Source organism: Colias eurytheme, chromosome 5, assembly GCF_061535395.1.
Source record: "Colias eurytheme isolate Ceu_HAF_F1 chromosome 5, ilColEury1 Martin Lab GWU primary, whole genome shotgun sequence".
Classification (NCBI taxonomy): domain Eukaryota; kingdom Metazoa; phylum Arthropoda; class Insecta; order Lepidoptera; family Pieridae; genus Colias; species Colias eurytheme.
Window position 1 is genome coordinate 5,137,458 of NC_142984.1, and position 122,525 is coordinate 5,259,982.

Sequence of the window (122,525 nt, forward strand, 5' to 3'; positions counted from 1 at the left end):
CATTATACTTTTATCAATCGAGATGGCTACATCAATTCCATGATAAAATCCTTCTCAAACTCATAAAGTCCTATTAGCTCCTACTATGAAACGCATAAATTATAATATCGTGTACTAATGGATACGTATTACATAATCTATTAATCATATTTGGGTCAATAATGTTGAATTATAAATGAAATATAACCCAATACCGTTATATTTAATTAATTTATAATTAATTACTTATATAAAGATGGAGAGAGATACTGGGGAGCACTGTACTCCATTGAAATGTTACATTTTTTAGGCCTAACCTTGTATTTTTTAGAGGACGCAATTTTATGTTTTTGATGTGTAGGGGGGGGTCAGTGAGTAGCTAAAACCAAGTTTGTGGGGTTGCCACCCTTGTCCCACGGCCGCCATCTTGAAAATAGCGGTTGAAATGGTTTTTACGATATATCTCTTAAACTATTTATCTGATAAAAAAAATTGTTAGCATTATTTATTGCAAATTAAATTTTCTACAACTTTTGTCCGTAACTTTTTGTCGTAGAACCATAAATAAAAAAGTTATAAGCGAAAACGTTCAGAAATTAGAGCTTTTTATATTTTTCAATAAAACTTTTTTTTATCATTTTACGAAGAAATGATATCAGACCATTTTTGTAGATTGTTTTTCGAGGAACAACTTTTATATACAAAATTTTTTCATTACGTCAATAGCTAAGGTTTTACAGCGCTCTGAAGTGAGTACTATTTTTCAATACTCCTAACTATACATATAATGGCTATTGGCTCTTTTCCCAGACTCCAGAACAATGGAAGCACACTGCAGAACATTTCACCCCTGCTTTTCGACGTAAAAAAAACGCGCTTCCAGACTTCAAGTCAGTTCAGTCAATAATTAATTATTAATAATATTGCAAAATGAATTATTAATTATTAAAAATATTAAAAACAATTACTGATGACAAATTATTATTAGTACACACATAATATATGTATACTGTATAGTTAAGAGTACTGAAAAATAGTACTCACTTCGGAGCGCTGTAAAATCTTAGCTATTTACTTAATGAAAAAATGTTGTATATAAAAGTTGTTCCTCAAAAAACAATCTACAATAATGGTCTGATATCATTTCTTCGTAAAATGATAAAAAAAAGTTTTATTGAAAAATATAAATATCTCTAATTTCTGAACATTATCGCTTATAACTTTTTTATTTATAGTTCTACGACAAAAAGTTACTGGACCAAAGTTGTAGAGAATTTAATTTGCAACAAACAATGTTAACAATTTTTTTTATCAAATAAATAGTTAAAGAGATATATCGTAAAAACCATATCAACTGCAATTTTCAAGATGGCGGCCGTGGGACAAGGGTGACGACCCCACAAACTTGGTGATAGCTTCACACTGAACCCCCCTACACATCAAAAAAATAAAATTGCGTCCTCTAAAAAATGCAACCCCAAATGTAACTTTTCAATGGAATACTGGGGAGCCATTTTTAAACATGAATTGATTTTTATTAACACTTTTTTATATGTCAAACAGTTATGTACGCTTTATATAATGTCATAAAAAGCTAATTTAATTTTAATCAAATGATCGAAGAGTCATATATATTCAAATAAAAATATTGTTTTCGTAGGTACCCGAAAAATAAATAATTGAACTATAAAAATAAAGAAACTATTTCAATAAAACATGTTTAAAATAACACCTACCAATCATAGTAATACTTTCAAAATTATAATTTAGTTTAAAATTGATAATTATAAAAAAAAATCTTAATTAAAAAATAAAAGGTTTTTCATTGAAGGATTTGTTACATAAGTATTTTTTAATAAAAATATAAAATATACTAGGCAAAATGTGACTAGCTCTCCGGATGTCACAATTTTAAAAGACAGTTTATCTTTTTCTGGTTTTAATGAAATTATTATTATATGGAAAGGATTCTATAATATCCATCCCATATAATTAAAAAGTTCCCATACAAAACTGCCAATTCCTCACTGAAAATTTATTTTAAATTTGTTTTTATTGGAAACAGACTTAGTTATTAAATGAAAGCATTTCTAATGCATATGTAATTCTCTGAATACAATGTTGATGGATTTGTCTAGTCTTATTTTGTAAATCGCTTTGATATACTCTGAAGCGAGTTGCCGACGGGCGGTCACCAGGGCGACCGCGCAGAGGCGGCGCCAATTTATAAGACTGTAGGCTGTAAATCTTAACAAACAATCTTTGATCAGTTTTCGATTACGAATCACATTTCTTCATTTCATATCAAATGAGATACTCAAAAATACAATTATTCCTAAAATTTTGTAGTTAAATGTTAATAAATATTCACCTGAAATGATTTTAAACATTATACAATAAAATTATTTGTGATTGTGTGTAAAAACAGTTAGTGCATTTATGATTATTATTTACACAAGTTTGCCACCTGTTAATAGCTTAAAGTTGCATGAGCAGTAGGGCGGGAAAGTGAGGCACGGGGCAGATGGGCGGGCGTAGAAGTCTCGCTTGCTCAAAGTGCACCACCCCTTGCAAAGTGCGGTGCAATTGCAGTTCGCGCCGTCGAACCATCGCAGCAACTCGCTTGCAGCGCCGATCGCGTTTCCTCGTCACATTACGCGCCCTGTAATAAGTTACCAGGCTACTAGACTTTTCGAGGAGGTAAGTTACTTTTACATTTCTATCTATCGCGCGCTCGCACTCAAGTGATTTCCTTATATCTTTCCCGTTCATTCCATCACGCCGTTAACGTCGGTTTTCCCTTTTATCATAGGAATGTGGGAAAGCGGGTTTTCGTGTTCCAACTCTCTCTTTCAACGTGTAAACACTTATGATTATCGGCAGCGATACAATAGGGGAAAATTTGATTTATGTTCATCAGATTGCATGCGACAAATTGATTTGGTTTCAATCTACCTGGTACAAATTAAAATCACGCCAAGTTAAACACTACCGATGCGTCGCGTACACCCTCTCTATGTAAATACAGATGTAAAAAATGTAAGCTGTAAACGAAGCATTTCCAGCTTTAATAATATTAGAGTGCATATGACTTTTTGTTTTAGTTTTGTTTCACGTGCACGTAGTTCGATGTTTTTATAAATCTTTTTAAAAATATTAATCTTTGTTTTGTATTTTAATTCCTTGAAATTATAATAATCTATAAATATGAGGAAAGTCATGTTAGATACCTATGAGGAATATATTTACTACCTCTACGGATTTTTATGAGTTTGAGGTCTTTTGTTGATCTGCTGATGTGCTGTCGGATTTTTGTGAGATCTGCTTCGATTTGGGGAATATATAATTACAAAAAATCTTCATATAACTACATATATTTAGAAATGTTTAAAGATATAATAAAAACTATTTTCTGTTTATTTTTTAATTATTTAAACTTCTTATATCGTTACATCAAAATGTAAGCAGTATAGAAGTTCTAAAATTGCATGCCGGGATAAGTCGTCGGATGTATCCAAGTCAATGCCAAATAGTACCAGGAGAGCTGAAATCACGAAGAGCTTCCATTTCGCCTGTTGGCAAGGGTCCCCCCAGCCGACACCCCACGCGACCGCGGCCTACGCACTCACCCTACTGAATCTCGTCCTTGTTCCTCAAACTAAAAATCAGGCTTTCCCTTACCCATTGATAGTTTTAAATTAAACGTCATTCTGGTCGCGGTTAGCGCTTAATTTGAGCAACGCATAATGTTATTACTTCCCAATTTAATTCATTAAACTCCGATGCGATTGTTCTGATCGTTTCGGGTGATAATGAAGGCGCTTTAATGAAATTGATATCTATTGACATCCGATGAAAACGCCCATTCCATTTATTGAATCATTTTCTTATTTTTATCCGATACTTGTGTTGTCTTTATTTTCATTTATATATTCATTCTCTTGTTTTTTTTTTGTAAACAAAACATTTTCTAATTGGACTAATAGGCTTAATTTGGGAAAGAATTGTAGACAAAATAAACGTATTTTTCTTATTTTTGTTAATTGATGAAGGAGATAATAATAAAATACTAAGAAGTCGAATATTTGTTGATTGAATTATAAATTGTGTATAAATATGTTATAATTTAATTGATCAAATACTTTAAGGCAATATTTATTACGCATGTAACACACATTATGGACACTACAATTAGTAGAATTAATATTTCAATATTTTGAACCCATTACGAATAAAAATAGCTACACGTGTAAATTAACATCCCTTGTGAATCATCTGGTTTATTTTAAAACAATAGAAGCTGGGTTTGTGGTTAAACAAAAACTTTTATAAATTTTCATTACTTGTTTGGTAAAAAAGTTGATATTATTGTTCAGATTTTAAGGTAGATCTATAATTGGGTATCTTATATAAAGCTACTTAAAAAATGTGTAATTGTTTAAATTACCTTTGATATGTTTTGAAATCGATTTCTTTAGATTCCTGTATTAATTTGATATAAATATAAATCACTAAGCTTTATACCATTTAAACGAGTCTGTGAAGTAGTATCAAACTTTGTATCGTGGCTCCTTTCACAGCGGTAACAGTTCAAACTTTACGTAAAAACAGAGTTTAAGCAAAGACCGTGTTCACTTTACCACTTATCCTATGCTATTTTTATTTTTTTAAAGTTGAATAATTTTCTCAGGCGGCAACTACATTGGTTTATAAAATTTTGAGTATAGTCTGAAAGTTCTACCATGACTCCGTTTTCAAAAGGGGTGCCACTTCAACTCTGCAATCGGATTTACAGCACCAGTTTTAAAGTGCACCGAGGTGGTCTTAATTCGTAGGCTCTTGTGCATCGCGAGTTTGACAATTCGCAATTGAGTTTTGCATACCATAGGGGAGAATAGGGGAACTGAAAGTGGTGTCATTTGTTTGTGCGGAAATAAAAATAGGGACTGCGCGAATAGGAATAGGATTGGAATTTAACTTTAGCTTATACATCGAGAATCATTTAAGCTACATAGAGCGGTAATTCTTACTTTAAAAGAAACCGGTCAAATGGTCAATTGATTTAAAGTAAATAAAATTGTAAATATTATGGAATGGCCTTGATAAATTAGTTAACAATAAAACAACAGTTGTCGAATTTTTCAATTGCCTTCACAAATTGTTCAAAGTGTGACTAGACTAAATAATTTGGTAGTCTATCGATATAGCCAATACTGGAGAAAAGACTATCTGCGGGTTGGAATCGGACAACTTTTGTCACAGAGCCAATTCCTACGATACATTGTTGTTACATAACCTATTTACATCAATTTCAACTTCTAACGGCTTCAGAAACTAGTCTAGAGCGAATTAAGGGAAATTATACCAGTATATTTTTTTACGTTGTTTAAAATTTCGTGTCGTAAGAGATTTCTATATCTATAATTTCGTCCGCACAAAATAAAACGATGACAACTACGTAAAACTTCAATAATCCAAATTTGTATTACATTAAAATACATAAAATCCATTTTAATTAACAAACTTACCTTTTTGGGGTTGCTATGCTAATTAAATAAAATAAACTCTACTTTCAGACGATGCGTTGGCTGATTTGCTTTTTTTATTACATAACGAAAAATCCTTTAAAAATGGTAAATTGAATATCAGACATTTTCTTATTTTTATATATATTGTCAACTGCTATAAAAATACTATCTATTGATAAAATCCTTTACAATGCTTCTTGGTTTGATGATATGTCTGTTTATAAACGTTCGATTGGTTTTTTATTTACTTGATAATGTATATAAATACTTAATAAATCATAAGTAGAAAGCCCTCCCACTCGAACAAATTTTGAATTATCTACTTTCTATCCAAAGCTTATTTCATACGCATTTCTTCATTCGTATGACATTTTTTTTTACAAGACGAAGCAGAGCTAAAACAGTTCGATAATAATTAGTGAAAAGTTCAAAGTCAAAACTTTTTCATGTTAACATTTATATGCTTATACTTTAAATGGTAATAAGTCAATCAATATATATTTCAAGAATAGTTAGTAAATTCTAAGCAAAACAACAAATCAAAACGAGCTTTTAATAAATTACATTGGAATCGTAAAATGCAAACATGTGTAAAATATAACTATTTAACAAGTTTTAATCCCATTACTTTTGATAAAATCAAACTGAATTTCCACGGTACAATGTCAGATGTTTAGAGCTTTTTGCTATTTGTAAACTGAAATAAATTGAAACGGTTACTACTTTCAATACTGAAACAAATAATGGATGATCCACTAAATACTATTTTAATAGATTGAATACTTTTAGATTTACAATATAGAAATAGATAATAAGAAACTTGAGATAATTAATAGAAACGGAAATTCTTTTATCAAGCACAATGTAACTTTGTAACTTGTGAATACTGAATTGGCAATTGAATGCGGTTTTTAAAGTTCTTTTTTAGATGATATACTTCACTTTGGCTTTCTTCAGATTTATTATTTATTGCCAACGGTTCATGAATACTAAAATAGAAATAAGAGATATTTAGGTAAAGATTTAAATAGTAAAGTGGCTAATAATCTAGCTAACAAAGGAAATTGTGTAAATGAAACTGATAATCAAACATGATAATGAAGAGAAAAATTGTAGTGAGGTCCAGGTATGAGAATAATATAATATTCTCTGTCTATGCTTGTCTTTATCTTGTTTATATAAAGCATAATTTGTAAGTTGTAGTAATTAAGAACAAAAATAGCAAATTTGATCTTTGATATACGTTTAGGTATATCAGTAAAAGTTATCCGCCCGCCCTAGCATGCTCGATTGACATGATAAAAACAAAAATATTAAAATGAGTATATAGCTTGTACTGCTTTGTAACAAAAAAAATATTGGTGAAAGAATTTCCCAATCAAACAAAACTTCAAGAAGTATTAGTGCGGTTGTAGTTAATTTACTTCAAATCAGAGTACTATTATCACGAATGTAAATTTAAAACGTTTACTAAATGCACATTTATTTATTATTTAATGTCTCATGAAGTAATTAAGTAACATATAAAGCTAATAGAGCTCAAATAAACACCGTTATAAAATTATGTATGTTAAATGCTTTAACAGTAATGTAACATTTTCGGTCTTAAGCACATAATAGAATAATAGAAGTTTAGTGGTAAGCGTGGTTGTAAAATTTAAAAGCATCCGCGCCCATACGCTTAGTTGTACCGACAATAGAGGAAAATACTCTCCGGAAGGAATGTAGTCCGTATGTAATCGGCTTTATTTCGCTCCCACTCGAGGTGCCGTGACAGATCCTACTATTTAAGAATCTCAGAACCGCTGTTTTTCATCTGCTTATGATTTTATTTCATAAGGTTTAACTGTAAACACATTTAGGTAATTAATGTGTAAGGCACCTCTACAAAATGTTTCGAAAAAGATACATTCGCTCTAGCAAGTTTTCAAATGTGTAAATGTTTTACACATACTTAAATTAAACAAAAATACGTTTACTCAGAACCTAGTAAAAATCGAATGCTTTTAAGCACAATTGATATCCTACCTATTGAGTTTGTTTGATTTTACCCTACCTACGGAGAGCACCTACGTCTATCTACCTTTCTGGGTCTATTATTAGACTTTTTTGAATTTCATTTATCAAAAAGACCTATTTTTCTAATCGTTATTGATTTTTAACGAAACAGAGAAAACCTACCATAGATTTTGCGGAACATGAAATATCAAGGGTGCAAAAATCTGGCTTCAGCTGTTCAACTTCATAATACTTAAGAAATACACTTCAAGTTTGAGATACAATTCAAAGAAACGTATTTCATTACACGACGACCAATTGATTGGCACTAAATGTTACATTACGATATTGTATAAAGGAAACGGTCGTTTACACACGCTCCGAGAATGTGGTTATGAAACGCGCTCGTCGTGGTTAAGAGTCAGAAGCTTTGAGGCTTTACGTAATTTGTTGGTGAATTGGATTGAGGTTCTCGTGTTTTAATCTCAGCTCGCAGTTTACAAAATGAATTCCGCTGTTGGTGAGATACAAGCACTCTTTGTTAGCAAAAATTCATCAGTTTGAAAGTAAATCGATGTGTTTATAGCGATCGTTTGAATGCCAAATAAAGCGCCGTCATATGGGCTAAATATATTTCGAGAAATTCAATTCTACATGTTTTTTGGGTTAAGCGGTATTTTATCCCAATATTGCACCAGCGCCCTCTTAATTGAAGCTTTCGATATATATAACGTACATAATAGCGAACGTGTAGTTTTAAAACTGAATTAAGTTAGTACACTTAAATTGGGGCTTTATTTATATATCTCAATTACAAATGATGATTCATTAATCATAAGAAAACAACTCATGACCAAAATAATATTTTTTTTAGTTAATAGATATATTTTAGGTAACACATATCGTTGATCTTTAAAGTACTAACTATTACTAGTATAAAAAAAATAAAACATTTACACGAATAAAAATCGTAAAGTTGAGAAGAGTAAAATAATTAAAATTTTAAATATTAGGAACCTATAATTGCATTCAAATACATGCTGCATCTTGTACATGATGTAAGTGCCGAAGCGGCATGTAGTTCAACTAAGTTGTATCACTTATGAACTTGAGGTTGCAGCCACTTTAAGAATTTAATTAAATACAATTCTGAAAGTTATAATGATACATTCGATGTGCTATGAAATATCAATAAAAACGTGTTTTAATTAAATCTTGACTCTATCCCTACGTCACTCTAACGTCCTATCTGTATTATATAAAATAAATTAAATTCCTGAACCTACTACCGAAAATTCGTAGCATGGAGAACTGCCAACTACCTCTTTGTTTAAAATTATTACAAAGTGCCTAGTACTTGGCCTAGGAATGGACAGCATAAGACCATTTAATAACTTCGAACTTTCAGAGCATTAACCCAAGGATTTTTAAATTTACGTGATATTTGATGAAAAAGGTCATTTTCAATTAGAATATGAGTACTTTCGACATGAAGGTATTTTAATAAAGCTATAAGAATAAAAATCCAATTACTGTTTCTGAAAAGAACATACCTAACAACTTTAGTCAAAACTTCAATGAAATTGTTAATATTATTGATGCGAGGGTCTATAATTTAAAAACTGAATTTTAACTATAATTGTTATCTATCTGGCTATTTGTTTGTTTAAGCTAATCTCTGTTGGAACGATTTGAACACGACATAGAGCTGATGCTATAATTTGTACCAATCTAACAACGCTACAAAAGGGTTTCCCTTAAAAATAATAATGTTTTCTAATGCATATGAAATCCCTGAGACTACTATTGAAAATTCGTAGCGCATGTAAATTGTTCTTAAAGTAATAATATTTAAAATTACAAAAGATTTTGTAGCTTTTCAGGAAGTGTAACAAATTTTTTCAGTCGTAAACCTATAAAGTAGGTCAAATTGCTCTTCCTGTTTAAAATTTACATGGATAGATACAAGTTTTACAAAAAAGCCACTTAAATTGGAAGTTTCGTATTTCGTTTATTAGTGAAAAGATTCGAGAGTAGCTATTCTCAACCATAATAAGGTACCTAACTAGATTTCAGTGCCGTTTAGGGTGACAACATGACCCTCAAACGAAGTGATTTATTTAAAGATAAAACTTCCAGAATTGCATTACATGCTTTTTTTGCATAGTATTACTACAATATGATTTAAATGTACAGATTACGTATAGCATTAGATGAGAGAAAAAAAAAGAGTATAGGGTACTACAATCGAAACTTTATAAATTGAGATATGTAGGTATATACCTAGTGTATTTAATAAATTAAAAAAAACATAGGTATTACGTATACAGAAAATAATCGTCAATTAAAAATAAAAGCATGCGATTAACAAAACAATTTGAATGCATTTATATGTAAATTCAGAACAAACTTTACAAATCTAGTCTGGAACCCAACCGATATTACGTCAGTATGTTTGTGGCAGAGCGACAGAATACGTGCTGAGTGCTGATAGTAGGGGCAATTATATTTTACATTATTATTATCTTCCATTTAATTCAAACTAAGGTATACTACATAATATACACAAGCACACTATCGTTCATAATATTGTCAATGTGGTCACAATTATTAATATTATCATATCGAAATAATACCCAATAGACTGCAGAATAATAATACTGCAATAAGCAGATTACAAAAATTATAATATACCTACCTACAAACATATCTACCTAATTGAAATATCTAGCAATTATGGAAACCGCATTTAAATATTTTACAATACTAATATGAGCTTTATAAATTTTCTCTATTTAAAGACAAATTTATAAAACATCTTCCCATTCATTATATAATTTGAATGGGAATGAATTACTGCAAAAAGTTATGGGTGAGCCGTTCAAGCCTTGCACAATGAGTCGACCCCGATGTAATTCTGAACCGCTGCTTACAGCTCTAATAAAAATAAGCTGTTCCATGAATACCCTGGTCATTTAATTGTGTTGATTTTAAACCTCCGCTACGGCTTTGTCCATAATGAATAAAAATCTCGTATAAATAAATATTAGAAAATGCTGTCTATATGAAAAACTGCATTCAAGAAATACTAATTACATATTTTAAAAAATTATGACTTGAATTTTAAAATATTATTCTTTAATAAATAATTTTATATAAAATAAAAAGCTTCTTTTAGAATTATAATTATATAAAACTCGAAGGACTACTAATTAACACATCAGTGTTGCATTTTGTCCTACTTACTATTTCGAGCCTTTACGTTAATTTAATGTTTTATTTAATTTTGTTGAAGTTATTATTTGTTAATTCCTAGAATACAGAGTATCTTAACCATCATTGTATTATATTGTATTAAGCAAAGGTTTTTCAACATTCTGTACTGTTAACAGTCTGTATTTTTCTAAATATGCCCACTTTTTTCATTAATCCTAATCCAGGATGTCTCAGTTATATCGTCCGTCGGCGCATGTCACAGTAATTTGCTCACAAGGTTTTATTGGCTATTGTTTTCGTGAGACTTCTACGAAGTTTAAATTTTTCATGTCTTTAATAATATTTAAATTTCGTGTTTCAATTTATAATATACCGGAAACTCTCATATAGTCCAAATCTGTCTAAACTATAGGTAGGTAATGTCATGGTAATATTGTTATGACGTTATTGCAAGCCAAAAAAAATTTATGCTAACCGCTCTATCCAATTTTCGATGAATGACAACTTTTTCTCCAAATATTGAAAGAGTCCCTGTCCCTACGTACGCCAAAAAAGATTTATCTCTGTCCCTTTAACATTGCTAACTAACTAAATATTCAAATGCATACCTGCGCATTATATTATATTAACTTTGAATGCATCGACATCGTACTCAAAGATCAATAAAATCTAGAGATGATCTTTATTTCCATTTAAAGTCATTTGAATTTTGGGGGTAATATAAATTAGTGTCCGACCGAACTTTCGGTTTCGGTTTCGGTTTCGGCCGAGTTTCGGCCAAAAATCAAGTTTCGGCCACAGTTTCGGTTTCGGCCAAAATCGGCCGAAACTTTTGCCGAAACCGAAACTTATTTCGCAAGTTCAGTGAATTTAGTTCACACACGTTCACGCTCGCCTAACTTCGTTTTCCTCGGCAGCGCTTTGACGGACGCTGTCAAAGCGTTGGTTGACCCACGCTGGTGGAAACAATTTTTGAGATTGGAACTGGGTGTAATAGTAATTTTAATAATTATTATTTTTATATAAGAGGTACCTAAAACCATGGGCGTAGCTAGCTAGCCATGGGCACAGGGTGGGGTATTTTAGTGATGTGTACATTTTTTAGGCCTAACCTTGCGTTTTTTAGAGGACGCAATTTTGTTTTTTTTATATGTAGGGGGGGGGGGGGGTCAGTGCGAAGCTAAGCGAAGCGAAGAAAAAGTTTTATTAAAGATATAAATAGCTCTAATTTCTGAACAATTCGCTTATAACTTTTATATTTATAGTTCTACGACAAAAAGTTTCTGCACCAAAGTTGTAGAGAATTTAATTTGCAACAAATAATGTTTAATAAAGAGAAAGATCTCAAAATACTAAAACTTAGTATTTAAAGTAACAGTAACAATTATTACTGATTTGATTAAAAATTAAAATTGTTTTTTATATTGTATTTTATATTAAATAAATGATTACAACAAATTTAATATACCTACTGTGTTTTCATTTCATGCCCTAATTAAGGCAAAATAATAGGTAAAATGCACCAAATCTCAGTATTTTTAGAACTTTCATACTTGACCACGTGAGTTTCGGTTTCGGTTTCGGTTTCGGCCGAAACTGAAGCCACGGCCGAACATTCGGTTTCGGTTTCGGTTTCGGCCTGGAAACCAGTTTCGGTCGGACACTAATATAAATTGAACATGCGAAATCATTATTAATCATTACAATTATCATTATTTTCAATTAATATAAATTACAACAAGCGTTGTTTTACAACTGCAGTTTAAAGTTTCATGCTCAGTCACACAGCATGGTCCAATTACAATCAGTCCTTTACGTAAGTTCACAACCACAAATTTACGAAACCAGAGAAAATTGACCGGTTCAGGACATTCCATTCAATCAATTACCATAAGCCTCTACCTTTGGTCTCGATATTGCGAAAATAGGGGATGATTGGAAGACGTAGGTAATGTTAAATAAATTATTATTTACATGTGGGTTTGAATTCAGTCCTGTGGAATTTGTTAAAATGCCTTTTTTCCACGTGAGTTCCGGTCCCGTGGGTAATTATGATCATTCAAATTTATTGTCATCTACAGAAAGGTCTATTATGCTTGTATTTGCATCTGTTCAAATAGCGAGGTAAAGTCTCAAAATAAATTCGACAATATTAAGGAGATAATTCCATTCCTAACAAATTAGGAGCTCTAATCGAAGACACAAAAACATCGGAGGTGGATTTTTACAAAACTACTAAGCTTTTTTTAAGTTTGTTACTTGTAATATTTGTATTTTGCAATTTATAAGCGTTTGATTTCCAACAACATAACGATTCTACCCTAATCTTCTCTAACTTTCAATGACATTCTCATGAAATCAATTCGACTATTCTTTACTTAACTATTTCGTATCATAAGTTCCATGTTAGCAGATATTTCAATTTTGTTCATATATGTATATGAAAATGTATATGTATATAGATAAATAAACGTATAGACATAGATATATAGATATACGTATATTTGGTGTCTGCCGCTGGCGACACACGCATTGCTTGCGTTCTGTACATTCTAGGCTTATGTTACTTAGTCCTAATACTGAATACTGATATCTATAATAATTATTGAACAATAAAACTGATGACTTAAAACAGTTCGCTCACTCGTATAATGTTTGCATAAAAATCATGCAACCATTGTTTAAAAAGGATCAAGCCAATGTAACTGTATTCAGCAGGTATCTACCTGAATATCAGTAGACATTTTAAATCTCACATATCATTTTGTTATTATCGTTATATTGTTGTTCATCCTGAAGAGTACTAATGTGGGAAATTACACTCATTGACTGACTTCTTTGATAGACTCTTTTATGTTAGCTTAAAATTTTTAATAGTTATCTGTTATCCTTATCAAATCGGAATTAAATCCAACCAAATAAAAATAGTGTGGTATAATTAGCAGGACTTGCTTTTTTACATTTGATTGCAAATAAATGTTTTGATTTGATTTGATATTTTTTTCACAATGAGAATGTATTGTTTGATGATCGACATCGTGCAATGCCGCGAAGAGTTAGCAAGCGAAGCGAAGAGCAGTACCTATGCTATAACTTTATACGCAACATATTTGATTTTTAGGCAGCCTTTGACATCAATCACCGTTCCTACTTTGTGTGCTGATTCTTTCGGAAGCTATAGCCTATATCAGAATGTTGCCTTCTTTGAGTCGCATGCATGATGCATCTTCCTTTGAAAATGAATTACAAAATTCAGCCATCAACGTGATCAGAATCCCTACTAATATTATAAATGCGAAAGTAACTCTGTCTGTCTGTCTGTTACGCTTTCCCGCTTAAATCTCTCTTCCGATATTGATGAAATTTGGCACAGACAATCTTTAGACTCTGAGAAAGAACATAGGCTACCTTTTATTGCGAAATATGTAGGTACCACGGGCGAAGCCGGGGCGGACCGCTAGTATTGGCATAATTCAAGCGTATCGTACGTCTTGTTTCGAATAAACATTGATTTTAACATTTAATGTGTGATAAACACATTTAAATCCAAAAAAATCAAAATAATTTCCCTCTCCCTCACTAAGCATCCCATCCCCAGCAGGATTTTTACCCTAAATTTAAAGACCCTCAATATGAAGAATAGGGATATAACAATTATAAAGGTTACTGGGTTTGATACCCATAAATCTTTAACTATTAAACGTAAAAAAAATATTGTTAGGTATTTAGGTTACCTTCCTTTTATGTCACACATTTGATTTTTTTATATAACTAACCGCACGCGTAGGTAGTCATAGAAAGATCAGAAGAAGATAGATGAGTCGTGACAGTTGAAGAAATAAAATGGTTAATGGATATCTCAGGAATGGTTTCTCTTGTGAAAGAAATCATGGAGGCCATTTTTGTTGAAAATTATAAGATCTAAAACTTTACTTCGAGGTCTTTTTTTGTTAAATTTGCCGTTTTTGAGAAAAATCAAAAAAAAATTTCTCGAAAACGGCTTATTTGTTATGATATACCCCAGCTCCCAACCAAAATTTGGCTCTGGCGCAATTATTGTTATTTCAAATTTTACCGGATTATGTTTATGAGGATAATCTAAGAAAATAAGATGGTGGAGTTATAGATATATTACACAGCTCAACAAAAAAACAATTTTTTTTTGTTGCCCTGGATATTTCTACAGATTTATATAATTCAAGTACCCAGTTTGCGGATGTAATCATTAAAATTATATAATTGGCTCTAGTTTTTTTTTAATTTGGATTTTCATATATTAAATTTTCTTACGGCCCCTGCAGAATACGGGTTAATAACAAGTGTTTATTTTTTTGGTGAATTACGTTGTCTGCACATTTATTCGCTCAGACATAACCCTATTCTATAAAACTGGCTGTAGAATATCAGAATAATAAATGATTTCTGTAAAAAAATCATTTTTATGAACAACAATGTTCGGTTTGTATTGAGTTAAAGAAACCCAGTAGCACTTGGTCAGCAAATGGATAGGTATACGAAATTCCCTTGATGTTTTTATTAATAGAATTAGACAAAGCAAATTAATTAGGAATAATTAATAAATATGAGAATTTAGGCCTTTGAGGAAATCTAGAAGTATAAGAAGAATACCCCCACGGCCCTACAGGACGGGCGTGTCGAAAATTGATAAAAGATGAAAATTTAACAAAATTTTATAACTGATGCTGAATGTAAATTATGGAGAGATATAGTATTGGTAAATTTAAGGTAAATTTAAAACACCAAATTATAAAGAAATTGCACACAAGTTGTTAAAAAACTTCATTATTTTATGAGCAATTACGAACATAAAGCTACACTTTCCCCACAGTCTCCTGGATAGATATCCAGTAAATCTGCGAAATTTCTGTGAGAAACAGGAAGAACACATCGAAAAAGAAGTAAAGATTATGGAATAAAGGTATTAGGGTATATGGGATCGTCACATGATGGCAGATTACTGATAGTCCATAACAAAACTATTGTCCCAAAATTAACTAAGAAGAGAAGCTTATAAAATCTATTTACTTGTACTATTTCATAAGTTTTAATGATTTTTCTCTATTTTTATATCCATTTGAATTAATTAAATACTAAAACAAAACAATAAGTAAAACTTTGTAATAAATAAATGATATTAAACCAATATACCTTCTATTTGATGCTGCGTTTTAGAGTCTAATAAGAAAATTAGGATTAAAAAAAAACTAGAGCCAATCTACCAAAACCATTAATAGTTTTATATATAATATGCATTAAATTATTCGAAACCACTTTCACATCCAGGGCAACAAAATCATTGTTGACCAGTGATATAACTTTCATTGTTAATACTACCTAAACAATAAAAAACTGAGACACAATATTGGACAAACATTAGAAGGGTGGCATAGAAACGCTGTTAGGCCTACCGACTAACGTTCATTTAATGAAAAACAAATAAATTGAATGCCTATTTCTAACAGTTGATGTATTTTTCTTTCAACGATTTATCAAACTTTAAATTAACTTAATCAAAACCTTGCATGAATCAAAAAATTATTGACTTTCTGACGTTTAATTGACTTTTCAAACCAGAAAAATGTTCAATTTATAAAACATTTGATATCGATACGTTGCAACATAGTATGATATCACAAAGTTTTGAGTTTTTATTGGATACTGGACCAATATTTACTCATCGTGCAAAATGATTTTTCGTTTCAAAATATTAACAATTTAAGCATTGATAACGGCTTTAATGAAAAATGATGTTTTAAGAACATGTTATAAACGACAAAGTCAATTAATATTTATCAATTTATAAGTAACCTGTCTTTAATGTTTTCTGATGCAAAAATTAGGTACTATAACCACCTTTGTATTATCATAGCTATAACTTGGCTATTACAAAACAAGATAATTGAAAATAAATTAAATGAAAAAAGAAAGTAAATGTACCTGCCCAATAATAATCAGGAGGAACTATTAATTCGTTTAAAAATAAAGTAATGTCATGTCTGGCTCCTCATCATCATAAAATTAAATTTTCACTTATAATACCACAAGAGCTTCAAAATTATCGGGTATTTTCCGATAGGTTCGTTGCAAACAAATGAAGGAGTCAAGTTTTTAGTCAAGGTTAAAAAATCACGAGCGCGAAGCGCGAGTGATTTTTTCTGAAAAACTTGACGACTTTATTTGTTTGCAGGGAACCTTGAGGGAAATGCCAGATAATTTTGAAACTCGTGTGGTATTCGGGAGATTATTTTTCCGTCCCAAATGCATTGAGATAATATTACTACGTATGGAGGAGACACCACGAACAAAATCTGTGCGCCATTTTTTTGCTCTAACTAAGTTTTAAAAATTATTATCTATATAGTTAGGTACTTACCGATGAAAGTTATTCCTTTGCACTTTTCCGTATTATTTGTATTATTTGTATTATTTGTGCAATATCGTAACACACACGAAGGCATATTTGATGCGTTTCACTTTAAAACCATTAGAAAAAACCGCACGGAACATAAGTGATGTAGGCGGTGTCGTCTCCATATGTATATCTCAATGCCCAAATGTCGGCCAATAATTTCACAATTGAATTGAACCTGTCAGTTTGACGTCAACGACCAAAGAAAATTTTCAAAAAATTATCAGTATAATACCATGTAGGTTGTACCACGTGACGTCGAATGGTGCAATTCTATTGGTCGATATTTGGGTCGGAAAAATAATCATAATTATATTAAATTCAAAACGATGACCAAATATTATATCCCATGAAATCTTGAACATAAATAGACATGGATAATCCATACTATCCATACTAATATTACCTATAAATGCGAAAGTAACTCTGTCTGTCTGTCTGTTACTCAAGCACGCCTAAACTACTGAACCAATTTGCATGAAATTTGGTATGGAGATATTTTGATACCCGAGAAAGGACATAGGCTACCTTTTGTTGCGAAATACGTACCACGGGCGAAGCCGGGGCGGACCACTAGTATCTTATAAAAGAGAGCAAATCATAACAATCTAACCTACAACCTATCAAATTATATTTAAAAATTTAAAAGTCGCAGCTATACTGAGAAGTTTCTACAAAATTTGATATCGTGACGCATGTACGAATATCAGGCATTATCTACACTAATATTATAAAGAGGAAAACTTTGTTTGTTTGTTTGTTTGATTGTAATGAATAGGCTCATAAACTACTGGACCGATTTTAAAAATTCTTTCACCATTCGAAAGCTACATTATCCACGAGTAAAATAGGCTAGGTTTTATCCCGGAAATCCCACGGGAACGGGAACTATGCGGGTTTTTCTTTGAAAACGCGGGCGAAGCCGCAGGCGGAAAGCTAGTATTATATAAAATGAATTTGTGTCCTTATACCTAAGATTAGGTACATTGGCAATATTTAACAAGAACTGAAATTCTTAGCATGAAAATTAAATAAGGGTAGTAGGTATTTAAACGAGTGACTGTAAATTAAAGTATTAGTTATCAAAAATAATTAATTGGGGTAACAGAATTACTAAGTTAGCGACTGACTGCGAGCGATGAAAAATTGATAGATCAGCAACTAACAAACATTAATTTGCGTTACATAAAATACAAAATGAGCAGCTTCATAATATTTGAGCGACCTAATATTATTGTTTGAGTGACAAAATTACGTCTTGTATTATATTCATTATTTGGCATATATGATTTATTTATACTGAGTGGCATTTTATCTTAATCGAGGTATTTCGAATAGAAAAATCACTTTGAAAAATACTATAATGGACAGAGTAGGTACTATCAATATGGGGGTCTTCAAGCGTAGAGTGAACAGGTACCTTCTAGGGAAGCGCGTTCCATCTTAGACCACATCTCAGCTTAACATCAGGCGATATTGTGGTCAAGTGCTTCCCTAATACCAATAAAAAAAAATCTAGTTATTTGATAAAACTTTCAAAAACAAATTGAACTGATTTTTTAACATACAATTTTGTAACATATTATTTATTTATTATTCATAACATTTCTCCTTTTTCCGTCGACGGATGTTTCCAGTAGGGCAAATGCAACAATTTATAAAAAATCAATCGGTGGTTATAGTATTTTTCAATTAGGTAGGTACGGTTTACTGTTACGTTTAGTATGTATGTACATAGTTAGGTACAAAAATCGTTAAAGCAGAAACTTTTGTGTATCGTGCCCAGTTAAAGTAACAAGTAAAAATGTACGTGCAAAACAATTTTTCGCATTGAAATACGTGTTCGTTAGGAGATAATTGTCGGCGCCCGCGCGGATAACATTATCACGTACAAATAGCTTGGCTCTGTAAACAACTAGCAAGCTGTCTAATGCCGATAACAACGTCGGAATTTTTTATTTTCCTTACGTAGTTCTTTCTCGATCAAGTCGACGATCTTAATATTAAGACGATAATACAAGAGATTTTTCCAATATTGTGATAATCTTTCAGAACTCAATCGAAGATGAAATTAATTTCAATAAGCTACCTACACTGTGTTTTATCTCAATACTTAACTTGATTGCATAACAATTTTTGTCAGACAAAATGAAGATTAAAATGTTTCAAAATCACTTCGCCCACAAAAATTTAAAGTTCAATAATTTATTGCCCCAGTATTGATATTTTGAGGGCGAAATTTGCGTTGAAGGGATCATCCAGGCTTTTGATTTGTGAGGGGTCGTACAGAGAGTAATTAATTTGATTACCTACGTATAGACAAATTAAAACAGATTTGTAGTATCGTCAAAGTATACCTGATAATTTAAAAATGTAAACCGCTTTGACACGTAAGTATTATTCTTAATATCTATAAAATATGTATTGGTATTAAAAGAATGTTACTATTGATTTAAAAAACGTCCCTACGTGTTATGTTTAAGAAAAAAAACTAAAATAATATTTGAAGTCAACACCATTTTTGCTGAGAACAATTTTTGAAGTAATAATATATAGGACAATCACTATTAGTGCAATAATAAAGAAGCAGAAAGCTAAATTGTTGTATTCGTTCTGATTACACGAGTTCAATAAGTTGAACAAATACACCTGATTAGTGAGCGTGGATTAAAAGCATCTGAGCGATTTTGTTACCCGATATCGAACTAGCTTAGAGTCGCTATTCCATAAATATTCAGGATTTTCGCACTGTATTTGTATTTGCTTTCTGTTCATTTCGGTAGAAAGTAAGCGACACGTGTATACGGTTAAGGACAATTTAATAAACATCCGCCGTTTAGTTGCAAAAGCATGCGTAGGTATTTATTCATCCATTACCAAGTTTATTTTTTTGAGTCCGTACCTTTTATTTTTAGATTTTTTTCTGTTTAACAATATTGTTGATTCTCAACCCAAGGACATTACTACAATACTGAATCATCTAAATTAGAATATTCGACATATTCTAATTAATAGTGACAACTAATATCACTTTGAATTCATATGTTATCTGATGTTGTAATAATTGCTCTACTTCAAACAATCACCATTGATCCATTTTGCTAAACATGAGTTTGTCCTATGTTATAAGTAATGAGCAGCGTTTTACCTCCACGTGTATGTTGAAAGTAAAATAAACATAAAAAAGTACGAGCAAATATCATTCGTAGCATAATAGTTTCATTTCAATAATGCAAAAGTGCACGTATGCAAGACACGTCGGAGTCCAAGCGCGTCCATCTAGCTAGACAATACTAAAAAGCAGCTAGTTAGTGGAAGTTTACACAAACACGGCGGCTTGTTAACTGTAACTTGTTAATTTCGTTCCCCCTGTTTATAACTGCGACACTGCCGCCGTGTCAGCATTCAGACAGTTGTATCACGGCAGTAGGCAACGACACTACTAAAACAATTACGTTCACAAAATTACGTACAAAATATTTTTCACTTTAACTTTACATGTTTCATGCCTGCTGAAAATAAAAACTAATTCACAAGCATGCGAAACTCCCATAACGCATTTTAAGAACTCTAGAGAAATGCAATACCTTACGTAAGATTTTGGGGGCTTATTTTCAATTTTGACCGGACCAGTAAGAGAATTGGATGCATTGTACGGAATCAACAACGTTGAGGCGGACGTGATAAGTGTTTCGAAGGGTTTCATTCAACTCCGTACATTCATAACCTATTCCTATTTCGTCCGCACGTGCCAATATCATGGTATGAACTTTGTGAATAGATAACAACGTAATATAATCATGTGACATATTAAACAAGGTCAGTGTGTCACCTAGTATATAAACCTCGATGATCGTTGACGGCATAGCAGCACCTATTGATTTTATGTAAAAGTACATATAACTCGTGCGACAACCTAATCGAATAGTCTTCGACAGAGAAAGCTTCGCGTCAGGCAATTAGTAAAGTCTCACTGACTAAATGCAATTTTCCAATACAAATTGGCGAAAAAATAGGCAGCAATATCAAGCAATTCATCGCGTAATCGAACGACGATTCACACTGAACTAAACTTTCAAGGTTCTCAAAGTGACAAGTCTAAATTAAATCGCCTCGACACTGACTCTACGACTTCCACTATAAAGCCCTTTAATATAAATCCTTTAAAGCTTTAGGTAAAAATTTCAAAGAAACTTAATTTCGACTTAAAATTGGAAATTGCTTGAAATAAGAAATTTATTAAACTCATTTCTTTAACGCGTACAAATCCGCTATTTTCAGTGACGTCATCGATGCTATTTAAACGGGAAATGTTTTTAAATTGGAACCAGGGCAGGAATTTTGAAATCAAATTACTAATTAAGCTGTCCGTTTCGTTCCGTCAGCTTACATTGCTTAATAAAACGCAGCTAGAAATTCGTTAATAGCGCTCTAGAAAAGAAAGTAGAGACCTTCAACGAAAGGCTTTCGTTTATTTGAAATCTCTCGAGAAATTGCTTGTATATTCGAATTTACTGTGCGTTGTAAAGGTAACTGTTGCAAGGTTTCTGGAAAAGCACTTTTAAATATCAACGTTAAACGTGACCTAATTTGTTATTTTTACGATCTAAATAATTTAATTAAGATAATGAGGTATAGTTACAAGCAATGAGAATTATTACGAAGTTATTGATCTGTTCATCTTTTCCGGCTAAATGCGTTTTCCAGTCTACCACGTTTGTAATTGTACACAATATGCACGCTGTTCCTACACAAACGTCCGCTCTATGTGTGAGTGCGCCACGTGTAAGCTGGCCCACTACGAACTCCTCCCGGCTACTGCTCGCCTAGTACTTTGCTCTCGGCGCTGTAAGCGATCTTGTTTGCGAGAACTTTGAAGCGGATAATTTGTCTCCATACTAACCGGCTTGCGACAGATCAACACGTGTAAATAGATTATCTTGATCGCGGCTCGTCTTTCAGATTATGTTCGTCTCATTAATGGAACTCTACATCTTAGGTAATGTATTGATTGCAAAAGTACCTAATAACGTTTCAATACTGTGAATGTAATTTAATTAAAAGTAAACTTTGTAGTGCCTAGAGCGTTCTTTTTTTTTTTCATGTTTACGCAATATATTTCGAGACTTGAAAACAGGAGTCTAGAGTGCTTCGATAAGTATGTAATGCGCGCCACTGCTTCCACGTCATATTATAGGCTCCTATTACGTCGACTCATAATATAAATTAATGTAAAAATCTAAATAGAATGATAAAGAAAAAAGTTATGGGCGTTGGATATTAATTTTTTATTGTAATTTGAAAGTTTAATACATACAAAATAGATCCACGAATGAACTTTACATTTTTGTATAAAAAACGAGTAGAAAATAATGATATTATAATTGTAAAACAATTTTTATACAAAACTCTATTACAGTTACGTAATGACAACAGTTAAAATGTACTATTATATAACTTGTAAGTAGGTATGTAAGCGGCCTAGAATCGTAGTGACGTAACGTTATAAATCTGAACTTTATGCGAATTCCAATACCACGCTCCACTTTCAGTCCTTTTTAGTTGCACTGTTATTCAGAAACAATTATTTACAGTTTAGTTTCGTAAAGATCATAAATACTCTGATTTAAAATGTAATGCGATTTAATTGTCTGTAATTATATTCTTATTCTTGCACTTTTCAGTACATATTGGGTTCAAAAACATTTTATTTTTACTTGTACATAATCAATATAAAAATATATTGTTATATAACGACGGTTACATTGTGAACTATATTCGTTTTTTTACATAATTTACACAAATACCAATTGAAAGGTCATTCTAAACGAGTTACAGAAGATATAAAATAAAATTTCATAAATCATTCAATAGTTCATATCCACCATAGCTAGAAAAAAATAGTTGACTAAATGAGGTACTCGAAGTCATTATGGCTACGTTATCATTAAAATAAAAATTACAAATTATGAGTCTGTTAATCTAGCATCACTTCCAATATTCATTAAAAGAGTATCAGCCGAGATCAATTCTCACCAGTGACGCGTATTTGAAATGATTCTGTATTAATGATGATCTGGATTTTTTTCAATTTTCATCAAAAGAGTTTTAGTCGAATGAATTCCAGCTAGTAACGTGACGCATTTTGTACTCAAGTGGTTACAATTGAGGTCAAACCGCTGATTTAATGCAAGCACTTTAAAAAAATAAAATAACATTCGTTAAAACGTTATGTATTTAAAATTTATTGTAGCGACTAATATGCTACTAAATGGCTTAACACTGAACTTGTTTTTAAATAAACGTATTCATCTCGCTAAGTGTTGCTTTATATTAAACAAGCGATCACTCTTGGAATAAAAAATTATGTCTTTCTACATGTTAAAGTAATTTACACTAACACTCGTGTAACATGCTTATAATGATTATATTTTTTTTATGACAAAAGATGTAAAGCTCAGAAATAACATTGAAAAAAGCAATAAGAGTAAATAAAAATAAAAATTGTAATACACAAAAATTACTTTACAAATTGGTTTTGATAATTTGAGATTGATTTATGCCCAAGGTTTAAAAAAAGGGTTTTAAATGCCGATTTTTTAAATTGAATTACGTTTCATAGATTATTTTGCGTATTATAGGTACTATATTTATATGCAATTTAAACCCGCTCTGTCTGTTGTCTATAAGTTGTTTATTCCCCTCATAGTTTGCTAGTTTATACTTAGTTACTTAACCAACAATAGTGTTACAAAAGGACATCTAACAAGGTAAATTTCTTGAACCGCTACATTCCGCTACGATGCGCGCTTATCCAGAGTCTACGAAACGCTACGACAGTTTTGGCCCATACACATCTATATGTAGATTGTAGATGTATACGTATTACGTTAACTCATTTTCATGTGGACGTTTTAATCTTTCGATCATTTGCGTAATGGTTATTAATTTACTATAATTATAAAGCATATTGTATTTACGTAAATATTCTGATTATGTATAATATATAAATAAAATTGTACTTCAGAATTATAAGTGCTGTAAATTAATTGGATCTGACTGGTTATTAAAAAGTTAAAAGGGGACTTGCTGCAACTCCTCATTTTACATTTTTCCCCTTACAACGTAAATGTATTCAAATGCATTAAATTTTACGTATCTACTTATTCAAAATCATACCTAAATCGTTAGCAGTCACGGTTAATAATTATAAATAGATTTATAGTATTATTATTTTTTTTTAGTATTATGCTACATCCTGGATGATTTATAAAAGTAGCAAGACTCCGCCCGTGCTTTCGCCAACATAGTCAAAGGAAATTCCCGTTGGAGTGAGATGTATCACTGTGGTAAAAAGTATTATGTTAATGTCAATCTCATAAGTACCCCCCCACCCCAGTCGTCCACCCCCCATAAAAAATCATTTCAAAAAATTACTCCGTTCAAAAATGAACGAAAGTCAAACAAACCTTAGATCATTAAGTAATGATCTAAGCAAACAAACACTTTCGCATCTATATCTATGTACATAATATAATAAATCTGTAGAAGGGTCAATTATTCTGTATATTGAAAATATTGAAAAAATAAATAGCAGGGGGTGTTACTGGATCGATACCAAACCCAAATATGTGTTTAAAAATATTTTTGTCTGTCGGCTGTCTGTCTGTATATTCAGGCATTACGTGAAAACTAACGGTTGGGTTTCGATGAAACTTGGTATAATTATACCTTATTATCCTGGGCATAAAATGGGATACTTTTTATCCTGTAAAAATAACTAGAAAAATAAATTTAAATTTTTCCTAATTTTTCCGCGCGGACGGAGTCGCGGGCGGAAGCTAGTTCTTTAAAATAATATGGGTTTTAAAGGACATATTCACATTAATACAATAATTGACTGCACAAAGAAAAAAATAAATATACCCATAGTATTTTTACCCTGTTAAGAACTGTTATAATAAATAAATAAATAATATAAATAAATATTATAGGACATTATTACACAAATCGACCTAGTCCCACAGTAAGCTCAATTAAGGCTTGTGTTGTGGGTACTAGGCGACGATAAATATAACATTTAATAAATACATATATAGATAATAACACCCAGACCCAAGAACAAATAATTGAGTTCATCACACAAATATTTGCCCTGACCGGGGATCGAACCCGGGACCGTCGGCTCAGTAGGTAGTTACTTTACCACTGCGCCAACCGCGTCGTCGAATATACCTATAATATAAATAATGAAGGCGACACTGCACAGTGTTGTCATATATTGCGACACGATAGCTGCATTACAAAAATGTATTTTACCAACGATGTCTGCATTTACATACGTCATTAATGTTAAGGGGTAGCGGGAAGGTTAAATGCGGAAGACTAACTTGATAAGGAAAGTCAACAAACACACGTTGTTTCTTCTAGCTAACTTTTAGCACAGAATATTCATTATGTAAAATAGATAAAAACTCAAGTGAGTTAAATTCATGAGTATATCTTATAGTTCGTTGCATAACAATTATTACAGAAACCGCTCTGCCTAGTTAACTGTAAATATAGGGTTGCTGCATGGTTGGTTGAATAATGAATTATATTAATTTTATAATTCATCTTTGCAACAATATTACACATTTCACATGCTCTGATCGTTCCAATTTTTATATGATAGCGCATTTTAACTAAAAATTAATGCAAAATTTAACAGTAGATATGTAACACGTTGAATTTTAAATATCTAGTGAATTTAATTTTCGAACCAATATTTATATTAAATATGAAAATAAACTATTTTTAAAGTGATTAATGAGATAAATCTTTTTCAATTAAATAAAACAAGATACACACAACTTTAAACTAATATTCATTATATTTTAGCCTTTTGTTTTAATTTACCGCTCGTCAAAAAATCATAATATCTGAAATTCCACTTGAAATTCATATTTAAATCGATTGTAATAAAATAACATTTTCCAAAATAAAATCGTAATAATGGATTCTTATCATTTCATATATTAATGGTAAATATAGGATTCTTGAATTTTTATTAAAGACAAACACACGTGTGAACCCTCTCGTTGATTTCTTGAATCGACGCCAAAGTTTTCACGTCCTACAACGCATACATTGAATAATACATTACACATCTTTCATGTTATTTTACATTTACTTCCTCCATAAGTAAAGTAGGAAACTTTAATAAAATATAAATCAGTTCGATTTTAAGAATTTTGTTGTAGTATTTAATTAATAAAGTAATTGGTATTTTCCAAAAATGTATCTAGGTAGGTAGAGAGCTTTTATACGTCAAATATAATATAATTCGTCTTCGAGCGTTGTTATTTATTCTAATACAAATAAATATTAACTATTAGACAAAATAATGTACGGATTATGATTATAAAACTTTAATTTATCCCCACAAGGGTCAAGGAATTTAAATGACTGTTGCTATGCGATGGTGTATAGGACAGGAGACGCAAGGTATTCTTCGTTTAAATTTTATTAAATAAATACCCTAAAATTAAACTGCATGCATCTATATACCAACATGCATAAATAATTCATATTAAACTAATTATATTATACAAAGCACGCTACTTAAGAATTTTAGGCAACATTTCAGCTGACTTGACTTTCCGAAAAGCTTAACTAAAATGAAGGCTTAACCTAAAAATGTTACTTCTTTCAGTTGTTAATCATATGCTATATAAAATCGCCACTGTAAGCTCGTTATGGAGGTTTAACCTGATTATAACCCGAAGCGTCTCATTACATCGTGCTTTTGCAATTCAATGAGACACTTATAGACTCTTAAATTACAAGTTAACGCTGCAAAGGCTATATGCTTGTTTTTAATATTTATCGCGCTGGTTTTAATTTAGATTTAATAGATATAACGAGTACAGATATTAATTATTACAAGTGTAGCCAGTGAATCGTAAGGGTTCAATTTATTTTCTGTTATATCAATATTGCCATTAATTTAATATGTTTTATATTCATATCTATACCAACTATTCTGATAGATGGATCAATGTCTTTTTTAAAGTCGAATTATATATAATATAGGTTTTCAATTAAACTAATCTTTGCTCTATTTAGTCTACCTACATAAATCATTAAATAAATATGTCACTACTCACAACTCAACACTATATATTAAGATTATGTAAAAAAATGTACATTAATTAACGTTAAAATATACAGGAATAAAAAGTTACACAATACAACAAGTACTGCAACTTCAGTCCAAAAGTTTTTGTTGTAATGGAGCATTGCCAATAAAAATAGTCGGAAACAAAGCCGTTGTTGTATGTATATTCTGTCATCTGTGTCAAAATAATTTACAGCATAAACGTTTACAATACAGATTTAATAGTTTGCCGTTGCAAGGATAAGGGCTTCCTCGCTTACACGTGTGGCGTGGCTTTAGTGGGAAATCTACAAAGCGATTTTGATAGGGTTTCACCCAAGTCAATTTTAAACTGATCGATTGACACTGATTGTGAAGGACTTTACAATAGGACTTTCTTTGGAGGTACAGAATTTAAAGTGCAGTTCTATTTTTAGATTAGAAAAGATTAATTAAAATGGTTCAGAATTTTATTTTAGTTTAAGACAAATTAAACTATCAACGAGAAGATTTAGTTTAAAAAAAATCTTTATCTTTTTTCACAAAATATTTTAACGTTGTTGAATCAAAAAAGTTCATATTTTATAATTAGGTAAGTAATATAAAACGTACAATTTGCACAAAAATGATGCACTAAATGTGTTGCTAAACGTAAAACTCGAGGACGGCTCGACTAATTCGGCTAATTTTTTAACGTTTTGGCACAAAGAAGGTTCTTATGGGCAGAAATCACGAAAAGGGACTATAGGGCAGAATAGCGTCTGCTGGGGCAACTAAAATGTAATAATATAATCTACACGTAAACAAAAAAAATATGTTGTTAGTGACTGTATTATCATAGCATAATTATATTATATTATGGTATTACTAATGTTGTATTGGATAAAATTCCTAAAATAAGACTAATGCATATAACAATTAATGCAGGGAAACATTTTGCTTCAAAAATAGAAAATTAGACAGGTACAAACTAGATTAATGATAGGTATTCAAAATGATGATTCTAAATAATAGCCCCTGGTTATAGACAAATAAGCGTATATTTAATGTCCAAATTAACACTGACTGTATTGACTGAACATTGAACAAGTTTGTGATTACAACCTAGATAACCAATCAGTAAATTCCAATAATATAGATTAATTACGCTTTTGATTACAGAACGAATGCAAATTGAATGACACCATTAAATCCTTTTTTATCGAATTCGGATATATATATATATATATATATATGTGTGCGATATATTTTAACGTAAGATAGGATTTAGGAATATATTAAACTTACGTTCATTATATAATTATAATTATTTTATTTTTATTTTTTATCTTAGTAAATATATATATATATATATATATATATATATATATATATATATATATATATATATATATATATATATATAATGAACGTAAGTTTAATATATTCCTAAATCCTATCTTACGTTAAAATATATCGCACACATATCACATAAATTATAGTTTTCTTCCAAAGTACCGATACTTTGGAAGAAAACTATAATTTATGTGCTTCGTTTAGCTCCTTTATTAAATTCATATAATATTAGCTATAGCTCCAAAAAAGAAACGTTTAAGTAAGACACGGGGTTTTTCTTCATGAACGTACCTTACCTATGTCCTATAAAAACAAGTAGATAATAAACCAAATAATCAAATAGTCATGAAACGTTCAGCTCAAATGAACAAAATTAAACAACAGTATCAAAAATATAAAAATAGTCTCCTTTAATTGGGGATAATAATTGTTTTGTGTCTTTGTAGAGTGACAAACTGTATTCATGATTGTGCCCATTGTTTCACCGCTTCGGGCACGCGGTCAATTTGTTCTATTGTAACATCAATATACGTTCTGTTATTGTAAATTGAAAACGACCGCGCCTTGTATCCGTGATGATTAATTAGTTGCTTTTTTATTATAAGAATATCCAGAGTGATTTAGTAATCAGCAGCTATTGGTCTATACAAATCATTGTATTCAAACTAGAATACAATACCTTGGAATTAATCCGTACCGGATAATTGTTATCGTTATTTTTATATTAATAGCTTGATAAAATTAAAACGTTTTGTTTAAATTTCATAGCATACTCGATGCGTAATACGTTATCAAAATTAATTTATCTAAATAGACACAATTACTTAAGACAAATTATTTTATAGATATTATCCAAAGGAGTGAAAGTTGAAATTGAAAACAGCGATAGGTATATCTGATCACAATTAAGGTACCATTGTTATTTACATATCTAATAGCAATAAAACATTCGTTAAATATTTTAAAGACTAAAAGACTGAAATGTAAAAAAGATTTACATAAGCCACCGCCTTACAAAATTTCACACTTTTTAGCCAAGTTGACTTGAAAAACATATCCTTTAATATATTATACAAAGTCCATCCGTAATCGTTTTGCTCTATTTTAGTTCACCAAAGCAGTTGGAGTGAAATTATCTGTGCGTAAAGTTGTAGGACCTGTAGTCTGACTCTCAGTGCATTGTTTTTCTTTTGCTTTAAAACTTTTGCTAACCAAACATATTACATACAAAACCAATTATCAGCATTTGCTGAAATTACAGCATTGCACGTAATAAGATAATGCTGTGTACAGCATAAAACTATAGGTATTCGATATAATATGCGGATACTCATTCCGCCAGAGGCGCACGTGACAGAAATAACAATTTTACATTATAGAGTTGTTTCGTGGTTTTTAATTAACATATAACTACATATCTGCCGTTAATCACTGCGTATGCAAATAAAACTATTTTATTCATTACTTTTCAACGAAATTTTTCAAGTGACGACTTTATTACGCTTGCATATATCGTTTTAATAAATAAACACAGACCGCAAAAATGGTTATTAAAGTAATATTGAGCGAGTAAATGTTGCTTGTTCGAGCGATTAATTACGGGAATAAGGAGATTTAAAATGCGAATAGAACAAAGATAATCCTTAAGTATTAGTTTGGCTTGAAACAGCTACATTACATTGGATTTCTGCTGACATGTGGGTTGGCACTATACCACAAACGTTCCACTAAATCTTTTTAGCTAAACCAATAGAGCCGAAATCGCTAGTTCCAAGAGTCTATTGTTAGTTTGCAATGAAATATGTAAAAAATAGCCACTAGCTGCAAGGATTTGTATAGCAAATCCTATAATATAAGAGAATATGGATGTGCGATATCACAGGTGGTTCTTTGTCATGCAAATGGGTAGAGTATCCGGGTAGAGACAACCTCTCGCATTGCTGAGGGCTATTTCTGATGCCTGTAACTTGCTCCTGGCTAAAGACCGTAAACATCATGGAATTGATTGAAATACATGAATACTCGAATCTATACCTAAAGACGAGCAATTTCCACACTAAAAATTAACTATAATTATGTATTTCTATATTTTCTCTCAAATTAACTCCATATGATTGCAGTTGTCTACACAAAAAGTAGTTTTTGAAATCAAACATTAAACTAATAAGAATTACACATTTTCATTTGCAGTTTTGCGTGCTCTAATCATTGTTCGGAATCGAAATAATAGAAAAAATTCAACTGCAAAATGTTACAAAGCAAAAAAATTCTAAAACTTTATCATTTAAAACCTTTATGACCTGCATCTTCATACAAATAACAACGGATGCCAGGTTCAGTTTATGTGGTTTTCTCGATGTAAGATTAAAATGAAAGCTTCTATTCTTTTATTGTTCTTGCTTTTATCCGGAACACTATTGTCGTAATCCGTAGGTCGTTGAATAGTCTTTACACACTAGCTACATACTTAGTTTTATGAAAACTTCATAAAAGGTTTATATGTAATTAGCTATAAGGTTAATCAGTTGTGTGGTCTATACGCTATTAAATTATGAGCAATTTAAATCTTGACATATTTACATTTCATCATTAAATTCAAACCAAAGTGTTGGTCTGTAAATATTTCGTTACTGACAGGTTTAACTGCGTAAACAAGTTCAACTAAATTGATTATACGCCGAGTTACAATTTGCCTATCAACGGAATTAAATAAAAAATTTTAAATGTATTATCCGCGGATATTAGGATCCAGTGAATTGGACTGAAAGTTGTATCATAGGGCAAAGCTCTCCTTTTTTAAGCAAAGATAGTTTTGGTAGTTTTGGGTTAGTTTATAATTTTTTTGTTTTTCATTTTTAGTGTTGTTGTCACTTGGGTGCTTGAATATAAAAATATCGACTATTCGTATTTGATTGTGGTTTTTGATAGAAGTACCTAACGGTTCAGCTTTTACAAACTCGTACCCTAAAATACATGAAAAAAATATAAATCTGCATCAATACTCCCTCCGCACTGAGCCTGTGTCATGCAAATTTAAATGATAAGTACTATTTAATCGGTCCGAGTACAAGGGATGAAATTGATGTAAAATTGATCTATCAAAGGTTTATCACACGCATGTTGTGATTGATCCGTTAATTAATTCAGAAACACGATCATCGCTTACATAAACGATATTTAAACCACATTTTAACTTTTTACAATTTAACTTCAAAAGTTAGTACATTAGAATCGATCAATTCATTTTCATTTCATTATATGAAGTAGTCGCGTTATCTTATTTGTATTTATTTCTGTTTTAATAAAGAAACAACATCAGAAATACAAAACAAGGGTTTGTTAAAATAAGAGAAAATAAAAACCAACTGCCTGGCTTGTCTTTACAAATGCATCGTAAGAGATAATACTTTTACAAAAGAGATTAAATTTTTTATTCCTGTATTATATTTCCGATGAAAGATGCAACATCGCATTCTGAATACAATCTAAGTATTTTACCAATACAGTAATCCGAGTTACCTAGGTAGGTACCTACGTCAAATATCAAAGGCAAATAGTATATATTATTATACAATTTCCTTTTTTGCTTCAACATATTCTAGATACAAGTTAAATACCAGATAGGTACGTTCCGTTCAAATGTTGGCTGCGAGAATAGGTTTCATTTTCAAGCCAACAGGAAACCGCATACATTCTCTACATGATACGACAGGACATGGGACGATACGTCATCTTAACTGTTAGAAATCTTTGTTAACAGATGAAGCTGCGTCAATCAATATGTTTCTACAGTCTACACGTAATAATTTACACCCACTCTCATACCTTCCAATTATATTTCTATCTGTTCTCATTGCTAGATATTTAAATAAGACTTCTTGTTTCAGATATTTCCGGACGACGACATCAAAGCAAACGTATGAATTAATAATACTTACAACTAACAAAACACGTGAAACACTATCAAGTATATTTAGTTAGCTTCACAAAACCCTGCAGCTCACCTAACTACTTTTCATACAAACTGTGCGGAAACAAGTAAACTCCAACATCAACTCTAATCGTGGACGTTACGTCACTGAAGGGCCAGAGCTTGTCACACTCGCACAATATTAGTCTATAGAACCTAGAAACAAAGCACACACGAGCTCTTTCATACAATTTTCAAGCACAAATTCACGTGCTTACTGTATATCCAACTAAGTTCTGCTCGCCTGGTATTCGATGTAACGAAGAGTCGTTCATGAATCGAGTGGCACTTGTCGCTTGTTACGTTTAACACAAACATACATTCACGTATATTGTAGTAATTATTACGTTATTCAAGATACTTGACCGAGTCCTTCACACATTTGCAGGTTAATTAACCGGCATACCAAAATTAATAAACACAAATCGGCCTAGATTGGCTGCAATTGTGTAAGAGGAGCGGATGAATTTAACTACTAAAGGTAAAGTAATATTACTTCTTAGTACCTACTTAAGCGAATGTATTGATAATTGTGGGTAAAAATTACGGCTGATTAGTTTAATATGAAATATGTAGTAGGTAACAAACAAATTTTATTTTGATAAAAATAGGTAGGCATTTAAAATGTTAAATAAAATCAAATAAACAGTAAAAGTAGATTGCGTTAGTAACTACTCAATTATAATATATCATAATATTTTCAAGCAACCGTAATCCAATTAAAAATACCGTAGGTATCTGCGTAGGTTTCATAGTGAAAAATAACGATGGAGGAATTTCTAACAAAGCTTAAAAGCTCTTAAGCTGTTTAATAATATTATATTAATATAATAAGATTAATAAAATACCACTAGATCAATAATAGGTATATTCATATAGATCAATTCATAACTTCAATGTTATCATGGGACACACAATCAAAAACTCATAAGGAAATAATTGCAAGAATCATAACTGTAACGTGCGTCGCAAGGAAGACATAGAGTAATAAGAATAAAAACAAAGAGAATCACTTCATACCAGAGTTAAATGTTTTGCAGTATTGCAAGAAGTATGAAGTTCATTGTTTACATTTACCGCCTCGTAAAATTAAAATCTTTAGTCTACGCGGGCTTAACTATCATTAGAAGTAAGAGATTGTGTGTCTTTTGTTAACAATATGTAGGATAATAAACACTCTTTTATTAATGTTGTTTAATCTCTTAGCATTCACGCAATGAGAAAATGGAACGGGTAAATTAGAAACATAAAAGTCGTCACCCGTATGCACTAAATAGCTTTCGATGCATAAATAAGTTTTGCTTGTGTAATATAAATACATATTTAAATTTACATCATGAATTTTTAAATAATACAAGACGTACGAGACATAGAACAAGCCTACAATGAATAAACTTATCTAATACTATCTTATCTTAGGTATATATAAAAATGAATCGCAAAATGTGTTGGTAAGCGCATAACTCGAGAACGGCTGAACCGATTTCGATAATTCTTTTTTTATTATATTCCTTGAAGTACGAGGATGGTTCTTATGTAGAGAAAACGTAAACATGTACCACGGGCGAAGCCGGGGCGGACCGCTAGTTAATAATAAATATTTTATATCGTTGTAATACATCATTTTAATAGTAATGTTGGATCGATCAAGTGATTATTAGGATCATCGATCAATATCTCGATAACGATGCATGATACGGAAAAAATGGTCAAGACTTAATTGTAGAGCATAAAAAAAGGAACAAAAAGTGTCTTATAATTGATTTCCGATATATCGATTTCATCGGATAGCTGAGTTATTGCCAAAAAACAAATTTTACCGCTTTTTGTAAGATGGCGGCGAAAGCTCATAGGAAATCTTGGTCGAAAAACACAAGTTAAGCTTTTCTAGGTATGGGGATACCTAGAAAACAATATATCATCATACAATATATTAAAAAATTAGATGCGCAAATTCACTTTCTTTTTAAATGTATATAATGAGTGGACTACATGTATATAAACAAATTAAAACAAATCGTGGCTTTATTATAATAATGAATATTAAATGTCAAACCTAGATTTATAGAGGCATTTTACTCGCTTGGTAACTCGACTGTGCTTTACAAGGTTTGCGACGAATGAACGCACTTCTCGCTACTATAACCAACGGATTACGGAGGCTTATATCATTGTTACAACGACGAGATCCGCATAATGGGATAATCAGTTTAATAGAGCTTACGGCAATCTTTGCTGATAGAAGAAAATAATAGTAAACATATTAGCTTTAAAAATCTCAACTTATGAAACAGGTTTAGATATCAATATAGAAAGTAACGAAATATGTTAGTATTATGTAACTGATTTTATTATTACTTAACTACCAATATTTTGTCCATAATAAAAAAGTAAAATTGAGTTTAAGGTAATTTGCGCCACTCTACATATTTATAATCAACAAAATTACTCGGTATTCAACTTAAAGACAAATAATTGTTTGAAATGAATGCAGCAACTCGTAGGTACAGCAATTCTTTTTTTATTTGTAGCGCTTTCAGACTTACAGAGCGAAATTGCTTTTTTGTGTCTCCCTAGTTGGCTAATAAGCCAATGATTTAATATTGCTTTCAAGGTGTAAATTACAATAAAATTTAGTTAATCTATACAGGTTTCATTTAATTTTAACAGATATTTGAAAGCAACTTACAATTCGAAACAGCATTGCCAGCAACATCCAATTGAATTGATGTTTAATATGCATCGATTGAGTTTGAGGATAATCTGAAAGCCTTTATTCGTGAATATTTCACTTACATTTGTAAAAATACAATTATTTTTATTGTTTTGTAAGTAAAATTAAAGTTAAGAAATGACGTTAGATTCGTCTTCGTTGTGAAAGAGTCAAAATTAATGTTAGTTATAAACTTATAGGAATGGATATAAAAATTAGGAAATTTAAATGGTGACGAAAAGTAAAAATTTAGTTGCATTATAAGTGGATAAATCAGTAGTCAGTACATTCCGTAAATAAGCTCGTAAACAATGTACAGCTTAATTAAATCAGATCTGAAAATTTAGACTTCGTCTTATGTTATTAAATTTTTATTGTACTTATTGAAATTTTTAAAAATATCCTATCTACTCAATATTTTTTCATACATCTTAAACAAGGCCAATAAATTGTATGTAGCTCTTGTACAGATTGAAAATAATTCATTCGGTGTTTGTTCACGCATTGTGCACTGTAATCCTGTATAGAAAACTTTCGCCAACAATACTAAGTTGTCCTCACATTCATTTTACAAAGAAAAATAACGTTTTAAATTTAAATTTCAATGTGTTTACCATTTCTTTAAAAATTAGATAATATAAAACATGTAATGCAAAGTTCCAATTTAATTCATAGCAATGAACAGTAAACTAAAACTCTTATTTAAAAGGTACCCGTTATTGCAACGTTAAACACTTGAGTACATCAAGTAAATGAACTCCAAAACGAAGATCTTTTTAACGTATAAAATACCAGAATCGTATTCAAATTAGTTCTCTTTTCAAAAGTTCGGTAGGAATTTTAAACTTTCATATTTACTTTATTAAGTTACATTTAGAGAATCATTGATAAAATTATGTTGTCTTGCGAGGGTAGTAACCTTTTATGAAATGTACCTACCAATCTAGGATTACGCTTTTATTTATATTAAAAAAATAAACATTTTCGAATGCTTTTGCTTGCTTTCTTGTGGGCTCAATTCCAGCCGAGTAGTAAGCGGAGTTTTATATTCATAATAACTTTAACTGTTACAAAATGAGTCTTATCTTTGTGAGAGAGTAACGAGTGATTTAATACGATTTGGATTTTGGAAGATATAAAACTTAGAAGTATAATAGCAGCAATGGAGCACAACAAAAATCTAAACTTTATGAAAATACGTATGTACCTAAAAGAAGGTACCTATATACTTAATACAGACAATATCATATATTTCTTTATTTTTTGTTTGCTTTTATGTAGTCTCAATATTTTAAGATATACTTAGCATGTTTTACACTAATAACACTTGTATGTAGGCACCATTAAATAGAGATTATAATTACAAATAGAAGGAAATCGAAATTAAAGACTAACTTAAATTCAGTTGTCGGATTAAAATGACTTTGTTAAAATGATAGCGTCACCTGACTCTTTTCTTTTCCTGATTAAATCTTAAAAGTAAGCAATTTATACTGCCACAAACGAGGCTGTCCACTAATTCCGATTTAAAATGGACTCCAAAAAATGTAAAATTTGTTTACCGCCGTGAAAATCTTTTGAATTTACACTGAGATATTTTTACTAATATACCCGAGCCTTTATTAAAAATGAGCAAAATACATTTTTAAATTATGTCAGTGAATTTCTTTAAAAGCAGGCCGTCAAGCCGCCTTAACCACAAGCCGAGCTCTTTCAGTGAACTTCTTAAAAACGTTGGTTACATAAAGCCTTAATTGCTTTCAATCCTATATAGTGTAAATTTAATTTGTAAATTAAGAGAGAGTACCGACGTTTGCGACGGAAATAAAAATAAGTAAAGCTTAATAAATTTCAGACGCGGTAATTTGCACAACGGTCGTTTTTTAACAAAAAGCTGTGTACGTAGTTATATACTTACCTGTTAGTATCATTGCATTGGTGAAGGGAGTTACTTTTACGTAGAACGCAGTAACGCGCTCATTGCCTTCCTTGTCGCTATGAAAAATTCATACCAGCAAACTCTACGTCCTGTGTCTTAGCTGTAAATATTTTTTGAGATCTTATGAACTAGGTACATTCTTTTATTATACTATTTTAATCCGGAAAAATATTCCTTGGTATTTTATTGAATATTAGGTTTACAATTCTTTATGATGATTATTTATAGATATACTCTTTTTTAAGATGTATAAGAAAATCTAAGTAAGTATATGAATAATTAGAAAATGTTGATTTAGTTAGTAGAAAGTATTAGTTAATACTTGCGTATGAAACTTTTTTTAAAGCATTTGCTTACAAGAAAACTACAGTAAAAATGGAAGTATTCTATTCTACCTTATTTAATCAAAATCTTACATACATACCTACCGGGTTGGTACCTTTGTTCCGAAACCAATTTCAATGCATTTATTATTTGGAAATATATCTAGAATCTATTAAAAATTAAAATCCATAAATCCCTGGATACAATGTAATTTTATTTATAAAAATATTCAAATAAGTATAAAATATATTATGGGGAAAATATTTACTATCTATTTTATTAAAAAAAACTTAACTTTGTGATGGTTAAATAATTTTTCATTAATAGTTCAATATATTCAGAGATTACCCCCAATTATCTCTGAAATTCACAAACGTGACCAGTTTATAATATTAGTAATCTAGTACCTACCTATCCACCGATTTAAATGCTTCTAACTGACGTTCCAAAAAACAATAGATACTGGTATTTGTGTCGTGTTTTAACGGACACTGCTTGTTTTGATACAAACACAGATTTGAAATACATAATTGAATTCAATCGTTTTAATAGTTCTAATTAAGTGTATGTGTTTAAATATATACTATATTATGGCCATTTATATTGACGTAGGGGAGAGCGGGGATGAAAGTCACATTTTTAACTTTTTTTATGTAACTTCCAAAATACGTTGTTTAGGAATGATATTTGTATACCAAAAGATAGTGTAATTATTCTGTTACAAAATAAATAAACGTATTTTTGTGTAATATTATCAGTTGTAGAAATATTTTGTATTTTCACTCTAAAGAAAAATGTGACTTATAACCCCGGGTCAGGCATGGTTGTCACAATGCCTAGGGTAGGTAGTCACGTACTAAATAACAGGCAATTTATAAATAGAAAGTCACACTTTGGTCTTATAATTTTACGGAATAATTTTTAATTAAGAACTCTTAACCAAATGAAACCGTGTCTACGGTCTTTATTTCAGTCTGAATATTAATCAATCACAATTTTAGCAAACAATAATAATCGTGAGTCAATATAGAGTCATCAAGGACAGATGGACTTCCAGCAGGTTTGTGAGGGTGATTTTCCGGTGTTGATTGAAAATTTACGGCTAAAACAAACAACCTCAAAACGCAATTAAAGTCATCTCGCATACAGGGGGCTGGTTGATAGGTGACAACCAGCCCCCGAAAATTTGTGACAACGAGCCCCATAACACGTTTTATGAAAATAAAATTGAAAATAAATTCCGATCAATGGATATCTAAAAAACTATACTACAATATTATAAAACACATTTCATCATCATCAAATGAACTGAAAGATTATTACTGTAAAACAAGAACGTATAATTACGAGGTTCGACACAGCAGCACAAAAATTTACTTTTGCTGTGCGAAAACAATAAACACGTGTGAGGCCCTCACGGCAGATCGGAGCGGTCTGACGCGAAGTTGGGACAGCGTTTTCACTGTATCGCTCTTGCCACGCTGTTCAACAGACTTATTCGATAGTTCAGTTTTGTGTTAAGACCGCTGTGACAAACAACCCGTGAGACAACCAAACCCGGTCTCCCCTAACAATGCTATTGTTTGCTTGCGATTTATTTTACGTCAAAAAACAATTTATCAATCACAAAATTATTTAAAGTAACTGTTAGTGTATCGAGAATTGAGATTTATAATTCGCGTGGTAAAGCTTGGTCTATGTAAGTCAATTAAAAGGACAATAGACAAAAAGAAGAGATCGGATCTGTCAAGAAGATCAGATCCCATCTAGGTACTTTAATACCTATCTTAAACTCCGTAAACAATGACCGAAAACAAAAAATATAAATTTAATAAATGGACGGATAAAGTTAGCTCTTGCCATAACCATTGATCCAATACGATTAAATATGCACGCCAGCTTATGAATTTTCAGTAAAAGGCTCCTGTATATTCCAGATTCCAAGACATTGGGTCTTAGCACTGAAGGTTGTTGTTATGTCTGAGAATTCCGAACAACAAAATATGATTTAAATTGTTTTAAATATTTTAATTTATTAAATTTTTTTTAAATACATGTTATGATTTATAAATTTTCTTCTTGTGTCAACTTTAAGTAAAATTTTCTTTGTAACTAATTACTATTTTAATGTATTTTATTGAACTATTCTAATGTATTGTATCGGGAAGGCACAGACTCCTGAAACACAGCGAAAGCTATATTGGGAGTCTGGGGTCTATATTTTGATGTAAGGAACTTTGTTCAATAAATGATTTTTATTTTATTTATTTTTTATGATCTTAAAATACATACTTATTCTACCATATTTTATCATTCAACAAAAAATAATGAATTCTAACCTCGCCACACTTACCATAAATAACAACTTTAATTAGTCATTAGGACTTTTATCCATTCTCTGATAGAATTTTTGGTATAAAACCTATCAGAGAATGGATCAGACAAGGATGAAGTATTCAAATATAAAATGTAACTCAAATACAATGACCCTTAACAATTTAAAAATAAATAACTAATGTGGAACACGATTAGATCTACATTAATTAATAAGTACCTATTATAAACAGGTAGAGTTTCTAAATATGCGTGTTTGTAGGGGGATAATGAAATGAAAATGGGAGTACTGATACGATCACAAAAATATTTTCACCCTATCAGAAGCCACTATTATTTTACCATGGGTCAACCCGAGCGAACCTAGGAGGGCTAGTCGTTAAAACAAAATTAACAAACAAATTAGGTAACTAGTTAAAAAAACTGTTACAAGTACAAATTGATATACCTATATTTAATGTAAAAGAATAATCGTTATTACCCTTAGATCATTAAGTAAGATCTAAGTTATTACCTAAGACCTAAGTAATTAAGTCTTCTAATTGCATAGGTACTTATTGTCATCAATTAATAAAAACGTACTTCTACTAGATACCTACTCTTAAATTAAAAACAATTTTGAATTCTCCTTTTGATGACAGAAACCGAAATATGCGGTAACTAAGATAAGGAGCTTAAAACACAAATTATTTCTATTTCATGTAACCGAGACAAATTTCGACAAAAATTTACCCTAAGATTTTAACTAAAATGTTTTTATTATTCAATTATTCACATTAAGATACTTTTTTCTTTGTGAAGTCGGGACCTTTTTATTATACATACCTATAACCTATTGATTCTTAAATCAGTGTTTAGATAAAAAAGCTTAGATAAACTATAAAATATTTTCATCGTATGCTACCTACTGTACCTACATTAATTTAGGTTTTAACATAATACACGTACCTTCTCATTAATATAATATATCATGAATATTAATACTTTAATTGTTTATTTTTCAGGTTACTTTCGAAGACTGCATTGCGAATTGTCTATTCAACAAGTATATAAATACATAAGAACACTACCTACAATGAAACACTGACATTTTTTTTTAATTATACTTATGAATTACAATCATCATTAGAAATTTGGGAAAAAAATTAAATTCAAAATCATAACTTATTTTAAATATTTTTCATCTTTTCTCAGTATAGGTATACCGGGTGTAATCGTTAAGTGTGCGCAGGCGTTTATTCCGTAATATTACAGATATCAATAAACTTTAAACTGATATTCAAGGTACTAAGTACCAAATGAGTAAAATGACAATCATAACTTTTTTTTAAATAAAACGAGAAATATCCAAAAATGTAACATGAAACGCTCTCATACATTTTATTTCCCATACATTTGTATTCAAAGCAAATGTTCGAAATGACAATCTCGTTTTGGAATAACATTGTATTAGCCACATATAGAGCTCTATTTACAGTTTCTAAATGAACTCTCTTTAAAATTTGCGTAATTAAAGTACAAAATCAAATAAAAAAGCAAAACCTTTCATATTAAATGTTTGGAATATGTAGTCATATTTCATACTAAATGTATGGGAGCGTTTCATGTAACATTTCAAGATATTTCTCGTTTTATTTTTAAAAAGTTATTATTGTCATTTACTCAGGTATAGTACTTTCAATATCAGTTTAAGGTTTTTTGATATCTGCAATAGTTACGGAATAATCGCCTGTGCACACTTAACGATTACACCCTGTACCTATATATAATATATGTTTTTTTTTTTTATATTACTTACCATTAAACTTTTTTTTTACTCTTATTGTACTATTCATATTAATTTTACATCCAAATTCAAGACGTTTGAAGAATGAAGAAATTGAAACAGATACACATATTTTACATCATGTATTTATTATGTTACGCCTGCGTCGCTTTTGCGAAAGTTTCAATTGTTGTACGACATAAAAACGGTAAGTAATATTTATTTTTATTAAACTATTGACTAGATATTAAGATGTATAAATGTTTAACAAAAATCCATCAGATTCATGCTAATTAAAATATGATCTTATAAAGTTCTAAATGCTATTTTGGTACGACAGATTCTTTCCTTCTCCTAGGTTCAGAGCGCTCTTTATATCCATTGAGGTATAGTATTTTTAGATCTCGACATACATTTTTTCGCGGGTTAGAAATAGTTTAGCATACCTATGGTGGCCTATTTCGATTAGATATAAAATATTTTTTAAATGAGTAGATCTTATACCAATCTCAGTGTATTTTTCCTGTCGAACAAGGTTGATGACTTTTTATCATTAGAATTTATGATTGGATTTCGTTTCTGCATAATGTCGTCAATCCGTCGCCGGAACATCACGTGCCCTGGAGTCGTGATAAACACAAGTCGCTATTATTTCCAGCATAATTTACATAGAGATAGATCAGTGTCCCGCGGGCCGAGCACCCGTTGAATTTCTATTGTTTAGATTGGAAAACTAAGTGCGTCAGTGGACGACTTTCCTCTCACGTCATTATTAGATTGAAGGTGTCGTGATGCAATGGCTACAAATGCATGCAAATAACCTCAAATTTAGCGAAATTGTATGCATATGAGGCGTCTAATATAACGTTTGAATCTATTCATATATCCGAATTAGGTGTTTCAACCACAAAGGGAATTTAATAATTGATTAAATGAACATTCCCCATTACGGGGACAATCGAAATCGCTGAGGCTAGATGTCGATGGGGTTGAGAACGAATCGATTTCCTAATAGCAGTGTGTGGCGACCCGACCCCGTGGAGATTGACTCATTTGCACTGCATTACATTACCGAGTGACACGACAGACCACTCTCATCATCCACATAATAAACTTATTGCACTCACACACATCGCTAATTCATTCAAATTGAGGCTTATCAACATAACGGATATACTTAGGTACATTATAGCTATTTGTATCGTTATTCGAAAATCGTAGGTAGGTATTTGTGATTTGAATTTCTTAGTATCACATGTATCACACGATATTAGTTTGTAATTGATAGTACCTACGCACTCCGAGCTGATTGAATGACAGATACTTAGGACAGATATTTCAATGTGATTCGCTGTGTACATTGACAGGCTCTTACCATGCTCTTACGTCTTGACTCTTGATCCTTACTTGATCTCAAGTCTCGGGCATGTAGGCAGGAACTCTTTAGTAAATTGAATTGGAAATTAATATAGGTACCTAACCTTTTAACAATTTAGGTAGATAGGTACCTACCTACATCTTACGTATTACTGGTATTAAGTGATATGAATATTTTGGTCGTCTACCTTTTTTATATTTTGATTTTAAATATGTATATAAAGAACACTAAATGTATGTACGAAAGTAGATAATTGAAATTAATAATAAATTGAATATTATGTCGGCAGGATCTATAGCTTCATTATGGACGAGAAGACGGCATGAGTTGATTTATTACCTAGTTCATTGCTCCTAGTGATTATGAGATCACTAATCTTCAATTCAATACCAAATTCGTTTTTAAAATACCTAGCTTCCCGATTTCCAATGACAATAAAACATAAAATATTTTTATTACTTAACTAGGTACATACCTACTTGCCTAAGTTATAACTTATAAGCCTTTTGTATGCAGTAATTCTAAAAGAAGATTGGTAATTAGTATTTCTCCGTATTACATATACATAGTTAAAAATACGTTTTGAAAAATAATAAGTAGGTACCTACCTAGCTGTTAAGCAGTGCCCGTGTACATATTACCTATGTACCTTGTAAGTACTTATCTATCAAATTGTTGCTCGTCTTAAATTTAAGAACCTGTGATACCTTGGCACTGGGGTCAAGAGCCTTTGTCACTTGTTACAAATGTATATAGGTTGTATACGTAGTATATTATTATTAGTCTGTGATATAGGTAATACCACAGACTAATAATAATATACTACGTATACAAGTAATACCTACCTACCTACACATAATAATTATTATAAAACTAAAATGCAGGATCGTAACAAAGAGGATATAATCACTACGTTTATCGTAAGCAAATAATAAAATGTAGGTAGGTACCTACTAAATATTATTAGCTACGAATAATCTGAATATCTAACACTACAAAAAATCTTCTATTAACTACCCATCTCAAAAATACTACTTACAAGATAAAAAATATTTTTAATTTACATATTATGAAATAATTAGTATTCTACGTAGGTAACTAGGTACCTAAATGCAGAAATGTTATAAATTAAATTATTCGTATTTTTTGATTAAAAAGTACCTACTAATGCTTTTTGTTGAAATATAACAAATATATCATGTTTTTTATATAACATAACCTATAAAAACTCTAACTTTAGGGGTCATTGCTTTTAATCTATGGAAAAAAAACATTTAATCTGGTATGTACCTAGCCTACCAAGTTAATTGCTCCGAGTAGCCTACCCAATAGCCTAAGTAGCCTACCCACCTATTTAAAAATTTAAATGTAACACCAAGTACCAAGCTAAATCATACAAAGGGCGCCATCTATATGAAATATTTGGCAACAGATAGCCATCTCGTACATCTCATCAATGCATCAAAAGATGGCGCTGAAACCGGGAAAGAAGATGTGCAAATTCTGTGATAACAAAAAATGTCAAGGCCAATGTTGTTAATATTAATCTTTGTGATTTTTTCGTTTTTAAAATAATACAATAATTCAGTAAGTGTTAAATATTTAGAGTAAATGGTTTTAAAATTAAATATATATTTACTTTTTTATTTGTTTCCTGATATCAGATAGTATTTTTGCGCGTCACACATAACCTCAATTCCGTATCTATGCCCGAAATAATTTCATAAAACATGTCAAATATTATGATTCTATTGACATTAAATTAGGGCACAATTTATGTATTGTTTACATATCTCATTATTTATGAAATAAAAAAGATTGTGTTCACATATGTTCACAGCTAAAAAAATATATTTATGTTTGCAAATTTTAAATTTACCGCGTCGCTTAGAAACGTATGAAGTTCGCGTTGCGAATAGTGGCCGATTATGATGTGAAAGATATTCCGAAGGCCGTGAGGTGCCGTGAGTGAACACGGAAATCGAGATGTGTGTGTGGTCAAAAAGACAGTGCAAGGTAGGGGTCGGGTGGCGTTTGTGATGGCAAAATTTTTGCAAATGGTGAGTTAGGAAATATTGACTTTGTGTGTTTTGCAGTTGTTTTCGTTTCGTGTTAGTGCAATAGCTGTGTGTAATAGAAAATATCGTTGTTGATTGATAATTTTAAGATTCTGAGATACGGGATCGGCAAATGGCGCTACGAATAGTCAAAAGTTGACACAACTACGCGTTTAGAATCCCGTTCATCCTTCGGTTATCAATTTTCAGGCACGCGGAGTGATCAGTGATATTATAAATAATGGTGCGTCGTGAAATTCCTGAAACCACATACAGATTTAACAACTGGCACATCCAGCTTGGCTATTATAACGGTGTCAGCATGTTGCGATTTTTTTGGCCAGCGGTACTACTTTCCTAAACTTGTTTTATAGACAGCTAGAGGTTTTCGCGTCCTGTAGGGTCGGTGGCCCCGCTGCTAGCATTCTGAAGCTAAATTACATAATGTATGGGTCTCGGTTGGTGCATGCAACAAGTAGATATGTGTCGGCGCTCGGCGGTCTAACTGTCAATGTGGAGTACAGTAAGTTCGCTGCCCGCGGCCCCTATTAATTCGAGCCGCTGATGTCACTTATCTCTCGCTCTACTATCTAGGCCCTATGGCCGCCAATTTTTGTACATAATGACTATAGTGCAAATTTGATAACCTACGCACGTGTCTAATTACTTAGACGTGGTTGCGTACGTTGCTGATGCGAGTTCTATCGAGGTATTTAGCGCCACTTCCTTCTCGCAATTTTGCGAATTCGGTTTTAACAGTAGAGTGATAGTGTGTCAAAGGGAGTAATATGTGTAAAATTTTGCAGCACGGTCACTGACACTAGCACCAACAATGGACCAGCAATTTTGTTTGCGCTGGAACAATCACCCAACCAATCTGACTGATGTGCTTGCAAGCCTTTTACAGCGAGAAGCACTATGTGATGTTACACTTGCCTGCGATGGGGAGACAGTCAAGGTAAAGTGGGAAATTTTTGTCATTGAAACTACTAACAGTATTTCTGTTTTTCTAAAAACAAAAATAACATGAAACTATTCTGTTTAGGCCTTACATTAAGGATATTAATATCTTGATATATGAATTATTATATAAATTATAAATTAATTCTATTATCATTTAAGTTGATCTGTTTACAATTATGTCATAACAAATTGCATACAATAGTAAACAAACATTGATTAATGTAAATAACATCACAATGTTATTTAAAAGTTCTCATACTGCTCTTTGATCATATAATCAATAGTAATAATAATTTTATTTAGATTTTACACTTATTAATTTTTTATGTTTTATTATATTTTTTTAGATCCCTAAAGTTAATAACAATATTGCAATCGAAAACATTAATATGATATGTAAAATCTTAGCCATCGAGTCAAGGCAGACTACATTATAAATATTTGCTAATTTCCCAAGGTTATTCTTACAAAATTTTGGATACAATGACTATAGTAGAATTAATTCATGTTTCTATATATACAATGTTTTAAATGTTTCGAATGTGAACATTAATGATGATTTATAGATTAATATATTGTGCAAATGCAAATATCTTAAATATGAAGGTAAATTTGGCAAACTGTATGAAAGTTTATGCTAATAAAATGCAATATAGTTTGTAGGTCGTCAGTGAATAGTTTTGGTTGTAGTCTGCAAAAGACTTGCATGTTTTTTTTTTACTTTCTAATTTTTTATGGCACACGTTTGGCAGCTTTTAGGGTCTAAAGATATAAATTGGTGTGAAATATTCTAAAATTAATGGCAATTCACTGTATTCTACGGATTGGATATCATAATACAGTTAAATAACATATGAAATGAATATATTACTTTTAATATACTGATCTTCATCCTTTCAACATAGAAAATGTAATTATTTTCAATATTTAAAAGAAAATCATTTTAAACTTCCAAATATTGGTTTGTATTTTTTTTTTAATTTAAGAGACCTTCAAATATGAAGACAAAGTAAAAACTAGACATTACCTAATTATAATATGAATACATCTATGAAATCAGTATTTAGAGACAATGTCTATGTAATAGTCTTAACTAAAAAGACCTTCAAATTGTAATGCATTTTTTGCCTGAAGGTTACTTGTCATGAATATTTTTTTACATTATAAATATGGTTTTATTTAATGGTATATTAATGTTTGTATTAAGTTAAAGAACATTTTTATTTTTGGTGAGTTGACAATTGTCTCTTACCATGTGTAAAAAGAATTTGTTGTGTCAGATATTCCTTAGAAGGAATGATAATTATTATACTTATGCTTTAATATTAATTTGTAGTTAAATGGGTATAATCATGAAATTTCATATTTTAGGCACACCAGACAATACTCTCAGCGTGTTCCCCATATTTTGAAAGTATATTCCTACAAAATTCACATCCACATCCTATAATATTCCTAAAAGATGTGCGATTCTCAGAGATGAAATCATTATTGGACTTTATGTACAAGGTAATTGATTGATGGTATTCTACTTTTATTGTTAAAGATTTCTTTATTTCAATTATAATAATGATATATGAGTAAAAAACTTAAAATTCGCTTATTTTTACTGTTGATGTACAAAAAATGTCTAAATACATACCTTCCTCTTGTTACTAGCATATTTTAAAGTAAAATTTTGTAGAACTATGTGTTCTCTTTAGCTGTTTTGAATGAAGATATTTTATATTTTTGATTTAATTATTTTATGACTGTTTTAGGGGGAGGTTAATGTTGGCCAAAATATGCTACCAATGTTCCTAAAGACTGCAGAAAGCTTACAAGTTAGAGGTTTAACAGAAAATAATACATTGAATCCTAAGGTAAGTTTCTTTACTTTTTTTAAATGTGCTTTTCTAAAATATTTAATAACTCAGTTTGTCAGAATTTTGTTTAATACTTTTTACTATGACCAGTAATACAAAAAAAAATCTAAAATCATATGTAAAATTTTAAATTATTACTATCAATGTTAACTTTTCTATGTATTGGTGAATAGATCGAGGTAAAAAATATTTGTGTATGATACTCATCAAGTATAGTAATGTCGTCTACAGAAGTTGTTTAGCAATTTTTTAATAAAATTTATTCAGATCAGAAATCCATTTAAATTCATTACAATTATAACGTTTGTATTTTTAACAATACTACATTAATATATTACTATGTGATACAATACGCAATTAGCGACTGTATCAAAAATTAATTAATAATCAGTATTTTAATTCCTATTTCAATTTGTTTTTCTATTCCATATGAAAAAAAAAATTGAAATGATAAATATATTTCGTTTATACGAGATTTTATGTCAGATACCTTATATATGTCGCTTTTGACAAATTGTAGTGATATATTTCTGCAATATGTGTTGTAAGAAATATTGTCGATAAGTGTACAAACAATCGGCAGAATAGTGCGTGCCAGACAGACGAGTCTGGCACACTTGCGTAGATTGTAGGTATGAATACCGGCCTTGAAGTTTTGGTGAGAGCACAATGACCCTTTATATTCGAATTTATTGCTCGATGATACAGTTTGTAGTTAAACATTTAAATTGTCAACGTGTCCATTTTATTCAGATTCTTATGTGCAAATTATTATTTTGTTAAAATAAATTGATGAATGCCAATATCGTATAGGATTTATTTATTGTTTTTATAAATGCACGATATACAGTTAGTTATTGTAAATAACTGGTATTCTAATATGTATAACAGTTTTGGTCATTTGCTAAATAGTATCAATAAAATTTTATCTGGAAGTTATTTGAAGTATTTCACATTTAGGAAGCAAAAGTTTATTTCAATGTTATCAAAATTTTATTATAAGTAAAAACAATTATTAGAGATAAAATCTACGGTGGATGCTTATTTTTCATATTCTAAATAAGTACCTACTATGTATATCTAACTTGAAACGTAATAAACGTAGTAGGTAGTAGTGTTAGAGAAAAAACGTGCATTTTTACTACAAATGGACGCGTTTTCAAACCGGTTCATATAAGCAACTGTCACGTGAATACTGAATAGATTCAGTGACACTAAATTTGATACTTTCATAAACTATTAATCATTTTTTTTCTCATTATTCGTTAGCTCTCACTGCATCATTCACTTTAATAATATGAATCTTACCTTCTAGGTAGGCGGTTCGCCGGTTCCATAAAAACTTATTTTTTATACATATTGCACTTCATTATAAATACATATTATTGAGATTCTCGATGCAAAAATTCGTTAAAAATTAGATGTTTTATATTATAATAAATTAACTATTCGTACCTAATACTGGTTATTTAAAGATTGCCATTTGCACCAACCGGACCTTCAGAACCAATTTATTTGTCTGCCCTTGATAAACTTAATTATGCAACGAAGCGAGACATCACATCTTAGATCACGATATTAAATGTAGAAAAAAAAAACTTGAATTTGTATATTATAAACATTAAAGAATAATCAGAATTATTTAAATCTGAATTAAATTAGGCATCTTTTAAGAAGTGTCGATACTTGATCTGTATTTTAGGAACTCTTGATCTTGAAGGCGGAAGCTCTATTTGTTACATTCGAAATTCATCACGTAAAAATCGATTCGCTGAGTAATAATTTTGTACAGATATTACAGATAATAATAATAATATATTAATGAAGTTATTTATTGCCGTTTTAAATCAAGTGTAGTATTTAAAATCCGTTATGTATATTAAACGAGCGGTCGACGATGCAGTAACAGCTTTACAGTGTAAAGAACATCGTATATAGATTTCGTGACGCCGCCGGCGCAAGCTGCATTAGTGCCGTTAGCATGGCTCGAAGCATCATACATATTACCGTATTCTGGCGAATATTTCTATATTATTTCTTGTAGCTAATCTTGTTTCCGACAAACTTAACTAGGATTTGTATAAAGTATTTCACTGTAAGTAGGCCCTTGACACTATCTGATGATAATCTCGATAAATGACTATAAATTTCTATTTTGTTTTAATCGACATATGACCTACTTTCCCTTTTTATTACATACATAGCTAAAGGTTAATTCGCTAAACTTACATATTGACATCGATAATACTTTCGTAACGTGCTCAAGTTATTTCTATAAGTAATCTATCATTCTTGAACAAAATATAATTAGGCTTATTTCCTCAATAGATAATAGATGATAAAAATAGCGTAATTTAGTAGATAGGTATCAAATATAACGAACAACCAGTATGTATTAGAAGTTTTCATCGAATTTATTGAAAATAATATAACTATGTAATTAGATTCAATCAACAGTCTTCTTATAGTGGTATAAAATAGATCATTTCATTATTATTGCCAAAAAAGGCAATCCCGCCGTCCAATAGACATGTCAAACACGACACGTGCCCCCTGGATAGACGTTAACTTCTTTCTGATGGCAGGCGGAGGAGCGCTCAACGCCATCAGTGAGCGCGGAGAATCTCTCGTCGCGCGGGGACTTCGCCACGCCGCCGGTGGCGCACGCGGCGGGGCCGCCGCTCACACCGCTGGCCGCGCCGCAGCCGCCCGCGCCCCACGTGCCGCCGGAGAAGAGGCGCAGGAAGAACTCGACGGTGCCACGGGAGGACATCGATCTGTCCTATCGTCCGTATGAAGTATGTGAATTTTATGTGATTGTTTATCCTTTTATAAATCATATAGTGTAGTAGAAACAGAAATCACGAAATCTTCTAAAGTCTGTATTAAATTCTCCGTACTTCGCAGACAGTATCAGCTATCTTCATTTCAAACCATAATGCATTAAAGTATAGCTAGAAAAAGTACCTAACTGTTAGATCTATTTCAATCTAACAACAGAAATATAAATTTGTAAATGTAGAATAGAAATTGTAGCCCTCTTGGAATTTCTTATACACTTACCATTATAATTTTTTTTTTTGTATTAATCTGAATGCGCTGTAATTTTCCTTTTTTCTGCAATTTTTTTTTCTCATTATTTCGTAAACATGCTATCAGTTTCAAAGATAACTAATGATATTTCCTTTACATTCTTTCAAATCTTGCTATTTTTTTAATTTAGGTTCATTTCAAGCACTTAAAATCTTCAGCGTGTTAGACATGTAAAGTGAAGTTACATTGTAAAAGAACTGGAGCGGAAAGAAAGCAAAGCGCTGGGTTATTAGATTTATGTTTATTTATGATCTCCTATACGATATAAAACATATTTGAAGGTTTAAACTAAGTTTGCATAAATTATCGCATTTATATTGGATGTAAAAATATATTACAATTTGCAAAATAATTAATTTGACGTCATTGTTTTTTTTTATTTTTAGTTATTAATACTTAGAATATTTCTTAACAATTAATTCCTAAAATGTTCTAAAGCAAAATTTTATTTATCTTTAGGTTGTAGGTCAATACGCAATATAAATCATTTGTATGCACTGGGTAGGTTGAATACATAAAATTTTAATCATGTTTGAATTCGAGTCCTTCATACATATTACTATAATCTATTGTTATGTTTCACGCGCAAGGGCTCCACGGGCTTAAGCTCGGAACCATCCACGCCGCCCACAATCCTTTACAAACTACTTAACACGTACAATATTTTATAGGACAAAGTGAAGAGCGAGAAAGGCCTCATTCAAATCTGGTTTGTTTAACTTTGTTGTTCTGGTTTGTTCACTACCAGAAAAAATCCACGCGTCCGCGTTAATATGTAGTACTCCGATAACTAACTCCGGTAACTCCGATTTTAGAAAGATGGGCATCTTTCTCAAATCGGAGTCACGACACAAAAAAAATGTAATCTTTCATATGAAATAGACCAATATATCATCATCAGCCCATATACGTTCCCACTGCTGGAACACGAGCTTTCTATGAGGGTACAGGCCGTAATCTACCATCCTGACCAAGTGCGGGTTGGAAGATGTCACATGTCGATATATCGGTCTCACGATGTTTTCCTTCGCCGTTTCGAGCAGTGATGTTATTCATATGTGTATACTCGCCTGGTAACCAACCCCTGACTTAACGATTTGAAGTCCTCACCACCAACTTTGCACGTACCCGTGTATAACACATACAACTCGGCTCGACGGGCTCGGGCTCGGAGCCATCCACATCGCCCACAATGCTACACAAACTGCTTAACCTATCATACCGGGTCACATGAAAAGCGGCAATGGTTTCTCCGTTCTCGCAGGTGCCGACAATCTAACACAAAACGGCATATAACCATTGAGATAATATTACTACGTATGGAGGAGACACCACGAACAAAGTATGTGCGCCATTTTTTTGCTCTAACTAAGTTTTAAAAATTATTATCTAGTTAGGTACTTACCGATGAAAGTTATTCATTTGCACTTTTCCGTATTATTTGTGCAATATCGTAAGTCGTAACACACACGAAGGCATATTTGATGCGTTTCACTTTAAAACAAATAAAAAATGAGCGTGCAGTTACGCCATATGGCGTATGTTGAGCGGAACATAAGTGATGTAGGCGGTGTCGTCTCCATATGTATATCTCAATGCATACAACACATGTAACAAATGGTACAGGGCACGGTGAAGAGCGGCAAGAACTCGACGGGCTCTGGGTCGGAGGGGTCGACGCCGCCGCCGGCGCACGCGCGGCGCTCCCGCTCGCCCGCGCACGCGCCGCTCGTGAAGCAGGAGCCGGACTACCACCACGCGCCCGTGCATGCGCCGCCCTACGACCAGACGCACCTGCCGGTAACTATACACCACTAACTACATGTATACGTCATGCGTCATTATTATATGCAAGAAGCTTATATCTAATACCTGTATGTTTTTTTATCCCTTTCACACCAACTTGCCAAGTTAGGTGTGAAAGGGATAAAAAAACATACAGGCGTCATTCAACGTCCTATTTTCTTGTTACAAGTTAATGTTCATACTGAAATCTCCAGTGTATTAGATATAAGCTTCTTGATTATATGTATACGTCGGCATTATTATTGTCATAAAATAATAATATGTTACATTTTATCATCACTTTATATACACATCATGAAACAATAGTATGTGTCCCTACTCCCTATCATCACATCATCACTTACGTACCTGAACCAATCGTCGTTATCATAAAGTTTTATTCTAGTGCGGCTATTTCACATACTCGATTTGCACTAATATGACCACTATCTGTTAAATCCCTAGGGTCGTGAATGTAAGGTAAGTATAACCAGCTTTAACTACATTAAAATTTTCATTTTTATCATCATTTTATTGACATAAGACAAATGCAATTATCCCTTGGATTCTAAACCTAACATAATCTTTATCAGCTATTCTAAGTAAAAGCTCTTAAAATGCCGTCCATCCTATTCAATCTACTCGTTGTTTCTCTGTATCGATTTAGAGACTTGATGATGAAAACAATGTGTTAGCAAATTAAAGAAAATTCAATTAAAATTAATTACACACTCCTTTCGCCCGGAAACCCTGTCGTTTTTTTAATTAAATTTATGTAAAGTAAAACCACAAACTCTTTCATAACTCTCTTTAATACAATACTTACTAAAAAATGTGAAATAATGAGCATATATATTCGATTTTTCAATCGATGAATTCGTATCTATCGATTGGCAATTGTAAACTACATATCATTAAAAAGTAAGACACATAAATATTGTGAAGATTGAGAACAGTCTCAAAATAGTACAGCTAAGAAATAGGCGATATCTATTGACATGATTAAATTTCTTCGATACGGACTCTTCTATGTTACAATTGATGATCGTTTTTTGGTTGTAATTGAGACTATTTGAGGCTAGACTTCATACGATCATTGTTCCCATTTTGTATCACTCGCACACAATATATCAACCTTTTAAATTCGACAGGAAACAGTGTTTTATTTCACAGCTAAATATTACTTCAGTGTATCTGACATACCAATAACAACACACAATAATAATTATTTATTTATTTATTTATTTATTTTAAGATTTATCTGTATACTAGGTTTCCGCCCGCGGCTTCACCCGCGCAGTCAAAGAAAAACTCGCATAGTTACCGTTCCCGTGGGATTTCCGGGATTGCGTCATTTTCCCGGGATAAAAAGTAGCCTATGTCCTTTCTCGGTTATCAAAATATCTCCATACTAAATTTCATGCAAATTGGTTCAGTAGTTTAGGCGTGATTGAGTAACAGACAGACAGACAGTTACTTTCGCATTTATAATATTAGTATGGATGTTCCTCAAAATCTGAATGGAACCGATATAAACACGCGGGCTTGGAAACTTCCAGACGATGGGAGTGAACGAGATGGCCTCCATGCTCCAGCATCCCATGAGCAACGACTGCAACGAGACCGAACAGATCATACAGCCGCACCCCGACCAGACTGACACCATCGATGGTGAGTCATTTGCCTTTTACGCGACCACTAGATGCATTCGTTTCTAAAATAACAATTTTTTTAGATTAATGAATCTCCAAAATTGTAATTATTTAATTAAATTTCATAATTACGTGTATTCCGCGAAAATAAAGCACTCGAAACGTCAAATAAACGAGCTCGTTTGGTGGTCGGCAATAAAACGTAGAATGTTACCGCCATGTTTTGGATTGAGATCGCTCCGTTATAACGTATATTCCAGTACAAGTTTATTGCTTTATCGCTTCATTACAGCAAAACTGTCTCATTTGTAATCAATAATGTACAGTAATAACGACATTCCGAGTTTTGAACTTAAAACGGAATATTTTTATCGCATTACGAAACGATCTCAAAGCTTTTTTGTTACAATTATTTGCGTTGTTTTGTAATATTACAAATGATTAGGATATTCATTCACCCATATACGAAGTTCCTAAACATTTGTAACCGCATGTTGTTGCCTTACCTTTGCATGATCTACCGTTGCTTTTGGTTCTGTTCTAATTTGCACTAACCATGTTACATTAGATGCTTTTTTATTTCATTTCTTTATACGCTTCTTTTATTTTATTATTTATGAAGAAATTGGTGTAAGGTGATTTTTAACGTATATGATTTGGCGCCCCCGGAGGGACATAGGTCGTTTATCAATTACGCATACAAATTAAATATTACTTATTCATGAGGTACAACATATTTTGAAGCGTTTAACAAAAAATTAAACTGCATGTAAAATAGGATATACGAAACTAGTGAGATTTTGTCGTGTTTGGAGTGCCTTGTAGATTTCGTATTGAACAAAGTAGGGTTTGCAGTGATCGCTAGCATGCTATACAGTTACTATGCAGCAGTCAAATCTAACGTATATTGCAGGTGAATACTATGGCGATGAAAACAATATACTCCCGGAACAGTTAGCCCAGAACATGCCAAATATAGAAAATATTGTTAAATCATTTAAAATGTCATTGAACCATAAATCGTATACTATGCCAATGTCGTGTAAAATATGCGGTAAACTTGTCACTAACATAAAGAAACATTTGAAATCTCACAACCCTGAACAACACAAGTGCCCTCTATGTCCCATTATATTAACGCGAGCTGATAATTTGAAAAGACATCTACGGATGAAACATTGTTCTGTTTTAGGTTTAAATAATGTCTCCAACATACAGACCAAGTGCTAGAAGTTAGTTATGGAAATGAATCAATTTTCCCATCACCGTTTTTAGGATACTGCGTTTGTTTTTATCAAATTTTCAAAAGTTGACCCTACTTTTAATGTAAATGGATTATGTAACATCTAAAAGTGATGCATTTATTGTAAATATAAAAGTTATAAATAACTTTTGGTCCTCAAACAGGTGTTTTTCTTACTAATATTTTTTTGTTTGGATTATCATGACGTGAGCTTATAATCGGCCTTAAACTTATGTAATAATTAGATGTAAGGTGTGGTTTGTTTCAGCTAAAGTTCGTTTTTCTAAATTTCTAAATAATGCTTCTAATTCTACGGTATGTGTATCGCCACAAATGGCAGACTAACATTTTGTACATAGGTGGATTAACGTGACTAATCTTTATGCTTTTATACTAATGAAGTTGGTTTCACGCTCTTTTATTCTAAAATAAAATAAAGTGATAAATTCCTTGAATTCCAAAGTTTCTAAACCAATGTTAATAATGTAGTAATTTAGTATTAATTATTGTATGTGATAATACTTACAGTACAAACTTAACGTGTAAAAGGGGATTGGATATCATTTATATTTTATTCAAAATTGAACTATTTTTAAGGCTATGCACTGCTCTCAAGGAGATGTTTCTCTTAAGTTAATGCCCAATTAAGAAATGAAATCTGACCCCCTGTTAAGGATATTACGATCTTAACATAATGATCTCTTCTTGTTCCTTGTAGTAATTGTAAAAAGGACACTAGTATCGGTTGTGTCTAAGACTGATTTTGCCTTGTATTCAGGTATACCTCTTAATATTAATTTATTATCATTACTTTAATTACGAGTTACGATTAGTTTGTATGTAAGTCTATCGTTACTGTGTGTTCGTTGCAAATATATCTCTTTATTTATATCTCTTTTCTTTTCATTTTCATCCTTTTTTCCATGCTTTTCTATGTTTTAATAGCAGATCTATATCTTAAAGACTGCAGTATATATTCAAGCTTGGTGACAGCAATTAATATTATATACTTACAATCACAAATTGGATTAACGAAACACCATTTCTTCAGTATCATTGGTTCATTTCTGCATGAATCTATCGAGAGGAAAAAACATTAATTAAGAAATAATGATTTTCCACGACTTTGTTAACAAACTGTATTATTATAAATAAATGCTTCCATAGCGCTAGGAGAATCATAGCATAGCTCTAACAAATTATTATTCAAAGCTTTCATATAGTGCTAATTTTGTTACAATTTTTATATATATATTTCCATTCTACTAGTCTAAAATTACAGTAGAATTTGTTGGTCAGTACTTAATTGTTCCAATTTATGAAAATCATTAAGCAATGTAACAATTCAGATATTTATAAATAACCAGATTTCACCAGATTCTACTGTGGTGTTTCTTACCACAAGAAAATTCATTTACAAGTACCTACTAAATGCGGCAGCGCCAACTTAAAAGATTTTACATTTGAACAAATTCATTCCTTCCATAGCCTAATTCAACGTTTTTATTTGTAGTGCTTGTTATGTATTTTTTTAAAGACAAAAAACTGAGAACTTTATGTAAAAAGTTCGAAGTACAATATTTGTGACACATTTCCAGGTTCATATAGGCCTAAAATAATAGCGTCGGTTTCGATAGTCATTCATATCTTTTATAGGGTTGGCACTGTAGCACTAGTATTATTGCCGACGCTAGCCTTGAGCACCGGTCGATATCGACGTTTCGGCCGAAAAAAGAGAAGCACATAATTTAAAAATGAGGTGCTCATTCAGTAGTCGATCAGGAAAAAATAGCAACAGCCGACGAGTGCTCAGGGGCGGCGGCGGGAGGCTCGAAGCGGGGAAGCGCGGTTAGCGCGGTGGAGTGACAGACGGCTGGTTGCAGGCTCGAAGGGCTGGCACATGCGGCTCACGTTCGAGCGCGTGGCGGGCGCGCTGAACCTGCACCGCTGCAAGCTGTGCGGCAAAGTGGTGACGCACATCCGCAACCACTACCACGTGCACTTCCCGGGCCGGTTCGAGTGCCCGCTGTGCCGCGCCACGTACACGCGCTCGGACAACCTGCGCACGCACTGCAAGTTCAAGCACCCGGCGTACAACCCCGACACGCGCAAGTTCGAGCCGCCGGCGCTGGGCCCCGCGCCCCCCGCGCCGCACGCCCACCCGCACGCGCCGCTCTTCGCCAACCACCTGGACGCCAGCTTCGACTGATTGTCCATGTACTGGCTCGGCCTCGACGCTCCGTGAGCGCGCGCCCCTCGCCAGCTCGGACTCTCCTCGTGTCAAATTTTTAACGGACCGTCTCGCGTCTTTCCTACTTAGGGTTAAGCTGAAGTGCTATTACTTAAGCGGGCCTCGGTCGGGTCCTTCCGGCTCGTCGGCGACGGGCCCCTCGTTTTAGTATTGTCTCGGTTGTGCGTTTGACTTGCCCCAGTGTGACCTTGTATAGATTCCGCGTGAGGAAGTTTAAGAAACGATTCCTGTGAACGGAACGCTCGTCGTTTCTACGTTCGACGGCGTCGACGGCGCCTCGACGCGTATGAGAGTAGTTAAGCAAATTTTTTCTATACCAATCGCTATACGGGAACGGGCAAAAGCAATAATATGATGTTAATTTTTATTACCATATTATTTTTTTATATTGTATCGATATACATCTTAAGCTATTTAAGAATATACACTTATATTGAGTAGCGGTGCGACCGCGAAGTGATGCTGGCTATTAACGGTTGCTCTTTTGCGAGCATTTTTGTCTTGTTATATTTATTCATTAGATAGGAAATTATGAGTTTCCTGTAGCTAATTTTATTTATGTTAAATATATCCTTTGGGTGGTGCGGAACGACATCAGGAAAGAAAATAAAGGACTGGCAAGAGATTGTGATCTGTCGTTGGTCAACGACATATAAATATTGACTGAATCTCAGTGTAGATGCATTTTTTAACTCTATGAGGCCTTTGCAAGATGGATAATTATTAAGGATTTGTGATGTATCACGGATAGCGCCTAAGGACATACGAAAAGATTTTTTTTTATACTAGACTAGTTGATCTATTTACGGAGATTGTTTTTTTTTATACTTAGATATATTCTATTGTCTGATTTAATATAATTTTATATTTATATAACGATATAATATGATTTATTAGTGTTGTTTGTTTTTATGGATTCATCATAATTATAGTAACAATGATTTCGTTTATTTGCGTTGATAATAAGAGTTAATATTCGAGTCGAAATGTTAACATGTTTTATTATTTTATCGTTGGTAGGTGTTGATTTGTCTCAAGGGCCACGACGCCCGCGCGATCGGTGCTTGGGGTCCAAGACCTCTTTCAATTATTTTAAGATAGGGTGGAAATTGGAAGGTTGCATTTAGTAACTAATGTCGGCATTCTACGATTGGGACTAACCTAGCGTTTATGTATATGTATTTTCAATTAAGATTTAAGATTGTTACATTTTTAGCTAAACACTAGAGTGGTACGGTAACTGAAATGTGATAAAATGGAATGGTGCTAGAACCAAGAGTGTTAACACGCTACGATTCGACTCCTATTATAATATTAATTAATGTTTTATGATTAGTTATTTTGCATAAATGTAAGGCATCTAGCATCCAATTGAGGTCGCATCTGTCTGGTCAACGGGTAATATAAATACGTCGTACACACCTAGAGATTACAGTATCACTCGAGATTTTACCTTCATTTGTTCAGACCTCTTCGAATTTTACTAATATATTTAGATTATTAAGCCGCCGTTTGTATAAAATTGATCTTACTCTAACGAAACCAATGAAAGATTGTTATGGTGTAATATATTACCGCATCCAAATAATTTATCCGTGATTCTTTCCGATAAAATAATAATAACTAAGTTGTGGCATTATTGCTGTTTTAGTAGCTGTGAACATGCAACTCACTTGTGCAATTTTTTAACATAGTCATAACTCGTATCGTACCTAGATTATACAATCGTCTATTAAATATATAGGGGCCCACTTGAAAATAAGCACTAAGCTCCAACGTTCCTTACGGATTTTATATTTAAATAACCAAAATGTTTCTTCCACAAAGATTTATATTTATTTTTTAAGATTATCAAAGATTTTTATATCTGCCGTTCATAATATTGTGGGCGCTTATAATTTGATAGCATTTCATACTCAGTGCAATATTACTAGTTATTTAATTACGTAACCAAACTAAATGATATTTTAAAAGTAATTAATGTCTTTTTAAAGAGAATATCTACCTATTTGTATTTACATGTAAGTGATCTACTCCTAATTTCTATGTCTACATAGTAAATTGAAGTTTGGGTTACGGTATTGTACAGGTTTTATAGCTGGTAATATTATTAAGATTTAGCTTGTTTACCTCTGCCAATCGTAATAGTTATGTACTATTTAATAATTTATTATCGCGCAAGTTAAATCCTATTGTTGGAACAGATCATAGCTATCCGGGTTGTTGACGCCGCCAGGGGCGGGAGTGGACGCGTGTATATCATGTGCCACTTTATACCGCGTTAAACGCTTCTAATCGTGAATGCATTTGTTTTTTTATATTTACTATCACTCGAGACCAATTTTAATATTAAATTTGCTATAGCAAATCGATGATTAGTAACATAGATAATTTTAGATATTTTAGGTTAGGATACTATGATAGTGTCTGGCCAGAATATTTTGGAGAATCACATCGTTTGGCTCAGAAAATATCTCTCTTTGATCTCTTTTTTTCAGCTTTCAGAAAGTATGCAACTTAATAATTGTACGATAAACATTTAATTGAACTTAATGAAAGCTAACTTTATGCCATATGGAATTTTAAACATAAGGTTAACGAATTACTAAATTTAGTCTTATGAAAAGAAAGGTCTTGACGACCTAGTCACTTATTTGGCCAACATAATTGAATATTCCAATTTATAGTATATTATAATAAATTTACCTTTATATCACAAGGATGTGATTTTATCATTTAATATCAATGGAGTGCAGGATTAGCTCTGTGGTTATTTTCAGGATAGCAATGGTCTAGTTATGTTCTATTTGTTTCTTTTTAACATTAGCCAATTTGTTATAGTCGTGTATCACAATAGTGTAATACTAATAGGAACGGGGGTGTCAAATCTGCGTGTTCGTAACGTCGGTCCTGTTATATTTTTACATGAATAATTTATGAGCGATTTGTTGTTTATAAATATTTTTGATGTCTTGGTTTGATGCCTCCATTAAAAGTTTAATTTAAATAATTTTGTTTTATGCAAGCAGTTAATGCAATTTTTATTTCACATTGTTTGATGTTATGTAATGCAATTTTAACATGTTGCAAACTCCTGCATTTATCTGTTGTATTTATTACTAATTTTTACATTAAATTGTGGTATGTTACAAGTCGTGTAGTTTCAGTTGTGCGTGTCACATGTTCCACCCCATTTGCGAAGTGTTAAGTACATAATATGATGACCAACCGACATTACTATTTGGGCTGCTCACCATATTAGACAAACGGCAATGCTTCTAGTTGTACGAAATATGCATGCGTTCCTAATTCGATGTCGCAACTGAAGGTATTGCTGAACCTATAGATTAAGATATATTCGATTACTAAAGCAATAAAAATAGCTTAAAAATTTATTAAACATAAAATCCTCTGTAAATAATCGATTAATATAGTAAATATCATACACACCTATTATATGCCCTGGTCAATGTTGCTTTTATGAAAAATAATACCTACGCATTATTTTTAAGCTATATAAAATCATCTTAATTATACTTACTAATATGGGTTTACCCATAAAACTATAGCGGCGTAAGAGTATTGTACAAATAAATGATTGAGCAAATACGCAAGTATGTACAATTGCCGATACGAATCGTGAACTAGTACCTATCCTAGTAATTCAATGGCCTACTATACGATAGGAATTAATTGCATACTAATGTATGCAATTAATTCCTATCTAGAATATAATCAAATTAACGGTCTACAAATATATCTCAAAATATCACTGCCCCTATTATTACTGAGCAATTGCGCATAAAAGCAAAAATGTTTGTCGTTTTCCGTAAGGGGCTTAAGATGTCAGTTGAAATATTCCCTGCACGTATTTCGTTCACGAGTCGTATCGCAATCCTATAGTTAGGCGTGCTACACACGTTTTCGGGTTGGCATTCATCTACTACATCAGGCTAAAATATTATCCAAAAAATCATCCATCCATCAGGATGAGGGAAGGCATAGCGATACAAATATTATATAAGAGCAAGCAATGCCGAGCCGGTAGCGTGTAGCGTGTCGCTCGGTGGTGACGGCGCGCGTGTTGCAGAGCGCGCGCACGCGCCGGCGGCGCAGTACTCGTACCACAGCATGTTCGTGGCGGCCACCGAGAGCGCGGCGCTGTGGCGCTGCAAGTCGTGCGGCAAGGAGGTGTCCAACCGCTGGCACCACTTCCACTCGCACACGGCGCAGCGCTCGCTGTGCCCCTACTGCCCGGCCACCTACAGCCGCATCGACACGCTCCGCTCGCACCTGCGGCTCAAGCACGCCGCTCTGCTCCTCAAACACTAAGCGAAACGGACGCCACCCGACTCCTACCTTGCTCTCGACGTTTCTCCTTAGTGTGCCGTCGTTTTGATGGTGTATTTGTTACGTAGCGTTTATCGCACGTTTTCGTGCCGTATTTATTGTTCTGTAGTTATGTATGTTGTACTAACAGGGTAATTTATGACGAATTGCGAAGATTCTACCGGTTGGATGTCAGCTGTGAATGATAAGTTACAGTTTTTTTTCGCTACGAAAATTTTAAATATTATTTAATTATATGTAGTTACTCCAATTTTGAGAAATCTAGTCTATGTGTAAATGTAATGCTTTATTGAAAGAAATATCTATTATGTGTAAATACAATTTATAAGTATATATACCTAACAATAGCACAAGACATTCTTCGTTCCTTTGCTTACATAATACATATAACGTAACCATAACAATAAAAAAAATTATCCGCTGTATGATAGGCATGATTTTAGTGTTTAATAATAATTTTGTACAGATGTGTCGATGTTAAATGTGTATTAATTCTGTAATACGAATGTTTGAAGCATTTTAAGATCCATAAACAGTTTATTGGCCAAAAATTGAGTGGGGAATGAAACGCTAAGACTGAATGGCAACAACTTGTGATTGACGTAAACTGAGGAGTATGGACTGTAAATAATTAGGTAAATTACGAATCAAAATTATTGTACGTATACTAAAAATATGTTTGCTCCAACGATGATGTTAAAACTCAATGTGTCTATCACCTTGAAAAATAAAGGAGCTATTTTACAAATTTCTTAAGATATTATTCCAAATTATATTTTTGTAAAACTATTATCTGCAAAAATTGCATTATATTAGGTGTTTATGTATTAGCTTATAACGGTCCAATGTCGTTCATAAATGTATCTGTATGTATAGAAATACAAGTGCGTAGCCACGTGCTTAATCATTCGTGTATAAAACCTTTCTAGGATCTCAATAATTTATTCTGATATTACAATTTAATATAAATACATCCATATAGTCAGATTTAATCTTCTTAATACTTAATAAGTGTTTATCCATGTTGAGTCCCAATCTAAGAATGTAGTTAATCAAAGGTTTCATAGAACAAATTAGTCGACATATTTTATTTTATTCTCTCATGTGTATTGTTATGTTCATAATAAATATTCAAGTATTCGATGTTTCTGTATGTTCCAGTTGCTAAAAGTAGTCATAAGTCAACCAATTGCACTTTGTAAATAGTTCATTAAATGTAAGATCTGGAAAGGTGTTTTATTATTATGGATAAAATTTAATGAAACAAAAAAAAACAGACAATTAGCAATTTATTGCACCAATTAAAAATATCAAAGTATTCAATTGATAGTTTACAAATATACTTAACACTTATTTAGTCATATTGCACACCACTCACAGCTTAATTGGAAATAAATAGGAATGCATCATTAACACATTCTAAAATACAAACATATCAAGGTAATACATATTAATTAAAAATTTCTACGATTCTGGCCTCAAGAATATAATTTCACAGTATAATACACAAGATAATCTTACATCTAACTTAATCATTCGAATTAAACATGGCGAAATATGGCAAGTTTAATTCCTATAAAATAAAGTTTCATTCTGTACACTCTTCAAACAACTTAGAAATGACATTTGATCAATAGAGCTATTTATAAATAGTTCATAACTAAAACTATCACAGTTGACTTAGGATTATGAATATCTTGTAACAGGTATTTTTTACAAAAAAACAAATGTCCTTATGTTTTAATTTAACATGTATGCAAACGTCCTTTCACTCGTGTAGTCTTTCAACATTGCCGCTGGCACCAGCAGATTCAACAATAACACCTGCGTTGCTTATTGATCTTCCATCATCATAGCTTCCCTTGTCCTCTGCACTATTCGCTTCAAGAATCTTTTCACTTGTATCTTCATTATCCATCTTTTCTGATGCCATTTTACTTTTATTTTTGTTTTTCTTAAATTGCTCTTCCATTTCTTTAAATTTTAAGGTCAGATATCTGTAAAAAGAAACAAGCGAAACATTAATGAGTGAATATACAATAATTATTATAGTATGTCACACCTATTTTGTGAAGTTTTACTTAAAACATATAGTTAAGCTATTTTTTATACTATACTATTTTTTTTAATAGATAATCGTTAGGATTACTTACTTGTCAACTAATGGACCACTGTAGTCTTCAGGGAATTTTGGAGAATGCGGCAATATGAACTTGTAGAGGCTCTCATTTAGAACATAGAGTTGAGCTGTAGAGGCGCATCGCACATTGAACCACCAGTCACACGTTAAAGCCGCCTGTGAGAATATTGTGCCATTGGGGCACAAAAACGATGCTTGACCGCCGTTTAAATCGCAATAGTGCCATACCTGAATAAACAAATAAAAGTTATAGTATAGCCCCAACAAGATACTAAGGTAATAATAAAAGATAACAAATAATGTCAATAAAAGTATAAAAAAACTTACTTGGCACCGCGTTTCAGGATCGGCAAAAAAACCTTTGTAGCGTTGCGTTTTACAGTCAAATTTTGTGGGTGGAATGACGGTCAAGATTGGATAATCTATACCTGGTCGACCTGGTGTACCGCCTTCATCATCAGAGTGTATTTGAAGTGGAAATTGTTGACTGCTTCCACCGGATGAATAATCTGAAAAACATACGAGCATATTGAATAACGACATTGAAAATATGATAAGCCAGAAAACAATTAAAATCTATAATTAAAAGAAACCCAATAACTGAAAAAAATTCAGATACCTACAATACCTATCTTTATTTTTATTACATACTAGCGGTCCGCCCCGGCTTCGCCCGTGGTACATGTTTACGTTTTCTCTACATAAAAACCATCCTCGTACTTCAAGGAATATAATAAAAAAAGAATTATCGAAATCGGTTCAGCCGTTCTCGAGTTATGCGCTTACCAACACATTTTGCGATTCATTTTTATATATAAAGATTTGTTTTCAATTTAAATTAATCTATTTGACGAATGTACTCACCATCTAAATGTTGAGATGGTGTATTAACAGGAGCTAAGTAAGGTTCTTCATTAAATTCCACGCTGTGTGGTGAGTCTAAAGTAGGTGGTGTTGGCGGTGATGGTGTAGTTACTTCTGGAGCCTCAAAAGCTTTCGGAGTACTGAGAACTGGTGCTTCAACTACATTTTGTTGCGCTTTTAACGTGTTTAAAACTTGGAGTAATGTGGCTATTGATGCACTGACATTATCTTTTGTTATTGGCTTAGGTATAGATTTATTTATCTGCAAAGAATTAAGAAGTTCCGCTAAGCTCACAGTATTTGTTTTCTCATTGTGGGTAGGTTTAGATATATAAGAGGGTTCTTCTAAAACGTATTGATAATTAGGTTTTCTGTTAGGGATTTCTTCTGAAATTTCATCAAATTCAGGTACTCGTTCATGATAGGGCTGTGGTGTTAAATGGGGACTTTCGGTGGCATGTATTTGCGAAGATAATATTGGTCTAAATCCACCTTCAATTACGGGCTCTGCTAAAGGTACAACTGGTGTTTGTTTTTCGTAATACATTTCAGATATTGTTGTCGGAGGTCTTCTTGTCTTATACTGCTGATTATTATAGTTCTGATAATTATATTGAGGTTGAGTTGGTTTGGGTTTTATATAAACAGATTCCTTTTGAATAACAACTGGATGATATTGTTGTCTATTAAGTTCAACTTCGTCTGGTTGATTAAGGTATTTTATTGGAGGCGTTTGCTCGTAGGGGACTAGCTTATATTTCGTAGCCTCCTCTTTTTCCAACAAGTAATATTGTATGTTTGCGTCCTCGTTTTGGTGCACGTTCAAATATGGCTTTCTTGTTGGTTGCGCAAATGGAACACTTATTGAAGGTTTATTTGGCTTGATATATCTATCATAATCACGTTCCCCTTGGACATTAAAGCCTATTGGCACGGGATTATAATTAGAATTAGGTTTGTGGGCCGGCTGATAAAATGCGGGAAGTATTTCTTTTAAATACAGTTTAGTGGGATTGGCTGAGGCAATATTATGTTGCGTCAACCGATTACCATGATATCTTGGAATATTTTTATGTCTGCTAAATGTATGAATAACTCTCTCGTCTCTTTGATTCGGTGTTATATTACCCGTCTCTATAATATGTGCCTTTTCTACTTCTACAGATTTTGCTTCTTCTTGCCTGGTAGCTGGTGTGGCAATATCATTCGCATAATAAAATGTCATGTACGGAATTAATCTCCGATATCTTTCGTTGATCCCAATTTTAGTAGAATTTATTTTCTCTAAGTCTCTAGTTGCTTTATATTTACTAGTTGTTGAGTAGTCTGATCTGGGTGTCATCATTTTTAAATCATTGAGTGTTTCTATTTCCATGTGACTTATCATTTTAGTTTCGGGACTGTTTCCATTTGATGAAATTGTGATTGATGTTATATTGGGGATGACTGAAACAAAAAAGTATAATAATACAATTCTTGTGCAATGATAAAAATAAATGTAGACCGTATATGTACGTACAGTAACAAATGCGAATTTAAAAAAAAATTGGTGGTCATTTTATTTTATGTCTATTAACTAAATGACAAAGAGCTAAGTGACTTTCTTATTGCCTGTGCCTAATAAGTTTAAATGTTGTAAATGTTCACCTACGACTAAACATGTTGTACCGTGTACAAAAACTAAAACAAATGTAACATATTTATACCAGGTTTTAGGAGCAAAAATATTATAAAGCTAAAGAGATTGTTTGTTTGAATGCGCTAATCTCAGGAAATACTGTGGATTTTAAAAATTCTTTCAGTGTTAAATAGCCCGGATTTATCGAGGAAGGCCTATATATCATCACGCTAAGACCAACAGGAGCGGAGCAACGCAGGTAAAACCGCGGGGCAAAGCTAGTTATGAATAAAATTTTAGAAGCAATAATTTTAAAATATACAAGTATCCGTACAAGAATGTTGAAGACATAAGACAAACAAACAATGAGGCCGATAATTTGGTACTGTTGTAAGAAGGCCTTTTAGTTTTTGCCCTACATTTAATAACCTTCTCCTTCACAGTGCGTTGTTTTATTTTTCTTTCCATGGATAAAAATGTTATGTTATCATCTAGAAACGGTACCTTACAGTTTCCTAAGAGAATACCTATTTATAAGATAGAAATGTCAAGTAGTTAGGTCAAAGCTTTAAGTTCAAACTATTTCCTTATTAAATTCATAAAAATATTTATATCCTTGTTAAACATATTTTCAATATCACCTGCATAGGTATTATATAATATTTGCGTACACCTTTGCACCTATAAGTAGTAGTATTATTTATTCAGAAAAACTCTAACCAACATGCATACAAATATTATGCTCCAAGATTTAGGCGGAGGACCCACAGCCAGGAAAATTATAATTGTACCGAAATGTAAGTATGTATTTAACTGTTAAACAAGCAAATGTTGTCAAGATGGTAGAAACACGAGAGAGGACTTTGCGTTTGTTTTTATCCCGGAAAGTCCATGGAAACGTACCTATAGGTACCTATAATGCGGGTAAAATCCTGGGTTTGTCTTTTCCTTTGACTACGTGGGTTAAAAGCTAGTACAATATAAATAGAGTGGATGAATACATATTTAAAAATTGTACCTGTATAGTTAAATTGTACACAATGAGCCCAACAGTGACCATTAGACAAAGGTTTTATAAATCATCGGCAGCTGCGCTTGCAAGACGTATCAAACGAATTTAACCGTAAACTGGGTTAATAGATCTAACAATAGAAAATAATGAACTAATCAAGAATTGTATGAAATAATATCTAGCTATATAAATAATTCATAGTCATACAATTTAGAAAGCTGCGCACATCTATTTTATGCCTTTATTAACTTTTTAAACATCTACCCCGTCTTTAACTCTGAAATTTAAACATATTATTTACTTGCTGAACCGTGAACGGATGTAGAACGTTAGCTTGTTATATTTTATTGGTCACTGAAGAAGTGACTGGACCAGATCCGTTTTCTGAACACATTAATGACAATAACAATACACCTACCTAATTAGTTACCTGTAAGATACTTAAAAAATAATAAGTTTTCAATTTTGAAGCACTATTATACCTACTTATACATATACTAAATACAAAATGCCGAATAGAAAAGGATGTAGGTACCTAACTAACTGAAAGTATCAAATTTTATGCAAGGCCTTGAATCAAAAAATATCTTGAAAAATGAAACATTTTCTTGTAGATTATATCATGCACTTAACCTAGTACATACATTAGCTTTTGTTTGAATCTCAAGAACTACCGGACCGATTTCAAAAATTATTTCACAGTTGGATATGTAGGTTCATGAGCCCTGAATGCTAGAAGCTATAATTATTTAAATTCCGGTCGAAATCAGGCTGCTCGTATTCATTTATAAAATTTAGTTATTAGGAAGCATCGAGATAATTAGGAAGCTCAATTATCTACATATATAATGTAAGTACATAAAGCTTAATAAATTTTCAAAACCCTAAACTGCCAACGTGCAGCGCATATTATCTTATTTATAACATCATTTTCAATTAATAAAAAAAAATATAATCTAATCGTCAATATATTTTATACATGATCGCATAGATAATATCACAAACCAAATATGATTATACCTATCAAAATATTTTGGTTGTGAATGGCGGAATTGAAAGCTTTTGTCGGTTTATTTGCAAGGTCTTATCGAATGTTGTTACATAAAAACTTGAAATAATTCATCACATTATCAAAATTAATTCATATTATGTATCATTATATCAATTATAATTTCATCCATTTGATAAGTCACATGTTATTATGTATAAATTATTAAAAGTGTATAGTGAGTGATATAGGTACCAATGAACCCAAAATGTTAATTATTGCTTTAATGCCTTTTTAAAGCTGTTAATGGTTTGATTAAATTTATATTATTATTATTTGTTGTTTTCTAGGAACTTGTAATATCGTGCCCACTGTAAATGTCTTATTAGACCCACGGTATTCAAATGTGGTTAATCTCGCTATATTACGAACAAATAGATGTTTATTGTCTTCCAACTACTCACGATACTGAGCTTTAGATCGAAACCATTAATAATTTAAGTCTAGTATTTATTGGAAAAATCTTATTGTTAAAAAATTATGTACGGTACCTATGTAGATTCCTTTTTAGAACACGCTAAAGCCCTTTGCTTATATTCATATTATTTATACCTACATTTTAATTTGTAACCTATTGCAAAAATTCAATAATAATATATCCATCTCATAATGCATTTCTAATGTATTCTTAGTTGCTAGAAAGTTATGAATTTCTTAAGCGTTTAGACGAAGAAAGCTATTTAAAATAAAACTATGTAACTAGTTACAATATTATTTCTTTTAAATACTTATTTTAAATTATCTTAACATTGCGTTATAACGTTTTTTATATTTCCAATCTTTTTTTATACTTAACTAGCTTTCCGCCTGCGGCTTCGCCCGCGTTTTCAAAGAAAAACCCGCATAGTTCCCGTTCCTGTGGGATTTCCGGGATAAAACCTAGTCTATGTTACTCGTGGATAATGTAGCTTTCGAATGGTGAAAGAATTTTTAAAATCGGTCCAGTAGTTTATGAGCCTATTCATTACAATCAAACAAACAAACAAACAAAGTTTTCCTCTTTATAATATTAGTGTAGATTTTAAGTTAGCTTATCCTTAAAAATACAATACGACATCTGTTTGTACTTTTATTCAATTAAATTTAAACATAGTACTCGCAAGCACATGAATAAATTACAATTTTATGTTATAAAAACAACCGAACTACATTTAGATACTTTACCTGTGCATGCTAATGAAATACTTAAGTACATATATTCTATCAACCTATATGAATTTTAAAATCAATGTACCTAGAGATAATTTATATCTAACTCTATCTATTTTCATCGGATAACAAAGATTTAACTTCCAAGATTATGTGAGACAATAAGATTCGCGGCTATTATTATACACCCACCTCACACCTGCCTAAATTATACAGTGCTCGGTTGAAGCCAATGCTTGTCACATTCAGAGTAGTAGCGGTATAGGTCGTTTAGTGTCATAAAACGTGATCGTCGCTCAGATTCACCCAAATTATAGAAAGCAGTCATTACAGTGAAAGCGAAACACGTCCACCAAGTGACGCCAAAAGTGGTTGCATAAGCATCGTGTTTACTGATTAGATGAGATTGTATGGCCACGCTTAAACGGTCACGAATAAGATTATCATGTATCCGAAATGTTATGATTCGACTAAAAAAAATTGAAGTCCATCACTGGATTTTGTTACGTAACTAAGATATGTTACTATTGGTGTCAGTAATAATTACATACCTATACAATTACCTCATCATGGTATGAATAGGTATCTACAATCATTACGAAAAAGATTAAATATAAAAATAATTAATTCATTCAGACACAAATTTTGATAAAGGCCCTAAGAGTGGTGTGAGTGCCCTCATTCTTATTAAAAACCTAATTTAATTCATTGACAGCTTTTACAGAGGCGGTAATATGCATTTCCTGCCATGAAAATATCCAGCTATTGCTTATGATCTCAGAACGTGAACAATGAAACCTCCTTTAACACCGTGTAGGTAATACCTACAAGGTGTAAAACTGCGAGCGTAACATACATTATTATGCTATCCACTCGCTTGTTTTATACAACAATTACGAAATATAGTTGTATATCTAGTAACAAATGAGTAGCAATGACTAATACCAGTTGAGCAAATAACTGAAGTCCTGGCTAGGGACACCCGTGCTCTATATCTTACATTGACTTTCGAAAGCTCAAAGATAACCTCGAGATTTGCAATGGTCTGGCATCGACTGTCGCAACCTTAGTATGCAGTGTTTATAGTATCATAGCCTTTCTCCACACAATTTACATGTACATTTGTTATTGGCCCGATAGAGAAATGTAATTCACTTCACACTTTGGCGTTTGCTAAACTTACGCATACAAATGTTTCCTAAAACCACTAAGCTATTTTCGTAATTATACCTATATGCGTTCCTGCCTACAAAAGAAAAGACGTCATTATCTCTTCTTATTATACACTAGCTGCGCTTCGAGGTTTCCCCGCGTGGCTCTGCTCCTGTTAGACTTAGCGTAATGATGTATAGCCTTCCTCGATAAATTGGCTATGACACTGAAAGATTATTTCAAATCAGTCCAGTAGTTCTTGAGATTAGCGCGTTCAAATAAACACACAAACAAACTCTTCAAAAAATATTAAAATTTAAGGAGTAAAATACAATGAGTGTAGGTAAGTAGATAGTACCTAATTTTTGACATACAGGTGCGCGAAGCTGCAAGTGGGAGCTAGTTTTACAAGAAAAAAATTGTCGTGAATGTTAATTTCATAATTTACTTAACGACCTACAATCAAATTAATGTTCAACTTGCTGTTCATCCACAAATGGCTCGGTCCTCACAAATACGTACCTAAATACCTAATATCCGCTTATATGGCATTCATTGAAAGTTGCAAGTCAATTTAAAATTCTAATAAAGATACATATTTCATGTACAACGACTTGTGTAGCAGAGTTCAATTAATATAAATCAATTTAATAGAAAAATACGACTTAAGAAATATTGGAAGGTTTTTTACGAATCGATATTATTAAGGACATTACCTAGCTACCTATCTAGGTCCCTCCCTACCAAGGTGATTCTTAATCTAACGTTCCCTTTTAATTACAATAAAAAAACTGGTTACCAAGTGAATATTTTAAAAAAAGTTAGAATATTTCAATGACTAATTAGAAAATGTAATTTAAATATATTATAGTAGTTAAGTATATACTAAAGATTTTTTGCAGAAGTTAGGACACAAGTAAGTATACGTAAGTATTGCAGTGCTTGCTTTGGACTTGATGAATATTTTCGGAATGTTAAAATAAATGTCCCGGTTTGGCAGGACGCAGAAGGCTACGTGTCTCTAAAATCGATCAGTGAAACAGATGTATGGTTAATGCATCTGCCCCATACTGCACTAGGGGACACGGGACTTCAACTTCGGAATGTTTAAGAAGATATTGCATAGATACCCATGCGACGTCTCTATACGGGGAAGAAGCTGTGGCTCATGTCGCATTCCCACCGAGTGCATTTACATCAAACGAGCGATTCATCATTCTAACCCCACTATGTCAAATTATTTTAATGTAAATCGGAGTTGAGCATTCTTTCGCTGTTCTTAATGCTTTCGATTAAAAGATTCTATGCAATGTTCTAATGCTGAACAACACTGAATACGAGTTTTCGTTTACACCAAAAGATCACGAAAGCATGCTCTTGCTCTAGCTCTAACTCTATGTTCGTTTGATGTAAATAGTTTTCGTCCTTGCGAAAAAAAATCGAAGATGAAACCGATACATTATTAACTCCATTAAATTGACAACCTTCTAGTTTTTGTAATAGCTTAATTATTATTAATGGACATATTTCACAAAAAAAGTTAATATACAGAGATTTTTAAATTCTAAACATTGCAACAAATTTTAACTGGGTCAAGGAAGTTTTACGCTTATATTATGTACGGTCTATGTATGTGTTGATAATAATTTATTTATATAAAGCAAATAGAAGCACATTACACCTATTCTAAGAATCATTTAATAAGCGGTCTGGGCTAGTACCTATAAGTACCTATTACATATTTGATATTTAAAGTCAATAACAAAAGTCAAAACCTACACACATAACAATATGTAGGTAGTTACGTTTACGTATCTTCAATAATGTTATTAGTATCATAACTCTACGCAATGGGAACTAATCCCCTTATCTGATAAGTCTGTGCTTCAGTAGCATAATATGACCCTCAAAAAATTAAGCCTTTTTTTATAGTGGGGAAATCTTCCAAAGATACCCACTGTCCCCGGGGAAGGAGCCGTCGCGTCGGTTATGTCGGATTCTTACCGATTAAAACCCCACTGTGTTCCGTCGAGCCGGGCCGCGGGTATTGGTTGGAATTCTTCCGCGACAAGTACCTAATATTTTACATTCAATAAATGTGTTTCAATAAGTTATTTACCATTTTAAATAGGTACATTTAGCAATAGAGAGAACGATTAACAATAACGATTTATGTCCATCTCATCATTGTAATCATAAAATATAACTTTAATATAAATTGGATAAAATGCTCTATATTTCCTAAAACAACGATCGTGAAGGTTTTCCACTTTATTAGAAGAATGCCTGAGCGTCAAGTCTAGACTCTTATTAAATAATAGATACCATGAATAAATAGCAATTCATATCTGCTGTAAAATCCTGTAATTTAAAGTAAGTTAGTACACTTGTTGGTTCATCATAGCCTTATCGCACTGGCCATTTCTTATTTGGGTTAATTTGACCTTCACGCATCATTTTAACAATGCCTACAATATAATTAATTGATAGTTGCAAATAGTCTATAATTAAACTACATATAGGCTACTGTTTCTTCATCGTTATTCATTGTCATGATGAAACGCTATTCTTTTTTATAAGTACTTTGTACACAGTTATTAACCTCCAAAATTCTGATATTTGCATATACATTGCAACAGCGTATTTGTTTACAATAGAATCGATAGAATTCTTGAAGCATCAAATCGTTTTATCGTGAAATTTCGCATGCATAACATTAACGCGCTAACGTATTGGTAAGTTTGATCCATGAGACTTTCCTAGTACTGCAGTAATATAATAATTATCTTCAAGCTGCGTAAGACATATAAACAATAACATGTGAAAGAATGGATACTTTCTTTATTATTGTTTATTATAAGTCATATGAAATCGGGCATAGATTTTATCTGAGAGAGATCAAGATAGAAGTATTAGGCCCTCTGTATCTTAATAAATAATTTTATAAAATGTTTTCATATGAATAAGAAACTCATAGCAACTTTTAATAAAATCAGTTGTTGCAGCTGGAGAGCATCAACACAGCGAGACGGGAAACATTGGTATATATAATTAATTAAATAGGTATCCCATTACACCTCGGAAAAATGTAGTTATGTACTTAAATATAAACATAGGTACGCATTATTCGAGTTACTTACGCCTTATGTAACAACTATATTATATATTTTTAATTACAGATACGTAAACAAGGTGAAGTATGTAATCGTGGCAATTTATCGCCTAGAATTTAACAACAGTAGTAAATAATTGTCAAGGGAGGGACCCAGGAGAGCGGCAAGCTGTCGTCAAGCTTGGTGGCGCTGTTGCAACCGGCAAGTGGGTCAGCGTGACTGTCGCCGAGAAAATGTCCGTTCTGCCTTTATCTGATACACATTACATGAGACTAACTAGTTTAGTCCACTACAGAGGTCCATGACACAACTATTTTTGGTTAATACTAAAAATAGAAGTTTATTTATACATGGTGAATATCAATTTTAAAGGCGGATTTTTTATGAAATTTTGTTCAATTGAATCCAAAGATGAGAGTTATGAATGTAGGTAATCCACAGAGGTAATCTATACCTACTTATTAATACAAAGCGGCAGAGTTTGTTCGTTGGCTTGTCAATATCAGTAAATACTGGACCAATTTCAAAAATTCTTACTCTATGTCTATTGGATATTTACTGTAAGTACCTAATTCCAGGAGGCTAAATTTGCTATAGGTACCTATAATTTATGTGCAGGCGAAGCCGCTGCCGGAGCTAGCAAATTATAATATTGATTGAAGTTTAAAACCCAATCTTTATATTTTTAAATTAGGTGTTACATTTGTATTAAGTATTATACAAAATATCTTGATAGAGTAGTGAATACCTAGTTCATGCAATACTACGTCGGTAGCATATTTCATAATGTGATAAATCTCCTATAAGTATATGCAGGCAGAACTAATAAGAATATTCTTCACACTCTATAATTAGCTGATAGCTCCAAATTCTACATAAATATAAAATGTGAAAGGTAATGTTGTAATTTCACATCTTTCTATTTAAAAGCACTATAAAAGTTATAACTTCATTATTGAAGCTCTGTATTGACACTATTGTACTGTGTACTGTGTGGTATTTTATGTATAATATGTAATTGATAAGTTATTTGATATCAATTATACCGTAGAATGATATTTAACTTCTCTATACAAGAATTAAATGCCTCTAGTCGCATAGAATGCTTATTATCTTTGTGTGATTATTAAGTTATCTACGTATTGTTCACAAGCAAGGTGAATATCTACAGTTGACATGACATTGTGGTACACCGTGGGAGCGCTAGCGCGTTTAGGACAATTTAAACGATCTTTACCTATCTACTGCGCAGCACAATAAAATATATTCTTGTTGTCTTAAATATGGTGTGGACGTAGTATTATTTGAATATACTTTTTTATGTTTCTCTATTCAGCACTGCGCTTATTTAGTTGAATTCAAATTTAGTGAATACTAATAGGAGTTTCTTCTAGGCCGCCGCGGCCGTGCGCAAACTATGATCGCATCACTGCGAGATAACGGTCAAACATCTGCCTCTTTTGGATAAAAATAACGATGTTTAAAAACAAACTTTTCCAATCTATTAAGCATATTTGATTGCGTGATACATAAATTAATATATCTAATAGGCACAATAACGTGAATAAGATTGAAAATATTGTGAAACATTAATTCATTTAAATTGTATTGTAAATGTAAACGCAACTTTACTCGTTTTATTTACACAACTAGATATAAGTAATTTAATTTTAATCAATAAGACAATTTAAAAACAACTGTTGTAAGACTCCTGTGTAAACCAATTATATTCAAGAACATAATACTTATCTTACGACGAGAGAATTATTGTAATAACATAGGTACTTTCGATCGAAGATATAACACTAAGAAAGTTCTATCAAAACTAGTACTTTGGTCTTGGTATATAGGTACATACTTACAGACCTAAGTTATCGAACTTACCTATCCTATCTTTCTAACATTATAAATGCGAAAGTTTGTGAGGATGTGTGTGTGTGTAGGAAAAAACTACCGAACCGATTACAATGAAATTTAGCACACATATAGAGGGTAACTTGGATAGGTTTTATCCCGAAAATCCCACGGGAACAGGAACTATTCGGTTTTTTCTTTGAAAATGCGGGCGGAAAGCTAGTACGTAGTATATTATTATTAGTCTGTGCTAGTACATAATAATTGATTGCTGCCTATAAAGAGAATTCAAATGTTTTATGTGTAGAACAAAAACCTGATAGTTAAAAACTTTTCTACCCCGCTAAATGGACAATAGTCTGCATATTTAGAGAATAAAAGTAACCGGATAATAGCAACCTTTACAAGGCCATTTTTACACGACAATAATACTTAAGAGTTAAGACGTATGAAATGTTTAAGAACTTCTTTTTGGTATCTAAGTATAGCTAGTAGGTACCTACCTACTTACAAGTTACACTTTGGTAGGAACTGTTTGAAAACTTTATTCAACTTTTTATCAATTTTGTTATATAAAATACTTTAAGATATCTTGTCTACTTTCCCACCAAAGTTTATCAGTAGAAAAATTACGTTCCGCAATAATAATTAGCATACGAAATTCCAAATGTCCCTAGATGATTTCTCAATTAGATTATGTTATTGCGACAACAACTTGTCATAATCAATAATATCTAGTATCTAGAAAGATTGTTATAACTCATTTAAATTCTTTGTAACCAGTCAACTCATAACTAATTTACCTACTTATCAAATCTTACGTTACGCTATTGAATAAAAAAAATGTACAGAGTATTAAATAATAAAAGTGGTCCTACGAGGATATTACGGACTATATGCAGTATGTGCCTACCCAATTAATTACTCACGCAATTGATATATGAGTGAAAATTTCATTGAGAGTAATAACCAGAAAAGGCATCGTGCATTCGAGGACAGCAACTGTTTATGTTGCACATGCGGCCTGTTGCATATGCATGAACTCCGCAAAAACTGGCCAATACGAAGCATTGAGAGGAAACTGAAACTTGGTCTGCGATAACACGCTTTTTATGAACCCAAGTCTAGTGTGCCCAATAAACATACCGACAACTGCGGACTTCTTGTACATAATGTAACTTAAATTTATGTTGAGAAATCGCCATATTTTTTGCAATGATTGCTTTTTAAATAAATTTGATATTATATGTCAATAGATTTAGTGGTAATTAAGAGGTTATTAATGTATTTACAAATCTTATTTTCATAAACATTCGTAACTAATTAACTAGTTATAGATTTTTTTATGAATATTTTAATACTTTAAGTTGCACAAAAATGTAGTAAACTATATTAGCAAAGATACAATCAGCTTTTTGGCCTTCACTTTCAGACTGAAATACTTGCAACGTGACCAGGAAGTAAATTATTTATCACTCTGACCACAGTATTTACTTTGAACAATTAAATATGGCTATACACCAATTATACTTAGGTATATTCAAACATTAAAGTAGAAAAAATGTTCGTAAATCGTTATGCATAAAAACTTAATAAAATGATTCAATTAAATTATTTTGCTTATATTTTTTTAACCTTCACGTCAACAAAGAATTCAGGTATATTTTATACACATTTTATATAACAAAATTGATAAAAAGGAGTTTGTATTATTTAATAGATTCTCAACAGCTACTGAATCTATTTTCAAAAATATATTCACAAATAGGCAGGTACACTACATATTATGTGTGATAAAGACTTTTTCATTGAATATCAATTCATAGCATATGTTTATATGTTTATCAACTTCGTAGAGTCCAAGTGTAAGCTAGTGGCAAATAGTTAATATGACATTAGGTGAGCGACTTTTACTAGTTCCACCTCAGAGTTCCACACACAAGTTTCCAAGAAGCAATAAGCAATTGACATTACATATTTTATTTCAAGAGCAGTGAAACTATTAGAACGAGTTTAGCTGTCTTATGGAAGTCGGTGAGAGTGCAGGAAGACCAAGAAAAAGATGCAAAGCTATCACTAACATAGTTATATGTTATACCGGATGATAAAATAATAATTACTATTAAAACTTTCTCGATTACCGAATTTAGACTGGCTTCCTGTCAGATACTTAATATCAAATATGCAAATTATGTATTTTTGGAGAAAATTTTATTCTTGGAACCTTAAATTAACATTGATCTTGCCTGTTTTAACATAATATCTAATAATACATTATTTATTCATAACTAGTGGTCCGCCCCGGCTTCGACAGTGGTATATAATATATATATTTAGTATCCTATGTCCTTCTCCTGGCTCTAAACTACCTCCCTGCCAATTTTCAGCTAAATCGGTTGAGTTATAAGTGGAGTAACTAACACGACTTTCTTTTATATAGGTATGTATATAGATTGTGTAAGTACCTATCTAATAGTGTATAGTAATTGTGTTGGTACTTACATAACAAAATTTTATAATACTTTTTTATGAACGATTTTTCCAACACTGGTAAACTTGAAGTTAAGTTTGTAGATGCCAAAAATGTAATTATGTTATTCACATGACCAATAAAATTCCAATTACTTACTAAATATATACAATATAACCATAGGAGTATCAATCACCCTACAACTTGGAACGGATATAAAATTCATGAGATTCCAATTAAGATGACCAAAAATTATACTACATCCCTTAAAAAGCTACATTCTAGAAACCGGAGTATCAATATGAATTGGATTTATTTATGAAGAACTTGATGTAAATTACTCAAAACGTTAACATTAATGCAACTAGCGCAGCCACGAAGGGTGTTGTAAGGCACATACCGAATGTTTATGCAAGTTGCACTGACTGTGATTCAGATATTTACATGTTAAATTGTATTTACTTTTATTTGTTCTAGATTAAAACATTCTAAATGATTCTAGTTATAGACTTTTTCTCAAATATCGACTGGTGTGATAGATAAGGGATATGATGTAATTTTGTCACAAAATAATTTCTATGTTTCTACTATTCATGGATATTCAACATCTCTCCCATCCAAGTTTCATATACCACGTGCGACAAACTGCACATCGTAATAAACTGGTCGATGGTCATCGCCGAAGGTTGCCGGGGTCGCATATTGCTGTCATCAGTGAAAGTGCATGCGTGCCTAACGATACATCCACTGCAATCATTTGAATCAATGTCCATCGCCTGTTAATTATTACGCATTATGTACCTTTAAAATTGTTATATAAAAACATTTGCACAACTAAAATCCAAAGTACTTAAATTGGTTATTAAGTACTGATCACAAGTAACTGTAGAGTCGTTAGGTAGGTATGTGTTTCTTAGGTAGAGTGGAAAAACAATCATAAAAAATATAGTAGATAAACATTACACACTTATGTACGAATCACCTGAATTATATAATTCATTGCGTTATTCGCATTAACTGTTCATCTAAAACGATCAATAATAATATATTGACACAGGTAAAAGTATGCAGTTATTTTATTTCAACATACAATGATCACTAATCAAATTGGATAACATATCAAACGTTACGATTTTATTGTGTTAATCTAACGTAATGAGTGCCGTAATATACGCGCGGAGAGCAAGTGGATCGGTCAACTTTGATTATACGTGCATCGATACGGTTTGGTAATTCATAAAATTTGTAATTTGTAGAAGAATTTGTTTTGAAAACAGTTATTTTTTTTAATAATAGCAACCCTTATGATTATTTTTGGCACCTCATCAAAGAATTCGACTTCGATAAAGAGTGAAAAGAGATCTTATCATGAGTTTATTCAAGTTCCAATTTACCTTTTCATTACGATTCTCTACAAATCAGTCATATGTAGAGTTTTGAAGGTTTTAATATGTTATTCTTGAATCTTACTTTTAACTAATAGGTAACTAATATAATTATATTATTCCTTATATTGTATTCCTTCCTGGTATTAAACTAGTTGGTACCAAAAATTTTACCGAACTAAATTTATACATTAACCCATGTAAAAAAAATTGTTTCGAGTTATTATATTTTTTAGAGTAAAAAGAAACAAGACGCAGTGTGCGATAAAAAGAAATCTGGTACAAGGTTAGGCACAATTAGATATTGCAATTAAGTATTAGGTATGTTATAATAATAGTAACAAATTAAATAATTGATAGTCTCCATAAAGTTGTGATATATCTTTTGCAAAGATTTGTCAATCGAAAATCCTCAAGGTGTTTGAGCCCAAAATATAATTTATTTAAATTAAACAGCAACACTTTATACTTTCATAGGGAGTTCAGTAAATATATTTTTATCTATTAATTTCTTTCAGGCAGGTTAAAAGATTTCATTATTAGGTACCTACGGCTTATCTTAATTTTTGCATTACGTGATCTGACATTGGACTTGGGCTTATTGTGTTGTTAATTCCTAAACCATTATATTATTTGAGGTCAGTGTAGAAAGGAATAATATTTGTTGAAATTAAACTGAGATTTTGATCGCTACTATTCGTAATTAGTAGACCATGTAGCATGACTACTGAAATCGATATCTTTATTTTGATTGCCGGAATTTTAATTAATAGTTAATTGCAAGGACTTTAAGATTGAAGTCATATTTCAGTTACTCCACTTATTAAAAAAATCCCATTCTATTTAATAAATATTAATTATAAGCATTTTTGAAACTTTTATAAATAACTAAATAAATTATTTTAAAATGGTACTTACCGCATAATATTAGCATCCAAAGCTTCATTGTTATCGTGTAAATCCAACATTCAAATGAAAAATAGATTTTTATATGAAATGATATAATCGTAAATATCTGCCGAGCGAACTAACGCATGCGTTTATCACGGTTCACGATACGAATAACTTTGAGAGCCAACCAAAGCTACGGGTGTTGGTAAGTGGTAAGGCTGCGCCGGATCACTCCCTTTTTTCTGTATAAATTTAAGCATATAAACAAAGTGATAGTAGTGCGTACTGATTTAATACGGTCATTAATTCTGAATATTTAATCAGGTTCATCAGACACAAGTCTTTAGCTTTGTTGAATAAGGTAACCTAATAATTTTATACGAAATAGTTTGTAAGAACTGATTTTCAATTGGACATATGGAATGTGTTTATTACTCTTTTATGAAAAACCACTGAACGGATTTTGTCGATATTTGACAGTGATGTAGCTTATGTAGGTACAAGAAGTGTACAAGTATACCACAAAAGCTATAGAAATACTTGTTTTGCCTGCGTATGATACCGTGCAGCATAGTTAGTAGCTCATAATTTGGAAGACTTTTATATAACAAGCCTAGAAAAACAGACCCTAGTCTGACTTAGGTGTTTAGGTAAATGTAACATAATATGATATACTTCGTTACAAGTATGAAAAGCTTTCTTAATATTTAAATGCTAACTTTTACACGTTTATTTGGCACAATGACATGATTAGGTAAAGGAAATTATTTAAAACAGGATACGAAAATCGCTGCCGATATCAAGTGAAGGGTACTTATAGAAAATTCGTTTAACCATAATATAAATTATAAATATTAAATTCCTACCAACTTATTATATTTAATTTGAGTAGACTATATCACATGATAGGTACCTACCTACCTACTACAGTCCTCGTTAAAATTAATTGTCGAGGGCATTTTCATGAAAATTTACATACCTTCATAATTCATATATTACTCACAATTTTCAAACAATTGAATTTAAATAGAGACAATATATTGTTGAGTTTCCTTAGTGTAGATAAGAAAAAATACTTCCATATATAATGAATATTCAAAAGGACTCCCACGATTAATTACCGAACAATGACAACAATATGAAATATGAATTGGTATTGTTAGCAGATGTGCTACGAATAATGCGGTTATTTTAATGTAATAACTAATATCTATACGCCTTTATAGAATCTTGTTATTTTTTCAAATGTTCTGAATCTCTTAAGTAAAGAAATATTATTGATTTGATCACAAATATATACGGTACCTTTTAATTAAAGGATGATTATGTTCACTAATATTTCTATCAATTTTCTCAGGAACAACATCTTCAAGGAATGGAAACTGTTAAAATTTTTCGCTGTTGTATAAATAGACCGTATAAACAATAGTTTCCATGAGCCGGAAGTCAGATCTCACGATACATATTTTTTGCATACATAATTGTGTTTACTTACGTAACGTAATGAGTTTCTGATAACGTCAAGTACTGCCTCTGGATGTCCATGGTTCGATGGCTCATATTTTCGGCGCCGTTAGGTACAAATATGAAACTTTCACATTCAAGCAATAAAAATAAGAAATGATGAGGCTTTAAATATTTTTTTAATTTTACAGCTAACATTGCTTTTCAAAGATATAAAAAGTGATTCGAACGGCTAAATACAGGAATAGCAACCCGATTTTAATTCAAATTGTATGAATTACCTATAGTTAGAATACATTAACTATTTAATTGAACCGCCCTAAAGACAAGTCAAAGGTGGTACTACTTTTATTGTATAATTGTTTACTCACGACGAAACGAGGTTGCTTGTGCAAATTCTTGTTGCCATTTTTTCTCCAATGCTACAGCTTGGCCGATTTCGATTCAGTTTTTAGTTATGGGGTTCGGTTTGTTTGTTTCATGTTCATAAATAGGTTTTACGATGAAATTTACAATGACACCAAGGGGCGCTGCAGCAAACGTTTGTGCAAATCCATGTTTCCATTTGTCTCCAAATTTACTTGGCCGATTTTGATGCAGTTTTCAGTGTTAAGTACAAGTGCAGTGTTATGTAGTTTGATATTTTTATATACTAGGTAATTAAATCGAGTTCTACTACCTACTAGGTGTGGGTAGTTACTATGTATAAATATGTTCTACTATATATAATACTAGCTGCGCTTCGCGGTTACACCCGCGTGGCTCCTCTCCTGTTGGTCTTAGCGTAATGATATTGTATAGCCTACCTCGATAAATGGGATATCTAACACCGAAAGAATTTTTCAAATTGGACCAGTAGTTCCTAAGATTAGCGCGTTCCAACTTCCATCAAACAAACTCTTCAGCTGTATAAGATTAGTATAGATTATAATATTAGTACCTAAAGATGTAATATGTTGTGTTTTTTTTACAAACACAGACATAGGTACGCGTACGTTACCAACACAATATTGGATTAAAAAAATGGCACACTACCGCACTCGTGAGCGAAAAAGATATCTACAACTGAAGTAAGATTTGGCTATAAGCCACATTTCGACGTACCTCTCCCGGAGCAATAATAATCTACACCTTTTACTTATCAAGTTATAATACTACTTTTTACTTATTTTTATTGTTGTTATAAATGTTTTTCTATTATTATTTTTTTATGTTGTAGTGCATCTGAGCCGATGGTTTGCCTCACCACCTATCCATGAAGATTTGCAGAGGTAGGGCCTCTGCATATGTGTTGCGCTTTAACGGGATGAAGAATTCACGACAGGAAGAAATAAAGAATGGACTGGGAAGGGAAACGAAACACTGACACGAAATTGAAGAAATTAGAAAAGGTAGACATTTTTTACGCCATGTTTAAAATTACAGGCAAATTATTCGCCGATGCTTAGAATAATATCTGCTCGTTTATTTTATTTCTTTGTGCAGTAATTTTTGTTTATTATAAACCACATTAGTTCTGCGACCCAAACAGATTTTTGGCTTCCATCGTACACGTATATCTAGCGTAGTTTCGGTAGTAGGGTGATTGCGCTGGTTTTCGTCCAGTTATGGGAGTTGCCAACTTTGTGATGCGAAATAAATATTTTGGAGCACCCTTCCTTAAACATATAATATTTTTATTTAGTCCTTATATAGTCTTCTTTATATATTATATATTTATTATATATTATATTAAGTGAAAATAAATCATTTTGACGTATCTTTTTATTTAAATTATTTTCTGCAAAAGTAGGGTAAATGCTAGTTTTCGTCCAAAAAAACTGGTTTTCGTCCTAGTGTAAGCTAGTTTTCGACCACCGTGTAGAAAAAGGAGGGTAGGTCAACTATTAAGTTAAAAACCAATTACAGGTAAATATATACTTTTATTTAATCAACATCACAATTTCTCACTACCTTACAGGTTTAGTTTTACTAATAATAATCAATATAACTAGTCAACACTGAGATCTATGTAGCACTTGGCAGTCTTTATATGCGTTAGTGATGACTGATTAATCATTCGTAATAATTATAGGACTGAGAAATTACATAAAAAAACAGAAATATTCATTCTAATACTTTGTTTATCAAATGAAACGTACTATATTAAACACAGCCATAATAATACGTTTTAGCTACTAAAATAAACTATACCTTACTGAACTATGCATTATTGTCTTACTGATGCCTTTATTCTTTGAGATTCTTCAGTGTACGTAGCGTTTTTTTTTTTCTAGCTTTCTTAGACTCCTTCGAGGCCATCTAAAAACAATAAGATCTTTCTTAGGATACGTTGAGTAAGTAGAATAAAAAAATATTGCATTGGCAAAACAGACCTAGAATAAAAGATGATACCTACTCAAGTGAATGATAATCAAGAAAAATACAGTGTATTATGTCTGACCTACCCCCATTTATGCCACGAATAATTGACTCTACTTCACATAAGGAGAATGATACATGACTGAATGAATGACAATATTAGGTACCTACAACACTCTGGCCCTCACCAATTATTTATAAGGAAGATACTGAATAGAAAACTTTTCAATACGTAAAAAAGACGAAAAGTACTGCAAAAGAATAGCCATTTTTTAATTTTTGTCCACTCCAATACTCATTCATGGACGAAAACTGAAACGTTTAAAGCTAAATTTAGTTTTCGTCCACTTCTTTAAATATTTTTTTATTTTGGCAGCACTGACAAAGCAGTGGACGGAAACCAAAAAATCTAAACTAATAGCAATAAAGATCACTTCGGGAGAAACTATTCAGTATTTTAAAGGTCCGATACAGTAAAAAGAACCTAACAAATATTCACGTAGCTGTTTGAGTTTTCGTCCACTTGGACGAAAACCAAATATTTTGAGAATTTGGTAACCTAGTATCCGTCCACTTAATTTTTCGAAGAGTATTATAAAAAAAGTATGATAAACACTTCTAATTGCGTTTAATAGGCTTATAACTAAACATACGTACCAAAAACATTACGTTAACTAGCTAAAACAGTGATTTAACTTACCATGAACTTTTCTCGCCGGCTCTCTCGCGCGATGACATCTGCAAGGCACGGATGGGAAGCGGCCACTTTTACGTTAATTTTTTGAACTCTCTTCTTGTCAAATCAAATTTTGATGTTGATAGTACTGTTGCTTACACATTAAGGACCGTAAAAAGTGCAAACTTGCGCGGGAAGGTAGGTTTGTATTCAAGTTTTACGCACGTGATTGTAGCAGGTCAGTCAAATGGACGAAAACCGAAACTGGACGGCAAACCAGCGCAATTACCCTATATTTCAAGATTTTACTTGTATATAAATTATTACGTATCTAATGCTTCTGTTAATAATTTATATGATAATTAAATCATTTTTTTTCTTCCAAATAACAATAGCAATCCATAAAACTTTATTGATGATTCTTAAATTCCTTACGATTGGAAAGGATACAGAGAAAATTTCTTTTGCACCTTGTTTATTCTAGCGGGAAATCAAAAAAACAGTTACCATCATATAAAAAGCAATTATCTCATTTCAAAATTACTTCTCTTGATAATCGGCGGGTACTGCTTGATTTACTATTTGCCTTAAAATTGTTCAATGGTAAAATCGATTGCCCCCAAGTGCTGCAAAAATTTAACTTAAAGGTCCCTTCCAGATATCCTCGTAAGGTTCTATTGCCGCTGTGTCCTCCTCAACGCAGAACCGTATCGGGTCGGAACTCACCCATTCCGAGAATTTGTAAAACTGTAAACGATTACAGCGAGTTTTTTGATGTATTCGTAGACTCCCCCAACAAGCTCCGCAAAACTTTCAATTCACTTTTTAAGGAATAGGATAGATTAAGTACATTATATATCATTGTTTTTTTTTTTTTGTTTATCGCTTATATTGTATACTTTTAAACTTAGTTTTCGCATGTTGTGTTTACCTGTAAGTGTTTTTTTACATTGACCTTATAATTGTGTATATGAATTTTGATATGTTATATGTAATGTAAACAAACGTTGGTAGACCAAAATAAATAAATAAAATAAATTAACTAGGCGCCAGATGCATATTTATGAATAAACTATTAACTATTATTATTTTATGTTTTTTTAATAGTAGCTAACGCTAAGCGTTCTAACAGACGAACGGCAAGTTGTGAACGGCAGAGGCTACTTCAGCCGTCGCCACATATCGACGTCAGTCGTCGAACCGTCGCGCCGGTCGAACTGCCGCCGACGCGCCGTCGACATGACGTGGCGACGGCTGAAGTAGCCTCTGCCGTTCACAACTTGCCGTTCGTCTGTTAGAACTCTTATACTGCAAGCAAAACCCAGACAAAACTGATTAACCTTTTGAACGCCAATGACATCTATAGATGTCATGCGCAATCGTGCCCTGTGCGCCAACGACACCTATACATGCCAAGAAACAGATCATAGATAAATACAAATTAAACATATTAAACCTTTACTTTTACGTGTTTTATTTATACAGTTTATGAACTGAATCCCCAGTTATTACATAATTGTACACAGTAAACAAAATTGCCAAGTAGTTATTCAAATATTTGATGACAAAAAATAACTTAATTAATGGCTAAAAAAGCATGTTCTCTCGCGCCAATGACATGTATACGTGCCTACTAGTGATGTAGTGTAATATTCAAGTAACTTCATTAAAATTTCAGCGAAATTACTCTAATTCGCTTAATTTTTGTAATAACTACAAAAAAAATATATAAGCTTAGTCACTGAGAAAAAAGGTAAATACTACATTCTTTGGTATAATACCATATTGTCTATATTGTGGATATTGTTGATTTGAATATTTTCCTTTTCGCCAATCATGCGCATCCCTAGCACAGTATCGATATGCAATCCCTTCTGCGCCATTGACATGAATAGATGTCGGACTGGTGACGTCGTAAGCGCGTGCCGTGTTGTTAAGTGCGGAAAGTTGTAAAAATATTTTATCGAGTAGCGGGCGAGTGAGCGAGCAATTTTCAAAATTTATTACCTAATAAGTCTAATCAGTGCCTTTATTAGAATATTCTTATGATACAAATTGTCGCTATGTCATATCAAAATATGGTAATTGACCTAAATAGGTACCTACATATAATTAGTATTTGTAATAACTCAAGTATTAAACTAAATGATTGGAAAATAAATATGTAGTTTTAATGCAATTCCCTTTATTTAAAGGTAATAGTTGTTTTGATATTTACAAATAAACACTCCACAATAATACTTATATAGTTCATATAAACTTAATAAATAAACTCGATAAGTTATAATAATATACAGCTACACATCCCTAATCAGAAGCGAGAGATTATAAGAAAAAGGATGGTTGCCCGCGCCATTGGCATGTATACATGCCAATGGGGCGTTACTGATAGAGAATAGTGCTGTAACTTGCTGCAATTTTATATGTATTTTTGTATCTCAAAAGGTTGATTTTTTTTGTTGATAGTTGCTATAAATGTGGTCTTAAGTTTTTACAGTAGGAGATGAGGTTAAATAAATATTATTTTTGTGTTATAAGCTGTTTATTCAAATATTCAGACGTGAATTATTATGTTTATCGATAACATTTTGGACTCCCTACTATTTTCAAGGTTATCTCATTGAATTTGTGGCTTGGCGTGGAGGGCACGGCGATGCGTTTTTGCTCTGGCGGTCAAAAGGTTAATACTAAAATATAGTTATATTTAGTTATAGACTCAGAAAGGTAAGAAACATATCTATGCAAAACTACAATAAATGTAGAGTCCTATTTCATCAGTGGATTTTTTTTTTTAATTTTCGTTTGATTAATAATAAAACTAAACTTATAAAGATAAAAATAAAATTGTTCTAATTCATAAAGTTATGCAATTGAAATTGAATGAAGCCTTCAGATCAAATAAAATAGATATGTGTATTGTACCTAATAGTAAAAATGAACTCTTTAATTTCAGGGTATTACTTTATGCATCAGCAAGTTTAATATCCATTCAGTCCTTTGCGTTTTAATAATAACATGGTTTAGTAAATAGAAACAACAATTTTGGAAGATTATGAGGCTGCTAAATAAATACTTTATTGGATAAGGCGTTGGCAAGACACGAAATCAACAAATATCAAGACGAAAGTTCACAGTATCATCACTGGTTTGAAAAGATTTATTCAAGTGCAAAAAAGGGACAATAAAACAATAGACACACATAATGTTTTATTTCATATTTTTCATTTATAGGTATTCTTAAATATAATTTTGCATTCAATATTTACACATATAATTTAAATTATGAAGAGGTAAATATTTTTAGAACCTCCATTACACAACTCAGTTTCGTATACATATAAATATATAGTAACAATAACAAATAGTTCCGTTTGTTCATCATTTCAATGCTTATTAAAAAAGCCTTACTCCATATCCTAACTGACACGTGTGACACAATAATTCACACCTGACAAAAACCAGAAACACCTTCACGTAATATTTAACTGGTGTTATTTTCTCAATGGCATGTTATTCGTCATTACCAAAAATTTCAAGTATAAATAAAAATATGTGAGTAAATATTATCATATATTATGATGTTTTCTCGAACATTTTGGGAAATAACTGATGTGCTAAAAATATGATTGTGGTATACAAAAATAAAATATTGGTAACTATTATAAACAATTATACTTATTCATATAATTCGAATAAATGTTAAATAGAGTTACACAAACAGTGCATCAGAAATATAAATAAAGATATCGATTTCGATATCTGTCTTTGCATCGAGATAAATAATTTTATAAACAAGTTTATTCATTTAATATTCCTCATAATAACTAGACATAAGACAATTGTAATAATATTATCTAGTTTTAAATAGTACCTAGATTATACATGATGCTCATCCCATTACAATTTTACTATAATACATAAAATTAGTTTTTTTTTTCTTGTTAACATTTCATCCGTTGTTCACACAGTACATTAACAAAATCTTATTCTTAATTGGCAGTACAATATCACATTTCAAACAACCTTAAAAGGAACGATTCGACAAGTACCTTACGTCCTAACATTATCTTACAAAAACTTACCTTTATTTTATACCTACAAGAATATTTCGTCGACGAGTTTCTTATCGATCACTCTGTGTGGTTTTGGTTTAGATTGTTTTTTCCTTCGTCTATAGAGCCTCGCATTTAGTGGGTATAGTGCTGGTGAAAGAGCACATCGAACATTGAACCACCAGTCACAAGACGCGACGCCTTGCGAGAACACTGTACCGTTGGGACAAAGGAACGACGCTTGGCGACCGTCTATGTCACAGTAGTGCCAGGCTGGAATACGATAAATAAATAAATGAATATTATAGGACATTATTACACAAATCGACCTAGTCTCACAGTAAGCTCGTTGTGGGTACTAGGCGACGATAAATATAATATTTAATAAATACATATATGGATAACACCCACAATATAATAGATATTATACATGATATAAATATATAAAATGAAGTCTCGTGTCCCTAGCGGTTTTGCTTTAGGGACAAGTAGGTGATCCGCCTTCTGTGTCCTGCCAGACCGAGACATTTTTTTGTCTTAGTCTACACCAGGAATCGAACCCAGCACCCCTCGGTCCTACGCTCACGCGTCAACCACTGTACCAAAAATGTATTGTCACCTATGCTTGATAAGTTCAAAGTTTGAATTGAATCTGTCCCTTTAAAGTGGGCCAAAATCGAGTCTAAAGGTTACATACAAACATATCTACAGATGAAGCTAATAAAAGTGTGTGTTGATAATAGATAAAAAACACGATATAAAAACATTAGGGTTAGAACATCAGTTAATAATGTGATCTCGTGTTTACTATGCGATAGGATTACACATATCATGTTAAGTGGTTGATTGAGTTGTGAAGACAGACAACAAATAGACGTAACGTGATATTTTTATATAGTTGCAATACACATGTTTGATGTTACCAATTTCGAAGTATATAGATGATTTTTCTACTCTTAGTATAATAAATTGTCACTGTGTCAAAATTATTTCTGTTTACAGTCTACGTAATTTTTAATGTGAATGCACTATAAATCAATGGAACAAAGGAAAAAAGCCTTCAGTTCATCGGTATTTTCATTAAGTCACGCCACACATTTCGAATTTCTATTTATATACCTATTCACACACAATCGAAGAAGTATAAGTATATACATATTATTTAATAATAATCAAACTAAACATCTTCAAAATGTTTATAAACGGCTATTTTGATATTGATCGCAAGAAGATCCAAATAAAAATAACAAATCCATATAAATTGCAGATTTCACGGCTATAAAAATTTAATTAAAAAATATCTGCACTGCGGAAGTTGCGCAAACTTGAATCATTAATAAATATAGTATCATCACTACATAGTATAAAACAAAGTCGCTTTCCCTGTCCCTATGTCCCTATGTCCCTATGTCCCTTTGTACGCTTAAATCTTTGAAACTACGCAACGGATTTTGATGCGGTTTTTTTTAATAGATAGAGTGATTCAAGAGGAATCACTACATAGTATAAAACAAAGTCGCTTTCCCTGTCCCTATGTCCCTATGTCCCTATGTCCCTTTGTACGCTTAAATCTTTGAAACTACGCAACGGATTTTGATGCGGTTTTTTTTAATAGATAGAGTGATTCAAGAGGAAGGTTTATATGTATAATAAGATCCATTAAGTAGTGGAGAAGTACTGTTATTTTTGAGGTTTCTAATGTGATGTCGTAAAAAATTACATTTATTCCGCTTACATTGCAAACGCAGGCTGAACCCTACGAGTTTTATCAAAATAATGTACTAAGTATTATACACATTGAAAAGGTCTACAGAAAAGTCCGCGATGGTATATGTCTATCTCTTATGGATAACCCACAATAACTTTTTTTTGTCATTTACTTTTTACGACAAATAATGGCTAATTTTCGAAGCGATTTTAACCAATACAGCATTAATCCTTTACCAATTAAATACCATGGATACATTGTTCATTTAATATAGATCTATATGGCCCTTTACACCGTATGATTTAAGTGAATATTTTCGAAGATATTACAGATTTAAAAATTGCAGGACGTAGCGTTTGCGGCCGCCCGGCTATGTATTTTATACCCGTGCGATGCCGGAGGCCGGAGCGGGCCGCTATATTTTTATACCTATACAACGTTCACAATTTTTCTGTAGTGTATTTAGTATCAGCATTGCACCCGTGCGAAGCCGGGGCGGGTCGCTAGTTTAAAATATTTTATGATCATTGGCTCGTTATGAAACGAAGATCTTAATAGCAATCTATGTTCATTTACATATATGTTTTCAACATATTTTTAAAAGCACATTAACTTGTGCAGTGCAGCGAGAATGCTGATAATAATTGCTGTTTCTTTCTTAATTCACTTAGTTTGTTATGAAATGGGAAATTTCTGCTCAAACTGTATACCGCTTGTACACATACGGAAGTAAGACCGTGTCTAATACATTCTATACTATTTTGTTCCAGTCAACAACAGTAGTGGCTGGCTTTAATTGATGGTCGGAAATTTTTGATAACATTACAACATACACTATAAACTGATTATTATCCGAGTTCTTTTCCGATTTCAAGAATGCTTAAACTTGCAAAAAACAAATACTGATATTTAAAGTTAGAATTTGAACTATTGCCCTAACTGTATTATATAGATATATCTACTCTTATGAAATTGCTTTACTTTTGTAGCAATTAATATTTTATTATTTCGACTGATCTGTCTGTATCTGTTTTTTGTAAGATATTATTAGTGATGAAGATCTACATAAAAAATAAATAAAGTTAATAAATACATAAAACAACGCGGAAATCACGAAACATTAAATTATAATTATTGATGATACCATTTTGGTAAAGTTCCAGATCAGTTTTTGTTATAATTAGATGACCTCAAGTCCGCGTGAGCCTGCATCCTAATCATCTCAACACGATCGAGGTCAAAGTTACTAATAATATTACTTACTAATAATAATATTAAATACTTCTTAAACGTTCCTTCACGATTATATTATAAAATTATCCCTGAAGGCACAGCTACGATAAAATAAGAAGATAAGGGTCGAATTTAATAAGCTAAAATCATTATCCTTTAATATTTTATACATAAACTAATTTTAATTTGTAGTAATAAATATATTTTTTAATACAGCTAGACCTTATTGCAAAGGCATTGGCAATTTTCTACATAAGGAATGAATAACTTTGTTACAAGTTTTATTCATTTTATTTCAATGCAAGGAGTAGGTATATCTCGCGTGTTAGGTACTCTGTTAATTTTTATATAGCAACTGTACTTACAGTATACTCATGAATAGTTTTAAAATTCAATCGATCAATGCAATCAGTTATGAGATAGACATTATCTTTAAATCTCGCATTCGTAACAATTTCGTAGACTCACATAATTTGATATTTTAACTTCCTGAAAATATAAGTTCGAGTTATATACAATTAAACTCATTAATCATGAAATGGCTGACGTATAATGTTGTCTGTAATCTAACCCAAATCATTAAAATATAAAGTCAAGGTGAACCGTGTTAATCGTTGCAAATACGATATTCTCACACTGGTTTTGCCCCTTTTATATTATAGTCTGCCTATTTATATGTTTTGGTTGAAATATTACAGTTAATATACATTTAGGAAGGAAATTACAGGAACCTAAAGTAATTATTGGTGTTTTTCTTCTATAAATTTACAGATCACTAACGACTTCCGTTAAACAACTTTATTATTAGTCATTTTATTTGATATTTAAACATGCATTTAATTGTTTATTAAATATAAAGGTTATACCTTGACAACGAGTTTCCATGTCAGCAAAGAAGCCAGGATAGGGCTGATCGTCGCAGTAGAAGTTTGTGTAAGGAACAGCTCCTAATACAGGATAGTCTGTGCCCGGTTTTCCTGAAAATTAAATCCATTTTATTAATTTAAATATACTAGATGACCGTAAAATATAATCTATAGGCCTGTATTTTGAAATTGTTTGTCAAAAATCTATATAGTTAATTCAGATAACTCATATTATTACAAGTTACAACGCGTTGATGTCTTTAGTACTGTACAATTACTATTGGGTGTGGTTACACAGATTTTAATTTCAAATTTCAAATGTATACAAATTATAAAATCTATTAATATATCCTTCTAAATATACATATGTATATTAAAACGCGAAACTCATGCAAGAGTAACTTTTAAACAAGCATCTAATATCTAATATATATTATAAACGCGAAAGTTTGTAAGGATGTATGGATGTATGGATGTTTGTTACTCTTTCACGTAAAAACTACTGAACCGATTACAATGAAATTTAGCACACATATAGAGGGTAACTTGGATTAACACATAGGATAGTTTTTATCCCGGAAATCCCACGGGAACGGGAAATATGCGGGTTTTCCTTTGCAAACGCGGGCGAAGCCGCGGGCGGAAATCTAGTTATATATATTGCTTCTTAAACCTAAGTCTTAAATAAGTATGTAGCAAGTGTTTGATAAGGAAAGTTCACTTGGACAAACTTTCACTACACTGACCGCTTAAGTATTAGCTAGAGACGGGAAGAGGTGGTTGTAGAGGCTAAGACAAATAACTTACTGTTAATATGTTTGCCGATTAGAGAAACTCTTAAGCACGGTATTTTGGTATCCGTATATAGTAGTATATTAATTATCTGTAGTATTAAGTATACAATTGTTAGGTATTCCTTAAATTTATACTGGCTAGTGGCTACCTTCATTCATTCCTGATGCATGCATTTCTTTAATTACTTTTAGTAAAATATGTTAGACTGTCGAAACTATTTTTAGTTTCGACAGTCTAACGTATTTTACTATTTTACTTTTTGATGATTGGCATTCATTTTTTCTTACCAATAAATATTCCTATAAAATACTATCACGTTATCTCTTGCACGTTTTCTGCTACAAGAAATCTTTTACGATGGCACAGACCTCAAAAAATTAAATATTTAATGTGTGTCTAATAAAGCACTATTGACTACAAAAAATGCTAGCAATACAAGTTACGTTGGTTTGCTTTACCATAAAAAACTAGTCTTTATTTATGCATGAAGTCATTCAACAATATTGAATTTACGACTCTAGGGAAATCGAGAAAGTTCACATAACCTTTAGCCTTTGTTAAGTATGCGCGGAACCTACAAATTAATACACATTATATAATTCTTGTTTGCATGTATTTGTGGGCATTCTATTGCTTTTAAATATTTGTGAAATAAAATAGTTAATTGAGTCGTGGTAGTAAAGTAATGATTAGCTTATTAACAATGATATATATATAAATCTATATTTTAGAGTAGGTGATGCAGATAGTAATCGTGAATCGGTGATGCGTCGTAGTATACCAATTATTGTATACCTTCTCGGTATTTTTAACATATCTGTAGGTACCTATACATTCATAAAATATTGCATTCTAAACAAAAACGCCCTTTCTATATAGCAATAGCTACCATAGGTTTATATCACTAAACTTTTATTATATTATCTTCTTAATACTATTATAAAGGCGAAAGTTTGTATGGATGTATGGATGTATGGATGTTTGTTACTCTTTCACGTAAAAACTACTGAACCGATTACAATGAAATTTAGCACACATATAGAGGGTAAATTGGATTAACACATAGGATAGGTTTTATCCCGGAAATCCCACGGGAACGGGAACTATGCGGGTTTTCCTTTGAAAATGCGGGCGAAGCCGCGGGCGGAAATCTAGTTATATTATATATGTAGTAGGCACGCATCTTTTGGGATGAAGATATAGGTATTTATGACCAATAAACGAAACGATGCCTTAATGGAATATTATGATACCTGCGTGAATACGAGCAACAAAAAATTAATTTTCAAATCCGGTTGGTGCCGTGGTTGTCAATGGAAATTGCCTAGTAAAGATTCTTATTTTTTATCTCATATCATACCATACAATAGTTTGGAATCAGTAATAATCATAATGTTATAAAAGAAACTGAAGAAGTTGAGAATTTCAACGTCTAAATAGTTATGGTTAGGGGGGAATACAAAACAGACTGCCAGATAAAACTACAATAAAATTATTTTGTTATAATAATTGTTATGCAATATTAGCCTGATTGAACTTAAGATACCTACAGCTGAAATATTAAAATCACGACTGACTTCGCGAATTAATGAACATTCGAAATCGATTTACCGCAAGGCGATGTGCTTTTCGTAACGATATCTATTGCCGGCAGACTCTCCTTTCTACTGATATTGGATGAATAAAATTTTAATCTGTCGTAATCGTATTTTGTAACGAGTTTATTGGCAAGTCTTCATAGAATTTTCAGAAGTAGATCTCTCACGAAGAATTTTTTAACGGAGCTATTTAATCAATATTTAACTAACTCTGTAAATACGTATAAATATTACAAAAGGTTCAAGATAATAGCAACACCGCGACCAAAATAATAGAGCAACAAATGTATAGTAAAAATAAAAATGACCCAACAAAAGCTAAGGTCGGCGTGGAGAGGCAAAACAAGGTCATCATTCACACGTTTATGTAATAATTTGGGATGACTCGGTAATTTATTTGTAACATTGACAATGAAATAATGTAATTTATATCACGATTTATTGGTAAATTTTGCAAACATAGCTTTACGAACCGAAATATGGATGCCCACGTTTAAATAGGTAGGTATATTTCGTTTCAATATTTATTCAATGTTAAAAAATTTCTTGGCAATATATTATGAGAAAAGTTACATTTTCTGACATATGCGTTTTAAACATATATCTTTTGTTTTGTTAATAAGTTTCACATGGTAGGAACATGCAAAAACATTCATATTGCATCGGTGCCTACTTATAGCACGTTAGTAACCTTGTCATATGTTCATAAACCATTGCATAATCGTTTACTTGCAGCACGGGCTACGCATTACGCAAAATATTTTTTTTTATAAATTGCTTCTAGTTAATTCTCCGCTTATTCTCAAGTAGTTATTTAAACGATATAAATGTCAGAGAGAATAGGTATAGTTTGTATCTACTTACCATATGTACGTATATATCTGTCAACTGTGATAACAATTGTTATGACAAGTTGATTAAACCACAATTAAACTAAGTACGAGTCGACGTCGTATTTAAGTTGTTAACAATATTGTAACTGTACCTAATTAACGTTACTATACTTATTAAAATGAACATTTTTAGAAAAAAAGTTTCTTTTTTTAGGAATAAACAGTAATCACGCTGGTGCTGGTGAATCAATATTCTCTTACCAATGCATTTCTGCATGAATTAAGAGCTAAGTAATAAAAATTATATTCAACACTATAAAATTGATTAATTTATTATGACTATTTACAAATATCTACCTGTTTAAATGTTTTACTAGTCAAGATCGTTTAAATTCTTAAAATTTTATATAAACCGCAGCAACGATTACATTTTCAAGGCTCTCAATTGCAAAAACAAGTTATCAAACTCATAATAGTCGATAAAAATTGTAGATTGGTCCTCTTCAAGAAACCAGATAGACAGGATCCGCTCGGTTATAATTAATTTACACATCGATTTTAATTAAATGATAACTCAAAATGTTTAAAAATGTTTTCATATAATTAAGCTTAATTAGATGTGTACTGAAATTTATAGTTGTAAAGTGTATGTCGCAAGGCGGGCTATGAACATGTGGCGCAAGTTAGTGCGGCTGCAAACATACGTCTTTAGACAGAATAATACTCATAATGTGAATAACATTATTGTTGTCATGCTTTAAGTCCTGGAAAATACGTGATAGATGTTCAAATTCAAATTCATTTTTTTAAATACTCTAAGTAAATACCTATAGTACAACATCATAATATTTTTATTTGAAGCGTTAATCTATAACTGAAACAATATGTAAGTATGCACTATAGCTACCACTACGCTACCACAGATTATTTGAGACTATGAAACAAAATGTACCCAGGAACTTTCTAAGCTTAAAAACGTAATCACCGTTTAAACTCTAAACATTGCTTCTATATAAACTGAAACCATACTTCGTACATGAAATGCCAAAGATTTGAAATCATTTTATTTAATGATATAAATACAAAGAGGCGGATGCGGCTCTGACTAATGTTTACACTTTACAAAAGCTCAGTTTTGAAGGTCATCTACTTTAATGGGTATCATCACTCGGAAGACTGATTTATTCGCTGAATGTATCAATGTTGTGAATTAATTTGACTTAGCTTAGAAACAAGCCTTATTTTAAATTATTTGATTTCTCTAGTTCTCTAGTCATTTATTTTATTTATTTATTTATTTATTTAGACATACCAACAGAGTACACATAAAAATTATAACAATTAAATCTAAACAACTAACAAATATTAATATGATGTATGTCGTAGATTTGCTCATTTCATGAAATGATTGATCATTTCATAAACAATTATAATTTAAATTAAAAAATAAACAATTATAATAACATAGTAGCTAGGATATATAAATATAAGTAGTTGTATGTAGTTATATGTATAGGATTTTAGACGCATTTTTTCTTCAAAATATAATAGGATAGATATCCGCATTTTCCATAGTACTCGAACCTCTTCGTCGTAAATTCTTTGCTATGGCTTTCTTCATATTGTAATTAAACGAATTGTGAAGTTTTTAACTGCGAATAATTAAATTTTCGCCAGCGGCCGCCATCTTATCACATATAAACACAGCGCTTGCAGCGCCTCTACCAATAATAATTAATGTAACTATTTTACGATATGATCAAATAATATTGAACATTTCATGAAAAAACCGCGCGTTTGGTTGGCCATATCCAAAAAACGAATTCTTATCATTGATCTGCTCAAACCACATCATGATGTGCAGGCCAATAGACATTCAACTATTTCATGAAATGATCGATCATTTCGTGAAATTAAAAATTTCGTGAGCAAATCTACGATATAGCCGATATAGACATATTATACCTACACCAATTACACGTATGCACAAGAAAACTTATATAATTACGTTACTGTTATTAAACTACACTTGCATATTATAAATGGCTTCTAACTAATGAATTAAAGAGTAAAATTTTGGTCTTTGATTTAAAGCATTTTGTGTTTCTTATAAGAAAACCTAACAATCTACTGGCCTTTTTAACGATAGCATCAATGTGTGAGCAAACATTTAGTTTACTATCAACTAGGATTCCTAAATCGCGGATCTCATTACCAGTTTCTATATTCTGACCATTAATGACGTAAGATGCTAGAACTGGTTTCTTTTTTCGGGAGAGTTGTATGAAGAAACATTTTTAGCATTAATTATCATACTGTTTTTATTACACCAATCTTCCAACCTAACTACTAAGATCCATTTGTAAATCTGAGATATCATGTTGTGTTTTTATAGTTTTAAATAATTTTAAATCATCGGCAAAAACAGAATAATTCCTTTTTTTTGAAAACAGAACATAGGTCATTAATAAAAATCGTAAATAATATTGGCCCCAGATTTGACCCTTGAGGTACACCTGAGTCAGATATGTAACAGTTGGACACAAATCCTTTTACCGCCACACTCTGTATTCTATTTTTTAAGTAACTGGTAAGCCAAGCAAGCAATGATCCATGTACCTATGCCGAGAGATTCAAGTTTCAATAGAAGGACATCATGCTGCACCACATCAAACGCACTAGAGAAGTCAGTATAAATTGTATGAACTTCGTTGCCTTTGTCAACTTCGTTCGAAACAGTGGATATATAAAAAACCAGGTTTGTTTTAGTAGATCTACCCTTTTGATAACCGTGCTGGTTACCTACTATCAATGAAACTGGAAGTATGACTTGCGATAACGGGACACAAAAGAGATTCAAATAATTTAGAAACACATGATAAAATTGAAATTGGATTTAGTCATACAAATAATTTTACCATCTTGATCAATTTGAAAGCATACCTCCAGCTCCACGTCAGACGTCGATCAGCCGACTGAGATCCCAAAGGGATTAGCATAAAATAAGACTACGCTATATATAAGAGGCTTCTTAATACATAATTCAATACTTATAACGAATCCGTTACCTAATCAACTGATTACCATAAATTAAATTCGTGCAAACAATTAATTCACTGCTTTCCTTATTAAAACAATGCCTACCTATACGTTAGATCATACTGTCATCACGTAAAATGCAAGGCAAAAAATTATATCTGTCGAGTAATCTAGCTGCGTTAGGTAACGCTGCATTATTACGAAACATTCAATTCGACGTATACAGTACCCGTGATACACCCACACTCTATCTAAACGTAAGATGCCGTGTTCACTTCGACAATTAAACGATTATTCGTCGATATGTCTATTATTTCCCTGTCAAAAATAACGTGAGTGTAGGAAATAGTTATGGTTATGAGTTATCACGCTATATGTCAATAGAATCCGATACAAGGTTGAGTGACCTTGCTGATAAATATAAAACTTAAAGAAAAATCGCAATGCCAACATTTCGCTGTGCTTTATTAAGAATAGCCAGTTGAATAGCGGAAAAAGTAAACGTTATGGTTACACATATGCACATTATGTTAAAAAACTCATTTGTAGCACGATAAAAATGTTTTCCCCGATGACCTTGATCCACTTTACATATATGTAAAAAGCTCATTAAGGAACTGCGCATATTACATTAAGCGTAAGTTTGTAAATCGTGCAAATTACATAATTGATATATTTCTTGTATTAAGTGAACTTTTTCAATACAATTATTCGGAATTTGGAATAATTAACAATCAACATTTAAATAATACTTTATAATAATTTACGTAGATAACGACTATGTAATTTTAAAAAATAAAACTTAGAATATTTTCATGTGCATGAAAGGAATAAATAAGGGAATAAACAGCTTTTAAACTTTTTAAAAATATTGAATCCCTTTTATGGGTTGAACTTGGATAAGCTTATTTTTTACGAGAGCATTGTAATTAGTAAGTAATAATATACCTATTATCTTATATCTTATCTTCTTATATATAAAATTCTCGTGTCACAATGTTAGTCTGCATACTCCTCCGAAACGGGTGGACCGATTCTCATGAAATTTTCTGTGCATATCGGGTAAGTCTGAGAATCGGCCAACATCTATTTTTCATATGTACCACGGGCGAAGCCGGGGCGGACCGCTAGTATAGGTATAATAATATGTTACGTATTATGCAGACAATCGTCATTATGCGTCCAATTTTTATAATATACAAAAAATTTATACTTATTTTTACAAATTATTACTATTTCAATTGTAAGACTTCAAAAGATCCGTATTAGTCAATATGAATAAGAGCATTACGTCAATGTGAAACATCATCTTCCCACATTACATGAATGCATTATACACCTGAGAAAAAATCATTTATCGACACGTAATTCAATACTTGTTGAGATGGTTGATTGATTGCTGTATGAATTCTTCACAAGAATACCTTCATATCGACCTCAAGTGGGAACAGAATGTCACGGCAATTACCTCAATATATTGGCAGAGCACTTCAAGCTTTTCGCACATAATTTAATAATATTATTGTACAACACTCATAACATTTTAGTCAAATTCGTCAATGACAATAGGTGGGTTACTTAATATTAATATTAAATTTAGGGCTGATTTTTCAATGCTTGGATAAAACTTATCCGTCCAATAAAGTAACGATAATATTAAAATGTCACGTAAACTGTCAAATACGGGCAATTAGAATACGTTTTTAAAATGGTACTTTTATGTTTTATACATTATTCGACGAATAAGTTTTATCCAAGCATTGAAAAATCGGCCCTTATTGTGATTTGTAAGAGTAATAGCCAATAGGTTGGTTAGTACATTTTGTGCTTTTCAACAGAGCAATTGTTTACGTCGAATGCAAATTTTATTATTTCTAATAATAGTTACATAGCTACAGTGCAATCACGTCACGTGCATCAATCATCACTACATATTTTAAAGGCCGATCCAATGATAAGTTATGCTATACACTGTACTTAAAAAATTAAGAATTTCGAATGAATCTAAAAAAACTTTGAACTTACTGAAGTATTACGTAGTTTTTATGCTTAGAAATAAAATATTTATAGTCAACTTTTAAAAACAGTCTTGAAGCAATTGGCAAACTTGAGTGACATCCTGTGTCCCTCAATCTTTAAACATCCAACCAACTATATAAACTACTTTTAACGTTTTTCAAATATCGACTTTAACTAAAGCAAGACCAAGTCAAAAATATTAAATTATTTTGCTTTAAAGCAAGTAAGTACTATAATTTACAATCACCCGGTGCACATGTAATAATTTGTAAACAATGCAAGTACCTAAACGTCCGCCTCGAATTGGCCCGATATGTTATAAATATTCTAAAATTGCTGCGGCTGACCTACATACTCATCAATGAGACATAATATTGTGTATGTTGCCAATAAACTGTTGGTTTCTTAATCGCCGCTGTATTCACGCAAATACCTGCTTTTGTACTTCCACATCCAGTTACTGAACGATACATTTACTTAGTTAAAGATTTGTAATCTTGCAATGAACTTGAAATACTTTCGCAAGTGATTTGCGAATTCATTATGTATTTTTGACACGAGTTCATTAATGTTTGTAATTGCACTAACTAATCAATCAATACCTAATCATATCTACGAAGACCTTTTCTTTTGTATCAACGTAACAATAAAGATAATGATATGAAAGTTTAATTGCGAGCCAATAATTTAGAATTCCAAACTCGACCAGGAACTTTCAAATAATTAGTGGGATACCTACCTACCTGTAATGTATACAGGAGGTTTAAAATTATATGTTGCTTCTTATTCAATAAAAAAGCAATTTATATTCCTGATATTCAAAAATTTTAATAAAGATTATTATTTAATTCTCACAAGCTCTAATTCTCACAAGCTCTAATACAAGAAGATTAAGAAAAGTTCCCAAAATAAATGGAAAAACGCACGCTTTGGAAGTGCAGCTCGATTTAACGAGATGTGCTATAATCATCATTGTCCCTCCCAGTCGTGCCTTTATTTCCATTGCGTGACAGTTAGACCGGGAGATACTGACACAAAATTTCGAGTCATTTGTAACAGGATGGCGGTTCTACAGGGGTCTTAGTACGCAATGACAAAAAGAAAAATGATGGTGTGAACGCTGGTACCGGTGGGTTAGTCGCGTGGGCGTTAGTCGAACTCGTCGGAAAAATAGCGAAAGTCAAACGATTTGTAACACAAAAATTTTAGAATTTACCGATAGCCCATAAAAAAGAAGTAGGCGGTAGTGTCATGCCATACTTTTCCGGTATGACTTACAGCCCGCCATACCGACGCGAATGTGTTGATTTAAAAAAAACAATTATTCAACCATTTGTACCAAGCTAACTTTTGCACAGGTAACCATCGTCGTGCAGCCATTTACGAAAATCGCCATGCCATACTTTTCGGACGATTCCAAATGGTCCCCATACCGCCGAAAATCTGCAAATTTTTTTTATTTCGCCTATCTTTTTGTACCAGTATTGCATTTGGTTTTTTGGAGAGTATTTGATAAAATGTGACCATTATTATATTTGCCATACTTCTAGTAGGGGGAAAAAGTGCTGTCATACTTGAAAAATAAATTTATTATTAATTTATATAAGTGACGATTTCCAACACCTAGATCTTTGAAATTTTGTATTTATATTCGTTGATCCTCAAACTTACAGGAAAAATAAGTGCCATACTGTTACAAATCGTTTGACTTTCGCTATTTTCCGACGAGTTCGACTAACGCCCACGCGACTAAGCCGCCGGTACCAGCGTTCATACCATCATTTTTCTTTTTGTCATTGCGTACTAAGAACCCTGTAGAACCGCCATCCTGTTACAAATGACTCGAAATTTTGTGTCAGTATCTCCCGGTCTAAGTGACATAGCGGTCTACCGAAATACAATGATTGCTATAGATTGTTAGAGCCGATTGTTAGCACAATTAAGTTAAGCCAACTCAAGGCTGTAATTCGTGGGTGCGGTTAAGCACACACAAGAGTGCTTTTAATCGTCTCTAGTCGCCTATATGCAGACCTTAGGGTCAGCTCACACCGAGACGCGACGCGGCGCGACGCTGCGCGCACATTTTTCATAGAGCGACTCAGAATATACTTTATTCACTACACGAAAAGATACACATTGCTACGCCGCGAGGCACCTCGAGGCGCAGCGCTGCGTGGTGCAACGTAATCTGAATTCTCACAATGTAATGTGTATCTTTTCGTGTAGTGAATAAAGTATATTCTGAGTCGCTCTATGAAAAAAGTGCGCGCAGCGTCGCGCCGCGTCGCGTCTCGGTGTGAGCTGACCCTTAGGTGTAAACATTTTAAAGGTTACGCGGTGCCAGTGGCGCGTAAGTTGATACAAAGTCAAAGGTTCCGTTGATAAGGTTAGAACTTAGAAGTAAAAGCGTTCTTACGCTCAGAAGTATCGCTTTGATGTTTTTCTCAAATTATTGAAGAAAACAATGTCGAAATTATTCGAAATTATTACAATGTTAAAATATTATTATTTATTATTAATTATTATATGACAGTTCGTTACTAGTAGTAACGAAATGTCATTTTTTTCTTTTTGTAAAAAATCGTATGAATTGTATAAGTAGGTAAGTACCTAATATAATCTTAAGATGAGTCATGTGATCGTGTCCCAGAAAACTAGATAAATTACCAAGATGCGTCTATGGTAAGGTCATACAAGCCATACATGCGATTTATAAACATGTTGTTTATAAATCGCATGATTATTTCATTTTATTCTCATCCTTAACTTGCATAAACGATGTGTACATCAATACGTAAACTTGTTATACCAATGCTGTATGAATTGTGTTGGTACATACTTCGAACAAGTCGCAGAAAACAGCCATTTGAGATTTGAGATTAAAACTATAAGTATAACTGAAAGTACAACTATTGAGTCAAATATAAAACTTTACTCCCGTCTTTTGTATTTTCATCTTTTCAAACCGATCAAATAGGATATCAATTAATCCTAGGCGAGTAGGTATCATATGGTATCATCATAATACATATGTATAATTTGGTTAGCATCTGCTAAATGACGTTTATTATATTTGAAACTGAGATTGAGTACGCACTAATGGAGGCATTGCATAGATTCCGCGTAGTTTTTGAACTTTTATCAGTTAATTATTTTCACCCATTGTTTTGCAATAGGATATGAGTATGACCTTCTTAACCAAGTTGTGATAACTACACTGTATATTTAATAACATTGAAATTAAGATAAATATTTAAGATTTGTTTTATTTATTAATTAATAGATACTTAAATGTATACTGAATACTCCATTAGGTATACATAATTATTTAATTCAAAATCAATCCATTTTTATTATAAAGCGGCTATTTTTATAATTCACAGATAAATCGTAAAGTGAATAATCAAATTTTATAAGGAAATAGGAAGATGATATGAGTATTCGTTCTTGACCACTATTTTTTATTAAAATTAACCGAAATTTAAATAAATAATGCTAAACTTTGAACTATTTACCTTCATCAAACTTTGTCAGAAAATATTTTTTTATATTAGTTTATACTTGATATTTTATTGATTACATAATTAATTTGTTCGTTCTCTCATGTGTAGAAAAATTTTCTTCGATATCTACTCGTACTTACTGAACCTGAACATATTAAGTTTACCGTCTACCGAAAGATATTTATAATAGGTAGGTTGTTTTATATCAGACAAACATATTTCATTGAATTATTTAAAACACAGCCTTTCATTTTATACTGAAATATTTTTGAAGGATGTTAAGTCTAGAAATAGGTACTACGAACTATCTAAAGAATTGCAAGATTACGAGCTAGAGAAAAAAAAATCCAGGCGGCCTTTACACTAATATAGAGCGCACAAGTGGTCAGACAACTTACCAGGTATAGCCATGCCAAGTTCAAGGTACTCCTTAACATAGGGGTTTATGAATGCGTTGGGAGCGGGTATGGCGCTGGGCTCCGGGTCGGGAGCGTCCAGCGCCTGCGCAGGCTCCCGCACCGCCGCACTGTCTGCGCGGGTGCGCTTCCTTCGAGAACCTTCTTCTGATCCAACTATTGTGAATGATACAGGGTAATCGTTCAAAATAGTATCGTAACAATATATTATGGTACTTATAGTCTTAAGTTTTGATAATCTCTTCTAAGCATTACCTACTTATCTCTATTTTTACTATACAGGCTGTCCCACTATTGGTATACTAAGCGCGAAGGGACTTGTAGTTTTGCATACACTAATCACGTAAAAAATACTTAAACAACAAAATTACGTCAAAATTTTTTCCTGAAAATCTATGTTTTCTTCTCTAGCTTCGCGCAGCCGGCATATACTACTTCGCTAATGTGAGCATTTTGTCTATGAAAACGATAGCTCACGTGCGGGTGGCAAAGAAGGGTGGGTAAGCAACCCGCCCTTGGGTGTACACCTAGAGTTTTAAGAATTCATCTATTTGAAAAAGAAATGCGTCTGGAATTTTATAAGTATTTTTTACGAACTCAGCGTATGCAAAACTATAACCTCCTTTGAGCTTAGTATACGAACAGTGGGACACCCTGTATATGGTATTATGGTCGTTTTTGCATATATTTTTTTTCATTTATTAAAACAGACAAAGTATTCAAAAAAAAAACAACACATAAATCGGCACGATTTGTTCGAGATCGAGATGTACATAAAATGTATATATTCTGTTACAGATCTTGTAGGAGCGAAAAATTGAGACTGTGATGGCATGCCGCTAAACTGCGCCAGTAACTACATAATAATATATACTATTCAACAATTATCAAGACGTAAATTAGCTGCAAAGCTTGCATAGCTGGTATCATCCTCAAATACTACCATACCAGCCAAGGTAAACTCGTCTTTAATTTAACTCTGAGATAGTTATTTTTATTTTATTTTGAATGAGAATAATTTTACAAATTCTGTCGACTATGAAATAAAAATTATATTCGACAGTAAATTCTAAATAAATTCGATTTTTTAATAAATATATTTGTTACGCTTTTCATTCAAAGCTCAATTTTCATTTAAAGCTTTTAGTAATCTCGATGGCCATGTGATAAGTCTTGATCCGATTCCTATAAACACGTTGAAGATAATATAATCCAGAGATTGCATCCAACTTTAGAAATAACCCCAAAATAAAGTTCTTTATTATTAGTTATTAGTTAATTTTAATTAATAATTACATTATTCAAATTATATAAAACTCTTACCAGTTATTGATACAATCGTAATTAAACCCGCGATAAACACATAAGAAAGCTTTCTAGGAATCATTCTGATCGTATATAAAAATCACAGAGGGAAATATTTTCACAAATATAACATTGATTTGATAATTTGATGGGAAATTTAATGCATGTAATAAATCACTGAACCTTAAAGTTAAATCGTGGTTACCAAGTTACGTAAGGCAACCGTACGCGCGTGCTCTTTCGAGGACAGACAACCGCGCAATGTTCTCAGTTCTTACTTCTTCAAATTTCAATACAAGACCTCAACAAAACAAGTCTTCATCGTGCGCTAGTTACAAGAAAAGCTTCACGAAATATTAATTGCTATCTGTTGCGGTCTAAGCCCAGAAAGAACACTGAACATTATTATCGTAAAACTGCAGCCGCAACTGAGTAGGTATCTATCATGTTTCTTATTTATTTATTTTTTGTTTGATTATAAAATTAAAAACAAAAAATACTTACCTACCCCATATTATAGGTATCTGAAAACGTTTTAATTTGATTTTTTTTGTTTTACGACATTCAATTGCTTTTTAAATATAACGTTTTGTTTTTAAAAACCGGTAGATTATTATCTAAATCGCGGGATTGCAAACTATCGAAAAATAGTGATCGGTCACACACTATAGGTACACACACACACCTACTTGTAATAAATCAATCAATGTGAAACCGTTAAATCGTGAAATTGCAGACAATGAGATAAAATATATATATATAACAGAATATGAGCCTCGCGAAGGATGTTTTTTTTCAAACCAATTGTACAGTAATATAATCATAATAGGCAGTGGCGTGCATTCCATAAAGACATAAAGACACTGCCTACCCTATCATTTACCAAACTCTGATCAATATATTTTAATATGCATAAATGAAATTCACAGCGTCATTAAATTTTATTAATTGCGCCATGTAGTTATGAAATAAAAATATAATATTTCAAATATATTTTAGATCCATCTATCGGTATTTTGGTAGCATTATTATCTAATTTCTGATAACACCGGCTCGGCTCAAGTCACTATTCATGCGCTGCACTAGCGCCGCCACAGGACCCAGGGGGGTAACCGGCACCTTTAGAATAACAGTCTTATTATGGGTACGTTTTGTTGCGTTCACAAAATAATCTTACTTTTTTGGCACCGGGACCTTCTAAAACATATGGAAACCAATTGCAACAAGACTGTTTCGAGCGGTTTCGAGACGTCAATCGAAAAATTGGAACCGGCACGCTCTCTTTGACATTTAGCATTCTTGTTATAATGTCAATAATGACAGTTTTAAGCAATTTTAGTGAAGTTGTAAATATGGAACTTTTATAACATTATTTTGAATATTATTAAAAGAATACACATCAAATTTAAGTGAAACGTATGTAGTTGGAAATCTATTTAATAAATGAAGCTTTTAAAGAAGATAATACATTTATTATATTAAAAATGCAAAATTAACATAACTACATCGGGTTGTTCCAAGAAAAGGCTTCAAACCTTTTGATTTAAGAAGAATCGTGTAAATAATTTATTATTGCGAAGTGCGCAATCATCACGAGTCTCTATGAGATATGGGGGCATCATATGAACAATCTTAAAATACAATTATGTATAACCTACAGATTTATCTGTGTAAGATAAAAGTAATGTAAGTACCATACCCAATGCAAATCTTAAGAGTATATTTAAAAATACGTTTGTTTATGTACACATTCTCCACTTGTTATTTCTCTATATAATAAAATGCAACCCTACTTATTCTCTAAACATAAATTTTATCTAATACCTACTTAATGTAAATCTATAAAAGATTGTTTATTATTTCTTCTTGATTCAATTTATTTTTTCATGTTATATTATTTATATAATAAAACACTTAAAAGTAAATCTACACTCAAATGCACTACCCATATTATACTTATGTTAGGGATCTCATTTAATTTTGAGAAATAATACCATTATTTATTTCCAGATTCTACAATCAATTCCGAGCACTAGGAATAAGATTACCCAGAGTAACCACATGGAAGCATTGATAGTATTCAAGAAGCTATAAAGTGCCAGCGCAACATATGAATATATTTTTTTCAATAGGAAGCAATATCATGCTTTAAAATTTAAATGTATTAGTGCAATTAAAAACATATTTTATAAATCCAAAATCTTTATTTAGTCCTTTTTATTTATTCATTGACAAAACATTTGCTCCTTTACTTCTCTTGATAACATTTATATATAAAAAAATGTAATAAAACATGGAATTATTTGAAAATAGATTCAATTCTATTTTGATTAAATATTAATAATTAGGTATATTACTCAAATCCAAATTTGTAAGTAAATAGCATATTAAAAAGACCCTTGATTAAAAAAATAAAGTCTTATTTATAATACCAGCCTTTAAAACTTAAAATGCAATAAAAACTTTATATTTACATCACAATGAATAATTCCTGCACTAACAGTTTAATGGTATTTATATTTTTATTTTAAATTTAAATCAATTATTGTATTTGCATAATATAGAGTAGATAAATAATTCAAAAACTTGCAGTACTTATGTAAGTATACTTTTAATTTCATTTTTATTAAACTTAAAAGTTAAAATGAAAACAATGTAGGTACTTTATTAAGGTACAATTAAATTTTTACATTTTCTTTGAATATTTTAAGTGTAGACATGGTGGCGCCTCCCCCAACTTGAAGTTCTCACTACCACATGATCATCTCCCAAGCCGGTACTTCCTTGTTCAATGTTTGGGCAAGCCGGCAATCAACACAACTGTGAAAGATAAATTGGATTTAAACTGATTCTTTGTTGCTTTAACATTTAATAAGTACATTTAATATGTTTACTTTTATTATTGAAGGGCTTGTCATGGTGTATGTAATTTAAGATGTTTTTTTAAACAATGTCGGTATAGTTTGTTAAATAATAAATACTTTATTTGTTAATCATTTTTCAAGTATTTTAACATTTTAGTTGTTTATCTTGCAATTCTTAATATCGTATTAAAAAAAAGTTAAATGTGTAGGTGTGTAATTCCCACAGGTAATTCCTTACAAAACTGTTAATATAAGTAGCTTCTAACCAAACATAGATAGGTTTGCTTATAAATTAATATAAATATTTACTTTTGACCAGCTGCTCTAGTTTTTGTGAACTCCCAAATCATTTGCACTTAAACTTTCAGCAGAGAATTCTATCAACTTCGTCTCATCATAACTTTTACCTCGTTGAGAGTTATTCATGTACCTATCTTTGTCTTTGTTTTCGGGGTCAGGGAGCTTCGCGCACTCTGCACAATGTTCTGCTGTAAGTTAAATAAAAATTACTTCAATTAAGTAACAATAATCAAAACAGACGAAATCATGCAAAAACCAAAACTTTATTCGTAAAAATATATCTCTGTAGTCTGTTATCATAAATCGTCCTTACTCGTACTTTATCTTACCTTGCTATTTCAATATTGCTTTTTCGCACTTTCTCATTTATCCAGAGATGAGATTCACATAATATTTAAGTTTATGTTTATCTGAAATTTTAGATAATAATATGAATTATTATTAGGACAGTGACATGACATTTTGATTTTTGACGTATAATGGTCGATACAAATCATTACGACTTGGCCTAAAAGCCTCGTAGCCAAGCCATTAATCTTAAAAAAATAGACAAAACTTCGGAATTCATTCGCTCTTTAGACATTGTAGGCAATCGTATAGTAATCATGTTGAAAAGGCTCCCGGTACCAAAATAAAGTAAGATTATTTTGTGAACTCAACAAAACAAGGTTGTTATTATAAAAATGGCGGTGATTGAAAATTAAACGTCAAAAATCCAAATGTCATAATCACTGTCCTCGTATTATTATCTAAAATTTGGATAAATCAAATTGAAAAATTGCGAAAGATACGTAATATGCATTAAAGAATGCATGAAAGAGGCATGAAAGAGCAATTGAAATAGCAAGGTAAGATAATATACGAGTAATAAATATATCTAAAACATTGGACGATTTATGATAACACAGATATATTTTTACGAATAAAGTATTGGTTTTTGCATGATTTCGTCTGTTTTGATTATTGTAAATTGAAGTAATTTTTATTTAACTTGCAGCAGAACATTGTGCAGAGTGCGCGAAGCTCCCTGACCCTGAAGTTACAAAGACAAAGGTACATAAATAACTCCCAACGAGTTAAAAGTTATGCTGAGACGAAGTTGATAGAATTCTCTGAAAGTATAAGTGCAAATGATTTGGGAGTTCACAAAAACTAGAGCAGCTGGTCAAAAGTAAATATTTATATTAATTTATAAGCAAACCTACTTATCTATGTTTGGTTAGAATCTACTTATATTAAAAGTTTTCTAAGGCATTGTACCTACACATTTAAGTTTTTTTTTAATACAATATTAAGAATTGCAAGATAAACAACTAAAACGTTGAAATACTTAAAAATTATTAACAAATAAGGTATTTAACAAACCATACCGACATTGTTTAAAAAACTTCTTTTTAGACGTTTACATACACCATGACAAGCCCTTTAATAATAAAAGTAAACATATTAAATGTACTTATTAAATTTTAAAGCAACAAAGAATCAGTTTAAGTCCAATTTATCTTTCACAGTTGTGTTGATTGCCGGCTTGCCCAAACATTGAACAAGGAAGTACCGGCTTGGGAGATGATCATGTGGTAGTGAGAACTTCAAGTTGGGGGAGGCGCCACCATGTCTACACTTAAAATATTCATATTTGTATCATATAGACTACAGGCCCATGTTGAAAAAATTATGGGTCATTTGACCCACCACCTGACCTATCTAGAATGATATAAGAGCATAAAATAATAAGATTCAGCACTATGACGACACTTGTAAGCTGTCCACCTCAGTGCAGATGAGAATTCGAAGGTTCAGGTAGAGATTTTCTCCCCTTGTCTCCATGATTTTTGTACGGCGTTGCGGAATAATGGCTTAAAAGCAGTATAGAAATAGTATGACACAGATGCCGTACAAAAATGGTGGTCCACAAAGTCGGAATTTATTTTTATTTTCCGACAGTTGCCGGGGTAAATTTGGTCATTTGATTTTGTACGGCATCTGTGTCATACTATTTCTATACTACTTTTAATCAATTATTCCGCAACGCCGTACAAAAATCATGGAGACAAGGGGAGAAAATCTCTACCTGAACCTTCGAATTCTCATCTGCACTCAGGTGGACAGCTTACAAGTGACGTCATAGTGCTGAATCTTATTATTTTATGCTCTTATATCATTCTAGATAGGTCAGGTGGTGGGTCAAATGACCCATAATTTTTTCAACACGGGCCTGTAGTCTAATACATCTGAAAATGTAAAAATTTAATTGTACCTTAATATAGTACCTACATTGTTTTCATTTAAGTTTAATAAAAATGAAATTAAAAGTATACATAAGTGCTGCAAGTTTTTAAATTATTTATCTACTCTTTATTGTGCAAATACAATAATTGATTTAAATTTAAAATAAAAATATAAATACCATTAATCTATTAGTGTAGGAATTATTCATTGTGATGTAAATATAAAGTTTTTGTTTATTGCATTTTAAGTTTTAAAGGCTGGTACTATAAATAAAACTTAATTTTTTTTAATCAAGGGTGTTTTTAATATGCTATTTACTTACAAATTTGGATTTGAGTTATATATATCTACCTAATTGTTTTTAATAAATATTTAAGCTAAATAGAATTGAATCTAATTTCGAATACTTCCATGTTTTATCACTTTTTTTTATATAAATGATATCAAGAGAAGTAAAGGAGCAAATGATTTGTCAATAAATAAATAAAAAGGACTAAATAAAGATTTTGGATTTATAAATGTTTTTTATTGCACTTAAACATTTAAAGTATGATATTGCTTCCTATTGAAAAAAATATATTCATGTTGCGCTGGCACTATGGCTTCTTGAATACTATCAATGCTTCCATGTGGTTACTCTGGGTAATCTTATTCCTAGTGCTCGGAATTGATTGTAGAATCTGGAAATAAATAATGGTTTTATTTCTCAAAATTAAATGAGATCCTTAACAACAGATTACATAAGTATAATATGGGTAGTGTATTTGAGTGTAGATTTACTTTTATAGTCTTATATTCTATATAGGTAAATAATAACATGATGAAATATATTGAATCATGAAGAAATAATAAACAATCTTTTATAGATTTACATTAAGTATTAGATAAAATTTATGTTTAGGGAATAAACTGTAGAGTTGCATTTTATTATACAGAGAAATAACAAGTGGAGAATGTGTACATAAACAGACGTATTTTTAAATAGATTTGCATTGGGTATGGTACTTACACAGATAAATCTGTAGGTTATATTGTATTTTCAAATTGTTCATATGATGCCCCCATATCTCATAGGGACTCGTGATGATTACGCACTTGTTTACTATTTAGGTACACGATTCTTCTTAAATCAAAAGGTTTGAAGCCTTTTCTTCGAACAAGCCGATGTAAAGTTCTATTATTATCTGATAACTGTCAAATTGTCAAATAGATCGCAGTTCGCACCGGTCCCAATAATTGAGTGAACTATTACGAGTGACGTCATCAAAATTGCTAGAAAAACAAAATCAGTTTAACGCTGCAACAAGCTTGCGTTAAGGGTGTCACGGTACGAAAAGACATGGTAATGTTATAATAAGCTTGCTATAAGAGATGCCGGTTACCCCCCTGTACGTCACGGGACGGCAAAGACACAAACTATCCGTGTCTAAGTTTTTATATGTGTGCTCTGCGTGTCTACGCATATTTTATATGTGTGCGTGCCTATAAACACGGCACACTGATGTAATAAAACCACGCACACAAACACACAAGGTAGGCAGTGTCTTTTTACGAAGATATACGAATTAGGTACGAACCGAATTCGGAACTACATCGAAAGTCGAAACTGTAGTTGAATATGCGACCAATTTAAGAAGTGTGATAATGTATACAATTTTGTAGCGGTAAAGACCATCTGCAAATAGTATCATTATTCGTTTTTTTTGTTTTGGAATTACCAAACGTTTACTTTGAGATTAAATTTGTTTTTTGAGAAAATTAATAATGTTTACTACGACAATTTGCAAATTGCAAGTGAAGTGTTTTGAGAGTAACTAAATAGATCATGTATATTATAAGATAATAATTAATAAGGTATACCTAATTTAACGAAAAATTCTTATTTTTGTTATATGAATAAACTTTTATCAAACAGAGAGTGATAGGAAAAGGCCGATCTATACCGGAATTTGTAATACACAAAGGTAAAGTTAATCATTAATTTCGTAATATAGAATACTACCTAGTTAGGATATCATAGGTACCTACTTTGACAATTATTTTATAGATAATAATATGACCTATGTTCGTAATATGTTTTCCATTATTTTGCGGAATACTATGTATCTCCAATCAAATATCAGTACTGCAATATGAAATATTAGTTTTTATGACTTAAGTAATATCATTACAATATTTCTGCCTACCCTGTCCAAAAACTCTGTGCACGCCCCTGATAATAGGTATGATCATGGTATGATCTTTGGCTAAAAAAGTCAAAGAGACATCATAGGTATTGTGAAACCGTCCTAAGTACCGATTAATAAATAAAGAGCATATGATCGAAGCGAAGATTGTCAAAACATAGGTAGGTATTCAATGAGATGTCGGTTAACGGTGTACAGGGGGTAGGTTAAGCCCAGTTTACTGCGGGTCTACTGTAGTACCTGTGAAATTAATAATTATATTTATATATAAAAGGTAAGTATTACCTCCTACTTCCTAGCCACACTGCTAGCTGTGCGGCACAGCCTGTACCGCGTCTTTTTACCTGCGGGGCTGCGGATGATCGGTCGGAAAGAATCCTTGCGCGTGGGTATCTATTGGTATCTGCAAAATTTCACCACAAAAATGGCTTACTTCATATAAGGTTCAAATTGAACGGATATGCAAAATTCATTCAGTTCAATTCGTACAAAAATAATAGAAAACAACTTACCAGTGCTAAGTACAGCTGTAGAAGTTTTGCAGTTTTTGCACTATAAATTGAATTTTGAAAATAAACTATTTTTGTTTCATGATTCAGTTGTGTTGGATTGGGCACCGATTTCGACTTGAATTTATTTTAATGTAATTTACAGCCGGTTTCATTTTGATAAGAACAGATCAATTTAAAAATAATTTAACGGAAGACGTTATGTAATCACAGACGTTAATAATTATAATAACAAAATTATTCTTAATTCAAATTGAATACTTTTTAATGAAAGGGATGAACTTTTTCTTTAGTCTATTGTTTCTTATATTTAAATGTTTAGCATAGCGGCATACGCTTATTTCCATAATTTTTGTAAAAATAATCAATACAGTTTTACTATAATTGCGGATATTAAAAGTAAATATCAAAATTGTATCTCTTGGTATATCTCTAATAAATCATAAACGTTAAAATCAAATCTAAAGCGTCTTATTCACGGTCCATCCCCGACGTACGTCAGCTCAAGGCCGCGGTGCTGGATGTATCCTACTGAAGCGTCTTAAGCGTCTTATTCACGGTCCATCTTGACGTACGTCCAGCCAAGGTCATACACGATGCACGATGCAAAACGACAGTGAATAGCGTTGACGTACGTCAATAATTATTATTATTATCTTGCTGGATGTGCACGACCAACTTTTCATCCAGCAAGCACCCCCACCACCGCGAACGTCGTGCAGATGGACAGTGAATAGCGCGGACGTACAGCAGATTAGTGTTGCCAACAGAAATTAATGTAAATACTTGGAAACGTGGCCTATTGATATGATTTTTTTGTGATAACTTAGTGAGTACATGAGCAAGCAAGAAACGGTTATTTTTGATTTTTATGTACACAGGAAATCCCAATTATCATTATTTATTTATTTGACACTTCATTACACACATTATTTTATAAAATATAAAAGTAAATAATAAATCACAAATCCATTACTTTTGGATCAACCTTGTACACATGGACAGTTTATATTCAGAAGTTATTATTTTAAAAGAGCTCCAAGGCGAATTGTTGAATAACACAGATTTTATGCAAAAGTCCACTGCAGAAAAATGGCAATTTATTTAAAAAAAATATCTTGACGAATTTGTTTGTTTAAAAAAAAATGATTAGCTATATACTCTCTGTTCCCGCCACTTTAGCATTAAAGAGTCTTTTCGGTCATGAATGTGAAGTGGCGGGAAGAGAGAAACCGAGCTTCATTAAAAATTAATAAAAATGAGCTCTTGAAATATATAAATTTAGATTTGGAATGTTTGGATTCATATAATTCATTTAAAAATAATGAAAAATTCTTAGTTACTGCAAAAAGTACAAAAAAATACATTTTTAAAAATATTTATTTACTCTTTATTTACCTCCTTTAAAATCAGATATACTCTATTTCTTCAAATAAAAGTTGGCAACCCTAGCCATGCTTGATGCGCGCACGATCGTCAGTAGGATACATCCAGCACCGCGGCCTTGAGCCGACGTACGTCGGGGATGGACCGTGAATAAGACGCTTTATTTGTCGTTTTGCGTCGTGCATCGTGTATGACCTTGGCGGGACGTACGTCAAGATGGACCGTGAATAAGACGCTTAAGAGCGTTTTCACATTATCCGATCCGATATCGGATATCGGAAGCCGATAGCCGATATCCGATATCGGAGGGAAGTAAAATGTATGAAATATGTGCCTGTCTTTCACATTGTCCGGTCCGATATCGGATATCGGAGCCGACACCGATATTCCCAGTGGTTATCGGACGATAATGTTCAGTTTTGCCAACTCAATTTTTGAAAAGGCAGTATACCAACAGCAAAAAAGCACTAGTTTGTGTATTTTCAGTCTTATAGGGCGCTCATTTTTTTAAAAATTCTTTGCTTTTAACCTAAAACCCTTTCTATTAAAAGAAACCTTTTTTTATTAAGAAAACACACATTTAAGTATTTATAGGCATTTAAAATACGATTTATACGGCAGGTATTTTTATTTGCCGTATTAAATTATACGGCAATTGGCTGAACTGAAGTAAACAAAAATATATTGCGTTCTTAAATTCAAATATCTATCTTCGAAAACATTATTGTCTATCATCTTTATTTTATCTCATTCTGCCTCGCTCCTCCTCCTACTCAGATGTTGGTTGTGCTGTTTATTGTATTGTTGTCATTGAGTGCTTTGTTTTTAACCGACTTCAAAAAAAGAGGAGATTTCACACAGATTTTATTTTTATTTTGAATTAACAACAAAGAATACAAAGTTTGAAAACTCTTAATTCTAAAATAATTGTTTATGAGAATAAAATAATTTATGTATCTTTACTTACAGGAAATTACAACAATCATATTACAAATATATTTGAACGAGTGACTATTATATATTATTATATGTATTATATTATTTTAGGATATTACAGTGTAATAAGAAAAAGAAAAGAAAATGTGAACAAAGATTGTACCTATCACTTAATAAATTTATCATAGGTACTTACTACATGAACTTTTATAAATGTATGTAGTGAAAAAATGACTAAATGACTAGGTACGTCTTGCTAAAAATACATTTAATAGATTTTGAAAGGTATTTACTAATATCTATTACTAAAACTATTAACTAATACTAGGTTGTAGTAGGTATTGATATAAATTTATTTAATTTATAATGTGTTAACATAAAGTATATTATGTTATACAAATGACCGATATCAAAACTATTTAGTAAATAGCACATCTAAATAATATGCAGTAATTTGTGATATCAAATCTTTTTTTACATTTTACTTTTCTTTTTTGAAGTTGTTTTTCTTTATCGTAGTTATTTTTAATGTACATGTACACAGTACAACCACAATATACAGATACATACAGTAAGGAAACTTCATACAAAATGTTCGAAATGGCTCCCCCCCCATCAAGCGTGTTTACAAGGGTATTGAGGGGGATCGATAGTAGCGGGTGACACATCCACAGATTTTGAATATAGTATGGAAAAAAGTTTAAAGTGATGTCAATTCACATTAAATAAATATCGATTGTTTCAGTTTGTAGCCCTTTCAATAAATATATTTGTAAATACCATATCTGACTACAAGTTAAAAAGAGACTATTTTTTAATTTCTATAGATATGGCAGTATGAGTTTTATATTATGTTGACATATTTTCTATCAAAATGATAGCTACAAATAGTACCTATTAGGAGTCCAGTCTGTTTAAAGATCGCATCTATTTTTTACGCAATCTAGAAGAGCACGAAAATATAAAAAAAGGAAACCTTAAAAAAATCTTGTTTAAATTTATGTGCATAATTACGTAAATATTACGGAAGAAAAAGATAGATATTATAATTATTGTATTTTTATCGATACGTGGCGTCTCCACTTTGTCAAACACTAAGCCTGTCAAACTATTTTATTTTTCTTCCTAAAACAAAAAGGTAGAGGTTCTATGCTCGTATAATAATAATTTTAATTTATTTTTGCATATTTTGTGTTTTTAATTTAATTTAATTTATCGTTTTAAAAATAATTTAGTAGGTTCAGTGCGACACAAAAGAGATGAAAATAAATGAGGGCGCCACCGTCGCTCATATAGCAACACTGATACTGCGACGCAAGCGATCTTGATACTATAGAATAAAAATCCAAAAATGTATATAATATAATCTAAAATAAATACCGCGATTTAAACCGTTATAATTGTTTCAGTGTAGCAATAGTGTAATTTAAGACAAAAATACATTAGTATTTTAAATGACCTACCTAGGTCAAATTTTACTTAAATGTATTTGGTATTAGTTATTTTATAAAAATCGGTCAAGTGTTTAGACTGCAGAGGCGCACATAGAATCAAACATACAAACAAACAAGCATACATGCAGCTCAAACACATTACCCTCTTTCTGGGTCCGTCGGGTAGAAAAAAACAAGGCGATTTGAAAACCACATATTTTTATTTTTTTTGTAGATAAATTTTGTACATTAATATAATTCATCAAAATCTAAATATTCTACTCCTTCAAAGGACTGATCATCACTCTGTTTCGAAGTACTGGCAAGAGGGTACGGGGCATCTTCAGTATCTGTAAATATGATACAGTAAATATGATTTTTTTTCTTATGGTTTGATTGATTAATAGATAGATAGCTGTATGAAAACAGATATCACTATACTATGTAGTAAAATCTAAACTAGGTACTTTATTTGAGGCTGGTTGGATTGGATATAACTTCTTGACTCAAATTGTGCTGGTCGCACTATAAAAACTAGTTTTTGTTTACATACAAATAACCTCAAATTAATTTGCGAAAACGTAATAATCGCCATACATACATACATTAAACACTCGTTACTAATGGAATATTCTATTTTACGTAGTACTGAGCAAAAATAAATGGAATCTCACCGGTATATTCTGCTGTACGTTTGTAAACGTTTTCCAAATCCGTCAATAAATTTCCAGCTTGAAATTCGGACAAACACCGAATAAAAACTTTATACACCACATCACGGACACCGCTACGTTTAACCTTTTTCATGATGTCTCCTTTTTATTTAAATTTCTTGTTCTAAATAACAATTTTATCTCAATAATTCTCCACTTCACGAAAAAAACGTAGAGGGAGAATGTACTAGAGATCACATCGGCGTATACCCGAACGAGATGGCGAATCCTTACGTCAATGTTGCCAACTATTACAAAAACTTTTTATCCGAAAAACTGGCAAAATATCTATAAATGTTTGGGTATTTTTTTGTAAGATAGGTTTATGAAGAAAAAGACAGATTTGAAAAGATTTTGTTATTTATTAACTTAACTAGCGACCCGCCCCGGCTTCGCACGGGTGCAATGCTGATACTAAATAGTAAATACACTACAGAAAAATTATGAACGTTGTATATAAAAACATAGCGGCCCGCTCCGGCTTCGCACGGGTATAAAAATATATATAGCCGGGCGGCTGGCCGGTACCGCCGCAAACGCTACGTCCCGCAATTTTTAAATCTATACTAATATTATAAAGAGGAAAGGTTTGTATGTATGTATGTATGTATGGTTTTCACGCATAAACTACTGGGCCGATTTTGATGAAATTTGGCACAACCTTTTATTGCGAAATATGTACCACGGGCGAAGCCGGGGCGGACCGCTAGTATATATATATATATTCACTGTTGTATTGTATTGGTTCTTTTTCCACACCACCTGTGAGGTAAGAACCTTAGGTGCGTTTTTTTTAAAGAGGTATCCCCAGTAGGCCTAGTCCTCCTTTTTGGCATGCATCAATATCTGGAATAAATCGGACATTAGGTACTTTATATTATATCTTATTATATAATTATTATATATAATTATAATATCTATTTATATTATATAGAAAAAAAATTGGACTTTGTATGGAAATCTGTCAGCTGATTAGCGAAGTTTCCTTACAAAGTCCAATTTTTTTTTACGAATTCAGCAAAGTTGTAGAACAAAAGTTGTTCAGTTTCATGAGTAGAAGCTCCTGTCTAAATTTTTCAAATGTCTTACCTTTCACCTTGTATATCTATATCAAATGAACAATGTATTCAAGGTATTTAATTGGTTAAGTATTAATGCTGTATTGGTTAAAATCGCTTCGAAAATTAGCCATTATTTGTCGTAAAAAGTAAATGACAAAAAAAGTTATTGTGGGTTATCCATAAGAGATAGACATATACCATCGCGGACTTTTCTGTAGACCTTTTCAATGTGTATAATACTTAGTACATTATTTTGATAAAACTCGTAGGGTTCAGCCAGCGTTTGCAATGTAAGCGGAAAAAATGTAAATTTTTACGACATCACATTAGAAACCTCAAAAATAACACTACTTCTCCACTATTTAATGGGTGTTATTATACATATAAACCTTCCTCTTGAATTACTCTATCTATTAAAAAAAACCGCATCAAATTATAGCAGTTAGCATAAAGACAAGGGCTTCCTTAGCTAATTGACCACTACTTATATTATTGCCACAATCTACAAACCCTATACAGTTTTGACCATCAAAATCTACATGCTTTCTAATAGCCATTTCATCGAAACATAGGGCGCAAAATAATTTGCGAAATGGATTCACTATACTATTAGCTAATTTGAGTAGTTTTATTGCTTCTAAAGATTCTTTACTGATCCCTGGACTACCGTCTATACACTGGTACCACCGTGAAAGAGTTCGTGGGTGAGGAAGGCATGTATTGAAATATTTTCGAACATGATCGTAGGCTCAACAATAATATCCTAAAAAAATAAAATTTGATTTAGTATAAATAGAAAATATACCCCTATAAAAATAAATTAATAACTTGTTTTGTTTATTATGTAGACGTAGCAACAAAATCGGTCTATGAATATTTAAACTACAACATTTAAATCCAAACTAAATGCATCACAAAAATTACTCACTGTTGTAAAAAGTGTTGGAATTGCATTGGGCATCAAATAGGTTTTTTTTTTCGTTTTTCGAAAATAACGCGACTCAAAATGTATAGAACATATTCTGTGACTTTTTCCTGGTAACCAGTTCTTCCTTCCGGTAGCTCGAATCCATCTGTTTAATGTACTTGTTTCTTTTGGAAACCTAAAAAACATATTTAATATTAAAAAAACATTTCACGATTTTGGGGAAAATTTTACCCTGTACTGGTATCCCTAATGTTAATCACATGATTATACCATAAATTTGAAACTACGTAAAAACAAATGGCGTCCTGAACAACAAGAACACTTCGTAATTTAGTCGGATAACACAAAAAAATGTTTACGTCTATTTCGATGAAAATATTATATATTTGTAGATAATTTCACATTAGAGTTAATGAAAATGTATCAACTATATCCAGTTCTATAAAACAATATACTTCAAATAAGTTTACTTACGTGTGAAAGGTAATATTTGGTAATCTTCGTTCCGGCCGATTTTTACAACCAATCACACTACAACGCACCATATTTTCACTTAAAGTCGGATTAAAACAGATCACTGTCAACGTTTATTAAACTTTGAAGTCACTTAACAGCGAGAAAAAACAGAAAACTAGCAAAACAATGGACTGTAGCCGCTTGTTTGGGACAAACTGCCTTTGTCCCCAACAAAAGAAATCGCATAACATGAGAGAAACAAAAAACAATGTTTCTGTCTCGCTTGCTCTTAGCTTTATAGTCATAAGTGTATTTCTCTCACGCATTACTTGTCATTTTAGTGCCTCCTCTATGGTTCATTCTCACTCTACGGAAAAAAACAACAAATTTTTCTTCAACTTGACAGCTACATTGCCAATTCAGGGTTGCCAGGTAATGAAAAACGAATTAGTTCCAAAATAATTAATTTCATCTCTTTTATGTCGTACTATATACCTACATACAAGTATTGTAAATTCTGGTTTAAAATAATTATTGAATATAATATGTATAATACAAATATCAAGCATTATAAATAATTTAGGTACATTAAATAGCCTTCGGCGTCCATAACAAAACTAGATTTCGATATATAGCACTGATAAAAACGTATTT

The 122,525-nt window shown here is 31.9% G+C and overlaps 3 protein-coding genes and 3 long non-coding RNA genes across 10 annotated transcripts; 3 read left to right on the top strand and 3 right to left on the bottom strand.

Annotated features, from left to right (window-relative positions):
- The first annotated feature begins 44,967 nt into the window (after positions 1–44,967).
- Positions 44,968–61,544, top strand: fru (sex determination protein fruitless). Of its 5 annotated transcripts, none has more exons than XM_090101893.1 (8): positions 44,968–45,107; positions 45,911–46,062; positions 47,439–47,576; positions 47,828–47,929; positions 50,518–50,730; positions 52,652–52,825; positions 54,370–54,481; positions 57,589–61,544. In XM_090101893.1, exons 2-8 carry the CDS (start codon positions 45,937–45,939, stop codon positions 57,912–57,914), a joined length of 1,191 nt encoding a protein of 396 aa, XP_089958019.1. In that variant the 5' UTR covers positions 44,968–45,107; positions 45,911–45,936; the 3' UTR covers positions 57,915–61,544. The 5 variants fall into 5 exon arrangements, with proteins under 5 accessions (XP_089958019.1, XP_089958021.1, XP_089958018.1 ...); XM_090101895.1 differs by lacking the exon at positions 44,968–45,107 and adding an exon at positions 45,117–45,348; XM_090101892.1 differs by lacking the exons at positions 44,968–45,107; positions 57,589–61,544 and adding exons at positions 45,371–45,627; positions 55,376–56,596.
- Positions 61,545–63,580: 2,036 nt separating this feature from the next.
- Positions 63,581–81,201, bottom strand: LOC149908431 (uncharacterized). Its single transcript, XM_090101890.1, has 5 exons — positions 81,030–81,201; positions 65,311–66,756; positions 64,774–64,955; positions 64,460–64,674; positions 63,581–64,303 (listed from the first exon to the last, which is right to left on the bottom strand). The coding sequence occupies exons 1-5, from the start codon at positions 81,055–81,057 to the stop codon at positions 64,075–64,077; spliced, it is 2,100 nt and encodes a 699-aa protein (XP_089958016.1). The 5' UTR covers positions 81,058–81,201; the 3' UTR covers positions 63,581–64,074.
- An 8,204-nt stretch (positions 81,202–89,405) lies between these two features.
- On the bottom strand, positions 89,406–107,147 carry LOC149908432 (uncharacterized). The gene is made up of 4 exons (XM_090101896.1): positions 106,889–107,147; positions 105,548–105,721; positions 93,363–93,473; positions 89,406–89,828 (listed from the first exon to the last, which is right to left on the bottom strand). Exons 1-4 carry the CDS (start codon positions 106,950–106,952, stop codon positions 89,599–89,601), a joined length of 579 nt encoding a protein of 192 aa, XP_089958022.1. The 5' UTR covers positions 106,953–107,147; the 3' UTR covers positions 89,406–89,598.
- An 832-nt stretch (positions 107,148–107,979) lies between these two features.
- LOC149908433 (uncharacterized) lies at positions 107,980–109,070 on the top strand. Its single transcript, XR_016456748.1, has 2 exons — positions 107,980–108,556; positions 108,881–109,070. It is a non-coding gene; the product is annotated as an uncharacterized LOC149908433 (long non-coding RNA).
- Positions 109,071–109,596: 526 nt separating this feature from the next.
- LOC149908434 (uncharacterized) lies at positions 109,597–110,177 on the bottom strand. The gene is made up of 2 exons (XR_016456708.1): positions 110,044–110,177; positions 109,597–109,690 (listed from the first exon to the last, which is right to left on the bottom strand). It is a non-coding gene; the product is annotated as an uncharacterized LOC149908434 (long non-coding RNA).
- Positions 110,178–110,561: 384 nt separating this feature from the next.
- LOC149908435 (uncharacterized) lies at positions 110,562–111,674 on the top strand. The gene is made up of 3 exons (XR_016456749.1): positions 110,562–110,882; positions 111,032–111,205; positions 111,546–111,674. It is a non-coding gene; the product is annotated as an uncharacterized LOC149908435 (long non-coding RNA).
- The last annotated feature ends 10,851 nt before the right edge of the window (positions 111,675–122,525 follow it).

Bases quoted from the DNA above. Each gene is read 5' to 3' on its own strand.
- fru (XM_090101891.1), top strand. From the start codon at position 45,549: ATGTATGGGTCTCGGTTGGTGCATGCAACAAGTAGATATGTGTCGGCG. The intron at 46,063-47,438 runs GTAAAGTGGGAA...TTCATATTTTAG, and splicing joins GCGATGGGGAGACAGTCAAG to GCACACCAGACAATACTCTC. The intron at 47,930-50,517 runs GTAAGTTTCTTT...TTCTGATGGCAG, and splicing joins ATAATACATTGAATCCTAAG to GCGGAGGAGCGCTCAACGCC.
- LOC149908431 (XM_090101890.1), bottom strand. From the start codon at position 81,057: ATGAAGCTTTGGATGCTAATATTATGCG. The intron at 66,757-81,029 runs GTAAGTACCATT...TTTTTGTTTCAG, and splicing joins TTGGATGCTAATATTATGCG to TCATCCCCAATATAACATCA. The intron at 64,675-64,773 runs GTAAGTTTTTTT...TTGTTTATTCAG, and splicing joins ATCCTGAAACGCGGTGCCAA to GTATGGCACTATTGCGATTT.
- LOC149908432 (XM_090101896.1), bottom strand. From the start codon at position 106,952: ATGATTCCTAGAAAGCTTTCTTATGTGTTTATCGCGGGTTTAATTACG. The intron at 105,722-106,888 runs GTAAGAGTTTTA...CATTCACAATAG, and splicing joins TACGATTGTATCAATAACTG to TTGGATCAGAAGAAGGTTCT. The intron at 89,829-93,362 runs GTATAACCTTTA...ATCGTATTCCAG, and splicing joins CATGGAAACTCGTTGTCAAG to CCTGGCACTACTGTGACATA.